Source organism: Diplotaxodon limnothrissa, linkage group LG15, assembly GCF_057381915.1.
Source record: "Diplotaxodon limnothrissa isolate DT_005_m linkage group LG15, D_limnothrissa_male_GT1.1, whole genome shotgun sequence".
In the NCBI taxonomy this organism is placed as follows: Eukaryota; Metazoa; Chordata; class Actinopteri; order Cichliformes; family Cichlidae; genus Diplotaxodon; species Diplotaxodon limnothrissa.
This window is the reverse complement of record NC_140610.1, coordinates 8,588,311-8,704,320: the sequence shown is the minus strand read 5'-3', so window position 1 is coordinate 8,704,320 and position 116,010 is coordinate 8,588,311. Positions and strand designations below refer to the sequence as shown.

Below are 116,010 nucleotides of genomic sequence, written 5' to 3'. Positions count from 1 at the left end.
GACTCTCCTGCCATTCCCTAACATACAGTGGATACTATTTTTTTCTTTATACTAATCTCATCTATACCAGCTAATGTATTTTGAACCTATTCTTAGTAAAACTGGTGCACATGTACAACAGCAGGTCATACTCATTCAGCCAAATCAGCTCTCTGTATTTGCCTTGAGCCATAGTAGTAGTAATAGTAGTCACAATGCACAAAATTAATATTTCAAACAAAGTCTGTGTGCGTTTGTGCACACTCACATTTTTTATGCTTAAACAACAAGAGTTGTAACATTTTATTGGAGTGGAAAGTCGAATGGACGTGGTGTAGCGAAATTAAAGAGTTTTCCCATAACATGCATTGCAGGATTTACCACGCACACATGTGCAGACTGTGTAAGTGGAACACATGCATGTGTGTCATATAGTATTTATAAAGTGCAGAAAGGAGGTTGTTCTCAGAGATTTGGTTGTACTTACTGTTGAAGAAGAATAAAATATTCAGTAAGCATCCAAAAGTTACTCAGATTGAGACATCACTATCTAAGCCTCTTCATGCATTTCTTCTTTTTAACAGGGTTACTGTGCATCAGTTAATCACGGTGATGACAACAAGAGAAACCTGCATGCTGTGCCCTCTTTGCACAGAATGCTGGTCTAGTGTGCAAAGGATGACAGAGAGTCATGAGGGCAACAGAAGAAAAAATCAACCCCCATTTTCGTACTCCCATTCGGTGGAATAAATGATGCTGTATGACTGAATTGCCTGTCATGTGAATGAATGAACAGGCTGCAGCGGCGTTACTCCCTGCACCAGCATTTCTCTGATGGTGCTGTTAGGTTCCACAGCAGTGGGTACACGATGGGATCTATCTTCAAGCTGTGGAGAATTGTGTCACTCCATCTCCCATCTCTTGCTCCACTGCACCCAGGGATATCTATCTTTTTATATTCGTAATATTTTCCCCTTCTTTTCTTTGTGAAATGTTTGCATGAAAGACTACCGAATCCACAGAGAAGAAAGGGGAGGGGGAACGTAGTGAAGAAGAAAGAAAGGTAGAGGAAATTATATGATCAACAGAGAGAATGGCAAATGGGAAGAGGGGGATGGGAAGACTACAGGAGGGTCTTTACAGCAGGAGATATACTGCACTGTATTCTGTTGTACGACTTGAAATGCACTCCTCAGAAAACACAATCTGGCAACAGCTCGCCGAAATGACACATCCTCCTGCTGGTGTCGTTTAATTTCATACATCCATACAATTTCCCTGTTTGTGTCAAACAGCTGTCTTCCTTTCACATCAGCGTTAATATCGTAAAACGCCGTGACCAACAGCAACTTGTGAGCACCGTGCTGCTGTGAGATTTGCTGGTGTGCAGCCAGTTGACTGAACCGGGCAGGCTGACTGGCAGGGAGGGAGCTCCTGTCTTTAACTATTCTCCTCACATTCACCTTGCAGTCCCAATTATTCAAGGCAGCGTGCACTAGCACTCTCTGCCAGCCAGCCCCAGCTGTGAAAAGTGGGTCATGGAATTAAAGGCACACACACACACGTGCAGCAGCACCAGCAATGCATGTGAATGTGTGCGTGAATGGGTGGATGACTGGATATGTAAAGCGCTTTGGGGTCCTTAGGGACTAGAAAAGCGCTATATAAATACAGGCCATTTACCATTTACCATGTGCAATTCTTGTTCTTGCAGTGAAATCCAGAGTGGCTGCTTAGAAATATGTTTTAATGATTCAAAAGACCTTCATTGTCACGCTCTTTGCCACAAAAAAAAAGCTGTTTTAACATTCATTAAATGTGTCTCTCTGGCCTCTATTCTTCCACCTGACTTTCCTTCAGAAACAAAATATACAAGCCGAGTGAAGGCATGCTGACATGTTCCCCCCAAGATACAAGATCATTGCAATGATCAATGTGTAGACTCTTGCAGATCCCTTTTAAACAGCAGCTTTAAATCTGTCTCTTATATCAATGAACAATTTCTACCTAGCAACAGTGTATAGTAGGCCAGTGGGCCAGTCCATATGGGGCTAGAGAAAGGCTACTCGTGCGCACATTGAGCAATAATGTCATACCCTGATGAGCCCTTTACAGAGTCAGACAGCGTGCAGGCGTGTCCTACTAAACTACTGCCACACTATAAGGCATTGAAGGGGAGCACATTGGGCACCATGATGCTCTCATATGCCCCCACGGTTCCGTGACAGAACTCTCAGATCTCAGCACATAATGCATAATGACATGGACACGCACAGATGCACATGTACAAATATAAATGGGCATCATAAATATGGAAGGACCCTCCTGCCTGGTTTAGGGAGATAACATCTTGTAGACAATACCACTACCAATAGGGAAAGACTTCTCAGACTTTAATATTTCTAAAAATAAAATGAAATAGTTTATATTTGATGCTGGAGTTTTATTTAATATTGGGCAGGCTATCAGTCCTTATGCTAACTACGTTCTTTATTTAGACTTTTGTGTTAATTTTTCTCTCAGCTTAACTGAGACACACTTATGACAGTGATGGAGAGATCTGACACCAAGCAAGATATGATGCATGACGTCAAAGCTTTCTTTACACGGTCATTCTCTTTTTATAGTTACTTTGAAACTGGAGCAGCCACATCCTTTATGCAGTTTACTAAACTCCTTTTACTAAAATGTAGCTTATTGTGCCTCTGTGTGGTAATCTCTGTGCAGTAGTGTGCTGTTTAAACCTGATGGCAAACCAACCAGTTAGGGTTGGCGAATGGTTGCTTTCAAGTTTGCGTTCCATTTCTTTCCAGTTTCACTTCTGCTAGGCAAGAATTTAGTGAGTGTTTGCAGACAAGTCAGCATCTTTCACACAGACTGTAGATGACCATGAAACCTGCTAGCAAACAATAGGGTCATAAGGATGTTTTGCGAGTAGCAACATATATGTCATAGCCAGTGACTGCCAGTAATCTCCAGCATCTACCACAATTCACGCTTTTCCCTCAAGACTGGTCGTTGCTTGGGGTTCACTGATCTGTTTTTAGGCCTGGTGACTGTGACTTTAGGAGTTGATTTCACAGTTTCTGTCAGTAACCGCTCGCTAACTGGTACACGTTTCCCTCACGACGACCAGTCTCCAGGCCTGTGTGACTGGGGCCATAAGTAATCAGTGACGTTGCAGTTGCTGTATCATCTGCATAAATGTTAACACCTTCTTGTGCTTTGGAGACACTTGGGAATGGATCTTGCTGCTGTCTGGTTCTGTAAAAAACTCTGAAAACACAGGTCTTTCAGTCAACTGCCTATTGCATAAAAATTTACTTGAAAAGGAAGTTGTGATTCAAGCTGTCATTGGAAAAAATATAAGTGTAAATAAGTCTAGGTTATAGAAGACTTTTACCATGCTAAGAGAAGCTAACAGTTAATATAGTATCTATCTAATAAAGAGCAGTGTTTCAAGAGAAAGGACTATGCAAATGGTGAAATGTGGCTGTAATGAAACATACAAATGCATTTTGCATGTCAAGTAAAATGAAAACTAGAAGTAGAAGGGAAGTAGAAAAGAAATAGACAAGTAGAAACATTTTCTTAAACAGTACAGAGTCATTCTGCATTTTTATTATCGGCAAAAACAAACCACACCACATTACATTTTAAAAAGAAGAAAGCTTATTGTGGATGTACAGAACAAAACTGCAACTGAATAACATTTTTGTATCATAATAATAATAATAATAATAATAATAAAGGTATAAAAAAGGAAAGTGTTTACTTTGTGAAATAAAAACCTTTAGGCCAAGAAAATGTTCCCCTCAACATGCTACTTTAAAAACACATGCAAACATAGAGCTTTCTATATATGGACACTTTCAAAATACTCTCCACATGAAATCCCATAAATAATAAAATATCTGCCACTTGCCCCTGAAGTATTTCTTGACAGAAAATCCTATAGAGTACCTTGATATGAATCTCAGTAGCCCGTAATGTCTCCATCTTCATGGTTTTCCTCCAAATTCACCGAGCCAGAAAAACTCACCATTGCTAGCTTAGAGTGATGACACGTATCCAACCCAGTTCAGACAGAGAAATAGAAGATGCAACTCTGGAGCATCCACTCCATCAGTCAAGAGAGACAGACTTCTTGCAGACACATTTCTCAGTCACCAGTCAACAGTGAAAACGCCTTTTATAACTTAACCAAAGTCTGGGAAGAACATCAAAAACAGCACCATTTTTTAAAATTTCCTGGATTATCTCCAACGTGACGTCACGTTGTCTCAACACAAAAGGTTTTACAAAGTCATACATGGTAGCTATGTCAAAAAAGTTTTTTTTTTTTTTAAATTTTTGCTTGATTATAGGTCTATAATATACTCTTCATCAATACCTTGTCTCTGTTGTTAGCATGCAAGAGGGTGCTTTGCAAGTGTTATGTTAAACTAAAACATTGCCCTGCTTTTGTCTTTGGCAGCTGTGGGTTTATACTTTATATCAAACTGCAGGTTTTAGTCTGCACCTTCCTTTTTTATACGATTAATTATTCCAAAATGAAACTGGGCACAACCCTGTAAGGGATTCGTGATTGTACCAGAGATTTTTCAGTGTGTTGCTGAAGGGAAATTTACTAGCAACAAAACAAATCCACCTCTTAAACCTGCTTATATTCAGTTGTAACACAGTTTTCCTGCAACATGAAAAGAATTACTAAAACTTCTGAGCCCACCCAAAGATATCTCTGTAGTAGGAGCTGCGGCAGACTAATGCCTCCATGATGTTTGACATTTTAGGATCCCAGTTTTGGCACACCTTCTGTCGGCAAGTTAAAGTGTCAAGTCCTCCGGGGTTCTTATGCCACTGTTCTTACGCTTTCAAGTCGTCAGTAGTTTAAGTTCAGTGCTGAGTAAAAAGTGGACTGATCCTGAATGTCCTTAAAGGCAACATCAACCGCTATTACAGAGACAAGTTAGCAGAATTAAGTGAACCGGGTGTAAAAACGACTACAGTGTTTGGGTGCTGAGCTTGAATCTAAACTACCAACTGATATGTATTCCAATAAGGGAGATCATGAACATGTACAATGACGAGCAAAAGGCTGCCAATCATACAGGTTTTTGTAGTCTCATACAGAGAGCTGCAACACCCATCATGCCTTGCTGTGGTGAAAAGTATACTAGGAGACTGGGTAACAAAAAAAGGAAAAAAGAAAATCTTGATATGATTTTAGCACTGCTTGATAAAACGTTCCCACTCTTTCCAGAGTTTACACATCACAAAAGACGACGGGATTAATGTATTAATGTGTTGTGCTTTTAAATGAACTTGACACAAGACCACAGAGCTCCCTTACATTTGCAAGCAATAATGGAGTAGGGATAAAGAGGGTGACAAGAACTCAAACTCTCGAAGACCACATTTCAATCACGTGAACAAGAAATGGCAACATACAGTACTTTAGAAAAAAAAAAAGAAAGACGCAACAGCAAAAAACCTCCGTAAAAATAGGACAAGAAAAAAAAAGATCAAGAAGCACTGTGTTTAAATAGTGCTACAGCTAATTTCACACCTACTGCAACTATTTTTACCACCTCTTTTAAAGTTTTTGTTGGCGTTTTATTCTGTATGGCTGTTTGGTTTGTAGGAGTGGTTTAAAAAGCTTACATGGCTCTGACACATGAAGTTAGGTGGTGTTTGTATTAAAGCACAGTTGCAGTTCTGGCACATTCCAGATATTGTGACTATTTAAACATTTTGGCTCTGCTTTACTTATGTACCTTTCAACAGTCAAATATTATAATACACCTTGTTATTGTGATCGTGAAAAGAATGACTAGTGCTATATTCATGGATTATACAGCAGATGTTTGCAGAACAGTTACTGATGTTTTGATAAATTATTCTGTTTAATGACAGTCCATGTATGGCGGGCTAAGTAGGAGATGACGGAGTTTATGGCTGATTGATGGTTGAGCCATTATAGACCCTTCTTGGTTGGAGCGCTAAGTTTTCTCATTCCCCTTATCCTTGCGAGGAGCTCACGGACAAAGTTCTGTAGGGAGAAGAGGAAAAAATGATTTAAACAGACACACACACACACACACACACACACACACACACACACACACACACAAATCGAGCTTAAGCAATTATCAAATGAGATTTGCATCAGAAGGCCATAATTCAAATCTATAACATTTCTTTAGTTTCTGTTTGATTTTGCAGGCTGAATCCTGAATCCTTTGTCTAATGGCTTAATAAATATACAACTGACAGAAAACAGGTTATACACACAACCATATTTACTCTGCCGAATGACCTAATAACACAGTTCCTAAAGATACAATTAAAAATTGTAACAGGTAATTGCAAAGTTATTTGTTATGTGTAAACACAACAGTGATTCATTCCTTGAATTGGTGCTTTTTTTATGCTTAGATGATTCATAGGTCTGTGTTCAGCAAAAGCAAACCAAAAACATTCCTCTGAAAATAGTCAGGTATAATGACTGGACTAAAAATAAGTGAAAAAGCAACAGGAAAACTTTGAAAGCCCTTCAGAAAGCCTGAAGTACTGTTGTTCAAGACCACTTTAATTACAAGGAAATCTGGTTTATTGGCACCGAAACATAAAAAATGAGTGGTGGCTAGAGTCTTAAGCGTAGTACTGTAGGAAAGGAAAAAAAGAATTTGTACCAAACAGAAAACAAACACTGGCCAACCCCAGTCATATGGGTATTGCTTTTTAAGTCACAAAAAAGAAATGCCAGTTTATGAGGCAATAAGTCAGAAAAGGATGGAAGAAAAAGATTCCTCATCTTGATCTAATGGCTCTATAAAAGTATGCGATGGTGTGACTCGGATCGAGAATGTGCTGAAATATAAACCTCACAATTGTAACAGAGGTGACACTTATCGTGCCCTAATTACTGATACCTCCCTCCTCTTGTCACTCTCTTCTTTTCCTCCTCCTTGATCTAGAGGTCTCATCTATCCTTCACCATTTGTAACAGCTTCTTTCATCCCCTGTCATTCTCTCACCAACAGTGCTCTCTTTCTTTTACTTTCATCCTTTCTTCATCATTTGCTTCCAATTGTCACAATTCACCTTCTCTCTCCATTGCCTCTGCTTTTCACTGTCCTTAGTCCATGTCATCTATGTGGGATTGTGTTCAAAATGGCATCTGGGCTACTCCAGACTCGAGGGATTACAATCTGTGTGTGTGTGTGTGCGCGCGTGTGCGAGTACGGATGTGTAGGAGTGACACGTATCAGCAGCTGTCAACCTGGCTGAACGTTGCTGTTATCTCAGATGCCAGTGACCTTGACATTTTTTCAGCAGTCACAGATGACAGATGGGCAGTCCATGTTGGGCAACATGGCCGTATGTAGAGGTAATGTGATTGTTCTGCACCACCTTTAATCACCAAAATAGCTTAACCCTAACTCCCCCAACCCAGATACTTGAAAGCTTACCCGCACACACCCATTCGCACACTCAAAAACAAGCGCCAGTGTGAACAAAGTTAAATTGTGTGTGCTTGTATGTGTTCTGTGTAGCTTATGGGCCCATCTAACACTTGTTTCATTCAGGTCAGGGTGACAGTAGCATGAAAATGTGACTTTACAAATTCAATACTGCATGTGCGGATCAATAATTTCAGGTCACTGATCTCAAGCAGTGGACATGGAAAAGAGAGCTTCACCGGAAGACTTACCTCTGTTGGTTTGTAGCAGTCTATTAATGATTCCTGTGTAGAAATTGGTAAAGGAAAAACAGAGAGTTGTTTAGGGACATTTCCCAGCACTGTCTGTGTTGGATTGGTTGGTTAGCTTTTGTTGATATGGAAAACCGCGGTAATGTATTCAGACAACATAAAGACTGATGATTATGTATGTTTGACATCAGTCTGTCTTTGAGGACAGGTCCACCATACAGTAGAGCCAACAGAAACAGGATACCATACAAAGCAGTCACATGGAAAATTTGACTTTAAGGTGAGTGTTTCCATTACGGAACAACTAGGGTGAACTCAGGTAACCTGGGACAATTTCTGGTTAATCACTTCGGACACTAAGAAAAAAAAAAACCCTGTGTATGACATTTAACTGTGTTCAGCTGCTTTTTTTTTGGTATTGGATTGGTATAATAGAATTTTACTGTTTTGAAATTTGGGCTGTCCCATAGTTTTGACATTGTTCAAGTAAAATGGGCCGACTGACTGCCAAAAAATGGGCCAGTCACATATATATATATATATATATATATATATATATATATATATATATATAGCCTCCCTCGAAAACATCCTTTCTATCACATTTCTGTTACTTTCTGATCCTCTTTGCTTCTCTTTGTTCATTTCACTTGTCTACATTGAAACATTGTCTACAATGACTAGTCTGACATTCTTCAGTGTCAGACTAGTGATAACTAGTTTGACGCCAATATCTATTACTTCAATATCAACACACCTCTTTTACCCTCTAACGTATACATGTACAGCTGTGTTCATGTGTACATGTTAGTGTATATTTGTATGTATTTATAGCTAAGATATATACAATATATACCATAGATGAGATGCATGAACCATGAATGTCCCATTTTACCTGATAACCCCACTTACCTTATTTCGCCTTATTTCATCTCCTATATGAGATTACAATGTATTTTCTGAGGACTTACAAATGCAGCCCAAAGAACATACCTGCAGTTTGCTGGCTCTCTCGTCATCACTGTTGACCTCCAGCAGGTCATCGATATCTATCTCTACCTCGGGCATCTCCTCCTCCTGGAACACAAAGACACTCTGGTTTACTGAGCAGCTCAAGCAGAGGAACTTGTGGAAGACGAGCACATAAATATGTGAAGGAGTAAATAAGAAATTAAAACGGAAAACAAGAATAGTATACACTTATTATACACAGTTTATACAAACAGTGTGTCTGAGCCTCTGAACTTCAAGCTGCAAACAAGCTGAGCATATTTAGCATTTAGCTTTTTGGAACAGGCATCATATGGAAATGTCATTTTACTGTGGGTTGGTCCATTTAGTGGTTAAAGGCTGTTTTCAGCTCAGTGCCACTTCAAAGGTCCGCTGTTTCACTGGTTCATTTTATTTACCCACGGACGGCGCAGGGAGGATCAAACTGTTCCTCCCAGCTACCGCATGATGTATCATCCAAATTCTTCCTTTTGGGTTTTGAAGCCAAAGTGTCCATGTATATACAAGCAGTGGCCTTTATCAACAGCCATATTAATTGCAACAATCTGTGACTATACCACTCCACCATCCCTAGAATATATACAATTTCCATTTCAGATTATTCCCTATAATTTACATCTAATGCCAACGCTCATGTAGGTCACTGCACTCTTTTGCACAGGAAAGACTTTGTGTCTTAAACCGGTAATTAGTGTTTTCTCTTCCATTTACCAAATCTATGATCTTTCTCTAGCATCAACAAAGACACTGTTGATACTGGATTAATATTTTGGGCATTTGCACATTAATTAAAAATAAATAAATAAATACATAAATAAAAGACTAAGAATCTTTATCTACTACATGTTCATTAAAATATACCCCCAATCACCTTCTATCAACTGCCAAGTGTTAACTTTTTGTCACTTATATGGAAACTCAACACCCAAATCTCCATGGCTTTCAGATTTCAAGATTTTGCCAACCCTTACCTACTGAACTATTTGTATGTTAATAATTTATTTCTTTGTAAATTAAGTCTTTACCGGCCATAAAATTTAAGAGACAGCTATATGATGAACTTATAGGATATCAGTGCTCTTTTTTTTTTTTTTTACCACTTTATTGAACAGTCTTGGTGAAGGTTCACTGAAAACATCTTTATTTTCTTTTGTACTATATTACTGTACTACACATCACACTGGAAGGCTATAATGCTATGATACATTCACATGAGCCTGGCTCAGGCTCTATTATCAAACCCATGACAGGCATTTACACAACCTGCATTTTAAGCACCTCTTTCTCTGAAACGTCTTAGCGTGAGGGTCTCGCTCTGAAATCCTCACTCGTTGAGGAAACTGAGAAGAAAGGTAGCAAAGCCGGGAAAGGGTCAGAATATGTCAAAGCCTGCCACCTATTAGCATATGAGTGTGTATGTGGTGGAACCACAGAACAGAGGTTGTGTAAAAAATGCTAATCATCAGAGGAGATGAGCTTTTTCAGACTGCGGAGTGGAAGGATAAATTGATTTAGATGAAGAGGGAAAAAAAAGTGAGAAAATTGAGTTAATGTGAGGTGGTGAAATAATGGTAATGTTATTGTGTGTGTTGTCCTGCTAAGCACAAGCACTGATGTTTGCTTGAAACCTCAAGATCAGAATACTTATTTGTGTAAAATGATTATTTCCTAAATCTGCAATGCAGCATTCTTAGCTAGAGTGGAAGTAACTGACTGGTGAAATTCACACGATTTGGTTTGGTAATCAAATATTTCTTTAAAACTGATTATTGAATGTTCTCTTAGGAAACTTTAAAAACATTGTTGAAGTTTGAACTCACCTCTCCTGATGAGGGCACTCCTAAAAAGCAAAAACTGCTCATTGGAAAAACAAAAAAGTAATGGTTGTCTAGTGATAATTTTTCTGCAGTAGACTAAATGGTCACATCACTCTCATTCGCTCATTGTCTAATTCTTCATAACTGCACTTAATTGTTATTGCACGAGTCTCCTGGTGCACGAGTCAGCCTGTCTTCAAACAATGGCAGCTTGCGTCAGACTCACTGCAATCACTCCCAGACAGATTTGCAAATAACCAGTCTTATTTAGAAATGCAGAGAGATTTGAGGAATCAGTTGGAGTCAGGCTGCAACCGGCTGCAAAGTAACGCACATGTTGTGTTAATTGTGTGGAATTTCCCCAGCTGTGGTGTACATGTGCATGTCCAAACTAAATTATTTTTATCCCCAGTAGGGATAAAGCTGCAAGGAAACTGACATCCTGATCCAGAATAAATACCTTTGAGCAACAGATTTGTGATTTTTGCTGAGTTACCACAGTTAGTTGGCGTATTGTCACAAACAAATTCTCATGTAATTGCCCTTTTGACCCCAAATGATACCAGACTGATTCCATCTTATTGCTGTTTTATCACCATCTTGGTGAACCAAAGTTGCCTTGAAGACAGAAACTCTCTGCATGTGGTGGCAGGGTTGGCCCCCACCTTTCAAACAACCACTTCAAAAGGCAACAAGATTTCAAAATCACTGCACAAAGTTGCAATAATTTTACTAGTACCAAAATCTCCAACCACTGTTTTCCTTAACTGCACCATTATTGAGGCCCAAACCGGCAAACCCGGCAGCATCAGGGTGCCAGAATTCCAGGAATCGCACCCATGTTCCCACAGATTTAGCAGCTGTATTAAGGGGAACCACATGATATTAGCCAGCTGATTTCAAAGATGAGATTACAGCGATGTTATATTACAGTGATTTATTTATAAATCTTAAAAAGAGAAATTAAGTATTTACAATATAAGCATATAAGAGAGGTCAAACCGTTCAGTGCCAGGCTTCCTCTACATTTTGCATTTTTTTTAAAGCTGAAAATAGGTGACAAAAAACTCTGCTCAGCTGGTCCTTAAGGAAATCTTAGACTGTTCAATATAAAAATATTCTTGCTGTTGTCTCTAAAAATTTTAGACAAAGGCTGGGTTTCATAGCCTTAGTGGAGACAAAACCTAAAAGTTCAAATCATCAAACATGCCTCCTTCCTTGGAAGGTCATGTTGTTTACACCTCACAGCAGCTACCTGCAAATTCAGACGTGTGAGTGGAGTGCAGAGATCATGGCCTCGGTCAGTGTCGATGAGTTTGTGTACTGTGATTTGCTGGTTTAACCTAATAATAAACATGAAAGCATGAATTCGAATGAGTAACAATGTGAAAGTGAAAACGTGTCAGGATCATAAATTTAGCAGACTGACCTACTTCTTAAGATGTTTGAGGGCAAAGGACAAGTCTGTCTGCCTGCCTGTGTGCCAAGCTATCAATCACTCGCTTCACCCTGAATGCTCCGTGTGGGTTTGTGTGTGTGTCCCTGAATATTCCACTTGTCAGCAGGCACTCCGTCACCCCCTGTCACTGTGATTGGTGATGACTAAAAACACGGCCTGCTCGCCAGGCGTGACTGCAGGCTATCGCCAACAAAATCCCGGCTCCTACAAACGCGCACATGCACCCACGCCGGTTTTTGCTACCATCAATCTTCTACAGGGAATCACTCACCACTGGGCTTCGCATTACAGTCCCTAAGTGTATTAAACACACTGTGTAGATGGTGAGAATGGAAAAAACACGCTCTCACACCTAACACACACATTGAAGATGTTGTCCTGCTAGATGATCGCGAGCCTAAAATGGCTAAGGTCACACCTGCTGCTACCGGGAATATAATTTTCCATTTAACCAGCATACAAAATGACAAAAGGCACAATGGCAGAGAGTGACAGGCAGCCACAAAACAAACAGAAATGTGAAAAAATGGTAAGTGCTGTGAAACTGTGAACGCCTGTTTATGCACAAGAGGCCTAGATTCAGCATTTTTCACAGATGACGGCTGGTTTTTGTTTGCATATGCAGAAGGGAGATATAAAGATGACTAGAAAAAGAGAGCGAGAGTTTGTGCGAAGAGGATGGTGTGCGCAAAAACAGATAACAAGGAGCAGTGTTTGTTGTAATGAAGGCAACTCTGTGAAGACGACGTGTGAGAGCCAGCAGGCAAAACAGAGGCCGAGAGAGAAGCGGAGAGCAACACTGCCAGCCTGTGTGTGTTTGCTGCGTGCAGAGATGCAGACGAAGTGAGGCATGCATGTCTGCCAGACTCATATTCACCGACAGCTAAACAGCCAGCAGCGTTTTCAGTCTGCTTCATCCGCAATGAGGTGAATCAAAGCTAATGTAAGCGGCCCAACCCCGTGACTCAACGCAAACTCTATTCAGACTACTCAAACGTTTTCTGCGAACAAAGAGTTAAACTCTGTTACGGGCGATCGCTTCACTCAGCCAAGTGATTCATAATTATTCCTATTCATGGCCCACTTTTATGAACTAGATCTACCAGTTACATTGGACAGAAGCAAATCCTACTTGAAGACATAATTAACGAGTCACATGAAACCGCGATCGAATGTTGTTTCACTTTAGAAATATTCTGTTTGAGGAGTAGCACATGACCTTTCGTGAGTTTTTCAGCTGAGCCAGGTAATGTCTCAGTAAGGTTGCTTTCAGTTCATCCAAGAAACAACACATGATCTGCCACGACTCTGCAATAAAGCAAAAGGAAGACATGTTAATGTATCCTGGTGTGATTCAGCAGACCACTCTTGCAGGATATGCATATCCTCCTGGTCAGTTTGATTTGACTTTCTGTTCGGTCCTGTTATCACAGATTGACAGTGTGGTTCAGCTGCCTCATTAAACACTTCAGTCAAGTCTTTATGTGTAGTGGCAACTGATAATGGATAACAGCTGAGAGTATTTTCAAGCATAGGCTTCTCTGAAATGGAAATATTCTAAGGTAAAACAACAGAGTCAAACTCACAGACGATGAGCACTCAAAGATATTTACACAGCCAGCAGCAAACACGCTCACAGAGGAACTTAGCAGCTGGAGTGCAAGATCTGCTACCCCTTGGGCCACATGAAACCTCACGTTGCAGGTCTGGATCTTTATGCTTATTTTTATGGCTTCCTGCTTGCTAGCTTAAATTCAAGTGTGGCGTTATGATAAAATGGTGCCACTGATTATTATAGTGCTGTTGCATCATCGCAAAAAGACACTTTACCTGGAGGATCATAATCCTCAGTGTGCATGTGTGTGTAAAAGAAAGAGAGAGAGACATAGATCTGCTGCAGTACAAAGAGCTCAACAACGTTCAGTCTCCACCCTCAGTGGGTAACACGTGCAAAAAAGGTGGCTGACATTGACTGATCCCTCTCATGTGTTAGCCGATATTAACCACACAAACACGGGCTCAACTGGATTGAAAGAGGAGTTATGTAGTAAATAAGATAATACCACCGCCTCTTCTTTAATCACTGCTCTGTATGCATGTGATGCAGTGCTTATAACAGAGACTGACAGGAAGAGCTGGTGGGAAAGGAAGAACGTAGGAAGAGTTTTAATCGTGCAGAGATGCTAAAACCTTCACCCTGTATTGTAAACAAGGAGACATGTCTAAAGAGAAGAACAGAGAAGAAGAATAAGCAAACGTTAGACCAGTGAAATAACAAATGCACTTGTTTGTTTCATTGGTATGAGTATCATTTCTTTCTTGATGATGTCATTACATTGTTTTATTGTTGTCTGACCCAGAGAATGTGGATGGAAATTAGCTTGCCTCTAAATCTGGTACAGTACATCTCTTCTCTTAGGAGACTAATGGCTTTGTAAATTTTCCCTGACAAATAAAAAGAAAATACAAATACAAACACAAGGAATGTAGGCCTGTGTTAAATTAGCAACCACGCAGAGATGAAAGAAAGGGGGGAAAAGGCAGGAAAAATGTGAAAAGAAACAAAAGAGACCATGTACGAGACTGCTAATTACAATATATAAGAGCCGATAATAAGATACAGGGAGATGGGGAGCGCACAGATAAGTGGGTCACTTGTGATGATGATGCAGAATGCAAGGAAGAGGAGGATTGCGCAACACTAAAACCTCACAGCTCAGCTTTCTTCCTCTCTTTGCTGCCGAGCGCTGTCACATCAAAGCGAGCAAGAGCTCAAGGTGGGATGAATTCATCTTCAGAGACCGCGTTAAACCGAGTAAGAGACACTACAGTGTGACAAAGAATGCAAAGAATCACAGGGCAGGGATAGGACAGGAAACATAAGGAAAACAGGGACGGGAGAGAAGTAAAACAACTAAATACAAGGATTTTCTTTCAATGCATGGGGAAAGCAAAAAGTTACTTGGAACAGTAACCAATAAAGGCCGGCTTCTCCTCCGTTCCTGCATCCCTCGCTTCCTAACTCACCCCCACCTCCCAGCACCTTCTTCTTGCCCTCCAGCGATGCAATTTGCTGAAACCATACAGCATAGATTATGTGACTTCGCTGGGTGAAGTTAGCTACTGCAGCAAAAGCTCTTTCCCACGCTGATTCAGCTGTACTCCGGAGGACACAGTATATCAGAGAGGAGAACTGTCAGAGAAATAAGCTTGTGGGGAGGAATTATACTCAAAGGAACTTTTCAGTTAAAAATAACAGATGATCGTGCATACTAAATTTAAGAATCTCGTTGTGATGTAAATGTCCTAATCATTCTCCCCCTGATGTTTCTCCACTTTGGTGTTGTAGTAGCTTTTATCTCCATGGCCAAAACTTGATGTTGAAGCCATGTCCTTGCCCTGTTATGCTGAGTCTCCTCTGATTTCTTTTTTTCTGTGTCATAAATGGTCTCTCCCTTTGAGTTTCCACATATCACTCTCTATCAATTAATACATCAATACCTTTGCAGTTTGGAAGAACTAGTCCCCCACCCATAGTCTTTAAGGTAATTGCTCTAATTTTGTATTCTGTGCTTATATAAGAGTTTAAGATCCTTTCCAGAGGCTATGCACTTAAGGTTAATAACTACCTATGCCTTGAATCCTCCTTTAGAGATGTAGGTGCTTATCCATCTACATGGCTGATACATAGATAATCTCCATTATAGCTCAAAAGATAACATCATCTGCAAAAGACAGGGATACCAGCATGATGTCATCACTAAAGTCTAGGTGTTCCCAAACATCAGAGGTAGTTACACAGAAAAAAATATATACTTTTAATGTTTTGTCAAGAGCCTTTAGGTCTTCTACCTTGCACAGTCTCTTCTTCAATAGCCCAAAATACTTACAGCATCAGCTGACACACAAGCCTTTTTACCCTATTGCTATACAAAATCAAAATACTTAACATCACCCTTCCTCCCCTTTGCTTTAAATCCTGATTTTAAAAAAGAGAGTAAAAATTACAGTAGACTGTCAAGCATGAAAATGCCAGTGCCGGTTTTGTGACTTTATTTCACAGTTTTGTGATCCTGCACAGGATTTATTTTACTGTATTTATCAGGCAGACAGTTTCTTCCTGAGGCTAATGGGTCAACAGCTGGGACCCATTTGGACCTTTGCCCTGAGTGTAAATGAGCACTTTCAGTCATTCTGGATGTAAAACATCATGAGCACCAGGGGCAGAAGCAGCCATGTTGCATATTGGCCAGCTATTTGGGGAGTATAATAACATAGGGTTAAGAACTGATAAAAATAATACACCCTCTTTGTTCTAATTTTCTTTCATCTCTAGTGCTTGTTTTTCAGTTGCATTAACTGCTTTCAAATGTGCAATGTCATGCAGCACATGCAAAGGTAGACAAGCCACACGCCCATATATGAGCACATGCCCATGACTTTGAGAGTCAAAACAACAGTCTTCCTTTTCTGCATATTTCCTTTTCTCAGACACGTGCGAATGACGACGGTATTTTGCATCTTCTCACTGTGCCAACCAGATAAACTGAGTCAGTGTTTACATATAGCCAGATTATGAATTGATTTGGCCTGCTTACAAAGAAACCACTGATTAACTGGATCATCTTGGGATGGGAGGAGATGTCATAGGAAGACAAGAACATCAGTGTGCGCGTGTGACAAGTCAACGCCTTTTCTTTTCATGGTCTCAGCAGCTTTCCGTTTCCCCATTGCTGGTTGCACATTTTGCAGCTGGTTCTCCTTAGTCTCTTCTTTTAATGATCATCTTTGATCAGTGTTTGGGTTCAAAGCTCAAGCTTAGTAAAATGGAAATTACACCACTACTAAACTAGGACTGAGATGCCTTGTATTTGTCATTTTTCTTCTTGTACCACTACATGTTGGGATTCAATGGCTACATTTGTAAGCAGTCTAATTCAAGTTAATAACCTGAAGACATTTAGCCTCTTTTCCACTAGTATCTACTTGGCTCTACTCGACTGGGGTTTTCCATTAGGTGGTAGTACCTGGTACCAGGTACTTTTTTAGTACCTACTCAGTTGGGGGTTCCAAACGAGCTGAAAATGTGATGTCAATAGACTGCATGCCAATCATCGTCAGGGAGTGACATCACTGGATGAGTCATGAAAGCAACTCAACTCTGAAACCCAGCAACTAGGAAATAGCTACATATACACCAACACTGAGGTCCAGTGATACGGTGCAGATGTTTACCATCAGTTTAGCAGCAGATACACCATCGCCTGATGTCCTCCATTGTTGTTTTGTGTTTGTGTCGCATACAAACGACATCACAAGACAGGAAGCGCTGCTGTATCAAACCCACCCACAATAAGGTGGTAGTCAATCGTTGTGGAAAACAACTGAAATGAGTATGGAGTAGAGTCGTGTCGAGCCCAGAAGGTGCAAGTGGAAAAGAGGCATTTGTCATTTCCAGATCTCTTTATTTTCACCTTGTCCACATTTATTCTTCATATGTGTATGTGTACACATATTTAATATCTGAAGTTATGATGTTGGTGGTTTCACTACTAAGGTCTTGAACAGATGTTTTGCTAGGAAAGGCAACCTCTAGGTACCGTGAGGACAGAGTTGAGGAAAGATGTGGAAAACATGCAAGCAGACCAAAAAAAAAATGGGATAAACCTGATTATAGGTCCTGAAGCAACAAAGCAGCCCTAGACCATCACACTACCACCACCATGTTTCACTGTTGGTATGATGTTGTTTTCATGAATTGCTGTGTTAGTTTTACAGCAGATGTAACAGGACTCCAACCTTCCAAACAGCTTAACTTTTGTCTCATCAGTCCACAGAATATTTTCCCAAAACTCTTTGGGATCATCAAGATGTTTTTGTTTTTGGCAAATGTGAGACTAGCCTTTGGGTTCTTTTTGGTCAGTAGTGATTTTTGTCTTGGAACTCTCCCAGTCTCTTTCTTATTGTTAAATCATGAACTTTAACCTCAACGGAGGCGAGTGAAGCCTGCAGTTCTTTAAATGTCCTTCTGGGTTCTTTTGTGACCTCTTGGATGAGTCATCACTGTGCTCTTAGAGTAATTTGATAGGCCAGCCACTCCCATGAAGGTTAATCAAATTCAAAGTTTTCTCCATTTGTGCTCACTGTGATTCCTTGGAGTTCTAAAGCCTTAGAAATGGCTTTGTAATCCTGTCCAGACTGACAGATATCAATGATTTTGTTTCTCAGAGATCTCTTAGCCTCCTTCACTTTGTCAGACAGGTTCTATTTAAGTGATTACTTGATTCAACAGGTCTGCCAGTAATCAGGCCTGGGTATGGCTACTCAAACTGAACTTAACTTTCAAAAAAATGTGGTTAATCACAGTAAATTCATGCTTTGGTAAGCTTGGATAACTTGTTGTCCCTTAACAAATGATATCAGACAGATTAGTGTTAAGGTGTTCGTACTATACAAATACTATACAAATATAGATAAAATGCATGATAAACTTTCTTGGCTTCCTCCATCCATCCATTTGCTTCTGCTTATCCTTTTCAGGGTCACGGGGGGTGCTGGAGCCTATCCCAGCTGTCATAGGGCAAAAGGTGGGGTACACCCTGGACAGGTCGCCAGTCTGTCGCAGGGCTAACACATAGGGACAGACAACCATTCACACTCACATTCACTCGCACATTCACACCTAGTGGCAATTTGGATTATCCAATTAACCTATCCCCACAAGCTTGGCTTCCTGTGCAAGCTAAATTATACTATGGCTTGCTTGTATTTATAAAGAAAGCAATACTGTTTAACACACCACATTTTCTTTCTGCTCAATTGCAGTATCCAGATGAAAAACATAATCATAATACACGATTTTCAACAAACCGCAATTTAGTAATTCCTCGAGTTAAAAGCAACTTAAAAACTCTGTTATATTTAGAGCATCTTTCAAGTGGAATAATTCTATTTATAATTTCAAAAATAGCTTAAAAGCCTATTCAAACAGCTTTGAATTATTGCAAATATTGTAAGAGGGCAATGTCATTTGTAATGGAAATTTGTGTATTTTGTCTCAGTGTTATTGATATTTATATGTTCATATTTTCACAACTGTGAAACCTCACTGTGGATGTAATAGCCAAATTATGCAGATATTTTGCATTCACTTTATTGTGTAGCATTTTATTTGATTGTATTTGATGGTTTGGGATTAGCAACCGCTGTTGTGGAAGCTAATGGGGTTCCTTATAAATAAACAAATAAACAAATATCATCAATTAAAAATGAAACTTTGTTTTTACTCTGGTTATCTTTGTCTAATCCCAAACTTTGTGTGATGATCTGAAACATGTAAGTGTGAATAATAAGAAAGCAATCAGGAAGAGGGCAAATATATTTTCACAGCCCTGGGCAGGGTGAAGCCAGTGCTGGTTGTTCGACCTGGTAACAACAGGTGAAGACTGCTTGCTTTTTCTCCTCTTTTCCTGTTAGCTTTTTCTGTTTGCTTGTCAATCACATCTTCCCTGGGTTAGGTCACAATATACTTCAGCTGTATTACGTAGTGGCACGTATAAACTTTTACCATAGTACAGATGTATCAGTCCCACCTTTCAACTTGTAGACATGTGTGATTAGGATCAATAGGAGACTTAAGAGACAGATGGTAGAATAAGTCCTGGTGAGAAAAATAACAGAAATGAGGAGGCGGAGGAAAACAAAAAAGCAGATGGGGTCAGACTGCACCAGAAGTTGACATGAGAGTGAGAAATTACACCAGGATGGAAACTATAGAGGGAGAAAAAAAAAAAAAAAAAAGCAATAAAACCTTCATGCTGAGTTTTGCTTTTGAAAAAGACATTTGATACCTTTCTGCAGCCACTGTGTTTATAACTGTTTCAACAGCTGGTGTTTAGCTGCTTGCTAAAAGGCCTTCTTGTCAACACCTCTGATTTGTTTAGCAGCGCATGCATGTGTCTGCAGGTGGTATGCGAAATGCGCCAGCACGTGGTTGGACACAGACCCCATCGGTTTCTATTTTTGCCCGTGTAATTTGAATGGAAGATAAGTAAACACAACAGCGACCTTCCTCGCCAGATCCATAAACACATCAGGGTCACTCAGTAAAACAATTATCCAATTTACCGGTGAAATCTCCTACCAAGTGGGTCTGCCAGTCTTGGCAGTAATGATTTACTAAATGGGGGTCATTCTGGATTCAGGTTTGTCCCCTTTTTCCTCCTTCTTAGACCCACCTTCTTGTATAATCTCGACCTTTCACAGATTTTAAAAAGCACATTTGATCGGTGTGAAACAGACCCAGAGGTTGTAGCAAAGATCACCAGTTTTCAGAATAATGAGGCAGTGCAGCCCAGCCAGCATCCTGCCATCAATCAGAGTGAGACCTGTTCGATTGATCACTGAGGGGAATCACATCCATCAACTGCTGTGGGTGGTGAATTCACATTTTCACAGGCTTGCAAAACAGAAAATAAAAGACCCACAATGTTAAACTAGTGCCGGTAACTGTTTGTGTATACATGCAGTATATCCAGTAACTTCAGTGGTAACATAATGCTCCTGTCTTTGTATATGCCGATATGCGTGTTCACCCTCTGCATGGTATTGCTAAACCTATTGAACGCCACTAATGACTTGGCTTGAATTGCACTCCTTACTTCTCCTCAGCAGCTACCACACGAGGCTTGCACGATATAGTATATGACTGTTCCTGCTTCCCAATGTGGGGGGAAACACACACAGATACACACATGCACAAAAGGCAAACGAGAAATGTTATAGAGAAGGTCACAGGAGAAGCAGAGGGAGGAGGGGATAATGATGCAGACGGAGAGAGATAATGATGTTCTTTTTTTCTGCCAGGAAGTTGATGCTAGGGGGACAGAATCCAGATTCCACTGTCCACTACCAAAGCACACAAAGGCCGCCTGGGGACCCTCCTACACAAAACAGTGTAGAAATTAAACAACCGCTGTTATTGTGGTGATGAGAAAAGGAGCAGGAGATAGAAACATTAGTATTATCCAGAACAAAAATGCTTCTTCCTCAAGTGTCCGTGCTCCATTTCGTCTGTACACTGACCTGTGAGTGTATGTGTGTGTGTCCTGATGCTTATCAATGCATGGAAAGTACCCCCGACTGCTCAGCCATGGATATTATGGCCCCGAAAAGCCCACACGGCCTTATTCACACCCATGGACGCAGACATAAACACACACAAGGCCTCAGGGCCAAGTGTTGTATGCTGGCAGTGTCTGTGCCTGTGCACATGAATGAGCTTCATTGAGTGGGGCTCTATTAAAGCTGAGCCACGGAAAAGTAGGGCATTACAGTGTCTTTCTCCCCTTATTCTACAGCATACGCCCCCCGAAGAACACACACATTGAGCTTGGTACGCAAGCCAACAACATATTTACTGCTCTAGCAATCTGTTTGTCTCGGTTATTCTCTTCTTCTCTTACACACCAAATAAAGGCCTAAAGCTTCTCCTCATTCATCGATTGCTCTCAGGTGCTCTCAGACAGACGGTCTCGTCACTGTGCTGACAAACTCTGCCTTTTAATCACCTCGGCTTGGCCTCGGCGTTAATCTGCAGTCCAACAGCGTCTACTCAAGTCTCTGACTGTGGGAGAGGCTACGGCATCACACAGTTAATCGAATCTCAATCATGATTTTGGCGTCCTGCAAATAAACCCGCACAAGCCAATCACAGCTGTTCCCTGCACCACGGAGCTTGACGTTTCTTTGACAAGTCTGGTCGAGTACTATGTTAGAGGACAGAAATACAACAGAATTGGAATATTTGGCACAGCAGAGGCCATCATCTGCTGTTGGAAATACTTTGGATTTTGGGCAAGTGATGTAAACCAAGGAGCAATAAAAGAGTGCTGTAGAGTTGCTGCTCCTAAATCCCAACTGCACTTTGCTCAACATGGATGAGGCTGTGTGACGGTCAAATGCTGCTTGGTTGACAAGTGGGCCGGAACAGGGAAGGAAGCAACAGCAGAACCACCAGAAATGCATGAAACAGCATGAAAATAACACACAGTGACTACAGTGGAGACTGTTCACTGTTTTTAACACTCGGTTTCAGCTGTTTGAATGTTACATATAATGTTATATTTGCCCTTCTGGCTGATGGACCAATAACAGCACCAGCCACACCACATGCCCACTTCAGGAAGATTGTGGTTCAACTGCTGTTGAACCATAATCTTCCCTTAAGTTATTCGACTGGGTGAAAAGACGCCACCATCTGCAGTGTAATTAATGCATGAAGGCCAAGAGAAACAATGCAAAGTGAATCTAATAAGCACTGTGAGAAACGAGGGTTTCAGGAAAGTGGTCAAGTTACTGGACAAAACACATGTTATTTCCTATGCAAAACATTGCCAGGGAGCTATAGAGGGGTCTCAAAGCTGTCTTTGTTTTGAGTTTTATTAACATCTATTATGTAGAGGCACCGAATAGAATGAAAGACTTTATATTTTGCTTAATACAAATGCACTTACCAGAGGTGAATAAACACTGTATTTGTCTGCAAAGATGCTTTAGTTAACAGGAAGCAGTGCCATGTTGACTGGATTTTGTTTTAGGTTATTTGTGTTTTGCTTATTTTTTGACTTCTAAGAGATGCACTCACTTTAGGTGGGTGAGGAGGGCTAATTTGGATGCATTTGTGCATTTGCAGGAATGTCACACAAAATGGATATGAAAGCAGGGTTATGTTTTCACAACTTTGTAATAAAAAAAATTTTGTCGCTAGCATAAATGAATAATTTTGACTAAAAACTGAATATTGATTAAAAAACAAACAAACCTATGATTATCATTTACGTAATAATGGTGCAGCCCTAGGAGAGGTTGTGGGTTAAGTGTTTCATAGTGTGAACTTACATGTTAGCAGTTCCATTAACACTTCAAGCTTTAATACTTTTACACATATAAAGTAATATAACAGTGAGTGATTTCTTTGGGCACTACAATGAGCCTATAATATAGTCAAGGCTTTCACTATATTAAGAGCTGCAGTGGGAGCACTTAGGACCTCAGCTTTCTAGCGCCTCTCCCTCTTTGGGTCATCCCCTCCTGCTTTTTTTCTCTCTGCTTTTTCTCCTCCCTGTCCTTTGAACACCAAAATGAACAGAGGCAACGTGTCCCGGGAGAGCAGAGGGGAATCCATCTCTGACAGAACTCACCTTCTGTTATCCTCTCACCCAAAGAGGAGGCACAGAGGGAGAGAGGGAGGGGTGGAAAAAGACAGAGGCTTAGGGAATAAATATATATATGAGATGAAGCCAAAAAGGCAAATTTGATATTTTGATATCTTGTTCATTTTAAGATTAAAGGTTGGTTTCAACATAAGAGAAAATATTCGCCTGTCTCCTTAGAAGTCCGGTAATACTCTCCTGTCAGCCACTACCGGAGTAACTTATACAGAGAGACTGGAAAAGAGTGAAAACTAGGGGCAGCTGTGACTCGGGAGGTAGAGGATCGTCTTCCAATCGGAAGGTCGGTGGTTCACCTGCCGGCTAGGCTGTGTGCGTGATTGGCTGAATGAAGATTTTATAAAAGGTGCTTTGAGTGCTCAGTTAGAGTAGAAAAGTACTGCTCAGTTTACCATTTAGCTATCAACAAGCCAGCTCCTCTCCATATCAGAATTTGGCATCCTGCATGGCTAAATGTATATCTGGTTTATTTAATCAATATAAAATCAAAGTTGCAATATTATTACAGCACAAGTTTCCCATGAATGCTTACATTTTCATTTTATTGCTTAAACAAAGGATGTCTTTATATGTTCACTCCTGGTGCTGGTAGCTGGATCTTAGACATGCTAGAGGATCATCAGTACTTAGTTCAATTCTGATGAAACGGCAAGGTTTTCCATGACACACATTTTCTCCCTTTACTGTTTTCTAAACAATTTGTCTTCCAGCTACTAAGCAAGCACTGTGGCAACAGTTACAGGGAACAAGTGAAATTCTCACCAAAAACATAATCCTATTTGTTCTGAGTTCACCTTTCTTCCAGTCCATTACAATTCAGTATCACCACATTACCACACCGCCTACACAAACTTGCACACGCATACCCACACCTCTGTGATGATTGCTAGTATCAGGTTTTCTCATGAAACCGATATAGTGGCTGACCTTTCAGCTTGACCAGCACGCTCAAATCAGTAGCCTCCACTTCGATTTATCATCCGTGCACACACAAACACAAAATACACACCTTGGTCTATCTTGGGCCCTGCTCTTGAGGTGTTAACAGGCATGAAGGGGGTGTGTGTGACTTCATGCTTACAGTCATTTGAGCAAACATCAGCAGCAAAGCCATAAGAGCCTGAATGAAATGAACATGAATGCGCATAAACACAAAAAACTATTTAAGCCCAGATTTTCCTCAATGATTAATTATTTGAATATATAAACCTTGGATTTCATCTATTTCAGTTCCACCTTATGCAAAATAACTGCTTCATCTTTATGAGGGAAAAGAATATTTTTTTCAGTGTTGTGTGAAAGAAAGCATTGAACAATGCAGCAGAGTGATACTGTGTCAAAATAATGGAGAATATTGATGTGTTGGTTTCATTTCATTATCAGGCCCGTGTCTTTCTAACACTAGTCAACAACACCGATCTCATTCCAGCATCCAGTGTGACATCAGACTGGCAACAACACCAGTGAGCCAGGGGATTACCATGTGATATTATCCCATTTGCCGTGTGAAAGACATGACATGAGGAGGTGTAAGGCTGCTGGGAATATCTTTGCTGAAATCTACACTGCAGGGACTCTGTCATTAAACTGAAGTCGACCAAAAGCAGTGTTTTCTTAGAAAAGTGTTGAATTCTTTCTGTCTGGAAATCACGAGAGCTTGCGTACGTGCTTGATCTACTGTGTTTTCCTGTTTATCTAAATATCCATTTGCATGAAGCAAATCACAGTCCAAAATACAGATCGGTGCTGGGCCAGTGCACTCCAGCCGTCGTCAAACATCAAATACTCCAGTCACCTCTGTGTAGATCAAGCACACCTGCTGATGACAGTCCGACACACAGCCAAAGAGCTCGGATGGCTTTGAAATTGAAACTAGTCTGCTCTCAGGCAGACTCTGAGAAAGCCAGGGATGAACCAAAGCAGAACCATAAAAAACAGAAAGCTTGCAAACAAAATGACAGCTATATAAATCATACTAAGGAACTTCTATGTGCAGAAGGCATGCATGAGGTCTATATGCATTAAATGTGGGAAAGAAATAGCAGAAGAACAAACTACTGAAAAAGACATTATGACATTCAGCATCCTGCTGTAATTTTAACAAAAGTTTCCTTTCTGCATATTCACACACATACTGCTCTCAGATTTACTGTTAGAGTCAACATTCTGCATTCATTAACAACCACATGCGCATCTACAACTGCAGACATGAGACATACTCATGTCCCCACACCTGTACCTTATGTTTAAATAAAATTCAGCTCCTCTGTGTTGCCTGATTCATGCACATGTGCATACATGCTCGCAGACCCCTATTTAGTCTCTGATTGGCTGAGTCTGTGGCGACAGGCATACTGTAAGGCTGTATGTGTGTGCATAGTTGTGGAGACCTTCAGCTTGAAGGTGTGGGGGAATCAGAGTCAGAGGAGCTGATTGGCTGTTAACGAAAGTCACGGTATCAGCTCGTCCTTAACCCACTGCCCTTCTTATTTCCCCCATCCCCCAGGCCTGGCTCTGTTCACTTGGACATGACTTATAGATCGGCTCTCTTTCTGCACCCCTTTCGTCCCCCACAACGAGTATTGTGGCAGAAATTTGCCACAATACTGGTTTCCAGCGCGTGCTGTCTGCGCACGCAGCTCGCGGAGAAAACTACCATCACATCATGAGCCTGTGAGGTTTCGCTCTCGAGGATGGAGAGGTAAATGCACGTGAGGTGGATGGATGCCTGTTACATGGGCTGATCTCACAGCGGGGTGTGAGGATGAGGTTACTTGTTCGACACACACTGAATAATGAGACAAAGCGCGTCTCGGTCGTTCATGGCCAACGCGGCTGGTGCGTAAAAAGCGCAAACGTGCGGTTTCTCTCTCGCCGGTCTCTCAGCCTCGTGGAGTCAGCCATCCCTCTTTCTCTTTAACAAGGGAGAAAATTACACGGGACATGACACATGAGTACCACACAGCTTTGTATCTCCAAGCCAGCTGGTATGAGTGCGGCAGAGCACAGAGAGACACCGGCTAAAATATTTGGGGTCAGATGAAACATGGACGTACTTTATTCAGGTGCCATTCTTGTAAACGCAGTGAACCATCTAAAGTGATAGAGTAGTCCGGCTGCTGCAGTTCTGCCTAATCAACACTGAAACTGAACATAAAAAGCAAAGTCGACCAAACAGGAGAAATGTATAAAGCGGTTTCGATTAATCGTCTTTGAAGGCGACAAAAAGATAAGATTTAAAAACACAACCTCTCAAAGAACAACAAAGCAGCTATGCAGGGCCACTTTTTTTCATCCAGGGCTGTTCATTGTCCAGCCGTCTCGGTGACAAGAGCGCACAACCGTGTGCGGCTTTGGAGTTTCTTTCGACTTACCTCACAGTCATACAACACGCTGAGCTGCTCGATGATCCACTCCTCCAGGACAAGTCTTTTCCGCAGCTCTTTCCTGTCGTACTTCACGGTCACTTTGCCCTGCTTCTTCTGGACCGTGTCTTCCCCATTGATGGGTCCGGACCCCACGCAGCCCACTCCGGGCGCACCTTGGAAGAAAACGCGGCTGCCGGCGGTGGGCAAAGGGGCACTGGTTTCGGTGCTGGCGGCCGACATAGCGAGATGTGCAGGAGTGTTATTAAAGAAATGTGTGGATGGAAGGGGAGGACTGCGGTGCCGAGTGGGGACTGCGTGCTGCACGGCAGACGGGAGAATGGTGAGGAGCTTTTAAACAGCTGCTATTTAAAGCGCAGCGCCGGAGACAGGCGAGAAGGCGGAGCGAACACTGCAAGAAGTGAGAGGCTCTCAAACCAAAATATAAAGGTTGGTGACTGTAATCTAACTGGTCATCCTGCTGTTGGTAAAATTGCAGACAAATGCGTAAAAATGTACCATTAGTTGGTTAAAAATGAATAAATAAATAGGCTTAAAAGATTCAAATTAGATGAATGAATGTATTCATTTTTGCAGCGTACAAAGCGAAGCCCCTCAGTGGTGCTTCATCTTCGCAGATGCAGATACTGAGGGTCTTTCCTCAGCGTTGCTGATATTTCTCAAATATATTTTTCCAATTTCTAAAGTAGGGTTTGTAAAATTTTGTGGAATATAGAAGTAGGGAAGTCGTCTGAATATTTTCCAACTCAGTACAATTCTGAACTCTTTTGCGTCACCTGTCGGACATAATAATAACCTAACTTGTATTTTAATACATTTATTTAAAATAAATTTCTCCCTTCTTGTGTCGAAAGTGATTGTTTCTATGTGTGTGTGTGTTTTATATATATTTTTCTTATATTGGCAAATAGAGTGTAATGGACAGGATTTATGAGGGCGTTATAAATAAACTAAAGAAATGGCCTATCTTGCAAGCGTGTGCCTTATTGTGCCCACGTTATAACCAGTCTTGTCATTTAAAATATATTTGCAGAACTGTTATGTTGTATTTGTTACCATTTCTGCTTCCCCCTTTGCCCGATCTCTAATTAAAAACGCATTTTTATTGTAAATGAGACGTTTTAGCTGGATTAATAAAGGATATAGTTCCTTTCTGGCTCCGAAATGACTCGATATCATTCACGAGAGATGTTTTTGACCTACATTTTTAGATTATAGGCCAACAAGTCAATTATAACTCTATTAATTTTCACTTTTCGGTACAACTAGCTAGCTTTAAAGTGCCCAAGTGTATTTTTTGCTCCTTTACATGTTTGCTGAACTGCTTCATAGGGTAAAAACCTTTTTATTAATTAGATGCTGACTCTATTGTTCAAATCAAATCTATACTTTATGTTTTCCATTTGGCTTCCCTGGATTGATAAGTTTGAAAATAAAAGCATTCAACATTGTGAGTGTCAAAATGCATCATGTAAGTGTAGAAATATTTCTGTTGTGGGAAAACAGGATAAAATGACTGTGTTTGGGGCTTGATGATGAATCTGATCTAAAATGAACTCGTGAATGTCAGAAGAAGATACAAGCTTGAGTGTAATACTCTGGTAAAACTTCATAATGGGGGTAATTACTGTATACATCTTGGATGTTATCTACACTCAGAATATCTTTTAGTATATTCTTTGGGAACTTGGTTTGGTCTTGGAATAAGCAGTCTATTACAGATATCAATGACATGTGTTGGTGAAACACTCTCTGTACCTGCAGTTTGGTTTTTCCAAAAATGTAACAAACAAAACAAGGACACACATATTGATCGCTGATGTCAACTCCACTGTGTAAGGTTCTTCCACATGTTCCACAAAAACAAATAAATAAATTAGGCGAGGGAAAAGATCTACTTACTTTTTCTGTTCTCCAGCCTCAGTAACTTTCACACAGTAACATCTACTGTAATATTTAAACCTCTGATGAAATCTCATACAGTGGGGCAAAAAAGTATTTAGTCAGCCACCGATTGTGCAAGTTCCCCCACCTAAAATGATGACAGAGGTCAGTAATTTGCACCAGAGGTACACTTCAACTGTGAGAGACAGAATGTGAAAAAAAAATCCATGAATCCACATGGTAGGATTTGTAAAGAATTTATTCATGAATCAGGGTGGAAAATAAGTATTTGGTCAATAACAAAAATACAACTCAATACTTTGTAACATAACCTTTGTTGGCAATAACAGAGGTCAAACGTTTACTATAGGTCTTTACCAGGTTTGCACACACAGTAGCTGGTATTTTGGCCCATTCCTCCATGCAGATCTTCTCGAGAGCAGTGATGTTTTGGGGCTGTCGCCGAGCAACACGGACTTTCAACTCCCGCCACAGATATTCTATGGGGTTGAGGTCTGGAGACTGGCTAGGCCACTCCAGGACTTTCAAATGCTTCTTACGGAGCCACTCCTTTGTTGTCTGGGCGGTGTGTTTTGGATCATTGTCATGTTGGAAGACCCAGCCTCGTTTCATCTTCAAAGTTCTCACTGATGGAAGGAGGTTTTGGCTCAAAATCTCACGATACATGGCCCCATTCATTCTGTCCTTAACACGGATCAGTCGTCCTGTCCCCTTGGCAGAAAAACAGCCCCATAGCATGATGTTTCCACCCCCATGCTTCACAGTAGGTATGGTGTTCTTGGGATGCAACTCAGTATTCTTCTTCCTCCAAACACGACGAGTTGAGTTTATACCAAAAAGTTCTACTTTGGTTTCATCTGACCACATGACATTCTCCCAATCCTCTGCTGTATCATCCATGTGCTCTCTGGCAAACTTCAGACGGGCCTGGACATGCACTGGCTTCAGCAGCGGAACACGTCTGGCACTGCGGGATTTGATTCCCTGCCGTTGTAGTGTGTTACTGATGGTGACCTTTGTTACTTTGGTCCCAGCTCTCTGCAGGTCATTCACCAGGTCCCCCCGTGTGGTTCTGGGATCTTTGCTCACCGTTCTCATGATCATTTTGACCCCACGGGATGAGATCTTGCGTGGAGCCCCAGATCGAGGGAGATTATCAGTGGTCTTGTATGTCTTCCATTTTCTGATGATTGCTCCCACAGTTGATTTTTTCACACCAAGCTGCTTGCCTATTGTAGATTCACTCTTCCCAGTCTGGTGCAGGTCTACAATACTTTTCCTGGTGTCCTTCGAAAGCTCTTTGGTCTTGGCCATGGCGGAGTTTGGAGTCTGACTGTTTGAGGCTGTGGACAGGTGTCTTTTATACAGATGATGAGTTCAAACAGGTGCCATTCATACAGGTAACGAGTGGGGGACAGAAAAGCGTCTTACAGAAGACGTTACAGGTCTGTGAGAGCCAGAGATTTTCCTTGTTTGAGGTGACCAAATACTTATTTTCCACCCTGATTTACGAATAAATTCTTTACAAATCCTACCATGTGAATTCATGGATTTTTTTTTTCACATTCTGTCTCTCACAGTTGAAGTGTACCTCTGGTGCAAATTACTGACCTCTGTCATCATTTTAAGTGGGGGAACTTGCACAATCGGTGGCTGACTAAATACTTTTTTGCCCCACTGTAAGTGTTTGCTTTATTTTGTTACCACGATTGTTTACACAGAGTTTGTAATTGCAGAGAAATACTTTATTTATTTTGGGCATGTCATTTTCGAGCAGGAAGCTCAGAAACCCCTTTGGGGCTTAACAGGTTAATTAGGCCTCTGATATTTATTTGTGCTAATTTATAGTTAAGTTAATGGAAGAAAAATGAAAGCTTAGTCTACTGTTAGCATATTTAAATCTAAAGAAGGGTATCAAAAAAGCCAAACACCATTACAAAAAGAAGGTAGAAGAACACTTCTCCAACTCCAACCCCCGACGCATGTGGCAAGGACTCCAGACCATCACAGACTACAGGACCACCAAACCCTCCCCCGCATCCTCTGATGTCTCCTTCCTCAACGAGCTCAACAACTTTTATGCTCGCTTTGAGCGAGGGAACCCCACAACCACAACCAAAGCAGACGTGACGCCAGACGACCACCAACCTCTGACTCTCTCCCCCACCGATGTAGGAGCGGTGCTGAGCAGGATCAATGTCCACAAGGCTGCAGGTCCTGATGGCATCCCCGGGCGTGTTCTCAGAGCGTGTTCTGGGGAGCTTGCAGGAGTGCTGACAGACATATTCAACCTGTCCTTGGCCCACGCTGTGGTACCGGCCTGCTTCAAATCCACCTCCATCATCCCAATACCCAAAAACTCCAACCCATCTTGCCTCAATGACTACCGCCCAGTAGCACTCACCCCCATCATCACTAAGTGCTTAGAGCGACTGGTCCTAGCACACTTCAAATCCTGTCTCCCCCCCACCCTGGACCCCCACCAATTCGCATACCGCCAGAACAGGAGCACAGAGGATGCAGTCTCCATCGCACTGCACTCTGTCCTCTCACACCTGGACAACAACAACATCTACACCAGAATGCTTTTTATAGACTTCAGTTCAGCATTCAATACAATCCACCCCTCACAACTCATCAGGAAACTGACAGACCTGGGCATCAGTTCCCTCATCTGCAAATGGTTACTGGACTTCCTGACCAACCGCCCCCAACATGTCCGGCTGGATAACCGCTGCTCATCTACAATCACGATGAACGGTGTACCACAAGGCTGTGTGATGAGCCCTTTCCTCTACTCCCTCTTCACCCACGACTGCAGACCTGCTGATGGTTCCAACACCATCATTAAGTTTGCAGATGACACCACGGTGATTGGCCTCATCAGTGACAACGATGAGGCCGCCTACAGGGAGGAGGTGGATCGTCTGGCTGAGTGATGCGACACAAACAACCTGCTGCTTAACACCGAGAAGACCAAGGAGCTCATCGTGGACTACAGGAGGAATGCTGACCCACATCCACCCATCCACATTAAGGGGACGGCTGTGGAGCGTGTGAGCAGCTTCAAGTTCCTGGGAGTCCACATCTCTGAGGATCTCATCTGGACGACCAACTGCTCCAAGCTGGTCAAGAAGGCTCACCAGCGCCTCTTCTTCTTGAGGACTCTGAGGAAGAACCACCTGTCTTCAGACATCCTGGTGAACTTCTATCGTTGCACCATCGAGAGCATCCTGACCAACTGTATAACAGTCTGGTACGGGAACTGCTCTGCCTCGGACCGGAAGGCGTTGCAGAGGGTCGTGAAAACTGCGCAGCGTATCGCCGGAGCACCACTTCCTGCCATAAAAGACATCTACAGGAAGCGGTGTCTGAAAAGGGCTGGGAAAATCATCAAAGACCCCAGTCACCCATCACATGGACTCTTCACCCTCCTGCCCTCTAGGAGGCGCTACAGGAGCCTCCGGACTAAGACCACCAAGTACCGGAACAGCTTCTTCCCCACAGCTATCAGACTCCTGAACTCTGCCTCCTGACATCTGACCCACGTTAACTCATGGACTGAACATACACACACCCACAATGGACAACTGTACCCTCAAACACAATAATAACATGGACTGAACCACCACTCACAACCACTAGCACTTTATATAGCCTCTGTAGAATTATCCACATATCTCACTTATCTTAACTGCACTACTGTATAGCTCTGTAATAATCATTCTGTACATACGATAATTTTTAATCCTACAACCGTTTACAACTTGCATAGTTCCCATTTCTGTATAGCTGTATATCTCAGATTCTGTAAAGTTATTTATTTCATATTCTGTATAGTTTTTCATATTTATATCCTGTTCATAGCCTGTACATAGCTTGTACTCACTACAGCCTGTACATACTTATAGTTATAGAATATTCACAACATACTTCATACCGTGTACATTATAACATACCATAATAGACCCATTTCTGTAATATATTTACATATCTATATTATTGCTAATATTTATTGTAATATATCTATATCACTAAAGCACTTCTGGATGGATGCAAACTGCATTTTGTTGCCCTGTACCTGTGCATGTGCAATGACAATAAAGTTGAATTCTATTCTATTCTATTCTATTTATTTGAAAGGGCATTGTGTTACTTTGTTTACATAGTAGGATATAGATCACAGTTATTCATCAGTGCAGCATTTTCTGTAAACTCAGTAAAGGTCTGTTACTGAACTGAATTGCAGTAACCACCAGAGGGAGCAGCATGTGTAGATTTGAAATGTCAAATTTCCAAATGTTGCTCTCTGGGAGACACTGATATTGCGAATGATTTAAAGACATGGTATAAACAGAATAAATTCCAGTGATGGCAGGATCATGGAGATGACAAAATGAAGCAATATTTTAATTAGTTAAAATATCATACTTCTGTTTCTAGGAATACAGTACTGTTGCAGATCATAAAGCATAGACAGACAAAATGAGAGCATTTTGATTTTTTTTTTTAAGGGGGATGGAGGTCAATGTTACAAACTATTCCCCACAAATCAAAGTCCAGTATTTTCTTTATTTATTTCTAATCTGGAAGCAAAAAACAGGAGTAGAAATAATAATCTATTACTCCTAAAACAGCAACAGTCATAATATTCATCTAGCAGTGCATATGGTATTTTTACAACTGCAAGCACTGCTGGAAATGTTGCCTCACACACTCAGGTACGCTCATGTCCACATCACTATCCAGCAACATTTGTCACCAAAAAATGGACATTTCCCCCCTTTTTTCCTGGAATTCTATGATTTCTTCCAATATCATGCTCACATTCCCACTGCTAACCCATTTAGTAATTATATGCTTTGTTCTATTGTCATCATCGTTTTGTGATCCGTTTTAAAAATGTCCTTGAAAAAGGTTTGAAATCTCTTTAGCAAACTGTTTAAAAACACGGAGCAAATGTGGACTAATCGCTGCTGAGTGCTGTGATGAACAATGCGAACTGTTTACTTATATTTATGGGATTGCAGAGATCAAAGTCAAGATTTTTATTGGTTGTTCTGTGTTCTGACTTTTGTGTCACCGGTGACTGAAACTTTTACAGGTGAAGCATTTTCCACAAAAGTTTGCATGAATTATAGTGACAGTGGATGACTTGGTGGTGGATCTGTGCGTTATTTCATTTTATAGCTGACCCTGAAGCTAGTGGGCCATTTCTCAGTACGGCTGCTCTGACTCAGCCTACAGCCCCCGCCCCGATAACTGTAGTAGTGTTTCACAATCAAGTCTGCGTTCCGCTGAGGTAAGCAACACAAAGGGCAGGTACCCGTGGCCTTTTCTCTGCACTCCAGTGAGCATGGCTTTCCTGTCCGTGTTCACGCCTGTTCTGGCGGTGGTTTTATGCCTGGTGATAGGCTTCGTGCTGGTGAAATCATGGGATGCAGAGACCACTTCCACATCTCCAGGCAAAAGTAAAGGGGCGACAAAAGGGGAGAAAAGACCATGGGTGGACCAGGACTTACAGGACGATACAGAAATCACAGCAAAAGAAGACGGTGAGAGCTGAGCCTTGTAGTTCGCTGTGGGGCTGAACTTTTTTTTTTTTTTGGTGTGGTTGGTTGGGTGCATGCTTTAGAGCCAGTTGCATAATGTTCAAATGTAGGTCACAACTTTTAAAATGCAATGTAAACTGAACATTGAACACAATAAAGAATGTGGTTACCGGTTTAAAATGTTTCGGCAAAGGTTCTGCGTGGATTCAAAAAGAGTTTTTTTTTATTGGTTGCCTATTACATAACGTTCCTCTGTTGTTTTTCACATGAAACTCCACAACTTGGCAAGGCGAGTAACTGTATCCTCACATGCTCTTTAAACTGAGAAAATGTATCATTTAAAGAACATAAAAATAACTCATTATGAATTTGATGCCAGCAACACATCTCAAAAAAAGAAAAAATACTTTGAGAGTGGAGAAACAAAAGACTGAAAAAGTAAGTGGTAATAAAAAGAAACAGCTGGAAGGACATTTTCCCATTGGCAATGGACCAGTAACACCATTGGGTTTAAAAAAGAGCATCTTAAAGCAGCAGTGTTTCCCAAAAGTAAAAATGGGTGAACCAAAAAAACAAAATTAAGTGTCTGTAAATTGTTGAAAATTTTCACAAAATTGTTCCTCGAGTAAAATTGTGACAAATTTGTATATCTTATTATAACTAAATTGAAATCTCTGCATGCAAGGGACATGGCTGAATATAAGTAATGCCAGTGCATTAAAAGCAGGCATGATTGTGTCACGGAAGTCACTGAGAAGAATTGCAGAAATCGCTGTCTGTTCTCCGTACTTTCCACAAATGCAGGTTGAAGCTCTGTCATGCAAAGAAGAAGCCAAATGTGAAAGTGATCCAGAAACACTGTCTTCTGGTGTAAAGAGGAAAGTGACCACCAGGGTTGTTATCGGCACTCAGTTCAAAAGCCTGCATCTCAGATGGTGTGGAAACACATCAGTGCCTGTGAAATTGGCAGCTTTCACATCTGGAAAGGCGACATTCTTGCTGAAAGGTATATTCAGGTTTTAGAGATGTTCCAATTCAGATGGCGTCTTGCATATTTCAGCAAGAAAATGTTAAACTGCATCCATTACAGCAGCACAGGTGTAGAAGACTCCCTGTGCTCATCTGGCCCACAGTTCCCACATGGTGGAATACTGTTGTTAAAAGCAGACGGGATGCTACGCAGTGGAAAACAGGAACCTGTCACAACTGTATTTGAGACATGCTGCTGTCATCAAAATTAAAATAACCCAGTATTTATCATGAAATAGTAAGATATGTCAGCTTAAACATTTCGTATGCTTTGCGCTCTTGTGAATAAAATGTGGACTTATGAGATTTCCAGATCATTGCAATTGATTGTGATGACTTTTTACAGTGTGTCCAAACTTTTTGGGATTGGAGTTGTATTTTATTGGTATGTCTTTCTGTCTTTCATCTTTTATAAGATGGTGATGCTGATGATGATTGGGGGGACAGCACTGAAGAGGAGAACCTCACACAACTGCCTTATTCACCGCAGCGATACCCTGAGGAGACAATGCTGCAAAGGTCCAAGGAGTTTTACACTTTGATGAACCAACGGAGGTCTGTCCGATTCATCAGACCGGAGCCTGTCCCACGGGAAGTCATCGATAATGTCATCCACACTGCAGGCACGAAATGTCATTAAAACATAATTCACTGGGATTCACCCTAGTATATTAGTCTGAGCTTCATTTTGAAGGGTTTTTTTTTCTTCTCTTCCTGTTCTTCACGTGAGCAGGTACAGCACCTAGCGGAGCACACACAGAACCCTGGACGTTCATTGTGGTGTCAGATCCAGATATAAAGCATCAAATTAGACTGATAGTTGAAGAGGAGGAGGAGATGAACTACCGCCAGAGGATGGGGGGAAAATGGGTTCAGGATTTGGCCAAATTGAGGTAAACATGCATGCAAGAACGAACATGGATAACATTAAATTCACAACTAATTTTCAGTTAATATCTTCCAAAGTAAAAAAAACACATTTTCTTTCTCTTTTCCCTCCTCTTGTAGGACAAATTGGATTAAGGAGTACTTGGATGTTGCTCCATATCTGATCCTCATCTTTAAACAGACCTACGGGATTCTCCCAAATGGCAAGAAGAAAACGCACTACTACAACGAAATCAGCGTGTCCATATCCTGTGGGATCCTCCTGGCTGCATTACAGGTCATAATTCAAATCATTTGAAACACTTGGGAAAGTAGCTCTTCTCTCTCTCATAAAATCCAAAAATGTAGTGCACAAATCTCACTGTTTCTCTCCGTCTGCTTCATCAGAATGCGGGTCTTGTTACCGTCACATCTACGCCCCTCAACTGCGGCCCCAAACTCAGACTTTTACTTAAACGCCCGGCGAACGAGAAGCTGCTGATGCTACTTCCTGTTGGTTATCCTGCCTCTGATGCTACTGTGCCTGACTTGAAACGCAAGCATCTGGATGATATTTTGGTGCATGTGTGAGAAAATGAGATGTCTTCATCAAATTCTTTGCCTGTAGCTGAGAAATCAACCAAGCAGATGCCTGATGAGAATTAGAAGTGCTTTCACAGTAGAGAGAAGCAGAGAGTGAGGCTTCTTTAGATCAGTCTTTAAATGTTTAAGATAGACAATCAAGAGAGGATGGCATGAATCTTTCATAGCTTACTAATTGCTAACCTAGCTTTTGAAGGCAAAGTAGTGAACATTTGGTTGGCTTATTTGGGTTTAGCATATTTCTATCATGCAAATTTCAAATAAATAACCAGCAAAAATTCTTTGATTCCGTTCTATAAATGTTCCTCTGGTCTCTGATTTTCCAAACCACACACAAACAACTGAGGAAAGTTCATTTACAACAAGATTTGGATGAATGAAGAACAGGTGGTTGCTCAGTTGAATGCTAACTGCAATAGCAGTGTTCAGTAAGCACCTGCATAGGGGGAGAAAAGAGAATGAACTGTAAAATTGAATTAGTTCCCAGAACCTGATGCAAACTTGTTGCCTTAAAAAAACTAAGTACAGCTTACTTAAGAAAACTAAGTTAGGGCACCTTATTCATTGTGAGTATAGTCCAGCCATGAGCCTTAGAGTATTTTTGTGGGAGATCTTATCTAGAATTAACTTTTCCCAAATACTGCATACAATTAGAACACTGTCATTTATTTTGAGTGTTTGTAGTGTTCCTTAAAAGGTGATTTCACAAGCCCTGATGAACAGGAGAAAGGTCATGCAGTCTCAAATTTCCATTCTTTTGACAGCTGGGAGGAGTTTGTCATGAAGTCCAATTACTCAATGGAACTTTGGATAAGATGCCTATAAGAGCTTCCTGTTGCATCTTATCTGTGTTGCGAGAATTCTTCTCTGGAGTTCTGCTGTGAGTTTTTGTAACACAGAAAGATTAACAAAACAAGAGAGCACAGCAGGCTGATTTTTGATCGCAGCGTTTGGCCCTAAATGTTACTGTTAAACCTTTTGTCTGTGCTTTCCTTGCCAAGATCTCATATTTTGAACTTGGTCTTTTTGACACCGATCTCCATATCAAAAGCTGAGATTGTTTTATCAAGATGTTGCGCCAAGATAGCAAGTTGTTTTCCTTTTCCTGCAATCTGGAACACACAGGTTGGTGATTTTTCTTCCTCCAGCCTCCACAGATCTCTCCAGGTATGTGTTGAAGAGTGCTGATGAGAGCAGGCATTAACTTCAACTGCAGAACAGAACTGGCGAAAGAGAAAAAAAGGTTACAAAATCTCTGAGTGGGTAATATTTGGAGAAAATATAACACCCACACACTACCTTTGTGAATGTTACCTACAAGCATACTTTAACAGGTAAAATGCAGTGGCAAACCGTCCTGGCTTTATGAGCTACAAGCATACTCTGATGGGCAAAGTTAAGTGGCAAAACGTCATACCTACTTAGATTTGTGCTGGAATTACTCTGTGACAGCAGAAATGTGCATAAACTACTTACGGTAGGACGTTTTGCCAAAGTAGGATGGTTTGTCAGAACACCGTCTTACCACTAATGTAATGTACCACAATTTTTTTTTCTCCAACTGTCTCCCTATCGCTCTCTCTTTCTCTCTCTAACTTTCTCCCAGTGTAATCCAATTTTTTTATTATTATTTTTTGGGAGGTAGTATGTTCCAATATCACTGACACTTCTTGGAAGTCCTTTAAAAAAGAAAAAAAAAGATACAAAAAAAAGATACATTATTCATCATTTGTGATATTTTGCATTTATTCTTGATGATTGGAATATATCCAGAGTATGTTTGTATATGCATATGTGTATATGTATATGTATGGACATTGTACCTGATAAATGTCAGTCGGAGTGACTTAATAAATGCATTAGCACTAAGTGAGACTGTATGCTGAAGTTCTATTTAAATATTTATATAATTCTTTAAAAATACATTCCAAAACATAATAGGCTAGAACAAAAAACAAAAACCTGAACAAAGTGCCCAAAAATGTAAGCAATAAATTGCACAAATTGCTGGATGTAGCAAAACGCAATGAATTAAAATGAATTAAAACTGCAAATATGTAAATTGATCTATAATCACTTTTATGTTACACATAAACTACTGACAATTAACTAATGGTTCAGACTTTACAGATCCTTCATATGAAGTCATGTCATACACGGGATGTTTACATAGCTAAAAAAACAAATAAAGACACCCCCCCCCCCCCCCCCCCCCCTCATTTATTCAAGCTCAAAAAGGAAGAACATGGACATGAGTAAGAAGAAGAGGCCTCACCAGTCGCTGTTTATCTGGGAGAGTGAAGTGGAGAGGGTGAGCAGCTTTAGGTACCTGGGCGTTCACATCAGTGAGCACCTTACCTGGACACTGAACACCACACAGCTGGTCAAGAAGGCTCAGCAGCAGCTGCACTTCCTGAGGAGACTGAGGAAATTTGGGATGTCTGCCAAGATCCTCTGCAGAGCATTTACCATCGCAGAGTCCAGAGGAGAGCTGCCTCCATCCTTAGAGACCCAACACGGACTGTTCACACTTCTGCCCTCGGGACGAAGGTTTAAAAGTGTGAAATCCAGAACATCTAGACTCAACAACTCCTTCTTCCCCACTGCTATCAGACTCCTGAACAGCTGACCTACCTCAACTGCAATTTTCACATCAGGACAATTTGCACACTAAGTTCTTTTGCACATTAAGCTCCTTTGTACATCCTTTTACATTGACAACTGCATACCTCACTTTTCTTCATTTACATATTTTGTACTTATTTATTTATCTTTCTCTATTTTTTTATCCTTATTTTTACCTTATTTATCTTGTTCCTTCAACCCTACCTAACTTGGCATTTGCGTATGGACAGCAAAGGAAGAATTTAATTGCACAGAGAAATGCTATTTCTTCTGTACACATGACAATAAACACTTTGAATCTTGAAACCATTCACACGCTGATCTCCAATGCCACCGCTAGGGGTCGCTAACGCGGGGAAGGTTTTAAAGCATTAAAAGAAGAAGGCAAACCACATTGCGCAGGCGTACACCACGTACACCGATGCATCCATAGCATCGAGCTCTCTTGGCTGGATTGCTAACGGTCTGTCAGGTATCACACATTGGGCTTGAAGGGGGAAGAGCAGCGGTGGAGAAGAAGGGCGACCTAAGCGCCGCTACGAAATGGCCGGGCAACAGTTCCAGTACGATGACAGCGGCAATACCTTTTTCTATTTCCTAACGTCCTTCGTCGGACTTATTGTGATCCCGGCCACATATTACCTCTGGCCCCGGGATCAAAATGCTGGTAAGGCCTGACTGTGTGGCTCAGTGCTAACTGAGCTAACTTAACTGTCTAACTTAACATGAAGTTTTCTGGCGGTATTTTGGCTCGTATACGGCTACCAGCTGGCCACGATTTAGCCTCCATTTGGGTCTATCTCCAGGAGCTTTGCAGTGAAACCCAGCGACACAGGCGCCTGGAAACATGAGCTAACAGCACAGCTAAAACACCAAAAGCCAGCGTCACTCTGGCACGCGCTTAAGCTTTCCTTTGCGCTTTTATTGACCTCCTCTTGATAGCTCCCTACCTTAGCGAGACTCTATGCTAGTCCACAGAATGCAGCCAGCATAAGCTGTTATATAAGTTATGGTAGCAAACTTTATGCAGCTGGTCTACTGGGAGTAGCTGACTGGGAGAATCTGACTGGCAGGTAAACCGGTTATCGTAGTGACCTCAGATAATTTATGGAAGTTAATAAACACAGAGCCACTAAACTCATAAAATCATTATTTGTCCATCTTCTGCAATAGGATTGAAGATGGAGAAATACAAAATTCGAGCTGATTGAAGTAAACAACATTAATAAACCCTCCCCCTGGCACAGTAGTGGCTCTGTGCAGCCAGGCAATCTCACTGAATTGTTGCATTGTTGTTATGCATACTGATTGTGGCTGTTTTCATACTGCTAATGTGCTTCCTCTTGTCTCAGAACAACTGCGCCTAAAGAGCCTACGGAGGGTGCACGGCAGGTGTCTGTGGTATCGGCTCAGGCTGATGAAGTCGCAGCAGAGCATCGTGCCAACACTAAAGTGAGTCTGCTGAATTGAACTTTGGGTTTGTACTTATAGTAGCTCGTCCCACACGTGCTTTTCTTGTTGTTTGGTGGATTTCCTCAGCTTCCCTTTCTAAAGAATTTTTCTGGAGGTAACATCTATGAAAGCGAATGTCTTATTTATAACTGGTTCGAGACTTCAGTTATGAATGGGACTCTATCGTGCGTTACACCGAAGCCATAAGAAGTTTTAGTTTGAAGTCCTTCATAACACTATCTTTGTATTCTTTACAGGGAAGATTCACGGATGTAGTGAAGGTGGAATTCAGAGGGTTGGTGTGGAAGCTAGGGCTAGGGTGACAAGGAGGCATATGATTTGCTTTGGTGACCGCTAAAGGGACCAGCTGAAAGAGGATCACGACTTGCATATAAATATGTTGACTTATATTTGGACAACACTTCCTGGACAGTATAATAACAAGCTTGCATGCTTGGTTGTTTGCCTACTTGTTGAACGTCACATCGCTGCTGTTATTTAGGATTGACTAACCCAAGCTGTTAACACTGTGATCACTCAGACATCGTCTCGATACTGTACCTGTTTCTGACAGCATATAGATTCACTCCGATGGTTTATGCAGCTTGACACAGAATGTGTTGCGGTATATGTTATGGTCAGACTGAATATTCTCTTTCTGCGTGCGTATAAGAACTTGCTTTTGGCATGAGTGCAGTTTCTGTTGTTTGCATGTGACTTGTGCTGTGGCTGTAAACATTTAGCTGCACTGCTTAACATTTATCTTAACATCACCCTGTCTTCTAAGAGCTGTTTATTCGCTCTGCGTGGTTTAACAGCTTCTTACTCCCACTTACTCCTCTCTCGCGCCTTCACTAGACCCACATCCTGTATTTACGCCCAGTATTTAACAACTGGCATTTATAAAGCCTTCCCTTGCTTGGCTGCTCTTCGTACAGAAGACGGTGGAAGCACACAGCTTGTTTACCGAGGTGGAAAAAATCAAAGCGATCATCTCAGCCTCACTCTCAAAATCTCAGTATCTGTTTCCCTCTCACAAGTGTATCATCGGGATCGTGTTTATTATAAGAATCCATCATGTATTTCTCTGGTCGAGCAACTCAGACAACTCTGGCTAGTGAGCTGTCGTCATGGCAACAGATGCTGCAGAGCAGGCCACAGGTTTTTGTCATTGTCATGGTAACAAGTTCAACTTCAACGCATAAATATTAAACAAACAACAATGTCAGAACGTGGCATGTCCTTGTGTTTGGATGTGTTGGGTTGAAATTTGCTTTTAGTGTTTCAAATTATGATAGAATGTTTGTAGCTTTAAATGGTAAAGATCATTTCAGTTGCAGTGTTATATTAATGTGATCTAGTCATTGGAAGTGTTTCTGAAAATGACAGATGTCTCATGTGGGCTCTATAGCCCAGATGTTTATTCATGTTTCCTGTTTGTGTGCTGACATTTTCAGGAAAGCAGCCTTGTTATTTGGGTGGCTCGTGTTTTTGCTGCTGGCCTACAAGGTGTCTAAGCTGGACAGAGAGTACCAGGAGTATAATCCATATGAAGTCCTCAGCTTGGACCCGGTAAACACACACAAAACAAATGGTTTATTGCAAAGCCACTGAAGTCCTTAATGTTACATTTTTATTTTTTGTATTACTTCCACATCTCACTCAAGCTCAAAACGTGTCTTTCTGGATTTCTGGGACTTCTCAGTCTTCTTTAAATTAGGGCTGATTGTCTTTGTTACCTACATTACATGTGGTGTATTTGTGTTTCAGGGTGCATCGCTGTCAGAAATCAAGAAGCAGTACCGTGTACTGTCACTCAAGTATCACCCCGACAAAGGTGGCGATGAGGCCACATTCATGAGAATTGCTAAGGCTTATGCTGCGTAAGTATCATTGTGGTTTTGACTTTGTTCATGCCAGCCAGATTACATCTTCTAGCCCAGAGTTCTAGGTTGATCAAATAATCTGTTTTTTGTTTTTTTCCCCCCTGCAGTCTAACCAATGAACAGTCAAGGCAGAACTGGGAAATGTATGGAAACCCTGACGGCCCAGGAGGTAAGTGAAGCTTCTCTAATGCACACCAGTTTAATGCATTGGTGCACCTTCTCCACTGATGCTGGTGAAACAGTTACCTGTTAACTTGTAGTAAATCATTTGAAACAGCACAGTCCAGTAAGAGCAGGGATGATACGAAAAAGAGTTTGCTCCACTTTCACACACACTCTTTGTCTGTGCGGCTCCACTAATGGAATGAAAGCACACTTTTGGATTTCGTAAGTGGAGTTTTCTAGTTTTAGTTTTTTGAGGAGGCTTGGCTGCATGCAGACAAACAGGGAGGAGAGCAAAAAAGAGACTTTGTGCTATCTTTAAACAGTCACATCATCTGAAAACAACTTGACTTTTTATTAGCTTTTTAAAACTGTATCCGGATTTGTACACAATTATGATGCACAGAACAGGAAGTCTTGATCCATTATCTATTCTCTAGACATTCCGGCAACACCTGAAGCCCCAGAAAATTAAACCGTTGCCTCGAGTGTCTGAGTCATCAGACTAGCTGATTACTTCGATACTGCCTTCACTGAAGATCAATTTTCAACATGGTAGAACAAGATTGTGATTAGATTACAGGTTGTCCCAACAGATTCCCTGCCAACTTTGCATTCAGTTACTGAGCATCCAAATCATTTCCACACTGCGGAGTCATCTTCACCTGCCATTCTGTCTTCTGTTTGCTATTCAAGTTGCACATCAGGGATCAGTAGTGCACCCAGTGAGCATCACTCTCATTGTGTCACTACCAGCCATGGTAGACGTGGTGTAGAAAAGTTTAAATGAGCTGATTATACTGTTTCATATGCCAATTTTAGATCATCAACAACACAGTATCATTAGATTGCTCACCCTTACAAGTAATGTGCGACACAGAGGAGTGCTTTTGCAGAAAGATTGCTTTCAGCATGTATAAAGGGAATTTTCCTGTTTAATTCCATTGCCTCTTATGTCTCCCTTTTCTAGCAACCAGCTTTGGCATTGCCCTGCCTGCCTGGATTGTTGACCAGAAGAACTCAATGCTGGTATTTGTCCATTATTTCATTGTAGAGTTAACTGATAAATCTCATTTGTGATTTTTATTTTTTCTTAATAGCAGAGAGCCCCTATATTCCAAAAAACCATACTTTATTTAAAAAAAAACAACACTATGCGGGCTATTGTAGATCAAATTGAAAGACTTGGTTGGATCGAACTGCTTTATTTTCATTTTATAGGTGCTGTTGGTGTATGGACTTGCCTTTATGGTTATCCTTCCTGTTGTTGTGGTAAGTGTTCATCATGATTTCATATGGAAATAAAAGCCTTGTATTGTTATAATCTGTGTTTCTCATACTGGTTGTTCTTTTTCTTTGTACTTTAGGGGACATGGTGGTACCGCTCAATCCGATACAGTGGAGACCAGATCCTCATCAACACTACCCAGCTCTTTATGCATTTCATGTGCAAGACACCGAATATGAACATGAAACGTGAGTTTCTGGTTCACATATTCGGAAGTTCTGTAGCATTGCACATGCTTTACTTTATTCAGCAAAGGTTATGTTGATATAAATTCGGTCTTCTTCCTGATTGCATTAACAAATTGTAATTTTGGCTGACTCTGGCCTCCAGGGTTAATCATGGTGTTGACGGCAGCACTCGAATTCGATCCTCGCAACAATAAAGAAGCAACCATAAGACCCACAGACAACGTTGAAGTGCCGCAGGTAAAAACAGAAGTTTGCTTGTGTGAAAGAAGCTTCATAAGAGAAGAAACTTGGTTTGAGGGGGGGTGTTATGTCCAGATGTTGTTTTTGAGATGGAAGTTTTGGAGATGAAGAAGGAAAAGAGCGTTCTCATTGCGATTTTATTTCTTGTGTGATTGAAGTTCATTGCCAGTAACCCAGAATTCAGCACGCAACGTGGAAGATGATATTTTTGTACAATACAGTATGTTATAATGACTGCCTCCCAACTCTCCCATAGTTGATCCGTGAATTAGGAAATATCAATGTGAAGAAGAAGGAGCCTCCGTTCTACTATCCCTACAGTCTGAAGGCCAGGGTGTTGGTGTTAGCTCACTTGGCCCGCATGGACGTGTCTGAGGAATTAGAGGAAGGTAGGACACATGCTGAATGATACTCACTGGAATTTTACATTTTTACTAATTATGCTTGTTTAATTATTTTATTAAAAAAAGAAATCGTCAAGTAGATCTGGCCTAGTTGTTCAAAAGATTAATGAAGCCTCATTTATCAGGAGCTAATAAATGAGGCTTCATCTTAGAATAGAATATAACACAAATAATAATATATCCTTTTCTACATCAGATAAACAATGCAGCGCTTCATTCAGTGCTTTTGATAAATTTCACTGGCTCTTTAAATAAAATGTTGTATGTTTCTGTTCCAGATCAGAGGTTTGTGGTGAAAAAGACTCCAGCGCTTCTCCAGGAGATGATCAATGTGGGCTGTCAGCTTATTTTTATGGCCAACAGCAGAGGTTTGCATATATACTACACATTATTACAGCTCTTTGACTACTGTTATACATTTTTTTTTTAGTTCTATTGGTGCTACCAACATCATGAAATCTTTGTATACTTTTCCATAAATGCTAATGTCTCTCCTCAGGTTTCAGTGCTCCTCGCTTGGTGACCATAGAGAACTGTATGAAATTGACCCAGATGATAGTGCAGGGCCTGAAGGAGTCAAAGTCACCGCTGCTGCAGCTGCCTCACTTTGAAGAGGAGCACCTCCGATACTGCATTTCTAAAAAGGTATCTAACGAAAGTTTGCATGTGCCCGCATACTGTGTGTAATATAATGGGAGATAAAGATGTTTTATGGTCGACAGGTCACGTATTCTCTCACTGCCATCCTCTTCCTCCTCCCTACTTTAGTATAAGGTGCGAACCCTCCAGGACTTGGTGAGTCTGAAGGACTCTGACAGACGAAACATGCTGCGTTTCCTTGGAGAGGAGAAGTACGACGAGGTCATGGCTGTGCTGGCCAGCTTCCCTCACATCACCATGGATATCAAACTGCAGGGTCAGTCCTTAAAAACACACTTTGTTTGTTCATAGCAGACCTTTGATAGTCTGATCTGCTGTTTCTTTTAACAGACTGTTCTCTGGCCATTAGTGCTGTATATCCATTAACCTCCTAAGAAACGAACTCTTTCATGGCATGCATTTTTAATTTCTCTTTGCTATTTGGGCTGATTGGGATCTGATGAATGTAAAAACAAAGAATTGCACCCTCAGTCTTTTTTTTTTTTTTTTTGCTATCGCTCATCAGCTTCAAGGTTCAGCGTGTGTGGTGTGTTGAGAGAAGCTCTTCTGCATACCTTGCTTGTAACGGGTGCTTTATTTGAGTTATTGTTGCCATCCTATCAGCTCAAAGCAGTCTAGTCATTGTCCTCTGACCTCGGGCATCAACAAGGCAATTTCTCCAGGAGAACTGCCACTCACTGGATATTTCCTGTTTTTCAAACCATTCTCTGTAAATCCTAGAGAGTGCTGTGCATCTGATCTGAAATACTCAGACTTGCCTGTCTGGCACTAACAAAGTCACTTAAATCACCTTTATTCACTAATTCTGATGCTCAGTTTGACCATACATGCCCAAATCTACTGAGTTGCTGCAATGTAATCAGCTGATAGAATATTTGCATTCATGAGCAGTTAAACAGGTGTACCTAACAAAGTGGATATCGAATATTTGTATATTTTCTCATTTTGGTAAATGTTTCTAAAGCTGATGCTTACAAAACCGACATAAAAAACAAGGAAGATGCATAATTACACTACAGGGTAGGGGAAAAATATGTTACTTTGATTTCGACTTCAGTTTCATGTTACTGTAGATGTGGAAGATGGATTAATGAAGAAAAATTATGGTTGTTTCTGTATGGCTGTAAGAAGAAGCATTGTAAGCTTTAGTGCGGTTTGGCTGAACTGCTGATCATTTAGAGTTTTATCTTTTGGCACAAGTGTGCACATTATGTTTTTCTGTGTTCAACTTTTAGACATTAATGTTTTTGGGTGTTTTTTTTTGCAGTCCTTGATGATGAAGACAGTAGTAACATCACGGCAGGCTCAATCGTCACAGTAACCGTCACCTTAAACAGGAAACGGATGGCGGTAAGAAATGTTTCCGTGTGACTCAACACCTACGTAATACTTGACGTAACAATAAGTTACTAGAAAGCAGGTTCTGCTGCCTTGCACATGCACTACTGTGGATCACCATTAGAGTGCACTGTTGACTGAAAACATGGCTGGATAGCATCAGTTAACTCTGCTTGTTGATGTGTGTGTAGGACATGTTTGAACAAGAGCAAGAGCCAGTGCCGTGTCAAGGAGATGAGACTGCCACTACAGAGGAAGCGGTAAGATCACACATGCAGAAACCATTTCGGCTCAGTTTATGTTCAGTTTGCTTGGGCAACTTAAAAGCTGTAAAAGTTTAATGGTTCAAAGAATCATGTTCACGTTTTCTTTTTTTGTGTGTCTGATATGAAGCAAGGAGACACAAGTAAAGCCAAACCCAAAGTGTGGCAGAACAAGAGTAAAGGGGCTAAAAAGACAGCCAAGTCCAAGAAGAAAAAGTTAACCAAGAAGAAAGCCACTCCTGCTCCTGCCAAAAACAAGCAGGCCAATGGCACCGTGGCAGGAAATGTAAGCAGCCATTCACTCAGTTAGTTACACCTGAATTAAACTAACACCAGCATCCACCTACTGTCAGATGATTATTTAAAACAACAGTGCTTTCAGCATAACTTTTCATTATTGATACTGGTGTCGCAGGAAGCCGCAACAACAACAACAACAACAACAGCAGCAGCAACTGTGGCGACAAAGGAGGAAGATGATGATGGGTCAGACAAAGGCAGCGAGTCAGACGAGGGCGAAGCCAACAAGGATTCTCCGAGCGAAAGAGACGAAGACAGCGACAAACAGAGCGACACAGAAGTCGACGAGATGGCTGGCGACGACGAGGAGGTCAGAGAGCGTTAATCGGATGCATATGTCATTCGTAGGTTTAGCAGCAGGAGCTTTATCACTTAAAAGCCTATAGTGTTAAGGTCCAGCTGATAAATGGAAGGGAAAGGCTCTATCCAATCTAACCGTCACTCTTTTCTCCCCTCCCTGTCAGGAGTGGGAAGCGTTGCAACAAAGCATCCAGCGGCGAGAGCGGGCCCTGCTAGAAACCAAGTCAAAGGTGACACACCCGGTCTACAGTCTCTACTTTCCAGAGGAGAAGCAGGAGTGGTGGTGGCTCTACATTGCTGACCGCCGAGAGCATACCCTCGTCTCCATGCCCAGTCACGTGTGCACGCTAAAAGACACAGAAGAGGTGAGATTGCCGCACTAGAATTTTAACTGACACACAGGAAGTGAGCGTGTGCCTGTGCCAGATGACTCTTTGGAGAATTTGGGATCTTTTCATAGAAATAATTTGACGCGGTGACATCATGGTCGATAATTTACACTTAATTAATCAGCACAATTGTTATTTTAAATTGTATGATTTTATATTTTATATTGTTATTGTTTTTAATTAAAAAAGTAGAAATGTACACGATCATCAGATCCAGCACTGTACAGTCAGTTCATTGTGTTTGTATCAAAATACTTTGTGAGTATCGTTTGGATTACACAGTAATGCATGTGAGGTAAAAAGGTCTTAATAAGTTAGTGTGTGCTTATGTTTCTTGTAACCCCTTGCACATGCTGTTGCTAAGCAACCCTTTGCACTTGTGTCACTTGTCATTATTTCCTCAGAGTAGTGTGTGTCTGTGTTTGTTTTGCACAATTTGCACCACTGATCCTGGTGCTCAGCAGCACCAGCACAGACTGATGTGAAGGTAAAAGCTTAACAAGGCCGTTTTTAAGCGTGCATGACTGGCCACCCCCGCTCTCAAGGATGGTAATAAGAGGCGTTGCAGGTCACTGTCAAGAAATCCATTAGCCTGTCACTTCAGCAGTTCCTTCTGTTGTTTCTCGCTGCATGACTGTTACTACGCCGTGCTTTCATCTCTGGCCAGGACAGTTAATAGTGGCTATGATCACAGCTCATTCTCTGCTCGCACGCTGAATAATAATTAGGTTCATTGTGCTCGTAATGAGCTGTTTTCCATATGTAATTGCGCAACATAGTAATCATAGCCTGAGGCAATGTTGGTCTAATATTTACAGTTGGACCCCATCATCGTGCGGCAGTTCATTTGTAATTACCTACCACGCTGTGGCCCTCTGCTGCTAGATGATTGTACATCATTGGTGACAGCAGATTGCAGAAGTTTATAATATTCACAGCGTTTGTCCTTTGCCTCCTTTTGGTGCTTGCATTAGTGGTTTCTATGGGGATGGAAACAGGTCGGCTTTGTTTACATGGAGACTATTGTATTTTCGCATCAATCGCAGGATTTTGGCCACAATCCAGCATTGCAGCTATAATTAATACATAAAACAATAGTGCTCTGAGTCATACAGTTATATACTGCACATTGAATGCTTCTGTGATTTAGATTTGGTTAAAGGGAGTTTTAATCTCTCTTTTACACCATCAAATCAAGAAACATGAAATTAACATGTTTATATGTGTGTGTGTGTCTCCATGGTTTTTTTTCCAGGTGGAGCTCAAGTTTTCAGCCCCCTCCAAAACGGGCAACTACCAATATTCTGTTATCCTTCGTTCTGATTCCTACTTAGGACTGGACCAGATCAAACCACTCAAGGTGTGTATGTGTGTGCCTTTTTATTAGTGTGTGTAAATGGGGGGGCCTTCCGTCAGCCAATCAGTTCAAATTGTCCGGGATATGATGGGTTTTCGCTACCAAAGTGGCTGGAATAATAAACCCACCAGCTGCAGCCAAATGTAGCTGAGGCTCACTGAACAATGGTATTGATTGCTGCCAAGATGTTAGGAATGAGGGTATTGACTGCTAGCCAGAAGCAATATGATTTGTATTGTTGTAGGCAGTTCACTTTAAGTGCACTTAAGGTTTGGTGTTTCTTCTACCGGTCAAGAATTTATTTATTTCATAGCTGCTCACCTTTATCTTAAAATGCAGGATCTTCAAATCAATGTTATTCAAATTAGACTTGAACCTAATATGAGATTGGTTTCATTCTGAAAGCATGTGGTGCTTGCAGTGGAAAAAATGTCAATGCCAATGTCGGATAGACATACTATAAAATGACTTGTTTAGTACCTAATTTTCATCCAGTATTTGGATGTGTATTTAGATGTTCTACACAAAAAAATGTGTAGAACATCTTTGAATGGGGATTCTGGTTGGCACTACATCTTTTATATATATTTTTCAATGACCTTGTGTTATATGAAAGTTGTCAGCCATTGTCAGTGGCCGATAGCGCTTCTGCAGGCAGAGAGGAGGTTATCCATAATAACCATAAAGCACAACATGTGGGCTAAGCACTAAATGCATAAATTAAATGATGCACTGGCGAGAAAGAGTTAAAACACTTGCAGGCTCTTTACTAGAGCCTAACAGAGAGAATTTTTAAGACTAATATATTTAAAAAATCAGATATATTGGAGAATATATACTCTATATTGCCAAAAGTATTAGCATGCGGACTTCTAACAACATTTTTTAAAAAAAACAACAAAAAAAGGGGGTCACTCTCACGAGCTCACGGTGTTTTGATACAGTGATGGCACAAGTCCATTCGTGAAATTTAATCACTACTAAATATTCCAGTCAGCTGTTAGTGGTTTTATAACAAAGTGGAAACCACTGGGAAAGACAGCCACTTAAAATCAGAGCGAGGTCAGATAATTAGTTGGCTTGGTGTTAATTTACTTAACAGCAGATATAATACTGACTCTGATAGATCAGCAAATATTGGCTGATATACTTCATACATTACACCAATATTTTTAGCTGCTTCCTTGTCACAAGGGGTCGCCACAGCAGGTAACTGGAATTAAACCAGCAACCTTTTGCTTAATTGACATTTTAAATGCCGTAAACCAGGAACCGCTGCTGTACATTTCCTAGATTCCCATGTGATCCTTAACATTTCATGTAGGTGCACAGGTCATTTTTCCTAGTATTGTGTTACAATATTTCCTTATCGGTTTTCCAAGAGCATCTTAAGTCATATTGAGGCACATGCTAGCATTTGTAATAATCTACAAATCACCTTAAATAATATGCACAGACTCGAAAGTGTTAATTGCAATGATGATAACACAAGTGCTTTGTGTTTGTGCAGTTGGAGGTCCACGAGGCCAAGGCCATTCTGGACAACCACCCGCAGTGGGACATCCCCGACACAGAGGAGGAGGACGAGGAGCAAGAGGACAGCGACGGCATCGAGGAGAGTGAAGATGACGATGAGGACAACGACTGAGCGCGTGCGTACGCGCTCAGCCCTCCCCTCCCTCCTCCCTTTACCCTCTCATGGACTTGGCCACACATTCACTGCTGACCCCGCTCAAGCCAGAAAGCAGTCAGTGAGGAGCAGCGAAGCCACAAACACTCACAGAGTCACCGGGGACAGTTTCTACACACAGAGCCCTCCTCCATTTAACCTTTGCAAAGTCATGGACTGTGACCTGAATCCCGACACCCCGAAATTCTCTTTTCTACAGAGACTTGTTTATTCACTTTCCGCTGCTGGCGGAAGAGAATTCTGTGAATACTAACAGGCCTGTTGTGTGTGTGTGTGTGTGTGTGTGTGTGCGCGTGCGAGTGCGTCACAGGTATGTAACCTTGTGTCTTTGTACAGGTATGGCAAATGGACACACTGTGGACTGGAGGATCTATTGTTAGAATTCTAATTATTATTATTATATTGGCTCTTTTCTTCTTTTCTTGACAGGGAGTGGGGATGTATAACCGCCAATTCCATCTGCAAAATTAAAAATGCTGATCTCCGTATGGAAATCATTCTCAACACACTTTGCTCCTGTTTTTAATAATGCTCAGCACCATAGCAGTGATGCTTTCTATTGTACATTTATACTGCAGAAGCACGAAGTTCAGTCCTGCTTTTGGACGTCGCAACCAAGTCAGCCATTTGGGATATTTACTTACTTCCACTGTCAAATCAGCCATTCGTTTGTCCGTACACGTATTTTTGACAGAGATCTCCACAGATGGATGCTGATCTGCAGCCAGTCCTGTAAGTGATGCCCCTTCTCCCCGCGTGATTCACTTTAAAATGTTTTTTATTTTTCTGAAAGAGAAGACGTTTGATTGAAAGCAGGTGGAGCTCGAGTTGAAATGTGATCTCAAATGTAACTGGAGGGGAAGCTGAACAAAACTTGGGTTAGGGTTTGTTTGAATGAGTCATCTTTTAGTTTAACACTAAAAGGTGTGTCTTCGGTCTTTTTTGGGGATAAGATACTGATGTCAAAATATATATAAATGTATTAGAGAGAGAGCGTTACATATTTACTTACCTTATCTCAATCTTTTTTCCTTTTTTTTTTTTTTTTTTTTTTTTTTTTTTGCTGCACATTCCAGTGTGTACTCCTTGTCTGAAAAAGGCCTTACGAATACAACTAAAATACTGCAACATACAAGTCCTTGGGTGCTATGCACCACTGGTTCCTGAGAGAGAAGTAAAAAATTTTTTCTTGTGTAAGAATCTTTAGTGTTGGTTTTCTTTTTCTTTTTATTTGATAACCTGTAGCTCATAAGTATTGGGATACATATCACTGATTTTGTCATCACAATACCTCCCATAAGTACAGTTATTTTGCAGTTGTATGTGCATTGTGAGTGTAAAAGTGAGTATGATATCCCCGTTAGAGAGACACACACAGCGCTCATCTGGGGAAAAAAACTGTTAAACTTGCTTTTTGTTTTTTTTCTTAAGCAGAACAGGCTTAGGTTTGCAGTTACTGCCATGTCAGATTGAGTAGTTTGGTTTTTTTTTTAACCAAACCTGGGAGTTTTCCATTTTTCTGAGGCACACAGAGCAGCTCAGGCTCCCACTTTCATTGATAATTTTTCCGTTAATCATGTAATACATAAATGTGTGTCCGGTTTTGTTGTAATCTAACCTTGATTTTTACATGTGTTAGACTTTGGGAAGGAAAAAAAAAAGAACAGAGCTACTTTGAGTAATTCTGTGGGCTCTTGCTGTATCCTGGCAACTTGGCAGTTTCAGTAATGTGTAATCTATCACCACAAATATCCATACAGTTGTGTGTTTTTTGTTTTGTTTATTTGTTTATTTTATTTTATTTTTACAGTGCTTACTAGTGTATCATGTCAGTGTGGGAGAGATGAAAGTTTAAGCATGCTCTCCTCGCACCACATACGCATTCACACAATCTCACATGTGCAAACTATACCCATCTGTAGTTGTGTTCAGAGCAGGTGTGCGCTAACAAGTAATATTGTAATCTGAGTATTTATCACTCTGCAATAGAATGTAGCATCAGTGATTTATGCTGTGGGGGGAGAATGCAGTGAGGTAAAATACGCCATCCCACCCATGACAGACCTTATCCAGGCAACTGGCCGGCAAGTTGCCTCAGTTTGGACAAATGACTACCCAATGATTATCTGCCACTTTTGTTTACAAAGGAACTGTCATTGTAAATGAAAAACTATATTATTTGTATTTAAAAATCATTTCAAATAAAATCTTTTAAATGAGCTGGTTTATTATTGTATGCATTGGACAGGATTTAATTTTGTATATATTTATATTTGTAGTATTTGGTCTTAAAAGGAATATTGCGTAACTTATTGCAGATTGACGGTGTTAGCTTTAGCTCAGGTTACTAAATGAACCTGGTAGCTAGAAAGTAAACATGTGACCACTTTATATAACATCCTCATTTGCATAATGAAGTGAATATGTAAAAAAATTATGTGAGAATAAAAAGGTGGGCTGATAGTTTTGTATTTCTTAAGTAAATACAGAAATAAATATATTAATATTAAAACGAAAGTAAACCCAAATGAATTTGAAAGCCAGTTAAACCTAAAATGTCTATAATCAAATAAGGGCTTCATTTATTGTCAAACTGTGCATTTATTATGATAATTTTCGTACATTTGTCGGCATAAATACACTCCATTTTCAGTGAGTGCCACTTGTTTCTGGAAATGTAACTAGTTACTTTCATATCACTAAAGCACCGAATAGCTAAAATCCTGTGGCCTAAATGACACTTGATCACCAACTGCCACACATACTGGTTTCCTCCTCATAGGAACAGGTGGGAATTCCCTGTCAGTATAATTTGCAAATTTGGAGTCAGTTCTCTATGATAGCATCGTGATTTGGATAATATCAATATGTAGCCATGTGTAACGGCACTGTGGGGGTAAATTATGGTTACATCAACATGAGCCTGACAGAAGCCTTATGAATATTTAAAGCTACTCAGGCACGTAAAATGTTAATCAAATGACTCATTAGACCCGTGTCGGTTGTTTTTGTCTGGACTGGGCTCACACTCCCGCACTCCATGCCCACCGAGGGGTGTTTTTGTGTTGTCAAAGGGGGCTGAACCTCTTCAGTTTGAGTGCTACTACTTTATTTACCATGCCATCTCTCCCGCTCTCCTGAACCCGGTGGAGATAAAACGCAATAGGCAACAGCTTTAAGGCCAGATAGGAAAAATTATGCACACCAACAATTCAGTCGCACTTTCCCCCTCAGCTTCCGCCCTGCAGGATCTTTCAACTCCTGTCTCTGAAAAGCATCGGACGGCGCGTTAGGAAGGTGAAGTCTGCCGCTCTGCTTCCCGCCGGCAGCCCACTGAGCTCGCTCGCCTCCCTGCCGCATCTGCAGGGGTGGAACCCGGACTCGTGCCCCCCTCCTTTCCCGGTGTTTGTGCTGCATCTGATGCTGCACTGTGTGCTCAGCCAGCCTGCTGTGGAGAAATTGATTCCCCGCTGATGAATCAACCGCTTCGACATAGGTAAATAAATCCTACTACAGACTCGACCCTCTCACATCCTGACGTTACTGGACTTAGAGCGCACAAACGCACGGGTGCTAATTTCATTAGTCTAACCTGCAAGGTCAAAATACACTCACACTGGGCCAACAGAGATCCGATAATTATATTAAAGCATTGTTTATTACAGGATCATGCTCCTTTGATTGTCCTTGTATTGGCAAGATAATGATAAACTATATATATATATAGCCTGTGTGATATATTAATGGCAAAGTAATTATTTTCCCATCATGCATCACAAAGGTTGATTGCAGTGGGGTGTGGGCCCCCATGTGGGCCCCCATGTGCCTACCTTGCAGGCAAACAGCTTTTTTTTTTAGTGTAAGTGGTAACGCATAGCTCTTCATTTGAATATGCTTTCAGTTATCTGTTAATCCCTTCATCAACTAAAGGAAAGAAGTAAGGATGACTGGAAGGAAAGCATCCAGTAATGAAGGCTTCACCTCTGCTGTCATGACTGCCTGAACATCTTGGAGTTTTTCTTTAGGGTTGAAGCCAGGCCAGCTTATCTGACTGAAAATAAAAGTTTAATACGTGGCTGCTTCACTTAGAGAAGCAAAGTCTACAGAGTTTCTCGTGCTGTTCCCTTTTATAAACATGCTGACCCTGAGCTAAAAAAAAACAACCTGTACAGCGGTGGGTGGAGAAGCCAGGGAAGCCAGGGCCTGCGATCAATGACAGAAAGTGTAATTAAAGTCGTCATTGTAGCAAATCTCCACTGTGGACTGCTCGAGCTCAGGCTGATGATTTAATGCCTAATTGTTAAAGATCACTTAGTGTTTTAATAGAGTACAGAAGGACATTAAACTCTCAGCTTTTTTAAAAAAATAATGAAAAGATGGTCACCTGTGAAATGCGTTGGGAAATGTAGACATTGTGGTTCTTTAACATTAAATACACTATTTTTTTCATGTATGTATATATATATATATATATATATATATATATACACATAGTCCAAAATTCCACATTGGCTACCAAAGCTGGCAACGCTTGGCAGAGCTGAAAATTATTTTAAAAAGTTATCTTTTGATTTGGTTTTTAAGCTTTTACATTTTCCAAGACAGCAAACCATTATTTAATACACAAACACAATAATCCACTTCTGTTTCTTCTGTCTTATTTTCTGGTGAGATTCACTGGCAAATCAAATAAAATACAGATACCTTCTTTGAAATTCCACGCTCTTAATTTACATATTCAGTGTTCTTCTTTTGAATATCAAGGCTTTTTGTTCTACCATAACTCATAAGCAATAACGTATTTTGGTATCACAGGGATTCTTTACAAAAAAATATAATCTCAGGCTCCTTGTGTGAAAAAAGTAGCAATTATAATCTTTTTAACTTTTACCTATTAAGCAGCTTGTGGGGATAGGTTAATTGGATAATCCAAATTGCCACTAGGTGTGAATGTGAGTGCGAATGGTTGTCTGTCCCTGTGTGTTAGCCCTGCGACAGACTGGCGACCTGTCCAGGGTGTACCCCGCCTTTCGCCCTATGACAGCTGGGATAGGCTCCAGCACCCCCCGCGACCCTGCAAAGGATAAGCGGAAGCGAATGGATGGATGGATGGATGGATGGATGCATGGATGGTATTAAGCAGCCTATTTATGGATGTCTTACTCTGTTAAAATGGATGGGGTGGATTTGCAGTGCAAAGGGATGGAGTGTGACACTCGTAAAGCACGAGCAGCACGTTTGATGATTATGTGCGTGAGCAAAGCCGCAGCCTTTAATCAAAAAAGACCTTTTTTTAAAAAAAATCAGAGCCTTTCTGGTGCTTTTTCCATCGCTACATGTGTCTCGCTCATGGCTTACCTGAATAAGAACAGCTGTGTGTGTGTGTGTGTGTGTGTGTGGTTCTGTCTGTGAGTGTATGATTTAAAAAAACAAAAAAATAAACCCGGCAGCTACACTCCTGGCGAAGCTCCAAAACACAATGTTTTGATAGAGTGACAAGGTAAAGCAGCCTGCTGCTCTTATGGGACCCAGATCCTGTAGACAGAAACAGAAGCATTCCCCTGTGTGTGTGTGTGTGTGTGTGTGTGTGTGTGTGTGTGTGTGTGTGTGTGTGTGTCGGTTGCACTGCATTTCATCAAATCTGAAGGTTTTTTTTCCATTCGAGTTGTTTCATGGTGCATGATTTGTGTGTGTGTGTTTGTGTGTTATTACAATAACTATTTGATGTTTCACATTTTTTTTTGTAAATGGGAATTTTGAGGTTCATGGCAGATTTTTTCATCTGCAGCCTGATTGAATCCGACAGTCCGACACTGAAGAGTGTTTTATCGTCTCCCACTCCTTTTTTTTGTTACTCTCTTCCTCCCCCCCTCCCTTGTTGTTTTTCTACATTTTTCCTTTGTTTTTTATTCATTAATTTAAAAACTAAACAAAAAAACATTAAATAGCTGGAATTTGTTTGTGCTTTTTCAATGCTCCTATAACATTCATAGCACTTTTTAACCCTTTACCCCTTACTTGGAGTAACCCCTGAAGCTCTTTTCTGAGCCAAGCAATTTCTATCACATTTCAGACCTGCTGCCTTTGGAAAAACCCAGAAACTATTCTAATGGTTTTCAAACTACCTCTTTATTAAATATATAGTGAGGTGTCAAAACCCACCATTAAGGGTACAGGTTAGGCTGTCAGACGCCATCTTTATGGAGGAAAGAGTTAAAGAGTTCAATCATTTGAATGTGCCTCTCTCTCCACGTTGTCCTCCTCCCTCTCTCATTTCCTTGTCCAGTTTTTATCTGGTCTCCTCCTTTAACTACCACCTCTCACTTCTCTTTTTATTTTCTGTCATTTCCACTCAGTCCAAACTGCGCTCTTAAACCCTAAATTAGATGAACCCCATTACTGACTTTAGTGATCTGGTCAAATCTTCATCCAGCGCTACGTGACCTTTTTCATGTCATCTCATTTTTTTTACCCCTTTTGCTTATGTTTTCATGAGAAATGTTTGACAGATGCTGAGGATGTATTAGTGTGAGCACTTATACAAACACACACGGTGTACCCTAATGCTTCCCTTTATATTTATGGTTTTAAGTCAAACATCTTGACAGCTACTGGACTGAAAATCTTTTTGTCCAAAGTGCCATCATTGGGTCATTTTTCAGTTGATGCTCTATTTTTGGTAAAAGCGTCAGCTGTACTTTGTGTTCAGTGCTCATTAGCAAATATAAGCATGCTGTAATGTACACGTCAGCATGTCAAGATGATTGTCGGGAGGAGTCCTGTATAACCTCGTAGCATGGCTGGAATGACTGTTTCAGTTGCTCCTGTTTTTTCCCCCTTTCCCTGCACTTTAAACTTTTTTCTTACTTTCTGATTGTTTAAATAGCTTTAACTCAAACATGTTTGTCGAGAGAGTTTTTGTCCTTCTTGTTGCCATGGAATTTTTTTCACATAATTTCCTCTGGGAATAATTCATTACAGATCCTATAAAGCATGGATATTAAACATAAAGTCCGGGGACCGGAACATGCCCAGGAAAGACTTGAATCCCCACACCTATGGCTTTAGAAAATGTGAAGGAAGGCATAAATTTCAGACTTTCAGCAGTGTTTTCATATGTAGTTTTTCCTTCTGATTAAGACTTTTCTATTAATACTGCCCCCCCCCGCCCACACACACACACTTAGTATCAAATTGATTCCCATGTGTTCCATGACATCCCTATTATAGAGGGTTCAATTCAATACAGTTTTATTTATATAACTTTATATTGCAAGGACAGACCTACAACAATAGAGAGAAACCCCCACCAATCAGACAATACCCCTTTTGAGCACTTGGCGACAGTGGGAAGGCAAAACTCTCTTTTGACAGGAAGAAACCTGCTGCCATCTGCTGTGCCCGTTGGGAGTTAGTGGAGGGAGAGAGACAGGATATGAGTGAAATGCGAAGAAAAGAATTTTACAAGGACTGTACACAAAAATCTTTTTTGCTGATGTTCCTTATCTCGTTTTGTTTGCGTCTGAAGGAAATGACTTTCCTCTCTGTCTTCTCCTTCCCGTCGAATCGCTTGAGGACGACAGGGAAGATTAATTACAATATGTTTATTTAGCAAACACAGTCACCTTGTAATATCTGATTGCAATTTAAATAAGTTAATTTTGTCACCAGGCTTAGGATATTTATGACACTGTGACGCTCTCTTCTTCCTCATCAAATTGTATTTGCTGATAATCCATAGAGCTTTGCAGTGCCAGTCTTTGTATAAGCATAAGCTGCATATAATTAATATATTTTTGTGATTAGACTGATTGGTTTAGAATCCCTGCTAAATTTCCATTGGTGGAAGTCCATATGGAGCCTTCAGGAAAGCAAAAGCAGCTAAAAATTGCAAGGATTATTTAATCTAAGCCTGAGAGCGATAAATATAACCAGGTCCTCTGTAAACTTGAAATAGCAATTAACAAACAACACACAGAAAACAAGATCTGCTCTCAGCGTGGGGTGATAATATGAACATTTCCATTAAGTCTACAAGTTCTCGGCTCCGCTCTTCCCTCTCATTCGCTTTTGTTCCATTCAGTACAAAGAAGACTAAAGCCACGTTAGTTCACATTAATCAGTAATCCAGCACCCCGGAGGCTGAATTGCATTCGCTTTACAGCATAAAAGACAAATTGTTCCACATACTTTTATCATTAGCTAAGCCATATTCTCCCATTAACTTCCAGTTTATTCCTTTGACCTCTGAGCGTGCACTAGTATAATTACCCAATCGGCATCCCAATTAATTTTTGTGCTTCTTCTGCTCACTCTGTCCATTTCTGTCTTACTCCATCTGTCCTTAAGTTGCTTGCTCTTTTCCATTTCCACACTCATTTTTGGATTCAAAGGTCTAAAATTAATTTTCAGAAGACTTGATCAATGCTGACAAATGGAATAATGGAAAAACTAAGCGTATCAGCCACATGTACACATGATTATTTCTGTGCGTTTTCTTTCTGCCGTTCCAGTGTGGTGCATTTTGCCCTCACGCGGTTGACTTTGAGGGCATGAGACTGCCTGGCACCCTCAGCAAAGGTGTGCGTCTGCACCTGCGTCAAGATCGACGTGACCACAGGGGGCGCAGTTGCTGGCATCTGGTTAACTTGGATCCAGAGTCAGAGTCAGCCGTGCAGAGTATGAAGATCCAGGACTCCGACACACAAAGTACGAGTTTAACAGTAATGTTATGATTAGCTAGAGTGGAAATCAGTACAAGATCTCAGTAGATTAGCAGTTTCTGAAATACACAGACCAACTTGTCTGGTACCAACAATCATGCCACATTTACAGCACTGAGTCAGTACCATGTGATTTCTTATTTACATAAAATGTTATGTTAACAAGCAGGTGAAAAGGTATACCTAACAAAGTGGCAGATGATTGTATATCAAAGACAAATATGGATGCTAAATACGTAGAGATTCAACTCCAGCCATTGCAACAAAAATAAAATGAAAAAATTTGATATTATTCATAAAATCTAGAATTTTATATAATAGAAATGCATTTTATAATATAATATATAATATTATTAAGGTCACACAAAGTAGACAGACATGACTGGGAGTATGTTTTACATTCTCCTATTACCTTGTGAAGCAGAAATGCATAAAAAAGCAAATTTGTAACAATAAGAAGGATATTGGAAAGATGTCCTGTCAGTTTGTGTCACATGTTATAAATAATTCAACATCTACAAATATTTTTGAGACCACAGACCACATCTAAGCCTAGTTTTACATACAGATGTGTGTGTACAGGTGTGTGGCTTAGTCTATGTCAGAGAGCTCCCCCCTCCAAGACCACCGCCATGACCCATAGTTGGTGCAAAGAGCAACACTCCCCACCTCCACTTTTCTCTCTGAAGTGTGCTGTGTAGTTAGAAGGGCTCAGCAGAGATAAGGAGGGGCAGGCGGAGTGTGAGAGCTCGCCTATTTAATACACGCATTGTTGTTTATCCTTTTATTTATTCCCACCTTATCACACGACGCTGGTGCAGAATCCGATTTCACTGTCTGTTACCATGGTGACGCCCTGCCTGAGCTGTAAATAAATTCGGGGGTGGGGGGGGGGTTATATTGTTACACTGATTAGAAAACACATACACACATATACATAGACAAAAACACACTTATACTAATCTATTCTGCTGCCAAGCAAGGGTATGTTGTCTTACTGCACTTATTATATGCATGCATTTAGGTTTGTGTGTGTCTGTAAGGCGGTGATTAGACTGTTTGTTTATGTGTGTGTCTAGGTGTGCAGTTTAGTGAGGCATAACTATAACTCACTTTATTGCTGTGTCCCCTCTGCGTAAGTGAAAGCGGATACAAATCTCCATGCCCCGAAGCCAGTGATTATGTTATGCTAATCACTGCTGATCGTCGCTGCATGACTGAGTCTGTAACACCAGGCTCCCTCCAACATTTGACTTCCGATGTCCCTCAGCAGGAAAATAAAATCGCATGCAGGGGTTCACTGATTGCTTAATTGTTTTATTAGCCATAAACAAATTAGGCTGCGATCCCAACCGTATTGTGTTTGGGGGTCTGGGTGGGAGTGGTGGGTCCCGTGCAATGCTGAAAATCTTTCTGCTTGCCTGCAAAAAACCCCCCAAAAACTGGCGCTGTCTCATATTGACTCGGTGAGTGTTAATGGGCTCCCACCCCTCATATCCAATTCTTTTTTAAGTAAAAGATGATTATCTGTTCTGTCTCAGTCTGTCTATGTCTCTAATGTGATGTGCCGTAATGAGACAGGACTGATTGAAGAGGGACATCAGGATTAATCTCACCGCGTAATTACTTTTATGATTTATGGCTCTCACTTCTGCGCACTCAGGCCATTACAGTGCGTGTATGTGTACAGTTTTACAGAGTATTTGTCCTGACCTTGCTGTTTACTGTCGTTGTTGTTTTTTATTATCACGTAGACTTCACCTGGCACCTAATATTCACTGTTAAAACATCCCGTGAGCGAAGCTTTGCAGCCGACTCTTGACAAATCTCTTTACACGCTCGCAGAGGCCGCGAATGCAGGCGCCCTGCGTGCGTCAGGGATTGAGGCTCCTTCTTGAAAGGTTAACCTGCTTCTGATTGAGTGTTAAAACCCCACAAATACAGCTTGGAACGGGAACCGGCATTGCAACCAGGGCGTAACTAATCGATATGCAGTGAGGGGAAAAGCCCGAGTTGGTACACTTGTAACCTTTAAGAGCAAATAAGCCCTCTCGAGCCTGCTTTCTTCTTCTTTTCTTTTTTACTTTAGAGACACAGACAAGCCGTTGGCTGGCCCCTTTTCTTTGTCTTTCCATGTTTGTTTTCTTTTTCATTACAGATAAAACAAGAAATGCGTTACATTAGCTGACATAGAAGCCAAAGAAGACTATAAATGAAAGGAAGACTGTTGAGTTTCTGACAGCAGTGTGATCTTTTATCGCAACCAAAAGGGGCTGTGGGGCTTCTGCTGGAACCGTTTGATGTTTACAGGGAAAATTGATCTCTTTACCTTAAAGCCAGTCTGCATAAGCTTCATGGATTCAAAAGTAATCAGGCAAAGGAAAAACAAATAGCGAGATATTCCAATTTTGGTCTGGACTCTTTAAGAAAATAATCTTCCTGTGCAGAAATTTCTTCTCCAAAAATGAAAAAACAGACATTTTACTGTGTGTAACTCATACGCTTGTAGCACAAAACAGTGCACAGCTTGAATCCTTTGTCACCCGCTCTAAGCCTTCTTTTTTGTTGTTTTTTTCTGAAGACAGGCAAGAAGAACCCCGAGATGCAGCAACTGTAATTACATTACTGTCCCACACACACACACACACACACACACACACACACACACACACACACACACACACACACACACAGTGCTTTGAGCTCAGCACGTCTGCCGGCTGCCACGGGATGTTAGAGGCGTGTTGCTATGGCGACTGAAAGGGGACACACAGGAAGGGGGTTAGGGTAGAAGAGAAAGAGGAGGGGGTTGTGTCGGAGATTGAGGAAGAGAGAGAGAGAGGCACGCGGAGTTGCCGGTGTCTTGACAGTCAGTGTGTGGCAGCGGAGGACAGCAGCGGCAGACTGCTGGAGCAAGCGAGATCTGTCAGAGGAGAAGGGGGGGGGACATCCATAAATCTGCTGCTGAGGTGAGGCATCACAGAGACGGCAATTAGCACAGACAGCTGTGTGCATGGTAAGTAACGCTCAGCAGGTCACTTTGAAGCTTTTTCTATTTGAGGAAAAGAGAGAGAGAGAGAGGATGAAAGGCATCGTACGTATTCACGTGGTCTGTCTGCCTCTGTTCCTGTTTCTCTCTCTCTCTCTCTCTCTCGCTCTCTCTCTCTCTCTCTCTCTCTCCCTCTGCAGTGGCAAATACTTTGCAGACTGCTGTCTGTCTGCACTGGAGTCAAGTTGCATCAAGGCGTTGTTTAGCCATTTACAGAAATGAAAGAGTAATGTGCCGCTGACCGGGTAAATTGGCAGGAGAGCTCTGAGAAGTAAAGCACAGAGCTTCGTGTTCAAAGGCAAAGTCAGCTGATTCTTTTATATAATTAAAAAAAACCCCAAACAAAATAATATGGATTGATTGATTGAGATAGATTGAGAGAGGCAGTGTGGATTAATGGCACTCAATCAAACACTTGAAAGTACTGCCTGTGCGTGTGTAAATGTGTGTGTGTCTGTGTGACAGCGCACTTCATTGATTGTTTGATAGTGTGTGTGGGTGTTGTGGGTTTCATTTCCTATGTTTGTGTGTCTGCCTGCTTGCGGGGCTTTGTCTCTCTCTCTTTCCCTCTCTCTCGTAGTGCAGTAATGATATTTATTGCAATCTTTGCAGCTGGAGGGTTGGGGGGGGAGGGGTGGAGTAAAGTACAAAGCTTTATGTGGCTTTGTTTCTACTACTTCCTATATTTTTGGTGTGTTTCGAAGGAGGGGGGCGGTGAGTGTGTGTGAGTGAGCCTCTGAGTTTCCACTGTGATTCGCAGCTGAGCAGTGTTGCACGCTTTTTTAAAAGCTGCCACTTTGAGTTTGATAATCTCTCCCGCTGTCTCTCAGGTCTGATGAGTTCCTTGTCCGCCGGCTCGGAGATGCAGGCTTCCGCTCTCGACCCCCAGTTCATACCGGGGCCCCAAGGTAAGGTGCCTGGCAGGAAGCGAGGACGCCCTCCTATCCGAAAGCTGGAGTTCCAGAGCCACTATGTTGAAACTCTGTCACCTCTTAAGGTCCCGAAGAAAAGAGGCAGGAAGCCTGGCTTTAAGGTCAGTTTAATTTTTTAGTTTAATCATGTAGATGGGCATTCCTTTAATAGAAGAGGGAAACCGTGTCTACACAGCAGTGCAGGAGTCTTTGTTGGTACAGCATACGATCATATACAGTACTGAGTATAGGTCATCTGTGTTTTGAGGCTGCTAATCTATACGTATTTCCCTGAACCCTTGGTGGTTATACATACAAACCACTTCCCTCACATATGTGATCAACAACTGAAAATGCTTTTAATGCATTTTTCTTTTTACACAGAGTGCACTCCGTTGAGTCTTCCTGTGAGCAAACACAGTTGAATTTTCACACAGTTTTCATGTTGTCATGTTGTGTTTTCATTCCTTTGAATGACTAAGGCATTTTCTTCCTTGTGAAACATATACTTAACCTAGCTTTCATTCTTTATTTTGCTCGAATGTCTGTATTCATGATGGCCCACTATTTTCATCACCTACAGCGCTGGGTAGTCTTAAGGCAGCCCTCATTCCTTGCTATCAGCTGAAAACTTGGCATATGTCATCGTGGTGTGCAGTTAATCCTTAAAAAACTGTGAAAACTGGACAAGTGGATGACATAAGAAGCAGTGGTAGGCCTAAAAAACTATCTGCAGCTGATGAACAGCATCTGAAAGTGATGTCTTTAAGAAATACGAAAAATTCCAGCCAATGACACTGGACCTGAGAGATGCATCTGGCACTTCAGCTGCACCATCTGTTGTGGAAGGATTGCTGTCATGAAGTTATCCTTAAGGAAAGGAAACAGGTAGAAAAGGCTGAGGTATGCTGACTGGCAGCCAGTGGTAACAGGTCTTATGTAGACATTGATCCAGATGTCTTGAAAGACAATGATCTCAAACGTTCTGCAAATGTAGTAAAAGCATACCTGGATAGATAAACAATCAACAGAACACCATGAGTCATGGATTGGCCTCCCCAGAGCCTGGACCTCAAAATCTTTGAAGCAGAGTGGGATCATCTTGGCTGGGAACGCATCAAAAAGCAGCCAACATCCAAAGAAGAGCTTTGAATGTCTTTCAGGAAGCCGGGAGAACTATTCCTGAAGACTTCTTAAAGAAATGAAAAGAAAGCTTGCATATGAGAGTTGAAGGCTGTGTTGAAGAATAAAGGTGGGATTATAAGCTTATCAGAATAGTAGAGAATCAATATTTTCCTTTATATACTATTTCCATTTGTATTTCCAAAGTTTTAAATAAATCGTTGCACCTATAGTTTCCATGTTCCTAGCAAACTATTAAGAAATTATGGGTGGCTCAGTACTATATAGTACGTGAATGAATGGAATACCGTATCCCATGCTCATAAATGAGGTGTCTAAGGAACATCTTAAGGGAACTTCTTAAACTTTGGCATAAACATTCAACACGCATAACCATCAGTAATAAATTTGCCAAATTGACTGTGAGCTCACAAAACACGTTTTTGGGCATAAATTGAGAGTTTTCATAGAATTTCAAAAAGGATAAAATGATGAAGTGATGACATCCATCCATCCATCTATCCATTTTCTTCCTCTTATCTGGGGCCGGGTTGCGGGGGCAGCAGCCCAAGCAGAGAAGCCCAGACCTCCCTCTCCCCAGCCACCTCCTCCAGCTTATCCGGGGAAAAAACAAGGTGTTCCCAGGCCAGCCGAGAGATATAATCTCTCCAGTGTGTCCTGGGTCTGCCCTGGGGCCTCCTCCCGGTGGGACATGCCTGGAAAACCGCGCCCAGGGGGCATCCTTATCAGATGCCCGAACTACCTCAACTGGCTTCTTTCGATGTGGAGGAGCAGCGGCTCTACTCTGAGCCCCTCCCGGATGGCCGAACTTCTCACCCTATCTCTAAGAGAGAGCCCAGCCACCCTTCGGAGGAAGGGTATTCGTAGTCTCATTCTTTCGGTCACTACCCACAGCTCGTGACCATAGGTGAGGGTAGGGGCGTAGATTGACCGGTAAATTGAGAGCTTCGCTTTTACACTCTGCTCTCGCTTCACCACGACAGGCCGGTACAGCGTCCGCATCACTGCGGCCGCTGCACCAATCCGTCTGTCGATCTCCCGCTCCCTTCTCCCATCACTTGTGAACAAGACCCCGAGATACTTAAGCTCCTCTACTTGGGGCAGAAGTGATGACATTTTGTATGAAAAAAGTTAAAGCTGGTAAATGTATCTCGGTATTGTAAGTTGTGATTTTTCTACACTCACCAGCCATTTTAGCAGGTATAATTCAGTTGTTTGTTAAGGAAATATTCAATCAACCAATCGCTCAACACTAGCTCCGTGCTTTTAGCCATGTAGAAATGGTTACGCCAGTGTGAATGTTTGCACCAAAATTTGGTGTAAACAACATAAAAGCATGGATCCATGCTATCTTGTATCAGCATTTCAGCTTGTTTTTGGTGATGGAATGGTATAGTGCAGGGGTGGGCAATTCCAGGCCTCGAGGGCTGGTGTCCTGCAGGTTTTAGATCTCACATTGGGTCAACACACCTGAATCACATGATTAGTTTGTTACCAGGCCTCTGGAGAACTTCAGGACACGTTGAGGAGCTAATTTAGCCATTTAACTCAGCTGTATTGGTTCAAGGACACATCTAAAACCTGCAGGGACACCGGCTCTCGAGGTCTGGAGTTGCCCACCCCTGGTATAGTGGATATTTTCTTTGCAAACCTTTGGCCCCTTAATATCAACACAGCCTACCTGATTGTTGTTGGTGACCATCCCTATCCCTTTATGACCTGCTGGCTGCTCTGGGCACCATGTCACAAAGCTCAGATAATCTCTAACTGGTTTCGTGAACATGACAGAGAGTTCACTGTACTGTAATGTGGTGGAGCAGGAGATCCACGTCATAGATGTGCAGCTGACAAGTCTGCAGCAACTGTCTGATGCTCTCATGTCAGTATGGACACAAGTCTCAGAGGAATGTTTCCAACATTGCTGAATCCATGCAACAAGGAATTAAGGCAGCTCTGAAGGCAAAAAAGGGCTTAACCAAGACTGTATTTAATAAAGTGTTTGGTGAGTTTATCTGTTGTGGTTGCCTGCCTGCTTTTAAACAAAGCTCACAACAAGATGCTTTTGTCCTCAGCTGTAAATCTACAGTAATGGGCTTTAGCCTAGCCCATTAACCAGACTTTATAGTATGTGCTGCATTATAGGAACTCTACAGCTATAGCTAAGGATTTTCTTTCACCCATGTCAGTTTTCAACATGCAGAACCTCTAATTAGCGACTGCATGTGTATGTTCCCCTGTAGCTGAAGCCCCGGATGGTGATGTCCCCTCTAGCCAATTCTCCTCCCAGCAGCACACCAGAGCCAGAGATGGGCTCCATCCCACAGGACGCTGCCATCGTCCCCCATTCTGCCACACCACAGGTCCTGACAGGTAAAAAGACACAAAGACACGCACAGTTATAATGATCAGTTTTTCCATGAAGAAGCTTGGCCATTAATAATAACAATAGTGGAGAAATAAGCCATTCATTAAAGATAAACATACATATTCCAACATACACATAATCAACCATACGGTCTCACATTCATTCACACATATGCATGCAAACAGATGTGAACTATGGCCCAGAATAATAATAAGAACGATTGAGGGAAAGCTAACCAATGGTGGTTTTTCAAAATGTGATTCTCATTGTGCATTCACTGGTTGAAGTGATGGTGTGACTTTGTGGCCTCCACCTTCTTTTTTGTTTTGTCTACTTCTTGTATTATCTCCCACCCCCACAACCCCCCATCCTTTACTACTCTGCCTTTGACTTTAATTGAGGGGCAAGATAAAATGCTTCTGTCTATTTTTTTTCCAATGTGATGTTTCATTTTTGTTCTCTAAATACACTAGTGACTGGTTTTCCCTAATTTATTTATCTAATTTAAACCACAAGCATATGTGGATTTATTTAGGATAAAGGGCTCACACCTTCACACATAACCCAGTTACATATTTTGTTTTCCCTTCCAATCTTCCCAGCCTCTTTTCCTTAGTTGCTTAGAAAATAAGATTTTTAGAAGTACGAATCTTAAATATTCTTTTAAATAGGAAACAAAAGTCATACAACCATGCTTTCTTTCATTTTAAAAACATCTTTCCCACCCTAAAGATTAGCCTTGCTTTGAATAAGCAAATATTTAAAGGCTGCCTTTAGTGTATTTAAGGTTAGAGGGGGGAAATCTCATGCGTCAAGGACCAGCCGTTTGCTCTTTGTTCATGCAAATCATGAAAAGTGTTTGATGTCAGACTGTAGACACAGAGATGAAGTGCACATGCGCATATGCATGCAGACAAAAAATCAGCACGATCCCCGTGGTGCCACCCAGACAGATATTGATATTTTTTTTCCTCCAGTGGAAAAAAAGCATTTCAGGAGCATCTATGTATATTGGAAGTATACATTTCCTTTTGAGTGACTAATCTTCTAAATCTTATTTTTAACACGCACATATATATATAGTATGTGCCGCAGTAATACGTTATGATGTAAAGATCAAAGACGACTTTTTAGCTGTTGCAATGAACTCAGATATATAAGCAGTATTTTGCTGCATATCTACAACTGCTTATATTTGAAAAGTATCAAAATACATTCTGTAGGGCACATGTGCCTTATTGTGTGCATGTGGGGGTGTGTAATCCTTCAAATTTGCATGCCCAGATCTTAATCATAATTGATTTTTCAGAACACAATAGCAGTACATTTAACCTTTGCATGAGCATAATGCAGAAGTAATGCAAAATCTTAGTAGCATATTTCAATGTTATAAATCTGTATCTGCCTGGTTCTGACTTAACTAGCAAGCATTTACATTATTGACAAGCTGAAAAGCTGGCACAAAGGGAGCAGACTCTGAGGAATTACTGACTATCTTTCATCCATTTCAGATCCATACAGTTACAGACCGCGGGGGCTTTAATGCAGCTTACCTAAAGATTAGCTTTGTATTTATTATACAGTTCTTTCTATATTATTCTAGTCTGGTGAAAGGAAGCTGTCTAATATACTATATACACCCAAAGGCTTTATACTGGTCTGAAAATATAGTAAGATATTAAGAATCTTTTTTTCTTGACTCATTATAAATTTCATATGGTCATCACAGTCCTTCTACTTTTTGTATCTATCACCCAGTTTGAACAATACAGCCACACTTGCAGTGTTTTGAGGCTATACATTGAGCTTTATGCAATGATTTTTAAGCTATAATAGCTTGTACTTGTCACGGTCCGGGGCAGCGGCCGTGTGGAGAGTGGAAGGAGGACTCAAAGCGCAGCACTCATTCAGGTGTGAGGGTGATTTATTGATAATAACAAACATAAAGAGGAGATGGCAAAACAGAACTACGGATGAACTAAACTGGGTGAAACTACACAAAGGAGTGGCAAACCTGAACACGAAGGGAGAACAGCAGGGAGAGCACGCAGAGGATTTCACAGGGTAGATGCAGAGTACGCAGGGTAACACAGAGGATGAACACAGGTAGGAACACAGACGACGCGACGAGGAGCAGAGGAAATCACACGCTATAAATACACAAAGAGACACTGGGAAATCACACACAGATGGGGGAAACAGCTGGACCTGATTAACCCGACGAGACAGGGGAACACTAACACCAGGGACCAACAGAGGGAGCACAAACCCAGAACCCAGTGTCTAAAATCCCAAACACAAACCATCCCAAAACAGCCATGAATAATAATGAAAGTAATAACAATAAGTACATAAACATAAAGTCACTGAGTCATGGTCGCAGGACCATGACAGTACCCCCCCCTCAAGGACTGGCCCCCGACAGCCACAGAAACACACCACCAGATCCGGGCGGGCGGCAGGGGGCCCAGGACGGAGGGACCGGACCACGACCACGGACGGAGGCCCCAGAGTCCCAAAACAAAGATAAACACAAAACCCACAGGGGAGCAGAGTCCAAAGCACAGTTCAGGAGGCCGTCCACGAAGAAGGCAGCGGCGGCGCGTAAAGAATTCAGGAGGCCGGCCGTGCGGAAGGCAACGGCGGCGCGTAAAGAGTTCAGGAGGCCGGCCGTGCGGAAGGCAACGGCGGCGCGTAAAGAGTTCAGGAGGCCGGCCGTGCGGAAGGCAACGGCGGCGCGTAAAGAGTTCAGGAGGCCGGCCGTGCGGAAGGCAGCGGCGGCCACACAGGCGATGGCGGTCCGGGGGCCGGCCGTGCGGAAGGCAACGGCGGCCACTCAGGCGATGGCGGTCCGGGGGCCGGCCGTGCGGAAGGCAACGGCGGCCACTCAGGCGACGGCGGTCGGCCAGTAGCCTAGCCAGCGGTCCAGAAAACGGCCGTTTAGCTCCAGACCCAAACGAGGCTGGGCCAGGCGAGGCTGAGGGCACGGAAGCCGGGACCGCAGCAGGCGGAGATGATGATGCAGACACAAAGGCTGGACCAGACGAGGATGCAGACACGAAGGCTGGACCAGGCGATGCTGATGATGGACCAGACGATGCTGATGATGGACCAGACGAAGATGAAGCCGGGCCAGACGAAGATGAAGCCGGGCCAGACGATGCTGATGATGGACCAGGCGAAGATGAAGCCGGGCCAGGCGAAGATGAAGCCGGGCCAGGCGAAGATGAAACCGGGCCAGGCGAAGATGAAACCGGGCCAGGCGATGAAGAAGCTGCAGCTGAAGCTGGGCCAGGCGAAGCTGACGCTGTAGCTGAAGCTGGGCCAGGTGAGGATGAAGCTGGACCAGAATCAGGCGAGGATGAAGCCGGGCCAGGCGTGGATGAAGCCGGGCCAGGCGTGGATGAAGCCGGGCCAGGCGTGGATGAAGCTGTAGCTGAAGCTGGGCTAGGCGAAGCAGACGCTGTAGCTGAAGCTGGGCCAGGTGAGGATGAAGCTGGACCAGAACCAGGCGAGGATGAAGCCGGGCCAGGCGTGGATGAAGCCGGGCCAGGCGTGGATGAAGCCGGGCCAGGCGTGGATGAAGCTGTAGCTGAAGCTGGGCTAGGCGAAGCAGACGCTGAAGCTGAAGCTGGGCCAGGTGAGGATGAAGCTGGACCAGAACCAGGCGAGGCTGAAGCTTCAGGCTGAGGCGTGGCAGTAGCAGGTGGTAGCGCTGCAGGTGATGATACTGCAGGAGGCGGCGCTGCAGCCACAGGTGGAGAAGCAGCCACAGGTGGAGAAGCAGCCACAGGTGGCCGGACGGGCTCCTCGGGCCCCCCAGCAGGCGAAACAGGAGGCTGGACGGGCTCCTCGGGCCCCCCAGCAGGCGAAGCAGGAGGCTGGACGGGCTCCTCGGGCCCCCCAGCGAAAACAGCCGCAGAACCAGTGGGCACCGGGGCCCCCGGCACACATGAAACAAAGCCAGTAGGCACGTGGGCCTCTGGCACACATGAAACAAAACCAGTAGGCACGTGGGCCTCTGGCACACATGAAACAAAACCAGTAGGCACGTGGGCCTCTGGCACATGTGAAACAAAACCAGTAGGCACGTGGGCCTCTGGCACACATACGGAGGGCTGCAGCTGCGCAGAGCACTGACCCTGCTCAGGCAGTGACAGCCCGGTGCAGTTCACAGCTGGCATCTTGGCCACCAGGGGTCCAGAGTAAGCTGAGGGCAGCAACCCCGCCTCTGGGGAAGCCCCGGAGTGAGTAACAGTCACTAATGTTGCCAGCTGTTGAGGAACAGGTCCGTAATGTAACAGTTTGTCTCCCTGCTCAGAAACGGCGGTGGAAAAACAGTGTGAAAATTGTGGCTTAAGGGAGGCTAATGGTTGAGCTACAGACTGGGAAGCTTGTGGCTGGACACAGAACTGAGCCGGAGAATGGTGATAGAGTCCTGGCTCAGAAGGAGCGGCAGAGAAACAGTCTCTCGGTTTCACAGAGGGTCTGTACACGCCCACTTGCGAAGGGTCCGTTACCACGAAGGTGGGTAAGCGATCCGAACAGTCTCCCATCCCGCTCTGGATAGCCCCAGAAAACAGAGTCTCGGAATCTGGGGAAGCCAGAACATGTCGCTCGCTCACCGCCTCGGACTGCTCGGAAGTAAAAGCAGACGGGGGGTGAAGACCGAGGTCCAGAAGGAGGAACTCCCGCTCCCACGAACAAAGCGAGCCCAGAAGCCATGGGAGACCGGTCACCAGACGCTGTAGCCGCCTCTCTACAGCGCGCTGGGACGTGCCACCCGGGCTTTCCAGCCACAGGTCGATCAGCTCCTGTGTGGCATCGATGAGATTTTCCCGTAGTTCCCTGGATGGATTAAGCGCTGCTGGGTCCATGTTGTGGTCGCGTCGTACTGTCACGGTCCGGGGCAGCGGCCGTGTGGAGAGTGGAAGGAGGACTCAAAGCGCAGCACTCATTCAGGTGTGAGGGTGATTTATTGATAATAACAAACATAAAGAGGAGATGGCAAAACAGAACTACGGATGAACTAAACTGGGTGAAACTACACAAAGGAGTGGCAAACCTGAACACGAAGGGAGAACAGCAGGGAGAGCACGCAGAGGATTTCACAGGGTAGATGCAGAGTACGCAGGGTAACACAGAGGATGAACACAGGTAGGAACACAGACGACGCGACGAGGAGCAGAGGAAATCACACGCTATAAATACACAAAGAGACACTGGGAAATCACACACAGATGGGGAAACAGCTGGACCTGATTAACCTGACGAGACAGGGGAACACTAACACCAGGGACCAACAGAGGGAGCACAAACCCAGAACCCAGTGTCTAAAATCCCAAACACAAACCATCCCAAAACAGCCATGAATAATAATGAAAGTAATAACAATAAGTACATAAACATAAAGTCACTGAGTCATGGTCGCAGGACCATGACAGTACTATGTTCAGCATCTTTTTGCTTGTTAATATCAACTAGCGCCTAACACAGTCTAAAGCTAAGGCCAACAGGAAATGTCATTAGCTTTTTAATTTAACCTTGTTTTTTTGCCATTGCCTCAGTGCAACTCAGGCATATCAAGCTTTCATGATAATCCATGAAAGTCGTTTCATTCAGGGTTGTTAGGGTACATCCTCTGATAACCATGATGGGATATCTCACAGTATAATTGCAATGGTCATGTTAAAAAAAGAAACTTTTTTTTTTGTTGGGTTTGGCTTTAACAATGCCACTTCCTGTACTTCCCTCCCCAGCGGAGACGCCATTGGCTGATGATTTTTTATGTGACCCACCGGTGGACTCGAGGCGCTATGCTATAGATCCCAGTGATTCTGCATTCAGCGTCACGACGTCACAGTATCAGATGAAGCAGTCCTACGGTTACCGTGGCAGCAGTTGCTCTCCTACAGCAGGCATGTGCAGACAAGCGTCAAGCCCAGGAAGTCACCAGGAAGGAAACAGAAATGGTGAGGCTATAAATTATTGCCAGGTGCACTTCCATGCACATCACCTGTGCCATTAGTGTTGGTTTATACTTGCATTGTAATTATGTTATCCATATCTTTAGAGATGAAATTATTTAGACCAATGAAGGCCCAGATCACTCATCATTCAAGAGATGTTTGCATTTATTTTCATATGCATTTCTTTAACATCTGCCTACATCTATAGTTGTGCTAGTTTACAGCATAATAATGTCATTTGTGGTGTAAGTGGTTTGGGATGGGTTTCCATCATAGATCTGCCCAAGTAAAGTCACACAGTCAGGTGTGCTGTAGCTTTAGTGTGAGAAACCCTGGAGTTTTTTAGCTTCAATATAATTGAATTTTGTGCAATGCAAAAAGATTAACCTGAGACCTCTACCGAAATATGCTGAGATCAGCAATCTCTGGAAGACCCATGAGAAGAAGCTTGACATAAGTAGTACACATGCTAATACTGCCTAAATTCAGTGTGACTCAAAGGTAACACTTTGTAAAATTGTAATATACAATTTTTAATTGTCGTTTTCCCTAATTGGTTAGCCTAGGAGGTGACAGTGTCTCTGTAATATTTCCTTCAGACAGAGCTAGGCCAGCTACTTCTAGCATTTTCACAAGCATTGTTTTGCCGACTTATTTTGAAACGATGAGTTGAGAATTTTGGCCGACGCCATCTACGTTATTCGAAACAGGAAGTAAGGAAAGAAAGGGGTTGATTGGCTGAGAAACCAAGTATTCTGCTCAGTAACTTTTTACTCACAAGCTAAATTACACCCTCCTTCATCATCTATGTAAATCTAACTGGGTGAAATTTCAAAATAAAAGACTGCTGCGCTATTAATAAAACTCAAAACTAGCGATTGAGACGTTATCTCTTAAGTGTTTACAGAAGCCAAAAAAAACCAAAAACCCAGATGAGCAGTAAAGGCTCTTTCGCATCACTTCAGAGTCTATAGACTGTGTTCTAAGTTCTTTTCAGGCAACATTATGAGATCATCAATTTTGTTTTTGTTTTTTAGAATAAAAATTCACCCTGCCTGTCCTCTTTTGCTATCTAGCCTACAGCCCGATGTCAGAAGCTGGAGAGTGCAAGCGTCCTGTTGGTAAGGACCCTTCCAGCTGGGGTGTGGAGGATGTGGTTTGGTTCATTAAAGATGCTGATCCCCAAGCTCTGGGACCCCATGCGGAAGCATTCAGGAAGCATGTAAGTCCGACCCGCTTAATGCCGTGTAACTTAAATACTAAATGTACTGGAACTGAGCTCATTTCCCAACATGCACTGGGGCACAGCTTACAAGAAGCAGGGTATGCTTTCTATTTAAAAATCTCTTATATGACAGCTGTAGCTCAAATTATCTGTCACCCAGTGCCCTGTGGTCCTGAATGTAAATGAGCTGAAATGGAAACTGCATGAATATTATTAAAGAATTTTTAAAGTGCACGAAGGTTTGTCCCCGAGCCTTTTAAATAAGTCACTGTGCTGCCTCCATTTCTCACACAGCACTTGAGTGGAATATTTAAAGTAATCCTTTTTTTCCGTTGCTTTACAACTATATCTTGCTATATTCCAGGAAATAGATGGGGACGCCCTACTTCTTCTGAAAAGCGAGATGATGATGAAGTACCTGGGATTGAAGCTGGGACCAGCGCTCAAACTCTGCTACCACATCGACAGGCTCAAGCAGAGCCGGTTGTGAGCCGAGTCCTCGATCGCCTCGTTAATTTTTAAGAGCAACGAGTCGGTGCCGATTCCCGAAACCTTTCTAAGTCATCAGCAATACATCACGAACGTCTGATCCAAATATATGCTGGCTTTTACTACATTTACACCACACTTTGTCCACAGATTGGACACTGTGACTGTACATGTTAGGACATTTAAGAGCTCAAACAGTTATTTTACTTTTGTCTCTCTTTACTTTGTACCTGAACTGCTATAGATTGTAAATAGTTTGTCGCCAAACAGATGGCAGCTACGGTATATTGAAGTACGACCTGTAATAATAATTTTTGAGCTTGGGCATTGTTATTTTGTGCAGATCATAATCACTGGATACTGTATTATATCATTATAAACTTCTAGGGTGCTTTACCTCAGTAACACATTTAAACTTTACAAAGTCTTGCTGCTGGACTTTTAAGATAGTCCATTTTATCCTCACTTGGTCACGTTTATCCAGGTTAAAGTTGGTGACATGACTTGTAATTAATAACTCAAACTGTTCATTAAGTCGATTTGGAAGTCTGTTGCAAGATAATCTAGAACAAAACAGCGCTGTTACTGAGCCATTTTGAGAGCACAGTTCTCAAACATCTCTGAACTTTAAGTGCACACTTGTTGGCCAAGCAAATGGTTTATGTGCCAAAGACTTGACAATACAAAGTGTACATTTATAATACTGGAATGTGTAAAACTTCATGAGAAAGGAGTGATAGAGCTCATATTTGGAAAAAGTTTTAAAAAATAAAGAAATAAAGAAAGAAGTGATTTGTTAACGTGAAGATTCTGACCACAAACCACAGCGGAGCTCGAGTGAAGCGACCAAGATTTTTTACCAGTCGTAGATGTCTGTAATCACACAGTGCTCATAATGACAGGAAGGAAATATGACTTCTTTTTTCCACTGAGGTTGCAATGTAGCATGAGACAAAGCGAATTTAATAAACCTCGTACAACTGGGTGCTCACCGAAACAGATACTACCACTACAATCACTACATTTTACAACATATCTACTCGCAAACTTCACCTCTGTGACTTCCTTCAGGTTACATTCTTCTCATACGTTACCTCTTCAGTCATTTAGAATGGAGCAGGATTTCATCCCTTAACTGTTAAAAAGGGAAACTGCTGTATGTAAAATGTCTCGAGCATTAACATTTGGGGGTTGTTTTTGGTTTCTTTTAAACATTGCCATGTCAGAATCAGGGCTATGCAGCCACCAAATTCAGTTTTCTTGTGTGACATTGTACAAAAGGTAGTCATACACAGTATTTGTCAAACTTGGTTAAACAATGCCTTTTTTAATGTGTATAGTACTTGTTACTTACTTTAATTTTGTTTTTTTTCAATGCTTAAATGCTTTGTTTGTACAACACAGACTGATTAGTACCTTTTATGATTAAAAAAAACAGTTTCACTTTATCAAACTTGATTTTAAAGACATGCAAGAAATGAACACAAACATTTAGCACATGAGCTATTTCAACAAATTTAAGAATCTCTGGATGTTGTCAATTTTTGAGTTAGTGACCTATGTTAATTGAATTTTGATGTTCTTTACTGTTTGATACTTAAATAAACCTGGCTTTATTTTAATCCTGTCTCTTATTTAACTGGATTTTGTGCTGTTAGTTAACATAAAGGATGAAAGATAAAACTGTGTTTATTTATCTGAAATAGGAGCTGTATGGTAAAACAGACAAAGCAGGATGTATCATAGCCAAGGAACTGAGAATATGATATTTCTGGGATATCAGCATGTATAGAAAATTACCAATGACAGAAATAATACTATCAATTGAATTTATTTAATTGAATTTCTTCTCTTTTTTGAAAACCAATTGTAAGTATAAATGTACAAAGGTTTACAAAAAGTACATTTATGGGATGAACTACTGTGAAGTGAGGCACCTATAATACATCCACTGAAGCTACTCAGCCATGGAAACCCATGTCATGAGGTTCTTGGTGCACAGTTTTGTGTTGATAGTAATGCCACAGTTGGTTTGAAACTGCTTTTATTGAATCAGCAGAGCGTGGATGACTTTTACACACCTCAGCACCCGGTGACCCAGCTCTGTAACTTTATGTGGTCTGCCACGTGGTCTGGCTGACTTGCTGTGGTTCCTAAACACTTCCACTTTGCAATAATACATATTGCAAAGTAGACAGAACTGCACTTTGCAAATCAAATGATCATGTTCACATATGGTGCAAAGGCTAGAATGCACTGGTGCTGCAGGTTTTATCCCACAGTTTCATAGAGCAGTTAGAATATCAGATTGATTATCAGCCATGTTGGTCAAGTTACTTGAAAAAAGTAATCAGTAGCTAATTACTTCCCCCAAAAAGTAATCCCGTTACTTTACTGATTATTTATTTTCAAAAGTAATTAATTGCTTAGTTACTTTTTAAAAACACGATTTACAACCTGAATAGGTGATAAAGCAATAGATTGTCACCAACGTCGCAAAAGTAATTGGATTACAGAGATGGGCAGTAACGCGTTACTGCTTATCAGTATTTAGTAAAACCTTTCGCTGTGAAAACAAGCTACAACAAGCAACCACAAATTGCTTTCCAATTTTCAGATTTTTTTCTTTGCACTTTCAATAACTAATATTACTATTATTACTATATTACTAATAAGTGTTCATTTAAGCTGTGATTTGATTGTTGATATAGAAACACATGATAAAAACTGAAAACCAAACAGGTCATTTACAGATTCAATTATAAAAAGAAAAGATTAATCAATTATAGCAGAGGCTAAAAGCATCACAAAGGGAAAAATTCACAAACCTCAGCGACACAGGAATTGACTGCTATATTCACATGTCACTTTATTAGGTAAATCTTGCTATTGCTTTTAGCTTCGGAACAGCCTTAACAGTTCATTGCACAGATTCAATAAGGCGCTGAAAATTTGCCTCAAGATTTTGCTCCATGTTGACATGATAGCATGACAAGATTTGTTGGCTCTAGATCCATGATGCAAATGTCATACTCCACCACATTCCAAAAGTTGCATACCTTGGTTGTGACGATGAGTGGTTATTAGAGTTACAGTTACAGCTTGAAGCAGTCTGGCCATTATTCTCTGACCTCTGGCATCAACTAGGCATTTTCACCCAAAGAACAGCCACTCACTGGATATTGTTTTCTTTCCAAACAGAGTAGCGGTGTCTAAAATACTCAGACCAACAACAATAGCACATTCAAAGTCACTTAAATCCCATTTCTTCCCCATTCTGATGCTCAGTTTGTACTTTACAATGTTGTTTTGACCATGCATACATACCTAAATCCATTCAGCTGCTATCCTGTGATTGGGTAATTAGAAATTTATATTAATGAGTAGCTAAACAGGTGTGCCTAATAAAGTAACCACGAGTCTATGATATTTTGAAAAACGTATCTAGAAATTAAAAGAAACACTGTAGTAAACACTTAGTCAGTATTCAACACTTATAAGAAGAATGGTCGTAATAAAGAATTTATTTATTTAGTTAATTAAGTATTTAGGTACTTAGTTGCTATTTTCTCAACTTTAGCTTGTCTGCTAACCTTCTGCTACACACTTCAGCCAGTAGGTGGCACGCTTGAGCAGTTAGCTAATTGCTAGTAAACCCAGCACAAGAAGAAGAAAAAGACTCGCAGGAGTTCACTTCCTGTATTAAGATTTTCATGCTTCCACAAATGTGTGCATCTGTCAGACAGAGGTGAACATGGCAGACGTCTCGGAGAGGACACTACAGGTCGCCGTTGTGGTTTCTTTCGCTGCCGGCTTCTTGGCGGGGTGGCAGGCAAACAGAATGAGGAGAAGGTTTCTGGACTGGAGGAAAAAACGACTCCAGGAAAAGCTATCAGAAACACAGAAGAAACTGGATTTGGCTTGAATGGTAATGCCATATTTATGACGACACGCTGTTGAGTTACAGAGCTTAGGATATGTCGGTTAGTAAAGCTTCGAGTGGACCAAAGTGATGCGTATTATTTGCTGTTATTTGCACAGTATCGCTGTGATGAATTTATATACGTAATACAAGTCACTGTTGTCACAGTTTGTCTGTCTAAAAATGTGTCTTTCCTGTAAGGTCTGCGGTATGAGGCTCTTGGATTCTGGATGTGGATCCTACACCATGTTTGTGACCGAGGGAAGGAAATCTGAAGATGACCTACCTGTATGCTGCACTACCTGTATTTGTCTGCCACGCCTTTCAATTTAAGACTCTAATTCACTCTAAACCAGTTCCATGAAAATGGAAGCAACAGCATTTTGTTGTTGTTGTTCTGCTAACAAAAAGGGAGTGGTGGCCCTGTCCCCAGTGCTGTTCTCTGCCAACATGTCTCCATCTCTGTATTTGTCAAATAAATTTTTTTTTTTTCCTATGTTGAAAGTCGTTATTCCACAATGATGTTCAGGACTTCAGATAATGTGGTGATATATTATTGAAGCTGGCACAACACTCTTACAACTTAAAAGTTACCTAAACTCTATTACAAATAAGTGGGATTATAATTTTCTCCTTATAGCATAGGAACTCACAATGAAAGGAAAACACGCAGCACTCTTTCCTTCAGCCTAGTAAACTTTTACTGACGTTTCTATCGATAAAAATTTATTATGTGAATAACTGCGCCATCTGCTGGATGAACGCCAAAGTCACCTTAAACAGCTCCATTGGGAGCCATGATTACACTAATTGATTTTTTTGTGTGTGTGTCATTTTGTCCAAGACTCGGGAAAGGATCAAAAGGCAGAGGTTCATTTAAAATACAGTATTATGCAAAATTTTTCAGGTACCTGTCAGTTCTTGATATTTTGCTAGTAAAATGGGAAAAGAGTGCAGCAGTTTATTAGCTAAAGCAGAATGTTTACAATTTTAATAACGTGGAAAATCAGTATTTGGTATTTGGTCTTTGTTCTTGTTCTTCCTAAAGAGCATTCAAGGCTTTTCTTTGGGCATTGGCTGCCTTTTGTTCTGTTCTCTGTCAAAATGAACCCCCACTGGTTCAATAATGTTAAGGTCCGGGCTCTGAGGAGGCTAATCCATGACCGATAGTGTTCCACTGTGTGTTTTTCTATCCAGGTATGCTTTCATTGTTTTGGCAGTGTGTCATTCATAATTCCATTAATTTTTGACAACCTCTCCACAACACCACTGACTGAAATGCAGCCCCAAAGCCTCCACTATGTTTTACAGATAGCTGTTGCAACTCTATGTTGTACCTTTCTCATGACCTCCTACATAAATACTGACAACAACTTCAACCAATAATTTTAGATTTGAAGGCATCTTTCTATAAGATACCACTGATGGCATAACTCAGCCTTTTCTCCCTGTTTCCCTTCCCTAAGAATGGCTTCTTGACAGCCACCCTTCCACTGAGACATTTCTGATGAGGCTTCAGTGAACAGTAGAGATGCCAGATGGATCTTTCAGGTGCTGTGTCACGACTTTGCTAGGTTTTGTCTTATTACTTTGGGACATAAAATTGCATGAGTGTGTATGTGAGATTATTTACGACATAATAGCGATGAACACTGGTTAAAACAGCCCCTGAAAAAAATTCTGGGGAATCACTTCTCATATATCTCCACATAACAAGCACTACTTGGATTTTACTGACTCGTTGTGTAATAACACAGATTTTTTTTCTTCTTTCTCGTTTTTGCATTTTTCCCCCTGTTATTTGATACCAATCATGTATCAATGGATTACTCACAGAAAAGATGCAAGAATCCAGGATTTTTCCTGGATTGGGGAATCTAAATGGATTTGCATTTATATAGCAGTTCCTAGTCTAACTAGGAACTGTAGTCTAACTCAAAGCACGTTAGACTACAAGCTGTTATTCTATTTGATAGAAATCTAAAGGCAAACTCATAACTGGGAAAAATACTAGAGTCGCTGTCTAGGCTGTAGACGTTGATGGCGATTCAGTAACACAATTGCTAAAACCAATTAAGTTATCCAAAAGTATGACTATTACTGGGATAATATGGTTTACACACCTCAATACGGCACAATTAGCCATTTTTACAATTGTCATGGTACCGTACTGAGCCCCGGTGTCCCTGGGAGACATAAAACCTGGAGTAAGTACAAGCTAGTAAAACTAGCTCCTGTCTGGTGAACAGCATCTTCAAAGGTGCAAACTACCACAACCAGCCACAAAAAATTATATCTCACATCTGTACCTGTGTTTTGTATCTAAATACACATTTACACCCTTCATGTTGATTTGCCATGACTTCCATTGGCCTGAAGTTGTGCACCCTCACAGCTTATCTATAGGTGGTGCTAGTGATCTTTGTTAGTTCATGCTTACAAATCAACTTTTTGCCAACAGCATTCCAGTCACTGGCTCTGAAATGAGATCTTGTGAGCAGATCTCTCTTTTTCATCATCACCAGTCTAGTGGGCCTATTACTATGTCTCAACAAGCTTTTGGCAAGACTTTAAAAAGTCCTTTTTTTCCTGAAGCACTTCATCAGTGGCTTGATGAGAAAGAAGGTGGAGAGGATACTGAAGGGGGATCAGGAGAGGTTAAGCTGACAGATAAATGTTTAAAAAAGTGTTCTCTGGGTTTCAACTATTTGGATGTCTTGGTTTATTTATTTGTCTTATACAGCACTCAGAAAAAATATACTAAACATCAAAATCCTTCTGAATCTGCCAGGGCTCAGCATCAATTTGTTCTGTGTGGAGATTTTAAGAGATTCATGTTAAAAGGGATACAATTAACGCTAATTTCTAAGGTTGGCTTTTAATTACCTTGATTACTTTAATTAACATGCTAACTCTAAAGTTAGGGTTTGGGTCATATACTATTAAGTTAATGTGAAGCTTTTAAATTAAGCTGTGTAAAACTATCAACACTCCCTGTATAAATTATTTTTTAATGATTGCAGTGATTTGCAAATCTCACAAACCCATATTTTATTCACAATAGAACATAGGAAAGACATCAATCAATCAGCTGGCTGTTTAAACTGAGACATTTCACTATAGAAAAAAAAAACATTAGCTTATTACTTTGGTCACCTTTGTATCTGGACATCATACTTTTTGTTAATGTTGATTTATTAATCATTGTTGCCACTCCTGCCCATCAAGGATTAGGTCCACTACTTTATTGTGTCTTATCAGGGGATGAAATGTGTTAGTTTTTTCTTTCTTCTTCAGAAAAGAAGAATATTGTGCTATTTTTCTCTCACATACCTCCTCCTTTCATTTCATGAGGCGCCAAATGTTTTCAGTTGATGCAGGCAGGCCAGATCAGCACCTGCACTCTTCTACTGCAAAGCCATACTCTTGTAATAGATGCAGTTTAGCTCTGTTTTGCTAAAAGCTGCAAGGTCTTCCCTGAAAAGACGTTTTCTGGATGGGAGCTTATATTGCTCTAAAACCTGTAGATATCTTTCAGCATTGATTGTGGCTTTCCACCAATACTCCTACATGACAAAGCTTTACACTACATTTGTACATGGCACAGACAGTGATTTTTTGAAGTGTTCCTGACCCCATGAAGTGGTTTCCATGCCTGTTTATAAGGTTGGAAGATCACAGATGTCCACTACTGATGTTCAGCCATGTCCCTTACGCACAGAGATTTCTCCAGATTGCCTGAATCTTTTGTTTGTATTATGCATTTTAGATGATGAGATATTCAGTGTCTTCAGAATTTCACATTTACAGGAAATTATCCTAATATTTACAGATGAAGACTGATGAAACTCTGCCTCTCTAAGATGTTCTTTTTTCATATGTACTCAAGTGGATTAGTTGAAAATGGTTCCTCCAGCTGTTTCTTTGTTGTACCGCTTGATTTTCCAGCCTTATGTTTCCCCTGTAACAGTTTTTATTATAATGCACTGTGTGGCAGGCCAGGCAGGACCCAATAGCAGGACTCAGAGGGAAAAGGATTAACTGAAAGATGCAGATGAATTTAGAAACTTAATTACACACAAACTCAGACAAAGAAGAAAACTATGAGCTAAGAACTAAGGAAACTGGGACCCTACAAGAAAATACAGAACTTACAGAAGACACAGGGACACACATACACAGACTCAGGCAACATAAACACAGACTGATGAGAGAGGGGATGCAAAACTGAACATAATACATGAGATGGGAGACTATCAAAATAAAATAGGAAGTAACGCACACAGAGACTCAGACTAAGACACATAAACTTGACACTGGGACTGGACCACAAATGAATCAACATGAAAGGAAAGGGAAACCAGGTAGAACACAGAAAGACCAGACAGACACAGGAATATGACCGGGAACGCTACAGATGACAACAAGAGATGCTGATGACAAGACAGAGACGAGACCAGGAACAGACTAGACACGAAGGAAATCGTGTCTAGTCTGAATAATCACAAGACCGTAATAAACGCAAGAAAGGGGTTGACAACAGTTTCTCAGTTTAAACACGTGATATGTTTTCTATTCTACTGTGAATAAAATGTGAGTTTATGAGAACTGAAAATCATGGCATTCTGTTTCATTTACATGTGATATAGCTTTCCAACGATTTGGAAATTGGGTTGAAAATACACAACTTACTGTGGCTACATTAAGTAATCTGGTTAAATAACACATTCATTGCCTTTAAAAATAAAAGCATATTTTTTTCCTTTAGTTTCACTGACTTTCAGTTTATATTCACTGAATGGTATAGCCTTGTTTTTAAGGGGACAAAAGATGGATGACAGCTTAGCCAGAATTAAAAAGTGTGAGAGACGGTAATGACAAATGGAGAGGAAAATGAGTGTCATGGAGGAGAAAGTGTGTGGCTGTGGGTTTTTTTCTTTTTTTGTTTAGTTCCTTTTTTTGGGGGGGGGGGGGGGGGGGGGGGGGGGATGGTATTCTATTGAGGGTGTTATTGGCTCTCTTTGTCTAATGGTGTGGCTAAATTGTGATGAATAGCTTTCTGGAGTGTAGTAGTCTCTCTCTGTGTGTGTGTGTCTGCATGCCTGTGTAGACGGGGACTGTGTTTCCTTGTTTATTCTGTAGTGAGCTGTGCATGAATGTGTGCAACAGCAGTACTGGCATTTATGGTAGAGAATATTTTCAGTGAAGGCCAGAGGGTTTTGTGAGCACAGGAAATGAAGAAGCACAAAGTGAGAAGAAGGGATGGAAAAAGTGGGAAAGAGTTTACATTGACTGCTATGATTGATTTTATTCTCCTAATTGGCAGGTAGACCTTACAGCCTATATCCTTCATCCATATAGAGTGCGCTCAGCGAGTGTCATGTTTAATAAGTTTCCTGATTGACTTTCTGGTTGTGTGATTGTGCCCTCTGGCTACTGGGAGACTGGAAAACAGGGAGAGGAAAAAAAGAAGACTAGGTAAAGTCCGAAAGATGCAGATGGGATTTGTGGTGTATTTTGAAAAAAGCAAAGAGTCTGCAGCTGTACTACAGCAGCTGTTCTTATGTCACATTTGTGTCATATGGGAGGAAGGGTAATGAGGGGAAAGACTTCTTTCTGGTTCCTGCCAGTTTTCTTGTACTTCTGCTTCTCACACATCGCTGGAGATATATTCAATAAACATTGACAGAACAAGGCAAAAAGACATAAAACGTTAGCCACATTTTTTCAAAAGGCAATGCCGAGATTGCAATATGAAAAAATGCAATAATCTTTAAAATTGCCATTTTTCAATCTAGCATATGTATTTATTGGATGTGAGCACTGAACTGCCTTCAGCATCACATCTGGTGTCAAGTGTTTAGGTAAAAGTAGATAAATCCCATCTTTATGCTGAGTGTTTGACATTGCTGATATTTAACATCTAAAAAGGTTATTTAACCAATTTAGCATGCTAGTTGCTAACATCTGCTAAAGAGCGCTAAACACTGAGGTTAATTAAAATAATCCTAACATGTTTTTTAAGAGCTTTTCAAAAGAAATATTTTTTATGCATTCTTTCATTCATTTACTATGGACAAAGCCGTTGCGTGTGCATTTGTATGTAAATGAGCAGAAAAACATACTTTTTCTAATGCTTTTAAAAACAGCTCATAGAAATATAAACGCAACACGAGTACATAAAACATGAACAAACACCTGAGCTTCCAGGCTTTGCCAAGCCTTAATCCAATCCACCTCAGACACCAGTGAGTGTTTGCATGTTTATGAATGACTAGGGCCATGTCTCAGATAAATACTCACACTGTGCGTTGGATGCTGCAAAGATTTCCATTTAAATTGTGATGTGATTATGTCTCACTTTATTTGATCAAGGCTTATTTGCTAACATCCTCTCCAGAAGGCTTTTATGTAAAGGGAGATAGCGGCAGTATCTCCATCCTGTTTGACAGTAGAGAAATGACTGTGTGCAGGGAGATTTCATACATCACATTTTGCCTTAAGTGTTTAAGCCATAAAAATAAATTAGCACTAATATATTTATTTATCACAGACATCAAGTACAGTAGTGTTTTCTCCACATTATTAGTTCTTTTCTTTCTTTAGCTTTTTAGCTCAGTGAACTGAAACTAATTTCTTTATCCACATAAAGTTAACTTTAAAGATAATAATAATTGATAGTCTTTTGATAACATTGATAATTTTTCAACACATTTGTGACATTAATACAAAGGTTCATAATTTAACAATTAGCTAATAAAAACAACAGTCATGTTTATGATTTTCAAAGCTGGTGTATAGTAGCAGAGCATTAGTTGCATTAAAAAACCATTAGCTATTTATATAAATTGTAACAATTTAGTATTCAAGATTCAAGATTTAGGATCTTGAATCTTGAATATTAAATTGTTACAATATTTCACCTTTTAACTGCTTTACAGATGAAACATTTATTTATTTATTGCCACTGTGATGCCACATATTACCTGTAAACTGAGGAAAACTGCACACAAGGTAAAGACACCCTAAAACAGAGCCTACTTTATTATCTATTTTACTTACTTACTTTTTTCTGACACTGCTGGAAGAAAAAAAGCTGATGCCAGCAGTGTAAGTGTACATTATTATTATGTACATTATTGTACTTTATTGAGCCCCGTGGGGAAATTGCTCTCTGCATTTAACCCATTCACTCAGTGAAGCAGTGGGCAGCCATTGGGCGCCTGGGGAGCAGTGTGTAGGGACGGTACCTTGCTCAGGGGTACCTCAGGGTAGCTGTTAAGGGGAAAAGTGAGACAACCTTAAATATCAAGTGTTAATATGATGGGTCTGTTATTGTTAGACATGGATTTTATATCACACGCAGTCATTAATTTGCACACATTAATACGGTAAGCACTTTCTAGCCGTGGTGTGAACAGGTGCATGTGAAATGAGCGCTGGCTCCATTACTTTGAGATTTCGACTTCACCAAAGAGCAAGCACAAACAGCGAGAAAGAATACAAACTGGAAACAATTTGAATTTTTGTTTTAGATGTTGTTGGAGGACTGCTTGTTTGAAATGAATCCTAGCAGGATCTTTTGTTTTTCCTGTCAACTTACTGTTGGCAGGAAAGTGTAGTTGTAATGGAAGGAGAGAAGTGGTCGTGGCACTCAAGGTTTAGACCTTCATTTCCCACTAGAAGTGCCCATATTAAATGGATGCACTCAAGATGCTCTGGTAAAAGCATTAAATGAATGACGGATGTTTTATTAAACTATATATGGGCTTGGTTTGAGTTGTCCACCCATTCACAGCCTCTCAGCTTTCTATTTTACTTCTGAATAAACCTGAACAATTTGGACACAGTCAGCAGAGCGTTCGTTGTTTGTGCTTTTTCAGAAGAAAACATTTTGCTTTTTGCTTTTCTTTTGTGACTTTAAAGCATGAGCCACCACCTCTCCAAAAAAGTAATTTACATCTACTTCAGAACAGCATCAATGATAGAAGATCTAAATGAAAAAGCAGTGAATGAACCATACATTTTGTTGTATAAATCGATGGGCCAAAGTTCCCAAACTGTTGTAGAGTGAGCATGCAAATTTCACATTGCTGAATTCAATATGAGCCCGATCTTTTTTAATGGCTTGGATCAAGGCTGTTTCGCTCTGAGAGAAAACATATTCATCTATGAAAGCCATTAGGCACCGTATTCTTAAAGCGATAGTAAGAAAAATACAGGCAGCCATGAATTATTGCAAAAATACATGTGCCGATGAAGGACACAAGGTTTTGAGGCTGACTTCATACAAACTGACAACATGACTGAGTTTCATTCATACACTGCTGAGTTGCTTCCTGTCTAAGGCGCCCGTTCTTATTCCTGGGGTGTCAAAAAATACTCTTTTGCCAAAGCCACTGGCCTGTCTCAGTTGTGTGCAGAGAGCATGACACAACAGTTTATGGTATTACTGAGACCAGTCTGTCACTCCCAAATTGACATTTTTCAATGTGCAGGGCTTCTGTTGTGAAGGTGTATACTTCATAGCACTAAACAAGTTGTTCACTCACTCCAACCAGTGAGTGAGCAAAAAATTAAAATTGAGTCAAAAGCAACCAAAGAAGTGAAAAAATATCCAGATGGGACTCAAACTACGGTGTCCTAGCGACAACACTGACGGTGAGTATATGTCAGCTCATGCGGTGTCAGGCTAACTCTTAAACAATAATTTATGTAACAGTCCATGAAATGAAGGCAAACTCCTTTTTCTAACTATACATGCAAGTGTGATGTGAGGACAGCTTGACAACAGCAGGTACTGTCCTTATGTACTCACAGCTGGCCAGAGACAGTGTGCCATCCAACTGTGGCTTAATTGAAACTAATGTGGTAGGATCTAAACACACTGACACTCCCAAAGGAGAATCCATCACTTTTAATGTATTCTGTTTTTTGTTTTTTTTTTGTCACATTTTCACACATTTGACAGAGACTCCCTTTTTTTGGGAAAGTCACATTTTGACTCACACGGTATCTTTTGTTTGGTGACTGTAGGCCAGAAAAAATTAACCTTATAATGTGGAAAAGTGCACATCCCAGTGTGAAAGCTGGTGTTTTCAGAATTACACACACACACACACACACACACACACACACACACACACACACACACACACACACACACACACACACACACACACACACACAGTTTCAAAAAGGCCAATACACAAAGTCAGCTTGTCGGTGGAAACTGCTTATTCCAGCCGATGGAGTGTATAATTCCAGCATTGGAATAATAATGATGGCATTGTAATTCAGATGGATAGTGAAGAAATTAGATTCTGGGGCTTTTTGCATATTGTCATTATTGAGTTCTGCACCATTCTCTTCGTGAAAGTGAAATGAATTGAGAGATGGGATGGGTTCACATGTCTAACTTACTGATGCGACCCACAAGTCTCACCTTGCAGCAATTTGCGGCTCTGAAATGAATCTAAAGTGCATCTTAATCGTGTTCTGAAACGAGACGGTAACACACACACACACTCACAGACTGTGGTGTACATGCACATGCTCAGAACGAGCTTGTTGCTATGCACCTTGAGAATACATGGCTGCTATCATATTAAACAACCCGGCAATTACAGAGAGAACAAACAGCATTTCTTTACAACATTTCTCATAATGCCACTTCAGAGTTCCCTAATTGTACTCTCTTTTCTCCAGAAAATAATCGTCACTTTTTTTCTTTGCTTTGCCCAAAAAGCTGAATTTCTCAGTCTCTTCAGCAGTCAGAACTGTCAAGCGTCTTTAAACACTGAAAATCGAAGCGTCATCTAAAGCCCAGAAAGAGAGGAATTATTCTCTTTTACGCTTCCCTTTTCTTTCACTCGAGGCTATGGGATGGCCTGTGGCGAGGGTTTAGCTAAAAGAGAGTTTCCCAGCATGGATCAATAAAGTTTTGTGTTATGATTATTATTACTTAAGGAAGTTTGCTACCCTTTTTATTTTTATTGCGGAAGAGGGAAGTAAAGGCTCCCTGTCAATAATTGATCTCAGCTTTGAAGGAGCAGAAAGGATTCTTGTGGTTAAGGTATTTATTAACCATGGTACTATTCTGAGGGCACATATAGTATCTAAAAGCTCTACGCTGTGTATCACGGAAACGCTAACTTATATGACCTTGGATTTGGTAAATTTAGTTTATTAACATCACCTGGAGAAATTAAGAAAAGTTCCTAAAAAAAAAAAGAAAAGAAAAATAACTTGTCTCTCTTTGAGCTGAAACTCTCAATCCTGCTGGATAAGCTTAAAAAGTACATTGCATCATGTCTAAGTTTAACACTTACATATTGTTTGGGTCAAATTTAATTCATTTTAGCATTTAGCAAAAGTTCCCTAAAGCCTAAAAATTAATTACTTTTTCTAAATTGACCCATAATACAAAAAAGAAAATATTTTAAACCAGTGTACAGGTGCTACATTTTTCTTTTACACTGAAGCTTTCCGAGTCAAATTTGATCTGTATCTGTTGTGATGGACAGATAATGTGGGTCACATCAAGAAAAACTGCACGCCATGTCTGTGTGCATTTTTGACACTGACACTTGACAGTGACACAAGAACTGTTTGTGTTCCCATCATATTCGCCCAGGTTCCCACAGGAACAAGCATCTGCTGGTCTTTGAAAGAGGGAAGTTGTAAAACAGTACAGTGGAGGAAATAAGTATTTGATCTCCTGCTGAATTTGTACATTTGCTCACTTACAAAGAAATGAAGAGTCTCTCATTTTTATGGTAGTTTTATTTTAATAGAGAAAAAAACAGAATATAAACAAAAACTCCAGAAAAAAAACATTAAATAAATGCTATGAATTGATTTGCATGTAAATGAGTGAAATATGCATAGTGAAATATCCCCAAGCAGAACATGACTTGGTATTTCTTGGCAAGAGCAGCAGATAGATGTTTCTTGTAGTTGGTCACCAGATTTGCACACATTTCAGGAGGCATTTTAGCCCCCTCCTCTTTATAGGAACGCTCATAATCCTTTAGGTTTCTTGGCTGCTGCTTGGCAACTCAAAGTTTCAGCTCCCTACACTGATTTTCTGTAGGAGTGAAATCTGGAGACTGGGTAGGTCATTCAATCATTTGAATGCTTCTTCTTTAGTCACTTGTTTATTGCCTATGTGGAAGAACCATCTATGACCCATCTTCAGTGCTTTGGCTGAAGGAAGGAAGTTCCAATCCAAGATTTCATGGTTCACGTCCATTGGATCCTCAATGTGATGAAGTCATCCTGTACCACAGAAAAACCTAACATAGATTTGTTCTCAGATTCATATGGTCAAACAGAACACAATATCATGCTATAACAGATGTTTTCTCTAAAACACAGTGTTGTAAAGCCTAGAAAATACATATTCTTCCTCTTCTTATGAACATAATCATCCATTCATTTGTGTCCAATGGGTAAGTTATGTATCCTAAATGGATCCGTAGTTCAAAATTAAATTTAAACACTTATTATGACAAAATTGTTGGTCTGGATGAATATCCAACCAGACCACTGTCAAGACATGAAATATGAAGAGCATGCCAGGGTTAAACCAATGAATTTTATCTTTTAACAGTAGCATAGGAAGCATAAATGATTCACAATAGCCCTTGAATCATGCAGCCTCTTTTTAGATTGTAGAGCCCCTTCCTTAGTCACTGACATCAGCATCGCCAATTTTACAAGCCATTAGAGGACCCACTCTGCTGCCAGCTTTCTGGCAAATGATTTTGCAGGTGAAAATGTGTGGAAGTACTTCTAGATTAGGCACTGGAACTGGCACCTTGTCGACGGGTGTCATTTACCGCTGTCGTACAATACATAGAATATTCCAAAGTTGCTCATTGTACCCCATAATTGATCAGTTACAGGGCCACGAAGACTGTAATAATCTGCAATAACTGTAGTGTTTACTGTTGTGTTGTGGACCAGCAATGGGCAGAAAAAACCCCACACATGCTGTCCAGTGTTCAGAGGTCTTGGCACATCTCTGAAGCACCATCAAAATGCATCTGCTACACAAAATCAGAGTGCAACAAGCAGAATGGTTGGGCCATGTATTTCATATATCCCCAGACTGCCTTCTAAACATAGCACATTTTGGCTTTGTGCCTGGTAAACAATACCAAGGACACCCACCAAAGCGTTGGATGATGAATATTTTGTCTAGCCTTTCTGTATCTCTGGAAACTCACAAAAGACAGACTTTATTTTAAAATCTCCAGGTCAGGGACTTTATGTCTACATGCCAAGGGTTCATCCACTCGATCTTTTTACACCTCTCTGCCTCCCGAAATGGCAATGTTCTGTCATCTGTATCAAGCCTTCTTTCGAAGTCTGTTAACTCATGCCACCCTTCTCTGTAATCAAGTCACAGAAAAGAAAATTGAGCCGGTGCTGCATAAGTATCGACAAATGAGTGAAAGGGAGATTGGTCCCAATTTTTCTGCTTTGGCAGCGTCTGTTTTTTCCGATCCGTGCGTGCCATAGGTCGTGACAAATCAAAACGTAGTTTGCGCTGATTAATTCTAACAAAAAACGAAATTGGAAGCTGCACGAAAAAGGCGCAGCAAAGCAATCAGCTGGGCATTCGGTTAAGGGTTAATTGAAATAGAGTAGGCAGGATGGTATTCAGTTTACAACCTCTAAATCACTGGAAATCCATCACCTGTCACCATATATGCTACGTTAAATAAGTGTGAGGTACTAAGGTAGTTCTCTTAACTTATTAAAACTCAACTCATTTTTTTGGAACTTTTTAATAACAGTGAGAGAATGTATGAATTTTACCCCTTTAACTTAATTTCATTTAGTTTCCATTTAGCATCCAGAGCCCATTGCCTTGTTTTGTCTTGCCACTTGTTTAAGGCACTGTTTAGTTGGATCAGTCGTGCATACAGAGGGAGAAAATAGAATTAATGACCCTAGGGGTAAATAAATGAATTTTGGCATTCACCTCTCTCTTTTTCTTGCTCTCTATTTTGCCACACTGCTGACAGTTTAATCAGTTCTTCATTGAATGATTTAATCAACCTTTAAAAAGGTTTTTTTTTAACTTCCCAACCCACTCCACTCAGTGAACCCTCTGATGGTACTGACTGTAATAAAATAAAGCACTCTCAGTTTGTTGAGGGAATATGGCAAAATGACTTTGAGCAAGGATACATTTGAGAAAGTGATGAATAATACCAGCCTAATGAAATTCTTACAAAACCATTTGCATCCCTACCCCGCATTCACACATTGACAGGGAACACCTCTCAAGTACGTTTCGTTCATTTGGGAAATTTGTAAAGCTGAAACTCTCTCAACTTGGACCTTGAGGGCAACCCATTTTGAAGCGATAAAAGGTTGATCGTAATCAGCGTTGCCCATTTATCCACAAAGAGTCGCAGTTTAATCAGATCTGTAATCATACTCAGACATAATTGTGTTTGCCAGGGGGGATGAAGACACTTTGCGCCCACTTTGGTAGAACTCTTAATGGTGTTTTGCAAGAAAAAAAAGAAAAGAAAAGTTGACAGTTGCCTTCACACCTTTACTGCTGGAGGATAGACACGGAAGCAAAAAGATGATGTTTCCTCACAGCGGCATAAAGCAATGCTAAAAGCCATTCATTTCAGCTGCAGCCAGCCTTATTGCCCTCTTTAATCTTCTGCCCCTTTTTAACTTTGATCTTACATTTCTGACTTTCCAATCCTGTTCTGGTGCAGCACTTACACCTGCAGACAAAAGAGGGGAGACAGAAACTGTTTGGCTTTTAGTGAAAAATTCTAGACATATGCACAGCAAAAAGCACAAACACGGAGCAGTGCACTATCACCTGCAGAACATCTGCTCGCCATCAAATGTGGCATCAAAGGCTGCTTGTTACTAGGATTGCATTAGCTCCCTGATGTTTCAGCTTTGATATGGCATAGCGTTACTTCAGCAAACAACAAATCCTCCTGCTGCAGTTCCTGAATGTCTGTGAGGCTCAGTCCTTCATGTCCCAACAATACAAGTCTCTTTCTGGCTGTCTGGATAATCAAATGAAGACAGATGATATGCCAGAACTCCTGCAAACATTGCCTCTTACAAAACTCTAAAGTTAAGGCTGTATCGGCACGCTCAGTACTGCATGCATTTATAGCTGGTCGTGATTTTCCTAAGAGTAGGTGAGCTATGGCATGCTTATCAATACTGTCACTTGAGCAGCAGAAATGTTCTGTTTGCCTCCTCACTCAAGGCGCTTAAAGGTGTTCGAGTGAGATAAGTGGAGCTGGAGTTTTGTTTTCTTGGGGGAATATCGCATGTCTCCTTGTGTAGAAGAATCGTCGCTCTCTTCCTGTCACTATTATCTAAAGTAACTTAGTAGTTATATATTTAATATGAAATTAGCAAGCGATATCACTTTCATTGTCTTAAATGAAAGCAGTTACCCATTAGATTATTAGTTTTTCATAAAATATATGCACCTGGACATTGCGCGACCGTTTGTTTGCATAACGGTGAGTTTGGTTTTATAGCTTAACTTTAATTTTTAGTGTCTGTGGGGAAAAAAGTGTCTTTCTCGTGCAGTTAAATGTAAGTGTTTCTCTAAATATGATTGAAGAGATTGGTCTGCTGAAACTCAGACTTCAAGTATGTCAAATGCCTTGAGACGTCTGCATTACTCAGATCTGTTTTAATGTCCTTAATTTTGCTAAGTGTGCCATAATTTTAATAGGACAAACTTGAGAGCCTTTAATTCAAAGTCATGATCTCCACCGTACATATTTCCATGCACACGGACCACATCACATCAATTTATGTTATGCAATCAATATGAAAGCCAGCTGACTTATCTTGAGGTCCTTAAGGATTCTCGTAAAAACAAAACAAAACAAAAAACACACAATGAACTGAGTCAAATTCTCACATAAAAGCACTTTTCTTCTTTGAATGCCAAAAACATCTTGGGTGTGAGTTAAGCTTTTATTAAGAGGCTTAAATGCGACGAAAGTTTAGGTTTAAAACCAGAGCAGGAAAATAAAAAGTTCATCATCTAATTGATTATCTTAGAAGAGAAAGTCTGTCTTCATTTGACACTAGCTCCTTCAAAGTAAAATAACTATTTACTAATTCATAATATTATTGTCATGGTCCTGGGTCATTTTGACCAAGCGTTCTTAGTTTTCTTGTGTTTTTTGTATCTTGTTAGTTTGTTATTTATTCTACGGTTCCTAGGTTGTTCCGTTTAGTTTATTGGATTCCCCTTGTGTCTCTGCCCTCTGTGTCTGTGTTTATATTGTGGTGTGGGTTCTCGTGTCGTGTTTCCCTTTGGGTTTTATTCTGTCATGTTTTCCACGTTTCCCCAGCGGGTCATGTCTGTGCTCTCCCTTGTGTTCCCTAGCTTCCTCGTCTGCCTCTCCTCCACTCCCACTTCATGTTTCCTGTTTTATTGTGAAGGTCCCGCGTTTTCATGTTTATTCTGCTCAGTCCAGCCTCCCCTGTCTCATTATGGTTATTCGTATCAGCTGTGTTCCTCGTGTGTTCTCACTTCCTTGTTATCCCTCTGTATTTAGCGTCTCCCTTAGTCCTCTGTCGCTTCCTCCCTCATGCTGTGTGTTTCCCAGAGTCTCCCAGTTTTGTTTTGTATTGCTTCCTATTCTGCAATAAAGCAGTGTTTTTGATTTCACATTTTGCCCCTGTGAATCGTTTGGGTACTCTTCTCCTGCCTGCACACAGCGATTCATGACAAATTATTATTATTATTTAATCCAAAAATAAACAGGTACAAACTAATATATGTTTATTTATTCTGTATTATACCTTCATGCAACTGTTTTTCTTAATTTATAGTGTACATATTATTTTATTAATGTAATTTGCACTACTCGTACACAATCTCAATCTTGCTTTTGTTTTTGTAATCAATTTAATTTTTTATTTTCTTTGATTTTTTTTTTATCACCGTTGTACATATAATTTTTTAGATCATCATGATTTTGTCCACAATCACTTCCCTGTTCATTTCTGCATTTAGATTTTTGTAAGAACTGAACAAACAGGTGGTGAACATTTAGCTTTGCAGCTTTTCATTTAAGCTACATAAGTGAACTTCTCCCTTCCAACAGCAGATAATAGTCATAAAGGTAAAATTGAGGGAACAAAATGGGACTTCACAAGTCACCGTCTATGCATTCACTCTATGAAAAATGTTGATTTTCATCTCTCTCTTAGCTATAAATAAATAAATAAAAATTAATAATAATTAATAATGATATGCATGACTGCATTTAGAAAAATGTGTTCATGTGAATTCAGAGGACAAGGATTTTACTAACCTCATATTTCTTTAAATGGTTATTTATCACTTTGCATGCATGTGGTTTTAGCAATTTAATCTATTTGTGTGTGTGTGTGTGTGTGTGTGTGTGTGTGTGTGTGTGTGTGTGTGTGTGTGTGTTCTTGCATTAGCTGTTCATATTGAGTTGGCGGGTGACTCACAGTATGAAGAGAAGCTGTCGTATTATGACTGTCTCACACACACACACACACAGAGCGGATATGTGAGCACATCAAACACCAGTGCCCTCCAGGATCTCTTTCGGAGTTATGTATGGTAATTACACGGCTCACTATGTCCTTTATCATGTGTTCATTTTTGCATTCATATTTCAGTATTGACATACAGTAGGCTAGCCACGGTAGAGCCAGATTCATTTTTTTGTGAGGCTGTCAAACATGGATTACCAGCATGTCTTCACTATAACACATGAATCTTCTACTAGCCGTCACACTCAGGGTGTTTGGTCTGTCACACCGCTGCCACCAGCGTACGATGCTTGTATGCGCGTGTGCACATATGGAGCAAAAAAAAAAAGCATGTGGGGGATTTGTTTTTCTTACATGTTTGTCTGAGATTCTTCCCAGCATGATTTTCATATCTGGAAAACGAGCTCGTGACAAGATGAGGTCGGACTAAACATTCAAAACTTTGAAAATTTTTTTGTTTTTGTCTTTTCTGCCTCTAACTTCTAATAAATTGTGCAATATTAGACTGACAATTTTTGTGAATTTGCCATAAAAGAAATTCGTTTCAAAGATGGAATCATTAAACTTCCCTAACACACCATCATCAGGCACTTTCAAGTAGTTTTCACTCCATTTTTTTTTCTTTTTTACTCTTTGGCTACTTTGTATTTCATTCCTAAAAATATCTAATATGTCAATAGGCACTTTTCAGCTCTCCACAAACAAATTGTACCAATGAGGCAGAACAAAATATTCACCAAAGCATCGCAGACTATTTTTCTCCCTAGAGGTGGGAGCTGCTGCCTGCAACATCAAGCACCGGAGCAGCACCTAAAAGAGACAGACGAAAGCAAAAATGATGGATGCAACACAGAAACGGGGGGTCTAATTTTCCCTCAGCATGCACTTTGTTTGCCCAATTAATTTGCTGTGGTTCAGACATTTTGCTGCAGTTAGAAATACAGTATATCAGGAGGGGGAAAGGAGGTGACAGACCACTATATTTTGTTATACTTTGTTTTTGTTTTGAATATTATAACATGTGAGTCTGCATGCGACTGTGTCTGGACTTTACACGCTTCGCTGGGTTTGCTTTTTGATCTTGTAATTCACTGTCAACGAAATGCATGGATTACCTGGTAAAATTTTGGTTTTAATTTTAATCTGCTTTAATTTTTGTTATGAAATGAAACAGGCAGGCTGTCACTGCTGCCTCAGTGAGTGCGCTTTCTAGATTTATGCTATTTGATTCCTTGTGTGAAAACAATGATTATTTCCGTTTGATCGAAACTGGCTTGGGTCCAATGTCTTTTGACTGCAAGAGAAAAACAAAGAGGCAGATCAAACTATATTTAAATATATATGTGTGTATATATCAAAAACAAATGCAATCATGCATAATTGTCCTTCCCACAGGACACAGTGTAAATTACTTTTTAACATCCATTTAATGAGGCTGTAGAACGAAAATTTGTTTTAATGTCATAAGAAGAACTGTCAGTTTTAAACATCATTAAGTGTTGCCAATTTGGATTCTACTGTACATCCATCCATCCATCCTGTTAACCACCTTTCCATTTCAGTCATGGAAGTCTGCCTTTGTAAAGAAGCAGGGCACACCTGGGACAGGTCATCATCACAGATTAAAGAATCCACTGAAGAAAACATGAGCAGCAGTCTTTGCAGGCTGAGTGTCTCTGGGCGTTTGTGAGCCTTGAATTGAATGTTTTAGTGATTTTAATAGCTGAATGAATCATTTAATTTCTCTTGACAAATTAAGAGACCAGCCACCCGGTTATCAGTATAATGCACCTGAGCAAATGAACAGTTTCTAATGTATTAAAAATACTTTTAATTAACATTCTTACAAGTAGAATTACAATCATTCATATTTTGTAATTGCTAACAATTATGATGCATTTAATGGTAGCTGGACAGAGTTTTTGACCCTCTAGAGAAATATCTAAGAACTGTCACCAAAAGTCATAAGATTTATCAACACAGACATGCAAATGTTACATGATTCCTGAAAAAATGGCACCCAAAACAGTGTCTTCTTTTAACGATTTTGGATGCACAACAGTCCATTAAATCCATTAGCTCTACTTAGCTCTACAAATTACATTAATATTTCCAACCTTAAATAAGGTGAATTCTCTGGTGACATTTGCTTAAAGCTGATCACACATTTCAATAAATGCAATCATTTTAAACTAATACAGACAACGTCCTAAAACATGAATACAGCTGATGAGAGATGCAAACCTGAATGCAGCATCAGGCAGTAACACGAAGAAGTCTTGGACAAATGAAGATCTATGTAGCTAGAGAGTGTGCTGTCAGAGAAGACATCTCGCATGAGAAAATCTTACTAATTAGCTGCTGATACTACACACCTGCACAAAAGAAAGAGGCGAGCAGTTAAGTGCCAAACTCTGTTAAACATTGCTGAAAACATTATTTTTAGATGTTGGGAAAAACTTTTAAATATTCCCAGTAGTGTTTTATTTTGTGTTGCTGTTTATGGACATGAGGCAAAATAGAGTTTGTACATCAATATTTGGTATGACCACCTGTATTCTTCAACATAGGCTGAACTCTCTTGGGCAGGTTTTCTTATTATTTCTTTAAGTAGTTTTCAGGAATAGTTTTCCAGGCTACTTGAAGGACATTCAAAGCTCTTCTTTGGCTGTTGGTTGCCTTATGGTCAATTCTCTGTTAAGATGATCCTACACTGTTTTAATAATGATGAGGTTGGGCCTCTGAGCAGGTCAATCCATAACTGATAGCGTTTTGGGCATCATTGCAATAATGAAAAAGAAGCCGTTGCCAATCAGATGCGTTCCAGATGGTAATGCATGGTGGATCATTCTACATTAATAAATCCATCCATTATGACAGCATCCCCTACACCACTGGCTAAAATCCGGCCCCAAACTGCCATCGTGTTTAGGAGATGGCTAACGACATTCACTGACGTACCTCTCTCCTCCAACAAGTTGAACCAAAATTTTTAAATTTGGACTCATCACTCTATTTTTTTTAGGTCTGCCGCTTCTTTTTTCATCCTCCACTTGTCCAGTTACCTCAGATTTTTGAGGACAGACTGCACACCATGCTGTGATATGCCAAGTTTTCAGCTAATAGCTCTTTTCTATTTTATGCCTGTCAAACTGTGTTATCCTTGGCATTTTTTGTAGATTTATATGAAGAAATTGGAATTGAACAAATTATGTGTTTTTGTGGCAGACTGCTAGTGCACAGCACTGGCCTTTTTTATACTTGAATGATTCATATGTCAGTGTTAAGTTGCTTAACACACATTTCTCTGAAAAAGGGTCAGACGCAAAGACTGAAAATGATTAACCGAGCAGCCAATGTCCAGAAATAATCTTTAAAAGGCCTGACACCTGGAGACCTGCTGCTGAAGAGCAAATGCAAAATCTAAGGAAATGATGGGTAACTTGAAGCTTTTGCACAACAATTTATTAGTTTGTTCTTTTTAAGTGACATAATTTGAACTTTTGCTTTTTTGATTTATCACATAAATATATTCATTCAAATAACTGCAGACTCAAGACTGTATAGCAAACTAAAAAAAATAAGTTCCATGAGGATGACATCAAGCCAGTTGATGACTTGCTCAGTAATAGTAAAACCATGGCCTCCCACAACCTGAATACCCTCAACACATCTCTTTTTCTTTATTGCATTTGTGGTATGTTCAAGGGGCAAATGTAAATAAAGTTGTTTTGACAGTACCTCAAAAGCTAGTGGTACAGAAGTTTAGCGAGCAGAAAACGAAGGAAGCTTTTTTAAGGCATGTAATTTAAAATACAACTTTTCAAATAGCTCAATAAAAATCAGCAAACACAAAATAGTTTCTGTGTACTTGGTCATACAGTGTGTCTGCTGGTTAATGGGCAGTTGCTGTAGTTCTCAGGAAGAGGGAAAAAATGGTTAATGTGTGGAAGTCGTTCAATAACTACAGGAGAGGAGGCCAAGAGATTATTGTCAAATGTATGAACCACTCAGGAAGGGAAATTTGATTAACTTTTAAGGGTATGAATTAGACTTTTAACATCTTAGGTCTAAAAATTTATTTGAATGTATCAACAAGGAATGCTGCAATTACTCACATCAGTAACTAAAACATTAAATAATTTGGTATAAGTCTATATGAAAATGTGCTTTGCAAAAATGTCATCAGTATTAAGCAATACTTTTAATAAGCATGCTATTCTAAAACTGCCAACATGCTTTAACAACACCTTGTGTTTTTTATATATATATCAGCCTCCCTTCTCCTGCTTTCTTCTTTTCCTCCAGGCCCATCCCAGTGAATTGTGCTGTCTGTCAGAGCGCCAAGTCAGGGCAATGATAATACCTTCACTCAATGCACAATAACAACTCAGGTGCCCCAGGAGCAACTGCTAGCAGCTCAGTGCACGCTAGCATGTTAATTTGCAGAGACTTGTGATAAATGCATGCTGTCATTCTCCCTGAACAGAGTTAGCCTCTCAGCAGTGCTGCAGTACCGTCGATCCGATAAGCTACATCAAACAAGGGGATTTGTTTATGCAGCACTCAGATATATCGTATTGGCTACACATAACATTACATTCCTATACGAACCATTCTAAACAATCAGACAGCAGTCATAATCTTTATTTTTCATTGGAAAGTCCCACTCAGTCCTAAATTTTTACCCCTAGATTTGTACATGCCAAAACATAAGCAAGACTAATCATAGGGGGGGGCAGATATTTTAATTTAAACATTCTATCTTTCCCCTCTCTCCTTCTCTTCCTCCTGACTTTACAGGAAAGCTGAGCAGTAGATGTGTCACAGTGTAGAAATGCGTTCACTGTAACTGCAATAAAGACGCTTGCTGCTGGTGCATCAGCCTATCCATCATAATGAGCAGACTTATGAAGACCTACACTGCATATAGACACAGTGGCTCCCACCAGGTATTAGTTGTCTAGACATCACATATCCAGACAAGTGACATGTTCAGACCTTCCCACACTTCATCCTTTTATTCAGAGGTCACCGACTGATTTGATAAGCACGGAAATCATTTCAATAGCATTTTATTGCTTTTGCAGAAGATATCCACAAAGTAGAGGCGATAGACTACTAATCTACTATAGTCAGTACTTTTTTTTGAATGAATGAATGAACACATTGTGTTTTTATTCCCCTTATTGTCACCGTTTTGTGTCAAAGCTACTCTCAGTAGCCCCTACCATCCACAAGACGACTGCTGCAAACGGCAGCAAAACACAGGGCTTCAACATTTACTGAATTTGGACAAATGTGCTACATGCTGCGCATTGAAGTTGCAGTGTAATGGGCAAATGCAGGGTGTTGGTTTCTACACAAAGACATACAGTACAAAGCGGATCTGCTGGCAGCGCTGGCAGCGCTGGCACTCGGCGTCAAAATGAGGCTGCAAAAAGAAGAGAGGGAGGGAAGCTTTTGAGAGGAATTTTTGATCCTCTTGCTCTTACAAAACACCACAAATACCCAAGCGAGCTCGCAACACAACAGCACGCATGAGGGCTTTATTTACTTAAGCTGAGTGACACACATACACCCCCCAAAAATGGTGACACCGTGGCAAGAAAGGCACCTATTTCTCAACCTTGTCCTTCTCTTTCTGTGAAAGAGAAAAGCACCTACATACACGCACCCCCTAATCAGTGATTCTCTCTTGGAAGGGCTCAAACATCTAAAAAGGAGACAATGAGATGATAGAGGGGGAAATAAAATGGGGGGGGGGATATAAAAGCAGATTTACAAGGCCTGTTCCAGCACCAGTCAGCAACTTCATTCTTTCTGAGCCACTACAGCAGCGACACGAACATGCACACGTACACACATGGTCTATCTCGCCGTGTCACAAACACACACTTTGATGTATTTTTCCCCAGATGTATAAATAAAAAAAATCTATGGATGTTGGTTCCCTGTTTCTGGTGAAGAGGACTTTTCCCCACCTCTCTCCCCAACACTATGAGGACATGTGAGAGGACTGAGTGGCTGTGTTTAGAGGGAAATCTGCAGGAGAATGCAGCAAGATACAGAGAAATGATACCAAGTGTGGGTTTTTCCCCCCTGGTGCACATCATTATTCAAATGCACAAGCTGAGGGTAAATACACAATACGGGTACAGCATAGTCGGAACATCCACCTTAACGATTGCGCATCTTGATCCGTGACAAAGTTTGTTGATTTTATCGGCAAGTTGACCTTTAAAGGAAATGTGTTTTTAATTCACTGCACTGCAGAGGCTTTACTCTGACCAATAAAGAGATTTTAGCAGAAAACTTCTCTGACATGTTTCATTAATTCAGAAATCTGTCTGTACTGACATAAGGAGCTATGCGTTTTTCTCTGCAGAAAACTCAAATAGTGCTTATTTATCGTACAGACACACAGGCCTGATAAAAAAGAAATATATATACGTACTGTTGAATTCTTTTTATTTTTATTACACCACAGAGTAATACACCCAATTATGCCCGTCTATCTCTATGTGGCTCCAAATTCCCTCTTTATTTTAATTTCACACTCGTCAGGGGACAGGCACACAACAATTTCAACCACTGAAACGAGGAATTCAACCTTTTTATATTTCTTTACTAATCTAGACTCAACCTTTGTTCGCAAAATGTGTCTTGTTCTAGTCCGGAATAAATGTGAACCCGTGATTACACGGCCGTTCCAGTGTTATTTCCGTAGCTATGCGGGGGCCCTCACCTCCCCAAGTCACCACCTCGGCACCCGGACGCCGCCGGTCCTGGCCGCGCGTCCACGAACAGGAGGGTCGCCACTCCTAGGGCAAAATTATTTCCACAGGTACACTAGGCATCAACCTTTGATCCTAAAATGTGTCTTTGCTCTAATGTCCTCCTAATCAAACACATCAACCGTCACTGTCACTGTGTTCACACTTCACACACAGAAACACACTCAGCGCGCGCCTCACACATAGCCAGAGCGCGCCTTACACACACAGCGCGTTACACCATCAGTGAGACACACAGAGAGCGTTCCTCATCAGTGGAAGATTACACAGAAACTTCTGAGCTCAACTGTTAGATCTTCTTAAAGCACACTGCACCATAGACCAAAATACCCCTTTCTCTGCGCTTATGACCGCCACAACGGGGCAAAGTCGCATCATAAAAGTGATGCTTGCATCCCCGAAGTTATACCTGACATCATAAACCAGGTTTTGCTCTATGTACTTAAAATTTTACTTTGTATTATGACCGCAGCCCTTAAAACTCGACTGACACCACAAACCACCGTCAAAACCTCTATCCAATGTACTAAAACTAGCACCAACCACTACTGCACTTCACGGCCGCACCACCGGAACACGCCGTATCATAAACCAAACCTACGGACGTGTTTCGCTCTCGCGTTGCCAGCGTTCAACTGCACCGTGAAGCCAGCATCTGCTTTTCCTTAAATCAACTTCTATTTCATAGCCGGCAAAAGCCAGGACGTCACTGACACCATAAACAAAATAAACAAACCTCGACTTCAATGTACTGGACTAATGGCCGCGTCTTCAGAAGAAATTCTAACGTATTATTGCTACAGAAGCCAGTATTAGACAAAATTAAATGTGGAAGGTAAAGTGGCTGCAACTAGCTCAACGTAGTATCTTATTAGTTTCTCGGTAGAAGCAGTTTATTTAACACACTGGAATTCAGCCTCAACTTATGTTGTTAGTATCTTGCGCCAAAAACCAGACACCGACAAATTTACTGTGAAAATACATGTGACTCAGCGAACAGATTAATTTGGAAAGCCCAATATGCACATTTGGTATTTATAATACAACAGGCTGTGCTTACCTTTTTATTTTTGGACCGGTCCTCTGTTCACCTCGCCTCACGATCTCACCAAAGGTCAAATCTGCACCTCCTCAGCACACCAAAGATCCGGGTCACACGGCACCAAGTTGTTGAATTCTCCCAATTCTTTGAATCTTTGGGCTGAAGGAGGGACAATACTCGGTGTATAAATGCTCAATCAACAATCATTTATTTCCATATAATTCAACAGTCAGAGCATTACAACGTCCGGACGGGAGAGATGCTACCAGAGGGTCAGGCACATGTCTCAAAATGGTGACGGGTTGCTCAGCTTTTTATAGTCTCTAGTGGCCCCCAGCTAGTCGTAAAAGCCAAAACATCACATTTTTTCTCTGTTACAGCGCCTAAGTTATGACCTCGGCAGTTGTTTCTCTGCTTTCTGTAAGGTGGGGGTGTGGAATGTGGTCTATCTATCTCCCCTGTCTTTAGACACAGAGTCTCCTGCTTACAACCTTCTCTTCATGATTCAACAATTAAGCATGTCAAGAAAACAGTGTAACACATTCCCAGCAGATCAAGGATACAGAGTGATGCACATTTATCTAATGAACTAATATGTGAATATGTTCTGTTAACTCAAAAGTATAATGAGAACTACACTACATACAGCTCACACACTCTATATTAAAGGGTATAATGTGATCTACAGCAGTATTCTAATTCAACTACTTTGATTACATATATAAGGTAACATATAATAACAGAATAATCTAATAGTACATATATCTTATTTCTTTCCCAGCGTTTTCATCTCTGAGGCCAGGCATGTGCTTCTGTCTGATCTTTGCAGTTTTCAGAGATATAGGGATCAGATGGTTTGCAATTTTTTATTGTGTGTGTGTGTGTGTGTGTGTGCGTGTGTGTGTGAGCTACACTTTAGTTTCCAGTGTTGAGATTACCAGTCCCTTTTGAAATGAAAGATTGAATCTCCTTTCTTTGAAATGAGTTTGCAAATCACTTTCTTAAAAGGGTCAAGACATGTTTCAGGAGACGTTCATGAATAAATAATAGGTGTTTATACTAGCATCACTCTTATCCAATATTTATGCAGCATGCTCCTCGTGTCAAAATAAAAGTCCCGTGGACAAAGGCAATTTGTGATTCAATCTGCAATATTTAGCACCTGGCACTGGATGCTGTAAATTTGCTGAGGGAGTGGCCAACACGAAATACAAATCAAACGCACAGTTGTCTCGGGATCATGTAGGTTAAAACTGTGCTGTGTTGGGCTGAATAACAAAATGATTTCAGCCCTCACAACTGTCACGCCACGCATCGACAGTATGTGTGCTTCGAGAGAAAAGAAGCGAAAACTCCTCAGACATCAAGTGTAAATGTATAAATTTTCAAGTTTCTAATGCTTGTTACGATGCACACTTCTTAAGTTTAATTGAAGATGGGTGGGTAATGGTAGCTGTGCTTGCATCTCATGGAGATATAATCTTATTATGATAGCTGAGGCCAGCTGTCAAGAATTATTCTTGGATATGATAATCGCTGCAGGCTCAAAGTTTACATGTTCTAATCCTTGTTAGAAATGATCCAAGTACAGGATTTATCACAGTGGGGATTCCATCACGGAAATGGGTGTCAGAAATGTATAAAGTGAAAACAGTACGCAGCTCACAGAGAAACGTCTCATTACTCGAGTGTGGTCTGAAGTTTATTCGTGAAATCATCAAAACTACTCTGTAGACATATAGTTATTCACAGTGATGATCTGAAATATCAGGATGTCTGCTGCATTGCTACATTGTTAACATAATATACTAATGCTTCACAGGTATAATGTTTCACACAGTTTACCGAGGCCTCTGAAACAGCAGTGACTCCAAAAGACGGCTACTTTTAACTACTCCTTCACTCACAAGGAGTCGTCAACTTCAGGTAGCTCTGCATCGATGATTTGAGTGAGTGAATGAGTCAGTAGATGCTTGCCGGACATCACCTTTGCTAATTTAAGTAAGTGAACTTTCGACTGTGTTTGTGACAGAGCATTTGAATCCAGTTATATCATAGATCATATGGTTTGCTGTGCTGCTAATGGACTGAAACCTGCCAACTAGCATTTTATTTGTATGTTATTTGCATGTATTCGTAGGTATCCATACGGTTTATGGTTATAGGCCTGAATGATCTGGAATGGCATTTCAGCACTTTCAAGTACTGAGCAGTTAAATTTGGCAGGTTAATGCATATTACTGTTGAGTTAATTTTCAGCACCCTGCAGCCTGGCGTTGCTTGCAGTTGATGACTTGCTCAGTAATAGGAAAACCATGGCCTCCAACAGCCTGGACACCTTCAACACATGCCCTTTTCCTTATTGTCCCTCTGGTATGTTCAAGGGGCAAATGTAAATAAAGTTCTGGTCACAGTACTTCAGAAGCTAGTGGTATAGAAGAGCATAAACTGAGGTTGAGATATTATTTTCAAAAGTAAGGACCACTTAGCAATTGAAATTTGAAACTCGAGGGTTAAAGCTTAGTTGTAATGTATGATTTTGAGAGGGTTTTTTTTCTAGTTGGAGTGGATCTTATAGGCTAGATCAGCATTCCCTAACCTATTTTGCGCCACGAACCAGTTTATGTCTGACAATATTTTCACGGACCAGCCTTTAAGGTGTCACGGATAAATACAACAAAATAAAGCCAGTACCAAAAAAAAGAAGATTTATTCATAACACACGGGAAAAGACCCAGGGAAACCAAGTTAACAATAAAAATGATTACAAAAAATAACGATAAAAACCCTGAAAACCATAAATTTCACACCCAAACCTCAACTCTCATGGCCCGGTACCAAACGACTCACGGACCGGTACTGGTCCGTGGCCCGGGGGTTGGGGACCGCTGGGCTAAATAATTGCTGATATTTGCTAATTTTGTATTATCCAGAGGTTGCATGAAAATACTGCACGCTGCAGTTTAATAGTGCAGGCTTAACTGGTTAGTTATAAGTACTGAGGTGATATTTGAATTAGATTGGTGCAAAGCAGACTGCAGTTTTGGTGTGAGGTTACATCAAAATTAGTAGATGATGACTATTATTCACCACCTGAATGCTATCTCTTAATCTAGCTTTGTGCTGTCTGGGAGTTGCAAGTAATGATAGCTCATGTAATCTCTGTTTCTTGTTGAATTCTGTTGGCCAAATCCACAAAAAGGATAGAATATCAGAGTGGCAGCACAGGTCAGCAGATTACAGCCTGTAGTTTTAATGTGACTTATTTCTAAGCAATTCTTTTCCACATACTGCACCGCTACACCCGATCTTAGGGTTCCCCCACCTGCCAAATCCCCCTTTAATCCCTTCTCAGAACCTAGCACCCCAACAAATAAATTACAGCACTATACATAAGTATAAATCCGGCAACTTTTTAACCATATAGAAATGTTGAAAACTAAAGGAGATGCTGCTGAATCAGATCCACTTGTACATAACATTCAAGCAGAAGACTTTTTCTGTAGTTTGGCTGGGAAGTACTTGGCACTGAAGCCCTGCTAAGTTCACCATTATTTAGTCCAGACTATTATTTAGTTGAGAATACAGCTCAGATGGTCTCCCGGTGGCTCTCCTTCGGCTTGTTCAATGTCTTTTCCCACCCCCTCTCCAGCTGATTTGGCCTGTAGTTGTTGCAGGCCTGCGTGAGTGAATAGACCCTCGCCTCGTCAATAAAACAATCATTAGAAGCAGATTGAGTTTGTGTTTGTGTACCGACAGCACATTGGATTTGGGGGAATGGAGGAGAGGAGTGAGGGAGAGAAGGTCGCCGATGGTGAGATTTGCTATTTTGATGCATGTTGCCTGAATATGTCTCATCCAATTTAAATACACTCATTTCTTTTCACACATAAACAGAGAAGATGATGTATCAAAAGCACAGTATATTCTCAGAATTAACAGCGCACATTTCTCAAGCAGACACAGTCTTTCTCCTCAGTTTTCTTTTCCTGCAACAAATGTATCCGTATCAGCAGTCTGTTATGATTTGAATAAAGTAGAGGCAAGCCTGCCCACTCCTCAATCCTTCTCCGTTTGAGACTGAGCTGCGAGCTGCAGAACAAGACTTAGTGTTTAACTGTGACTTTGCAGTGCTTGAAATGCAATCAGTTCCACTTCCCTGTGCACTCTGATCCTCAAACAGGTAGCCAGCGTCACTACAGCTACTGACACTCATTGTTAGGGAGCAACAGCACAGACAGGAAAGACTAGACGGGGTATTGCAAGAGTATTCCTCTCTCCAGAACTATGCTTATTATAAAACACAACATGCTGTTAGGGATGGGACTTGAGAACAATCTATCGATTCCATTATCAATATCTCTTATCGATTTGATTCCTTATCAGTTCTCTTATAAATTCTCATTATATTCTCATTGGCTCTGAGCGTTACCACCATCACGAAGCAGCATATCAAAGACATTACATTTGTGCAAAGTGATTGCATGCTGTGTGGTCAAACCTTTGTGGATGTTAGAAGTATTTCCCTTCTTTGTTTTGATCAGTGTTGGGGTCATGTATTATACAAATGACACAGAATGCTTTTCTTCGAAGTAATGGATTATGTTACTTAATTAATCCCACAAGAAAGTAATTCATTACATATACACTTGTCAAATTACTTTTGCATTTCTCTATAAAATGACCTGGAATGCATTGTCTCCTAATTACCATCTAAACAACACAAACTTAAAGGCTACAGGTCCCCAAACCAACACAAATCCCTATCCTTATGAGGACAGGATATGCTCTTTCTCTTAGTGTTTAGGTAAGAACACGACACCAGCAAAGTTGGAAACCAGCCAACAGAGACTGTAAAGCAATCTCCACAGTGATTCTACTTTAGAAATGAAAGCACTTTACACAACTTGCCTCATTCACCCATTCACACCCGCTTTTTTGTATGGTCTTTCTATGCAAGTGTATTAGACGATCAAAGTATTAGATGATGCAATCAACATGGCTCTGGACTTCCCAGGAACCTACGCCAGGATCCTGTTTGTGGACTTCAGTTCAGCCTTCAACACTGTCCTTCCAGACCATCTTCAAGGCAAGCTTTCCCAGGTGAATGTGCCTGATCCCATCTGCCCGTGGATCACTGACTTCCTGACGGACTGGAAGCAGCATGTGAGGCTGGGAAAGAATGTCTCGGACTCCCGGACCATCAGCACCAGCTCCCCTCAGGTTCTTTCTCCTCTGCTCTTCTCCCTGTACACTAACTGCTGCACTTCCACCCACCAGTCTGTCAAGCTAATCAAGTTTGCAGATGACACCACCGTTATTGGACTTGGACGGGAATGAGTCTGCCTACAGGAGGGAGGTTGAACATCTGGTGTCCTGGTGCAGCCACAACAACCTGGTGCTGAATGCCCAGAAGACAGTGGAGATTATTGTGGACTTCAGGAAGCACACAGGCCCACTCCCCCCCATCATCTTGACTGACACCCTCATCACCACTGTGGACTCATTCTGCTTCCTGGGTACCACCATCACCCAGGACCTGAAGTGGGAGCCCATCATCACCTCCATCATAAAGAAAGCCCAGCAGAGGATGTACTTCCTGAAGCAGCTGAAAAAATTCAACCTGCCAACACGGACGATGTTGCAATTCTACACTGTAGCCATCGAGCCAGTCCTCACCTCCTCCATCACCGTGTGGTACGCTGGAGCCACTATCAGGGTCAAACAGAGACTGCAGGGTGTTGTGCGCTCTGCTGAGAAGGTGATTGGCTACAGACTCCCATCTCTGCAGGACCTGTACACCTCCAGGACACTGGGGCGTGCAGCTCGGATCACAGCTGACCCTTCTCACCCTGGACACAGTCTGTTTGACCTGGTCCCCTCAGGCAGGAGGCTCCAGTCCATTCGCACCAGAACCTCTCGCCATAAGAACAGTTTCTTGCCCTCTGCTGTTGGACACATGAACAATAACCATATGACTGTTCGCACCACAAACACATGACCTTACACTGTGTCCACTGCAATCATTCCATTTTTGCACTGCTCACCACCTGCATTCATGTATATATCTATCTACTTAGCACTTTTAATTTAAATTTTTATGTTTATTAAGCGTTGTCTGACAGTATGTTTTGCACTAAGTACCGCAGCAATTTCCTAATGTTGTAACCTGCTCAACATTTGGTAATAAAACCCTTTCTGATTCTGAAGTGCTTTTTATCTTACATTCACACGCATTCATACTCAGATGGATGTACTAGAGAGCAACTTGTGGTTAGTATCTTGCCCTAAGATGCCCCAGAATATTTGGTATGCAGACTGTATCATCCTTCCGATTAGCAGGTGACTCCTGACACTGAACCAGCTCCACTGATATCTGAAGAAGGAAGTGAATCCTTTTCTGTCAAAAATGTGTGTAATGGCAGGAGGCCCCTTGGAAAATTGACTGTTTTTCCTTTTTTTGTATTATTTATTTTGTAATAATATTACATTATAACCCACATAAACAAAGCCTGTATTGCTCTGCATAACACACTGCCTATGTCTGGTAGTGTGGTAAGAGCTTTCAGTAAGCTAAATCAGATTAATGAGACATACTTTAGTTGCCTATGCTTTGGTTGAAGTTTGGTAAAGTCATATAAGCTAATTCTTCATATTATAAATATGATATATTACAAATAAAAGTGTTCAAGCAGCAAAGACTTCTTGTGATATTGTGTTAACACACAGCTGAATGCTCCAGACCAGCAAACTGCCAAAAAGTCTGTTTTTATAGAGGTGCTCAAACTTGCTGATGGTCACTTAATCAAATGCATTTGATTAGCAGCAGCTGGCTGCTACTTATCCTCTACATTTCTGTGGAGGCAGCATAAGTGTACTTAGTTGTCCTGTGAAAAGTCACTTTTTCACATTTGTTTCTTGGTCTTCGTGACTTTTTAAACATTTTTACATAAAAGAAACTAGTTTATATTAGCGGAACCTCACAAACTCATAGAAAATATAAGCATCTAACTTGAATTAGCATAACACTAGCACAAGTCAAGTTTTTATGTGGCTCTTGAGCATTTAAATGTTTCATTATAAATTTATCTGTCTGCCATCGGATGCCGGGTCGACTCCAAAGAGCTTTTTATGCTGAAAAAACTCTAATGAGAGTGCTGACACCCGACTAAAAACTTACAGGCTGTAAAACCCAGAACAATGAGCTGAAGGGCACTACTAATGCAACCGAGGTGTGCAAAATTGCTGAGTGGGTCGGGTTTATCACTACAAGCGACACCTTTCACATTATTTGATCTGTGGTTAATATAAAAATATTGATTACTGAAGCTTGAAAGCACCTCCAAGGCTTTCTTGGGAGAACATGTTTAATCATGCAGTGTGGTGAAATGTATGTCACAAATCAAATCAACCTGCACTAATCCATACAGTGTCTAAATGTCAGAATTGATAGACATTTAATTTTATTTTTGAAAAATGCTTCAGCGTTGATGTCATTCTGTAGGCTGTCTAAACGAGGATCTGGGGGTATGTAACCTTGTTCAAGTTACATAACAAATCTGACTTTTTTATCTGAGTAGGTGAACCAGCCTTAGGAGGAAGGTTGTAACTGTTGTAATGTTTTATTCATGGGCATACATCATAAAAAAATGTTCTGCTAGAAAGTGCTTTATACATACACAAGATACCTGTATTTCTTGCAAACGATCTCCCCTTGTTTTAGGGCATCTGCCATGTTAAATCATTGAGTGAATGTTGATTTTTACTTTGTCCCCAAGCAGGCTTTCTATTTCATTCTTTAGCATGCTTTTCTTCTTTTTTAGGCCAACAAAAGAAGACCAAATAGGGCAGAGAGCATACTCCACTTGAGATATGAAGCTGTCTACAGTGAGCATTTCTGACGCTCCTGTTACTGCAGTGCAACACAGTCAATGGTATGTGTCCAATATCAGTGTTTGGACGAGTGCCATTTCTCCCTGTTGCCTCTTTCTCATGTCCCATTTAACGTGAATCCAATTTTCACACTTAAAACCATCTTGTGGACATGACTAATGTGTGTCCTCAAACTAAGTAATATATGTCTGTGCGGATGTAATGGGCTTCAGGGAGAAGACATCCAGTGCATAACGGCAGTCCCGAGCGAAGATGTACATTAAACATGTTCATTTATTTCCTTTACGAATTGTGCTATCTGTTCTGCAGTGTGAGCAGGGAAGCTGGGAACATCTGTTCATTTTTGGAATTTATTCACTGACAAGAAGCACCACTAGCCTGTGGCCATGTTTGTCTGTGTCTTATGGTGGTGACTGCAAAGCTCTTGGTGACACAGATGTACACATTTACTGTCATGAAGACTTTGAAGTTGAAATTAGTTACAAAGCACAAAGAATGGTGTATTTTTACTTATTTATTTATTTTTTCCACCTTCACACCGTTTTAAATTGTTACCCTTCAGCTGTAAAAGGCTGATGTGGAATTGTTGTCTCCCCGCCAGGTGGGTGGGCGGCATGGACATCCAGGTTTCTGAATGCAGTAACTTGAGAATGAGGGTACAAAGGATGTTCAAATTGAAACCATAGGTACATGTACTAAAAATCTTGAATTTTAGTCTAAGTGACCTTGACCTAAAGCAGTGGTCCCCAATTTTTTTTGCGCCACGGTTTTCATGGACCGGCCTTAAAGGTGTCACGGATAAATACAATAAAATAAAACCAGTACCGGTACCAAAAAAAGAAGATTTATTCATAACACATGGAAAAAGACCCAGGGAAACAGAGTTAACGATAAAAACGGTAAAAAATAATAATAGGTCTGAAGTCAAGTTTTCTGAAAATCCTGTGATGTGTGTATTTTGAAATTGATCCAATAGGTAAGTGTACTAGTAAGCTGAGGCGTAGCACTGCTGGCCGCAAGTATTTTTTATGATTTCATTAAAAAAGAAATCCTTCTCCAATATCAGATCCACAGACTTAAGTGATATACAACCCAACCATATATGATTATGGTAGAAGATACCTTATATTGGTACAGATATACAAGACCATTTGGCAAGCAGCACCACTCGCTTCCCATCTAATCTGAAAATGCTGACTGAAAGTGTGCATTTGTCAGTGGTTTTATCAAATGAGTACATTCCTTCACCAGTATTTCACTGAGATATGCCTGTGACACAAACAGCAAGCTCAGTTAATATGTTGCAGTATCCCAGAAAAGCCCCCTTTTTGAGTTATCAAACACGACCCTGCACTTTATCTTCCGGCCTGTTCGCACAAAACTCAATAATTTCCAAAGTCACTATTAGCCTCAACAACGAGCTAATTGGAGGCTGACCTGCTGATTGAAAAAGCATACTCAGCGGTTTCAAACCAAATTCTGACAGGAAATATAAAGCTTAATTATTAGCTGTCAGCTGTCAATAATTTACAGATGGGTGACGTATTAAAGGACAAACTTGGCAAGTTGCTGTTCCGTGCACTCAAACAACATGAACCGTGGCCCTAATTAACATGAAGCAATGGTTTTGAATACAATGTAACTGAAATATCAGACCACAGATATATTCTGCGATTACACAGTATTAACATGTAATCAAACCAGTATATCTGAAAACACTGCCTTATAGCTCCAGATATCTTTAAACAAAGATACCAGTCCTATTTTTCTCTGGTATCTCATTGTCTCCCATATGACTTCTTTATCTGCTATTGTAGATGACTTTTGCCACAAACCAAATCCACCACACAATATTGTACATTTCAGACCATGCTGCTTCAGCAGACTCACTATAGCTAAGAATTTTCTTTTATATATAGCTGGTCTTTTATGTCCTTTCACGCTACAGTGATCTCTGAAAAATATCCAGTCTGCTGCATTTCTGATCACAACAAGGAAAAAACTCTGTCTTTAAGGTGGTGCTCACTATTTCCTGTGGGATTTTGTGGCTTTATTCCACCAGTCTACCTATGTCTGCCATCTACCACTGAGCTCAAGTTTATTAAAAATATCCAGAAACATCTCATTATGCGGTTAAAATACTGTTAAGCAACAGTATTTCCTGTTTTAACATTACAAGCATACTTGTCTCAAAAACATGCAAATCAAAGCAGTTTTACAGCATCAACTAACTAAAAGTGTTTGTTAAAATACATTTTTTTCAGATTTTCTAAAACACCAAATGCCATTCAGCATCCTAAATCTATTTATTTGAATTGATCTTATGTCAAATCCTTAAACAATTTTGACCTAATTTGATACAATTTGCAAATGTCATTTGTTGTTTTTGCAAACCTCTAAACACATTCACACTCAGTTAAACACACTTTCACCGAAATGCATAATGGTAACCACAGATGGCACAAGTTAAACATAATTACAGCACACATGTCATTGCTTGCATAAAACAGAGCAAAATTGTTCAGACTTGTTGCAAATGATGCGATGAAACAATTATATGAGCCAGTTCAGGGCACACAGACAGCAGGGGTGAGGAGAAGACTGATTCTAACAAAGGATGGGAATATTCTTAGAAACAGAGGAGGAAAAGGAGTGTAAGAGGGGGGGATGACAATAAGAAGAGGATGAGGGGAAAAGTGCAAGATCTATTTTAAGTCACATTTGAGAAGCTCTGATTGACCACATTCATGTCCATGCAATGACAAATAAGTATTTATTTATTTATTTATTAACCTTTATTTAACCAGGAAGATCCCATTGAGATTAAAAACCTCTTTTTCAAGGGAGACCTGGCCAAGATAGGCAGCAGCAGATGTCTCACAGTTACAGAAATTACTCAAACACAGGCAGCAACAACACACATGCAACAATAAGTGAAAGAATACAAATAAAATAAAAATAAAATTCAATAAAATTCAAATAAAATAAAAAGTCAGTTAAAATGACAATCAATCTAATTGAAACAGTTGCATGTTATGGACTTGGCCTCAAGGATTCGTAGTTTAGATTTAAAATCACTTAATGAAATGAATTCAGTCATTTTCCATTCCTTCTGCAGTTTGTTCCAGGCCGAGGGTGCTAAATGGACAAAAGCTCTTTTACCAAGTTCAGTTCGGGCAAATGGAACAGAAAGCAACAAGTAACCATGCGGACGAAGAGAATACCGACCAGCATGTTTCATTACAAGCAGGGAACATATATAAGAAGGCAGCAACCCAAGTATCGCCTTATATATAAAACTGTATAAATGAGAGTTCCTCCGACTTACCAAAGCAGGCCATCCTACCTGAGAGTATAACTCACAGTGGTGAGTCTGAAATTTACAGTTAGTGATGAACCTCAGACAAGCATGATACACAGAATCAACCATTCGAAGACATTGAGCAGAAGCATTCATATATAGAATATCACCATAATCCAGCACAGGCAAGAATGTTGCAGCAACAAGCCACTTCTTTGTATTAAAAGAGAAACACAACTTATTTTGAAAATAAAATCTCAGTTTTAACTTCAGGTTTTTCACAAGATTCTCTACATGTGGTTTGAAGGTAAGCGAGTCATCAATTAAGATTCCCAGATATTTATAGGTGTGAACCAACTCTATTTTATTACCTTCAAGAGTGGTTACTGATGGGATTGTTTGGGCTCGTCTCCTTGATTTAGAAAACAACATGAGCTTTGTTTTGTCTGCGTTGAGAACAAGTTTAAGCTGATGTAATGAGTGCTGGACAGCAGAAAAGGCTTTCTGCAAGGAGTCGATGGCTTGGACAAGAGTTGAACCACAGCTGTAAATAACTGTATCATCAGCATAGAAGTGCAAGTTTGCATCTGGCACATGTAGACTAAGATTGTTTACGTAAATGATAAATAGAAGGGGACCTAATACAGAACCCTGTGGCACTCCGCTGTGCACTGTAACAAAGTCAGAACATAGACCGTCAGATTTAATGCACTGAGTCCTGTTACTGAGGTAGTTTGAGAACCATGCCACTGCTCTCTCAGAGAGTCCTGACTGGAAGAGTCTAAGTTTTAAAATACAATGATCAACAGTGTCAAATGCTTTTGACAAATCAATAAAAAGGGATGCACAGTGTTGTTTTTTATCAAGTGCAATAGTAATATCATTTACCACTCTAATTGCAGCTGTGATAGTACTGTGATTCTTCCTAAAGCCTGATTGATATTCAGATAAAATGGCATTGATGTGCAAAAACTCCTTTAACTGCTCACACACAAGAGCTTCAAGAACTTTGGCCAGCACAGATAGATTAGATATTGGTCTGTAATTAGTTAACACTGCTGGGTCGCCCCCTTTTAATAGAGGAACAACAAAAGCTGATTTCCATACTGAGGGAATTTTATTCATGTCCAGTGTGAGGTTGAAAAGTGTTGTGAGAGGCTCTGCTACAAAATCAGCTGCCAGTTTCAAGAAGTAAGGATCTAGTAAGTCTGGCCCTGGAGATTTTCTAGGATCTAACAGTTTAAGAGCTTTACAGACCTCCTGCACAGAGAAAGGAACAAAGTTAAATGGCTGACCAGTGTACACCGGAAGGTTTGTGCCAGATTTTACAGAGACTGGGTTCAGAGAGTCAAACAAAGAGCCAGAAGATATAAAGTGCTTGTTAAAACAATTCATAATCTCCTTCCTATCATAAACAGGAACAGAATCCTTAAAAACATAGGTGGGTAGAGCGTGGGAGCTTTTACTCACTGAAAGAGACTTAATGATTTTCCAGAACTTCTGTGGATTATTTAGGTTTAAGTAAA

General features: G+C 40.8%; 5 protein-coding genes across 6 annotated transcripts; 4 read left to right on the top strand and 1 right to left on the bottom strand.

Moving 5' to 3' along the window:
• Nucleotides 1–3,785: 3,785 nt before the first annotated feature.
• On the bottom strand, nt 3,786–26,908 carry ppp1r14c (protein phosphatase 1, regulatory (inhibitor) subunit 14C). Its single transcript, XM_085372524.1, has 4 exons — nt 26,589–26,908; nt 8,690–8,773; nt 7,697–7,729; nt 3,786–6,031 (listed from the first exon to the last, which is right to left on the bottom strand). The coding sequence occupies exons 1-4, from the start codon at nt 26,820–26,822 to the stop codon at nt 5,957–5,959; spliced, it is 426 nt and encodes a 141-aa protein (XP_085228650.1). The 5' UTR covers nt 26,823–26,908; the 3' UTR covers nt 3,786–5,956.
• A 6,894-nt stretch (nt 26,909–33,802) lies between these two features.
• iyd (iodotyrosine deiodinase) lies at nt 33,803–37,133 on the top strand. The gene is made up of 5 exons (XM_085372857.1): nt 33,803–34,060; nt 35,503–35,709; nt 35,820–35,979; nt 36,095–36,251; nt 36,362–37,133. Exons 1-5 carry the CDS (start codon nt 33,862–33,864, stop codon nt 36,542–36,544), a joined length of 906 nt encoding a protein of 301 aa, XP_085228983.1. The 5' UTR covers nt 33,803–33,861; the 3' UTR covers nt 36,545–37,133.
• Nucleotides 37,134–39,589: 2,456 nt separating this feature from the next.
• sec63 (SEC63 homolog, protein translocation regulator) lies at nt 39,590–52,088 on the top strand. Its single transcript, XM_085371939.1, has 20 exons — nt 39,590–39,848; nt 40,534–40,633; nt 42,091–42,205; nt 42,404–42,516; nt 42,627–42,688; nt 43,652–43,710; nt 43,903–43,953; nt 44,049–44,157; nt 44,300–44,394; nt 44,654–44,786; nt 45,080–45,169; nt 45,301–45,446; nt 45,570–45,717; nt 46,729–46,811; nt 46,991–47,059; nt 47,193–47,348; nt 47,478–47,672; nt 47,827–48,027; nt 49,307–49,411; nt 50,919–52,088. Exons 1-20 carry the CDS (start codon nt 39,725–39,727, stop codon nt 51,054–51,056), a joined length of 2,292 nt encoding a protein of 763 aa, XP_085228065.1. The 5' UTR covers nt 39,590–39,724; the 3' UTR covers nt 51,057–52,088.
• Nucleotides 52,089–59,650: 7,562 nt separating this feature from the next.
• scml4 (Scm polycomb group protein like 4) lies at nt 59,651–74,973 on the top strand. 2 transcript variants are annotated; one of them, XM_085373049.1, is made up of 6 exons: nt 59,651–59,807; nt 63,701–63,903; nt 67,165–67,294; nt 73,049–73,261; nt 74,335–74,480; nt 74,848–74,973. In XM_085373049.1, the coding sequence occupies exons 1-6, from the start codon at nt 59,651–59,653 to the stop codon at nt 74,971–74,973; spliced, it is 975 nt and encodes a 324-aa protein (XP_085229175.1). The 2 variants fall into 2 exon arrangements, with proteins under 2 accessions (XP_085229175.1, XP_085229176.1); XM_085373050.1 differs by having other exon boundaries at nt 59,681–59,813.
• A 3,709-nt stretch (nt 74,974–78,682) lies between these two features.
• Nucleotides 78,683–79,392, top strand: lnc.lemp (lncRNA encoded micropeptide). Its single transcript, XM_085373407.1, has 2 exons — nt 78,683–78,900; nt 79,096–79,392. Exon 1 carries the CDS (start codon nt 78,727–78,729, stop codon nt 78,895–78,897), a length of 171 nt encoding a protein of 56 aa, XP_085229533.1. The 5' UTR covers nt 78,683–78,726; the 3' UTR covers nt 78,898–78,900; nt 79,096–79,392.
• Nucleotides 79,393–116,010: the final 36,618 nt, after the last annotated feature.

Excerpts from the sequence above, each read along its gene's own strand:
- ppp1r14c (XM_085372524.1), bottom strand. The coding sequence starts at position 26,822 with ATGTCGGCCGCCAGCACCGAAACCAGTGCCCCTTTGCCCACCGCCGGC. Across the intron at positions 8,774-26,588 it reads GCGTGTTGTATGACTGTGAG|GAGGAGGAGATGCCCGAGGT; the intron begins GTAAGTCGAAAG and ends TTTGTGTTCCAG. Across the intron at positions 7,730-8,689 it reads AGAGAGCCAGCAAACTGCAG|GAATCATTAATAGACTGCTA; the intron begins GTATGTTCTTTG and ends ATTTCTACACAG.
- iyd (XM_085372857.1), top strand. The coding sequence starts at position 33,862 with ATGGCTTTCCTGTCCGTGTTCACGCCTGTTCTGGCGGTGGTTTTATGC. Across the intron at positions 35,710-35,819 it reads TAATGTCATCCACACTGCAG|GTACAGCACCTAGCGGAGCA; the intron begins GCACGAAATGTC and ends TCACGTGAGCAG. Across the intron at positions 35,980-36,094 it reads CAGGATTTGGCCAAATTGAG|GACAAATTGGATTAAGGAGT; the intron begins GTAAACATGCAT and ends CTCCTCTTGTAG.
- sec63 (XM_085371939.1), top strand. The coding sequence starts at position 39,725 with ATGGCCGGGCAACAGTTCCAGTACGATGACAGCGGCAATACCTTTTTC. Across the intron at positions 42,689-43,651 it reads AAACCCTGACGGCCCAGGAG|CAACCAGCTTTGGCATTGCC; the intron begins GTAAGTGAAGCT and ends TCCCTTTTCTAG. Across the intron at positions 44,158-44,299 it reads ACCGAATATGAACATGAAAC|GGTTAATCATGGTGTTGACG; the intron begins GTGAGTTTCTGG and ends TCTGGCCTCCAG.
- scml4 (XM_085373049.1), top strand. The coding sequence starts at position 59,651 with ATGAGACTGCCTGGCACCCTCAGCAAAGGTGTGCGTCTGCACCTGCGT. Across the intron at positions 59,808-63,700 it reads CCAGGACTCCGACACACAAA|GTCTGATGAGTTCCTTGTCC; the intron begins GTACGAGTTTAA and ends GCTGTCTCTCAG. Across the intron at positions 74,481-74,847 it reads CGGAAGCATTCAGGAAGCAT|GAAATAGATGGGGACGCCCT; the intron begins GTAAGTCCGACC and ends GCTATATTCCAG.
- lnc.lemp (XM_085373407.1), top strand. The coding sequence starts at position 78,727 with ATGGCAGACGTCTCGGAGAGGACACTACAGGTCGCCGTTGTGGTTTCT.